Source organism: Cryptomeria japonica, chromosome 9 (assembly GCF_030272615.1).
Source record: "Cryptomeria japonica chromosome 9, Sugi_1.0, whole genome shotgun sequence".
NCBI lineage: Eukaryota > Viridiplantae > Streptophyta > Pinopsida > Cupressales > Cupressaceae > Cryptomeria > Cryptomeria japonica.
The window spans coordinates 754,662,850-754,807,028 of NC_081413.1; the positions used below are offsets into that span (position 1 = coordinate 754,662,850).

The window sequence follows — 144,179 nt, forward strand, 5'->3', positions numbered from 1 at the left end:
GTTTAGTAGGTGCATTAATGTATAGGATGCACTACAAAATATCTGACATCTATTTGCAAAATCTCACATTTAGGAATTGAATAGAATTATTGAGGACATTGCTCTCTTTTATGATCTCTTATGAAGTTTTATCACCATCATTGGGATGTAAATGTAGATTCAACTTCCTTAGGTGTAGAAGGAAGTTGAATCACATGTTTCTTTTCTATTTGTTTAGAATGTTAGACAATAGAAGAACTACTTATTTTCTCTATAAACCATGCTTCTACTATATGCTACCTTGTGTGCAACATGATCCCAAAGTGTATATGCCTCACAACCAACAACTTTGATATGATTCAACGAAGACTTGTGACCAAACCATGCATCGACAAACATTTTATCCATAGGAGTTCATGTAGGAGACCTCTTAATCAAGTTAAATCATAGTTGTAACTAATTAAGATATATTTAATAACTTTGTTAGTTTTTCCTCGGAATGTGTATATTCCTCACAACCAACAACTTTGACATGTCTCAATGAAGGCTTATGACAAAACCATGCCTTGACATAAATTATATCCATAGGAGTTGATGTAGGAGACCTCTTAAATAAGTCATACCATAGTTGTAACAAATAAAGACACTTTTAAAAACCTTGTTAGCTTCTTTTTTGGAACATGTGTATGCCTCACAAAAAAATATTTAAATGTCTCAATGAAGGCTTATGAACAAACCATGCCTTTATGGACATTTTATCCATAAGAGTTGATGTAGGAGACCTCTTAATAAAGATGCAAGATGTGGTTATACCGGAATGTTCAATTTTAACCTTATTAGAACATGCATTCACCAACCGGTAAACCGGTACATACATAATTGAAAGAAGTAAAGCAATCAATAAGCCAATCACACAAATGAATACCATAGCACCGAGAATTGTATGTGGAAAACCTCAAAGAGGAAAAACCACGGTGGGATTTGTGACCCACAATATCAATCCACTAGCCATATGAAAAGATATTACATAATATGGGGCCTGCACATGCAGGAAGGCTTACAGCCTAGAGCACACTGCTCAACACAAAGGAGTCTCATTGACTACAATCACTTTGAATAATAAAACATAAGACTGAACTCATTTAATGCATCTACTATGCCTGATTGAGTTCTGGTTCAAGCTTTGACTGTTCCGATTCTGAAACCCTAAATCCTTATCGGAATAACCTCCGCATTACAACATCCTCAATTACAATCATTACCATCATTCCAATCATATCCTAACATATTCTCTCATTACCTTTCATATCACAAAATGATCTAATCAACTGACCTGTATACCCTTACAATCCTTCATGACTCATGTTGGCTTACATAGATAATTACAAAATGATTATACATGTCGTCTGATTACATATATAGATAAATATCAAAATGAATTGTCGATTGTCGGATCTCCCAATGATGTCGACCTCCTATGTCAGTACCTTGAATGTAAATCATGTCGACCTTCAATGCTGGTACTCATAGAATCCTTCCTACCGTTGTCGATGCCGGTGAAGTGTTTGTCGGTGAACAACCAAACCAAAGAATGAAGCCGGAAAATGTTGCCATCAATGACAACATATGAAACCAATAAAATGAGTGTCAATTGCCAACAATCTCCCCCTTTGGCATTGATGACAACACGTGAAAAATGAATGGTTTTCATCTATCGGTTTCACCCTAAGACTGCTCCCCCTGAGATGAATATCCATCTGTGATCATGATCTGTACAAATACTCCATATATACTCCATATCTCCTGATGTCAAGAATATATTTTTCACCTATCCCTAGCCCTTTGACATCAATGCTAAAAACAAATACCAAAACCCGAGACGAAGAATAAAATACTGTACAAAGAATGTGTCCCAAAACACCTTACCCAAGCTGACTATACTTGAAAATTTCTAGATAGGCTTTCTCCAAAAGCTCTAGATAAGTATCCCAATCGGATTTGAATGTGTCGGAAACAAATACAAGTCCATTAAGCATGTGAGCATAGGACTCTTTCTCTTTAAGCTCTATCGGTGTGGGCTTACCAACCATATCAATGCATTCCTTCTTATGTACACTCAAAGAGTCCAACTGGGGACTCACCAATCCTCTGAGCCCTTTAGCTCTCCTAATGATTTTGTCTTTTCCCCTTTCAAGAGCTGAAACTTGAGCTTCTAATACCAAAATCTATCCATCAATAGATCCGACTTCCCTTTAACTCACCAATCCTTAATCCCTTTATCTATATTTGCAGTAAGTAATCTGATGTTACAACATACTCTGTATATATTAGTGCATTGCCTTAAAGTATTATCAATTAACTTCGGTTTGTCAGTGTATGTGAAAAAATGCGGTGACCAAAACGAATAACTCGAGATCAGAAGACCCACACAACAATGAGACTCTTGGTGCAAGTATATGAACTAATTGAATTAATTCAACTTCCCAAGGGGTGTCCCATTATTCTCTATCTCACAGGATCCCTAAAGTTAATATTTTGCTCTCAGATCATTCAGTAAATGAGTTAGGAATGACAACTCCAATAACGAGTGATATTTGATCTATATGCATGAATGCATTCTAAAATATATATGATATGTTAAAAGTATGATGATGAAGATAATGATATGATAAAAGATTAACAAATTATCCTAACATGATATACTAACCTAGCATGATTATTCTATGATATGGAAATGAAATGCTTTTAAATGTTTATGATGATGTTTTAACAAATAGAGGCTAAAATGCATAGTAAATTAGACTATAATGTAGATGCATGAAAACTTGGATTGTTATGAAAATGAGGAATGAGAGCTCTATTTATAGAGAAAATAGTGCAATGGATGGTTAAGATTGAATAATCTCAACAAGGGCTAGGATTGAAAGTTAATCAATCCATGCTTACAATTCTCACCAATGAAATGGTGACAATTGTCAACAAGAGGTTGCTTGTGAGGAGATGCAAGAAGCATTAAATGCCTGAGAAGACATGAAGGTTACCCTAGGAGGTAAGGGTTAAGGTTAGGTTAGGGTTATCCAATGGATAAAACTTTTAACCAAGGGGTAAACTCTTGTGCAAGGGTTAATAGGATAACCAAGGTTAAATCCATGAATGCTTGATGAGACCCTTGAGTCAAAAGGTTTGTTAAGTTAGAGGAAAGTCTCTAACCAAAGGTCAAAGGTGAGTTAACCATAAATGGTTATGTAAGAGCCTTTAATGGTTTGGAAGACTTTTAGAGGTTAACCATTTGAAGACACAAAGCCTTTAATGGTTATTGAAGACTTTGGAGGCTTTGAGAAGTGACTTCTCTTTACTTAGGAATGTGACAATAATTAGGAGATGAATTAGGCTAACTTGGAAGTGATTAGAAGAATCTAGAAGGGGTTTAAGAGGCAAATGAGAGATGTAGGAAAATGCAAATGGATGAGGGAAAAGGATTTTAATTAAAATAAAATTACTTTAATTCAACCAAAATAGATGTAACTTGTATAAATACAAGTGGAAGGATTTAATAAATAAATTAGATTTATTTGTTTGCAAGGATCAATTTAATTAAATGTAAATTTAATTAAAAAGGGAGAAAGGAGAATTAATGAAATAAAATGATTTATTTAATTAAAAGCGAGAAAAGGCTTAGGTGAATTTAATTAAATAAAATGAGTAATTCATTAATCAATTAGATGAAAATGAAGAAATTAATTAAATAGAATTTAATTAATAGGGGGAATGGGGTTTAATTTATTTAGGAAATTGGTCAGATTTATACGTCTACATTTCGCCCCTCTTTGAAGTGACATGTGTGCACATGTTAATTCAAAGAAAATCGTTGGATATATGCCAAAATATGATTGATATGATGTGTGTCAAAATGTCGATATGGTGCCTTAGATATGAAGAATTGATTTCGATATGAAGCGCTGATGTGATTTTGTCGATATGAAGCCGATGATGATGTCGATTCAATATGAAGCCGATATGGAAATTCGATATGATAATGATGATATGATACCCCAAATATGAAGAATTGATTTGATATGAAAAGTTGATATGAAGATGGTGTCGATATGAGACTGATATGAAATTGATATGGAGATTTGATATGATAATGCCCCCTCGGGAGATAGTTCATACAATAAAGGCATGAATGATCTCTCAAAAGAAGAAGAAAGCTATTTGAAAGATAGAAGAGTGGATAGTTGATGCCATGCATGGGTTTGATAAGATTGATCAGATTGATTGGATTGATAAGAATGAGATCAAGTCTGGTTTCAAGAATGACACCTCTTGTATAAGACAAAGATGATCAAAGCATCTGGTTTCAAGAACGATATATATCCTGTATAAGATTTGATCAAAATGTCTGGTTTCGGGAAAGATACATCCTGTATAAGACATGATAGAATGGATAAAAAAAAAATGGATTGATAGAATTGATAAGATTGAGATAAGTCTGGTTTCAAGAATGACACCTCCTCCTGTATAAGATAAAGATGATCAAAACATCTGGTTTCAGGAATGATATATCTTGTATAAGACTTGATCGAAACATCTGGTTTTAGGAAAGATACATCCTGTATAAGATATGATAGATGAGAGTTGGATGAATGATGAAGATATGAAAGTGAAGAAAGATTCCATGATGATGTGATAGATATGCATGCGAGGGATGCAATGATGAATGTGACTAGATGATGATGATGAGATGTATCTTGAAAATGAGATGTAAATGATAATGATATGTATCTAATGCAAGATTAACATGATATGCAACTTAATACAAGTTTAAAATGATATGCAACTTACTGCAATTGTATGCAACTAAATGCAAGTTTAAAATGATATGCAACTAAATGATCACTTTAATTTTGTCGTTGTCATTCCCGTTTAGTCACCTGTTTGTGCTCTTTTTGTCATCATTGAGCTTTTGATATGTTGAAAGTTAATACAAGCATCATGGTATCATTGAACCATAATCACCTGAGTAAAACTTACATGGATGTTTGATATTACAAGCATCATGGTATCATTGAACCATAATCACCTAAGTAAAACTTACATGGATGTTTGAAGATGACACAAGCGTCGAGGTATAATTGAACCAAGACGACCTGAGTGTTGCTTGTGTAAAACAGACAAGAGTTAACCATTTTTATGTGCAAAATGGAAAATGTCTTCAATGATATGTTTCCAATCATGTCTCGAGACAAATTTGCACCATACAAATGATCGCCTCATAAACATAAAACCAAAGAAAATATCAGATTCCTTCGTTGCTTCTCTAGCTTAGTGCATCCTTGAGTATCTCAGAAGATCTAATGATTCAGAAATCAAGATACAAATAGTCAAAACTTCATGCCAAATGTAAACAAATTATAATTCAGAAAAATCATCCATCGTGTGTGTGTTGAAGTTGTAGTTGGATAATGATCTTGTTTTCTTGTCCGATGAGTAGCTTTGACAATGGTTTCCCTTGTATGCTGCGATCCTTGTTTGTTGTTTGAATGCTAAAGTGAGACGAATGTTGCCCCCAGTTACAGATATTTGTCGATGTGGATATATATGTTGATCACCAAGCCATGGTGGGATATGATATGGATAACTGTTTAGATAATCAAGGACAGTGACTACACTAAGTATGTCCAGGATAATGCTGCGTGTATAAGTGTTCGACAATGGCTATGGGCTTAGACCAGATGGATCAAAGATATGATGTGAGTACCAATAGATAGAGGAGTTGTTCTCTCACAAATAGCGCTTGTTGCTAGGTTTTCACCACTTGTTTTTATTGCACTTTTTGATTTGTTTTTTATTGTTTTTGAAAGATGAAACATGTACTGCCATCAATTTGATAAAGATAAGGCTAACTAGGACAAAATTCAGTAGTCATATTGATCTATGTCATTGTTTTGATTTGTTTGATGATTGATAAGAATGTCTGGTTTCAAAGAGCGAGTACCCCGTATAAGACCGATCTGTCTGGTTTCGAGTGTACCTATCCCTGTATAAGACATGTTTGATGTTGATGTTGATAGATGGATTGATTAACAAGACTCGATGATTGATAGGAATGTTTGGTTTCAAAGAGTGAGTACCTTGTATAAGACCGATCTGTCTGGTTTCGAGTGTACCTATCCCTGTATAAGACATGTTGATGTTAATAGATTTTGTGAGACATGGACCAGCTCTGATACCATGTGAGATTTTTCCAAGATCAAGAGGCAATGGAAAGCACAAATAAGAGAGACAAAATATATGATAGAAATAAACTGTATTCTATCAAGATGAAAATACTGATCAACTGGATCATCAATCGATGTTACATACAATGAATATGAGCCTGCTTATATAGGCAAGACTATATGGATATGTGAGCACACAAACATGACATGTGGCTCAATAAAAAACAAGGGTATGTAGGAAATAGGTGTGGGTAGGTAGGAGAAACAATATAATATTCCACATGAGGTGGATCACCCACTGAATGTAGAGTGTAACAACAAGATCAACACCATAAAAGGTGGAAATTCTCCTACACACAATATCCCAATGTGGCACAAACACCCAAGTGTCTCATACCCAAACTACTATTAAATGCATTTCCTAAGTAAACTTAAGTAAGGTGTAATAATATCCAAGATGAATAATTATTTACACCAACAGATTTTGAGTGATGAATCGATTAACAAGACATGTGATCAGTTTGATTGCAGACTTCGAGAGTTTTCTTGTTGTTGATCTGATTTGATGGATGGGCCATGCGTTCATGTTTTGATTTTCAGTTTTATTTCATTTTGTCGATTTTTAGTTTTTGGATATTTTGATTTTTTAGATTTTTTTTGATTAGAAGAAAGATGTATTTGGTTGCCCCAATGTATAACAAGACAAGGAATATTATGAATGGATGACTGAACTATTGAGGTGGAAATGGATAGGAGAAAGATAGAGGTAGCTTACGAGGAGACACGTTAAGAGCTTTTTTGAAATCATGTTTTTATCCTTAGTTTTGATCAAGATCAAGATGGAAAAGGGGATATGGATGGAGATAGGATATGGATAGGAAAAACAAGATCATAGATAGTGATAGATGATGGAAGAAATGAATAGATAAGATAAGGGATATTGACTAGAGGGTATGGATAAGGTGAAGCAAGATATTGGATGATGGAAGCAATCAATAGATAGGATAAGGTATATTGACTAGAGGGTATGGATAAGGTGAAGGAAGATCGTAGATAATGATGAATTTAGATAGGATAATGGATATTGGAGGAAGGATAATAGGAGATATGGTAAGAAGAATAGAGTGGATGAACTTTGCCCCCAAGCATAGAGATTTCCATTTACAAAAAAACAATATGTAAGACTGTCACAACATCTAGCACCATCCGAATAAGTGTTTTTGAACTTTTCAAAGATAAAAGACCAATCCACACTTAGAACCTCCGGAATAAATCAACTGAACATATCTAGCGACCAGGAAACATACTCAAAAGGGAAGAAAAATCCCAAACTAGATCAATGTATTTGGTCTTTGATTACCCATGTGTGTGCAAGTGGGTTCATTTCGGTTCATATGATCATTGTAATCTTCATAATCCAACATGGCTAGCTACATGAGTTACACTGACTTCAAAAGCATCCTAGATAGAGCCTCGCTGCCAGCGAGCATCCATAGCCCCAACGAGGTTATCGCTGTAATCTCACAAATATTGCTCCATTGCTAGCCAGGTGTCCATAGCCCCGATGGAGTTATATGCATGTTCCCATAGCCAAGCATTTTGATATTGTATTTCATTGCATTTTGTTTTTCTTGATATTTATTTTCTTTCTCATGCTTTTGATATTTTGATATTGACTTTTTGCTCTTTATTTTTCTTGCATTGGCTTGTAAGTAATGAAACTTACATGGGTCTGATAATTATAGTGGCGCTGAAGCAAGATTTTAGATTTTTCACAAGCCATGTCTTCAACTAAGAGATCACAATGATTTAGAACAATTGATTAAGTGTATGAGATATAGTAATCAAAAGATGTCGGTACCAAGATACAATAAGTAGTTCTTTTCTGGATTGAGTATGCATCCCAACCAAAAGAAAATGTTAAAGAAGAACAACCTCGGATTCTGAAGTAGTTCATGGATAGATATCTAGGAAATGGATTGAACATGACATTTGAGAATGGGCGAGCATGTGACAAAATGACACCAATGCCTATTTCACACATGAAGGATTGAATGGGAGAGATGGAAAATAGGTGTCAGATAATAGATAGAATATTTCAAGATTTGTGCGAGGATAGATGGAAATGTATTCAAGATGAGTGTTGGTACACAACTCGAGAAGTGATGAAGAGATGAAGGAAAATTGAATTTTGGGACATAAGGACCCAAAATAGATAAAGGAATGATGGAAGAATACTTCTGGAAAGATGTTTAGATAGATGGTTGAAAGAAGTTCAAAGATGGTGCCTTTGTTGATCTTTCTTATGGATCATTTGAGGTGATGGATTGGTAGATGGAGGGAGGTAAGGACCCAAGATGGATGGAAGGGATGGAGAGTTTGACTTTGGAATGGAAGGACCTAAAATGGATTTGGATGATGAAGATTTTGACTTTGGAATGAAAGAACCTAAAATGGATTTGGAGGATGAAAGGATTCCTTGATCTTTATCTTGACTGGGACTAGGATCATTTGAGTTTGTTCTTTTCTCTTGATTTTGAATTAGATTAGTGAAGGAGATGGAAGGGATATCATGCTCCTGCTTAGGAGGTGGATGTTGAATGGGACTCTGGTCTTGAGATAAAAGAGGATAATCGTGGATGGAATACCAAAAACTTGGGGGATCATCATAAGATTTTTGATAGGTGAGATCTTGATAAAAAATGGGATTAGATTGGAGAGCCATGATATCTTGATCTTGATTTAGGCTAGGACTCATTTCCTTTGAATAAGCTTCTTCTTTTCAAGTGACAAGGGATGGTCACATGAGTGATCAAAGTTTCAATTTGGATAGGTTGATGTTGTTGACTTGATGGATACTTCATTTTGGATACTCAAGCTTACTAAGTCGAATAGAGGGTTTGTTCGATAGGCCCCTATGACAAAGCACATCAAATGATATGGATAAAGTTTCCTGATATGGAAACTTGATTTGACTAACTTGAACACCTAGCTAGGTATTGTTGTTATTGAGATAGTTGGATGATAAACTCTTGATCACTTGGTTTGATACTCCCCTAATCTTGTTGGATGGAAGTCTTGCCTAAAGATAGTTGAAATGTTGATAACCACCTCAAAAGATGCTTTGTTGGATTTGAAATTTTCTCACTTATGATTCCTTTTTGAAGTTTTGTTGTTGGATTTCTCAGAGGACCTAAAAAGGTATTTGAAACTGTTGATAAAATTTTCACAAAGTGACTAGTTTGCTCTTTGTTTTTCCCCAATTTTGATCATGTGCTAGAACAGAGACCTGATGCGCTTAAGGATGCCCCCAAAGCACTACAAAATGATCCAGATTTCACTATACTGCTTCTCAAATGCACTATTTCTACTGTTTGATAACACAATTGTTGAATTGGTTATGCGCTAATATGTCCCTTTGAGGTGCTAATGTTTGGTGCAAATGCGCTATAATATGTTTCAGGTGTGCTAGGCTGATGCTCCTATGCGCTACAAAGAAATTGGCAAGCGCTATCTGAGTTTTTACCAGTATGATACTGATCATGCACTAATGTGAGTGATGGAAGCGCTAATTGTTGGTTGGAATGTGCTATTTGATGGTCTAGATGCGCTAGGATGTTGCTCCTATGCGCTAACTGTGCTGATAACTTTGTTTTGATGTTTTCGCTGAGATGTTGATAAATGAACTCTTGTGATTTTGATGGATGATTTTTCTGAAAATGACTTGAAAACACAACAAATAGAAGAGATAACAACTTGTCTATGCTAAACAAATAGTGTATGTTCTTTTGAGGATGTTTTCAAATCCCCGATGTTTTCACTGGTTTGGAATACAAAAAGATAGATCAAGCAGACTCTTTATTCAAGGGTCATTGACAATATCATAGCCCACTAGTCTCGATATACTGTCAGCTCAAACAACCTTGTCACCCCCTAGGGGGCGTCCGTTTTTTTGCCTTTTGCCAAAAATTAACCCAAAGTGAATTACTTCACAATTGAGTAGTTATCTTGGGAGATATATGGTAAGTAATCTTGAGGGCAAATTCTTCCCCACCCTTGCACTATGATATTGCAAATGTTTGACAACTGACTCGATTCAAAGTTTCTAATGCTAAGGTTCATAATCAAGCTTCCATTTGGTCTTCAGTGATAAACTCCCTCGGGATGCTTTTCAGCCTTTAGAACAAAGGCTTTACGTGTCTTAAAGATACTAGGGGAAGACTAATCACTAAGAAAAACCGTTGGAGGGGACTTTCGTCAGCCTCCACATTTGATTATAGTGGGTTGGAGCACTTGGCGATAAAGTCGTTTCCCACTTAGGTCGTTCCCCTCTCACCAACCTTAATGGTGCCCTAAGGGCAACTCGGGAGGGCGGGTCTTCTAAAGGATTTAAGTGCTTGAAGTAAAATAAAGCATAAAAGAGTATTTTGGTTTTTTGGTCATCCAATTAAGGGGAGAGCATATACCTTCCACTTTTGAGACAAGGAAAACAAGTGTTCTTTTTAACCTTTAAAACAATGATGATCTATCCTCTATTTGAAGATATTGCTCCAATAAGCATGGTGTTCTTTTTAGTTCCTCATAGCAATTTGTTTGTTAATCTAGGAAATGAAATCTTGGTCAATTTAAAATAATGCACTTTGCTTGAAAATGAATTGCTTTGTAAGAAATGGACAAATTGATTGTTTCTTTTAATCTTACAAGAAGACGTGGATTGTTCTTTTTACCTTTGGCAGGAAATTTGAAAAATTAATTTTCTTTTTAGAGCCCAAAATGAAGTGTTTTTCCCCTAATCTTGCAAGAAACCAAGTGTGAATTTTGTTGTTCTTTTTAAACTTGCAAATCTTATTCTTTTTAAACCCAAAGAAAAATGTGGTTGATTTTATGTCCAAAAGAAAGATGATGTTCTTTTTTTATCCAAAAGAAAAATAAGTTCTTTTTATCCAACTTAAAAAAGTTAGAAAGAAATCATAAATCCTAATTTTAACTCCTTCAACCTGCAAAAAACTTCCGCACATACACGCTATAGAATGCTATTAAAGCGCTAAAATAAAAACCCTACGCACTACTTTGATGCCTGAATGCGCTACACTGATACTTCTATGCGTAGAAAAAGTAGAGAAGGTTATGCGCTAAAAAAAAGTTCAAAAGCACTGGAAGATGGGTCCTATGCACTAAACAGTGCGATGAATGTGCTACAGTTTGCCACAGATGTGCTAAAAGGGTATTCCAGCGTGCTTGTAATCCTTAGCCTGCACAAAAAGCAATGTTATTTTTGGGGATGAGCCCCATGGTGGGTGCCAAAAATGTATGCGGGAAAATGCAGTGACCAAAACGAATAACTCGAAATCAGAAGACCCACACACCAATGAGACTCTTGGTGCAAGTATATGAACTAATTGAATTAGTTCAACTTCCCAAGGGGTGTCCCATTGTTCTCTATCTCACAAGATCCCTAAAGTCAATGCTTTGTTGTCGGATCATTGAGCAAATGACTTAGGAAATGACAACTCCAAGAACGAGTGATATGCATGAATGCATTCTAAGATATATATGACATGTTAAAACTATGATGATGAAGATAATGATATGATAAAATATTAACAAATTATCCTAACATGATATACTAGCCTAGCATGAATATTCTATATGATATGGAAATGAAATGCTTTTAAATGTTTATGATGACGTTTTAACAAATAGAAGCTAAAATGCTTAGTAAATTAGACTATAATGTAGATGCATGAAAACTTGGATTATTATGAAAATGAGGAATGAGAGTTCTATTTATAGGGAAAATAGGGCAATGGGTGGTTAAGATTGAATAATCTCAACAAGGGCTAGGATTGAAAGTTAATCAATCCATGTTTACAATTCTCACCAATGAAATGGTGACAATTGTCAACAAGAGGTTGCTTGAGAGGAGATGCAAGAAGCATTAAATGTCTGAGAAGACATGAAGGTTACCCTAGGAGGTAAGGGTTAAGGTTAGGTTAGGGTTATCCAATGGATAAAGCTTTTACCCAAGGGGTAAACTCTTGTGCAAGGGTTAATAGGATAACCAAGGTTAAAACCATGAATGCTTGATGAGACCCTTGAGTCAAAAGGATGGTTAAGTTAGAGGAAAGTCTTTAACCAAAGGTCAAAGGTGAGTTAACCATAAATGGTTATGTAAGAGCCTTTAATGGTTTGGAAGACTTTTAGAGGTTAACCTTTTGAAGACACAAAGCCTTTAATGGTTATTGAAGACTTTGGAGGCTTTGAGTTGTGACTTCTCTTTACTTAGGAATGTGACAATAATTAGGAGATGGATTAGGCTAAATTGGAAGTGATTAAAAGATTCTAGAAGGGGTTTAGGAGGCAAGTGGGAGATGTAGGAAAATGCAAGTGGATGAGGAAAAATGATTTTAATTAAAATAAAATTACTTTATTTCAACCAAAATAGATGCAACTTGTATAAATACAAGCGGGGGGATTTAATAAATAAATTAGATTTATTTATTTGCAAGGATCAATTTAATTAAATATAAATTTAATTAAAAGGGGAGAAAGAGGAATTAATTAAATAAAGTGATTTATTTAATTAAAAGCTAGAAAAAATTTAGGTGAATTTAATTAAATAAATTGAGTAATTTATTTAATCAAATAAATGAAAATGAAGAAATTAATTAAATAGAATTTAATTAATAGTGGGAATGGGGTTTAAAATAAATATCAAATATTTATTTAGGAAAGTGCTCAGAAATCTCTTTCTTCTCTGATTCAATCATCTGATCAAAAGTAGCTCTCTTAGCTTGTGTGAATCTCTCTAATGCATGTTGGTTAGATATCTGCTGCAGTAATTGAAAATCCTTAGAAATGTGTCCAACAATTATTTTGAGCTTGTCGGATGGGCTTGCTCCTTTGTCAAAATGACACTCTGGAACAAGTCTGTGTAAAATTGGGATTGACTTATCAATTATTCCTTTGTCCATTGATTTTTCCTTCATCATGTTCTGAGCAACCATCACCATGAGCTCAATAGAACTCATCTCAGTTATGCTCTTTTGCTCCACCAGTGAGGTGTCAATTGACAACAATAATGTGCTCGCTACCAGTTCCCTATTAGATTCCTCTTTCTTCTCCTCTGATGGTTGATTAACTTTAATAACTTCCTCTTTTGCACCGGTGGCTTCGCCACTTGGTGCGATATTAGTTACTTCTCCACATGAACTGTATCCTTGACCTGTACATTCTGATCCGAAGGACTATTGTCCTCAACATTTGTAACCTGTACACTCTATGAATCTATCGGTATGTCTACATTTGTCGGTATCACCTCTGTGTCCTATACATTAGATTCTACCGGGGGCTCTACATCTAATGTCTTATTATCTTTTAATGGGGTACCCACTATACCTTTGCCTTTCCCTTCAATCAGAATGTTAGTAATGTCTGTTTTAGCTTTCAGTGAAGTGTAGAAACCAAGGTTTTCAACAAAGAATTGAACCCATGCCTTGTGAGTTTTAGTGACTATTTCATTAACCCTACCTGACATAAGACTAACTATCATGTGCTTGCTTCGAAAGATTGTTCTGTAGGCAACTTCAAGTGTCATATCCAACTCATTTGGAGTAATGGATCCACAAGTAGTTAATAACTCTTGAATTTTTATGCGCTTATCCTCCTCCATAGCTGATAATCTCCTAACATCTAGGTTGTCATATAGTTGTGTCAGTATTTGCTTCTCAATTTCCAACAAAGCCTTCTTAAATATATCCAAGTATAAGAAAATTGATTCCTCAATTTCTCTCTGCACATCATCATCTAAGTGCTCATAATAAAATTGGACCTTTTTCAACATACCATCCTTAGTGATTTCATCTACCAATTCTGCACAAGTCTTGGGTGGGATGATAGTTACATTACCGGATACAATAGCAAGGTATATGTCATCCATCTTCTTTCTTCTGCCAGTACTGGATGGAGCAGAAGGTGTATGAGATGTTTCCTTTGGAGCTCTTTTCTTTTCAGGTTTGCTTGCCGGTACCTTGATTGTGACCTTCCTTACCGGTTGCTTCCTCCTTAGTCTCCTCACCTTTCTTCCTCAATACCCTCTTGAATGCTAAAGGTGTGTCATCTTCAGTTCCAGAGTTTGATGGAATGAGCTCAATGAAGATTTCAGGCTCTTTCCTCTTCCTTCTTTTTGCCAGAACAACATCCATTAAGGCCTTGATGCCATGGGAAACTTGTTCAACAAATTTGTTGGCCTTGCCTTGTTGTTTCTCCCCCTTCTTTCAATTGAATTCGGTTTGAACCTCTTGCTTCTTTTGTTTTGCAGTACCAAATGACTTTTCAGTCTCATTAATAGGAGCATCTATCAACATCTTGGCACAAGTATCCAGAATCTGATCATCAACCTCATATCCCATCTCTTCTATCCATATCTTCCGGGGTTTAACTGCTTCCATTAAGGTTTCATCATTTTTTACCATAAAGCAGATCTCGGTTGAGTATTTCTCAACAATTTGTTTAGGAACCCTCTCTTTGGATTTCATTGCATTCTGGAATGCCTTGAAATAACCCCAAACCTTATCATCTCGCTGACTACCCAAAGTAGAAATAGATTGTTTTAGTTCTCTTCCTACCGGGATATCAAATGTCCATTGTCTCTTCCCAAGACCGGGAGTTTCATTAATGAAAAATAGTATCAAGCTGACAATAAGATTCCTATACCGGAATGTCCCCTTTTTCTCTCCTTTGATCTTCCCAAGGTTAATTAACAACTCATCTAACATCCATCCACAAAGATCTATCTTTTCATTTTCCCTCATAATCTTATGTGCAACATATATGCAGGAACTAGAAACAGAGTTGAGGCGATTAGATTGAGATACCTTGTATCCAATGATCATGCTGCCAAATCTGATATCTCTACCAGTAATGGTGCTGACCCTCATCGATTGTCGGTCCAAAGTTGCGTCGGTGAGTTTGTTAACCCGATCATTTGAAATATTTTTCTTCGGACGCTAACCAATCTGCGGCAAACCGGTGATGGCCCTAATGGCCTCCTTCGTGATCTTATAAGGTTTGTCCAACCAAATGAACTCTCCATGAACTCTGCTCAATACATATCTGATGATCTCATCTTCAAATTCAGGGATATCAAGAATGCCAGTAAACCCTAGATCCTCAATGTGCTTATACTCGGGCTTGATCTTTCTAGAGTCTCCCATCAACTCGCTCATATACATGCTCTTGATGTCACTGGTACCCAAATCCTCAATGTGGCAGTGAATGTATGCTCTGACGTCTTCCACATAAACAACTCCTTCCGGAACACGAGAAAATGCACCAACCGAATCATCCAAGGTGGCAATATACGAACATTGCTTGAAAATTGGCCTAGGACGACCCTTAACCTTGACAACAATTGGATTTGCAATAAAAGTAGGTGCAGAGGATGATCTCGCTTCCATCATGAAAGATGATTTCGATAAGTACCTGAGAAATGGTTGCCGGTGAAACCCTAAAGAACTCTTCTGATCGCTGGTGGAATTGCTGAAGAAGATATCTGATCGCATTGAATCACCTTACACTTGCTCTGTAATGCTCTTAATCGCTCTAAATGCAAGGTGATAAAAAATGAAGTGGATTCAACCTTTTAACCTTCAAGAAACCTTAATCCGTCATTGATATGAATGACTTCCGGTGGAACATACTAGATCTTGGTCGAACATCTCCATACCAGATAAACCTTTTCTAATGTCTGGAACATCTTCCCCGAGCTTAAGCAATATTTTCATGAATTTTGCCTACCCCTAAGGCATTTGCCTCAGTTACCAGATGAGCTTCTTGTCGGTGCAGGAGTGACTTCCTCTACCGATTGAGTAACTAGAGCATTCTCATCTGCTGATTGATCATCTGACTTCCTGACCCATTTCTTGACACGATCTTGCCGGATATCATTGATATTTTCTTTCCCTTTATCATTTGATCCATCATTGTTAACCGGTGGATTTTTGCTTCTACAAAACTTAGCTATGTGTCCAATCTTATTGCATGCATAGCATGTAACATTGTTCTTTTGAATTGCTTTGCTATAACCAGTATAATTACTTGACCTGCACTGATTAGCCATATGTCCAAATTTTCCACATGTATGACATTTAACATTCATTTTGCAATCTTTTGTCTTATGACCATACTTGTTGCATTTAGAACATTGACCAAGAGCAGAATTATAGTTCTGATTTGCTCTATTTCTACATCGCCTAGCCATGTGACTAAAATTATTACAAACAAAACATCTACCATTAAATTTGTAAGCATTAAACTGCCTTACTAGTGTCTTCTGGTTCTGATATTCATTTGCAGTACTAGAGCTTTGACCTTGTTCAAATCCAAGTCCACTGGAATCTCCATTTTGTCTTTGGCTTTTCAATAATTCATCATGTTGTGTTGCACTAACCTTGAATTTGTCATTGTACTTACTTGCAATAGTCAGATCATCTCTTAGAATTATCATTTGTCTCTCAAGTTCTTGTTCATTGCTTTGGGATTGCATTAATTTAGATCTCAACATATCATTTTCATGAGCCAACCAGATGCATTCTTTTGATCTATCTTTCAAAGATCTCTCAAGGTTTTCTTGATTCATCTTCTGGTCTTCAATCTCCTTTGACATCCTCATAGTTAGGGTTTGCATTTAATTCCTCATGACCATGTTCTCCTGACTCAGTTTCTGACATTTTTCATTAAGTGCATCTTTCTCTTCATTATCCTGATTTTGCAGAAGTTCCTTCCTCCTAGCTTGACAGATGACAACCTCTCATGTAGGATAAGAATGAATTCCGTGGCAAAATTCAATTCATCTTGTAACTTCAAGTTCTTCATCCTTTCTGCATCATAATCTTCAAGTGCTACCTCAAGTTGCTTCTCCATACTCATATCCATGGATTTCGGATTCAGGATCTCCCTCAAGCTGTTAGACTTCCTCCGAGGCACAAAGCTATGATACCAATTGTTGGAATCCAAGAACACTGAAGGAAGGGGGGGGGGTGAATCAATGTTCTACCAACATGTTCAATTTTAACCTTATTATAACATGCATTCACCAACGGGTAAACTGGTACATATATAATTGAAAGAAGTAAAACAATCAATAAGCCAATCACACAAATGAATACCATAACACAGAGAATTATACGTGAAAAACCTCAAAGAGGAAAAACCACGGTGGGATTTGTAACCCACAATATCAATCCACTAGCCATATGAAAAGAGCTTACATAATATGGGGGCCTGCACATGCAGGAAGGCTTACAACCTAGAGCACACTGCTCAACACAAAGGAGTCTCACCGACTATAGTCACTTTGAATAATAAAACATAAGACTGAACTCATTTAATGCATCCACTATGCCTGATTGAGTTCTGGTTCAAGCTCTGACTGTTCCGGTTCTGAAACCCTAAACCCTTACCGAAATAACCTTCGCATTACAACATCCTCAATTATAATCATTACCATCATTCCAATCATATCCTAACATATTCTCTCATTACCTTTCATATCACAAAATGATCTAATCAACTGACCTATATACCCTTACAATCCTTCATGACTCATGTCGACTTACATAGATAATTACAAAACGATTATACATGTCGGCTCATTACATATATACATAAATATCAAAATGAATTGCCGATTGTCGGATCTCCCAATGATGTTGGCCTCCTATGGTGGTACCCTGAATGTAAATCATGTCGGCCTTCAATGTCGATACCCATAGAATCTTTCCTACCGGTGAAGATACATGTAGGCATCTGTGTCGGTGCCGGCGTCAGCGAACGACCAAACCAAAGAATGAAACCGGAACATGTTGCCATCAATGACAACATATGAAACCAATCAAATGAGTGTCAATTGCCAACACATAGTTGGTGTTTTCACATCCTTTTCTTTTTAAAACCTCACCTCTATTATCTAGGAGCACCACTTTGATCTTACATTTACTATGATTAGTGTTATTGTTGAGAATGATGCTATTTATCTTTCAACCTTACTTCACATGCCTTGCATTGTGATGTTTATTGATCTTGCATGCATGATATTGAACGCGGTTTTATGGTTTGCAACATGTAATGTGATGATAGTGGTTTTGGGTGAAAAACTATTCCCAAGATGACTGATGGTTCTAGTGATGTATTATTACATGTCAAGTCATTACTTCTTATAAATTATGAGAACTAGAAAATGGTATCTTAATGATGACTTTAGACTCATTTTGAGCATTGCAATGGTTTGATTTGTCTTGCCTATGTTATACCTAATTGATTACATTAGTACAAGAATTTATAGCTTGCTTTCCTTTCTCTAACACCCACAAGGGTGTTTAGACTTATTTAGCACTCCTATTGATATATCTTTTATAGTCTTCATTTGAATTCCATGCGATTGATATTATTTATATTATATGGGACCTAATGCTATTATTAAGGAAACATTTAATTTCTCTTCAGTTTTATTTACACTTCATACCATACCTACTTCTCAAAGTCCTCATATCTTAGATTATAGCATATCAAAATATGGCTAGGGGTAAAAAAACGTCCCATCTAATGAATCAATTTTATCTAGCACTCCAACATTGCCTCATCCACCTAAGATTACACCCAAGACACCTAAGGAATATGATATTATTAATTAATTATGAAATACATAAGCTAAACTATTCTTTAGGATTTAGTGTGTATATCAACTCCATGTAAGGAGATCATGCAATGAGATTTATAAATAAATCGATGTGTTTTGATACTTCTCCATAAATATCGACTTAATGATTCTATCTACTAGGTCGCAAGCCCACCATGTTTTTGATTAAGAAAGCAACAAAAACAAGGGTGTTGACCCTTAATACAACAACCCAAAGGCAGTAAGAGAGATAACAAAATAAGGGAGCAAACCTCGAAAAAAAGGGTCGAACAGGCCAAATGAAAAACTTGTCAAACCAGCAACAACCCATAATCCAATTCAAGGGGAGATACACTTGAGCCTTGACAAGGAGGGGTATGGGGGAGGGGAAAAGACTTCCCCGTTTGCTTGCGATAAACCACAGTCCAGGCAATACTATCATTAGGACCATCAAAAGAGAGATCAAGCGGGGAGGACCCCACAGGGTTACAAATAGAGGCGCCAACAGAGTGCTACTGCAAAGGAACAACATCAAGAGCAAATTTGGTAGGAGTAGAACGGTGCTACAAAATAGGAGCAACACGAATTGAATCCTTAGGAACAACAACAACAACAATAACAACATCAACAACTTCAATGTAATAAGAGGCACAACTTTATCTAGGGAGGAGGTCTCATCCTTTAGAGATGAGTCAATAGAATCAAAATCAAAAGCAATCAAGTGCCACCAAGTAGCAACACCTTTGTGACGCAAAAAAGAGCAATTCTAAACTAAATGACCCGTAGAGAAGCATTTCGAACAGCGAAAGGGGAGACCCTCAATATAACACAAACATGTAATCATAGATAAATTTTCAATCAAAAAGCACCAAATAAATTTACCTTGCATTGAAGTGTCCGTCAACCTTTTTCTCTCGGTAATCCAAAAAAAACATATTTAATTTTATTCAACATGATAATGAACCACCCCATAAAACATTTAAGATCATAAATTGTAAATATATTTTATCTAGATTAAAATTGTTTATATTTATTGGTAACTTCCTCTTTTTATTTGAAGAGCAATTCTACCACACATCTATTCCATTAAAAGATGTGAATTAAGATGCTAATAATATCCATATAAAACATTAATCTTGTATCAATAGTGCTGGAAGTAACAAATTTTCTTGCTTTTTTAAAACCATAAACAAGTATAGCAAATTATTACCCATAGGTAGTGTAAAACTAATATGCAACATACAAAGCAATTATTGCATAAAATCATCAAGCAAAAAAACCATGATGTAACTTTATGCAAGAAGCATCTTTTTGTATTCCACACTAGCATTTATTCCAAAACATAAATGTTTCTGATAATCAATGCTAGAGTTAGAAAACTCGGACTCGCCATAGACTTGGCTGCCCAAAAAATTGGACTCGGACTTTGACTCGGCAAAAAAAAAAAAAAAAAAAGCCGTAGTTTTACAAAAATAAATAAATAAATAAAATTAATGCATTTAAAGAACATAAGAGCCATAATTAAAACATTACACATCATCTGATCTCCAAACACTCAATATTTGAAATTTCATCATTCATACTCATAGTTTCAAACTTTAAAATGTATAACAACATGAGTTTATAAATGTTAACAAAATTACATATAATGATATGTCCAAATGGGAAAAACAACAATGAACAAACTAAAGAGAATATTGCATCTTCCTCTTCCCAACTCTAGTGAAAACCAAGGGAGAGATAGAACTAGAGGGTCTAGTTCTAAGAGTCTGATGTGGCTTCTCCAATTCACCAAAATTAGGTTGAGGGTAGCACCACTTGTTGGGGTCTAGGGGTGAGAGAGAAAGGGGTAGAGAGATAGGTCTAGATCTTGGGGGAGAGAGGAGAGAGTGAGATAGAGAGTGGTAGAGAGAGGGGATAGAGGAAGAGTGATAGGTAGATAGATAGGTCTAAAAGTTGGAGTAGATAAAGTGAGAGAGATATAGAGAGTAAGAGAATGCTAATAGGAGCCTACTGATTGAAATTTGACTAAGTCTGAAAATTTAAAAGATCTTCTAAAACCTAAAATTTGCATTATAACTCCTAGAGATCTGAAACCACTCTCAAACATCCAGCCAATATATATATTGGTAGCTTCCAGTGAAGCTGGCTTCTACTTCAATTTTTTGAGCCTTTCATGGTGCTTACACATTGTGGTAAGAATTTCTAGATTCACAATATATAGATTCTGCATTACCATCTAAATCATATATCAATGGAATCGCTTCCATAAGACTGAATAATTTGTTTAGATGAAAGATACAAATGTCAAAAAATTATTGAACCAAAATAGCACTATTAAGAATGTTGTATTCACCTAAGTACAAACTGAATTAATCTTATTTCCATTGGATCTGTTAAAATCACATGTTGAATACAAGCACAATTGAGGTCTCCAAATTCAATGCTCGTATCTCTCATAGTTACAGACATTTCCTCTAGCCATTCAAAACAACAGGGTCCTTGTACCCACTCAACAATCTCTCAACATACTTCCCAAGGATATCCACCTCTAGGTTTACTTTATTGCCAACTTTTTCCCCTTGAATCACTACCTTCTGTTGGGTGTAAGCTACCAGCATAAAATTAAAGCAATCTTCATCACCAAAAACATCAACGACTGTTAAACTTGTGCCATCCACAGTTATAAATCCCTTTGGAACAAAGTACTTCAGCAATGCAAGGATGGTTTTGACCTTGATCCATAGAGAGTCATCTTCTTCTTCCTTAGATACAATTTCCCCAGTCCCATCAACATGGCCCTGAACAAAGTGACCGCCCATTCTGGAATTTGGTTGCATTGCTCATTCTAGATTGACATCAGACCCAGCACCAGTTTCTCCTAAAAGAAAGAAAGAAAAAAAGAAATTACAGACTTCAAGCTTCTATTTTGATTAAAAATTGTATAAACTCAGAAGTGCAAGAGGTATTAAATCTTAATGACAATAATATAACACGTGGTATGCTAGAGTAAAAATCTTTTCTTTGTCCATAATATAAGCATATGTATGCTAGAGTGAAGATTCCCTACCCGTTGTTCTTACATGGGGTTACATATATAAGTAGCTATTGCTTGTAATCCATATCCATTATCCATCCTGATGATGATCCATCTTGTTTTACACAATTTTCATTTAGAAGCTCTTCTCCCAAGGGAAAAAATTGTATTCAATGGGTTTCAGGAATACATTAGATATAATGGCCACATCTTATGGACAAAAGTACACTAAAAGAAAATCATAAACTAACTCTGAAGGAATAATAAAGCTCCAGGGATTGAATGGAATGCGTTCAAGTGTCAAAAGCATTGAAGTTCCATGATGAAGCCCCATATTTCTGGGAGATAGCATAGGGTGTTGAAACTGGATTTCTTCTTTTCCCTAAATATAGAGATACACAATCGAGCAAATGCACTACCAAAGTCAAATCCTTGTGCAGGACTAAAAAGAGCCAAAGTACCATATAAGAATTATAGCTATGTTAAAAATAGTAGCTGTGAAGCGCAAAAACCAGAAATACTGAAAAAGTTAAAGACTACATATATCCTTGCGAATTAAAACCAATGAGATGCCCTCTACAGCAGGGTGTCTTATCACTGAGGTCCTTTCTTCTTAATAGCTTAATAGGGCAAGAGGCAGATACAGGATTGCCGTCTTCCTCCTCTTATCTATTGCCGTTTTCCAGATACATGCTTTTCTTGAACTATTTTGACTAAATTTTGTGTAGGCCCCACAGCTTCCTCATTGTCCATCTAAGATTGACATTGAGGAATTAAGCTTGCTGATGATTAGAGGGCAGTATTAAAGAGGAGATTTAATAGTTAGCAGGGCAGGTTGGAAAGGTTTGGGACATTTCATTCACCTTATTTTCAAGTTGGGAGAGGAATTATTCTCTGGCTTGAGCTTTGGCATTTACATAGGTATTTAAAGCATTATTGGCCATCTTTGTTTATAGTTCTTTCATTGTAGCATCACGAGAAAGAAGGAAGATGGCAAATTTGTTTTCACTCTTGTCAACTTGTGAAGTGCAATTAGAGATGGCCATGCTTCCCCTGGAGGATTTCAAGCCATGTTCAAAGACCAAATCTTTAGCACTGGGATTTATTACCCAAGTGGGGGGTAACATTCCATGACATATCAAGAACTAAGGAAGGACTGGAGTGATGGATGTGAAGGGTTGGAGGAGTTTGGAGAAGGGAAGTGTAATGGATTGGGATCTTCTGTTGGTAGTCAGTGATCAAACATTGTGAAGGTGTGATACCTTAATATGGAGCTTTCTCTCTAGAGGGCTAATGTGCTGCCTGTTAGAATAATGGAAAGGATTGTGGGAATTGTCCTATAAGTACATGGCTCCACTGCTGAAAACCATGAGACTACTTAAGTGAGTGCATTTAGGCACTAAAATTGCGAGCTGAAGCAGAGTAGCAATGTAAGGTTCCTACTATTGCTGAATCTCTTCCTCCATCCTCTTGATTATTCTTCCTCCTAGGGACCCTAGTTTCCTAATGTGGTTGATGTATGGCTATGGACATTGGTTTTCGTTGATGGTGATTCCATTGTTCGTTGTTGTGTTCGGGAGAAAAGTAGACACGGTGCTTGATTTTATTCCTTAAACTACAGGTCCTCCTTGTAAAAGATGGGTGAAGATCAGGTTGACTCTGGCCATTAATGCTTTGAAAGGACAAGTAGCCTAGCTAGTTGCATAAAGAATTTGAGACTTAAAGACAAATCTTGGCTGATTGCAATCTTGAGTATTTTGGGATTTTGGTTGAAATTGAAGCTTTGGTCCTGATAGGGAGAATATCATATACTTTGACTGTGATTTGTGTGGCTTCTGTACTACTGTAAATGTGTAATGTCCCCATTTTAATTAAAATCTATATCAATGAGCTTTAACCCATGTTTTCCTTACTTCCACTGAGCTAAGGTGAGCAGAAAGTATATAATTTATTTAAGATTTATTTCGTCGTGTTTTAATTCATATTTTTGGCAGTTTGGGCCATTTAATGTTATATATTATTTAAAAAATCCCAAGGAAAGCATCAAGTTTTCTCAAGAGGCCAGTTCTAGATGATTCCTGACAGTTATGACAAGAATCTATGACAGGGTGTAATTGCCAATATGATATAGTAAGTGGCAAGCTATTTTGGAATACGAGAATTGGTGGGAGTTTTTGATGCAAATTCAAATTTATTTTCCCTTCAAAAGATGGCTTTGAGATTTTGGGTGCCCGATTTGGCCTAAGATCTATAAATCCATGGCTGAAGACTTACAGTGGATCTTTTGCTAGTTTAACTTCTCAATTCTCGCATTGTATGAGCTTTCTGTTCTTGAATGCCAATCATCTTTTGTGGATGAAGACCCATAAGAGATTAGAGCTTTTGGACGAAAACTCATGAGTTGTGAGGGTCAGAGGACAAAACCACTTTGATTCCAGAGAGCATTCTCACTCAGGGAGTGCAATGGAGCTTCATTGGATTGTGCAAATCAGCTAGAGGTAATGTAGTGTTTGCGTGCAAGTGTGAATGCAATTTGATTTTCAAATAAATGCATTTGTCATTTTGTGTAAAGATTATTGTCTCCAGCATATTTGATTAGTTATTTTGCTGTAGCATCTTTCTGTGTTGTTTGGGTGAGAAATTGACAATGTACTTTCAAGATTTCCAATGTGGAAATCACCCGATTTTGTGTAAAAGTGTAATATTGGTTTCAAATGTTTCTGTTGTTGTGGGCGCTACTGTTTTTACTAGAATTCTGCTATGCAAGATCATTTTCAAGAGCTGGGGATGCCATTTTTTTCTGTGGAGAATATTAGGGAGTTTCAGTTTATCTGATCCAGCAGGGTGTGAGTTTTATGCTTTGTTTGCTCCATATTGTATTTGATGTTTTTCCTGATATATTGGCCTGTCATAACAGTTCCTCTTGCTATAGAAATCATATTTAAACTAATAAAAAGTTTACAAGAGATGAAACTTGAGCGTTGACTAGCTAGATTTTGTTGCTCTATTTGGTGTAGTTTAGATTTCATTTTTTGTTAGTGTAAGTGTTTTGGCTGTTGTAATAGCCCATTCTCTTGCAATCAATAGTTTCATATGATTTATAGAAGTTGCAGAAGTTTCAATTGCTTTTGGTACATTGGCAGTGTTGATTTGCAAACAATATTATGTAGTATTCATATAAATCTTGTGAATTTTTTGGTATCATTTTCAGACCTGATATTGCTTATAAAACCACTATCTAGCTTATTACATGAAATATCCTAACAACTGATTTTTGATAGAAAGTATGGATTTGACTGATTTTAAACTAAGATTTAATTCTCAACATAAACAAATTTGTACATGCAATTGAGAAGATTATAGAAACAAGGTGATTTCTAAAGGTTCAACACTACTGAGCTCTTATTGACAAAAAAACAGAGTTTTTACATACATGGGTCGAATTATGGGCTATTATCAAATCAGACTTGCTGTAGGTTTCAATCTGCTTTTTTAACATTCCCAGTCCCTTGATATGCTGCAATTCCCTGAGATTTCTGAATGAGCTGGGATGCTGATTTGTGAGGTGCGATTCTGATCTGAGAAATACGCCTGATTTGCACTTTGAAGCCCTTCAATCTTGGTGTATGAATTCCGATTTCTGGCTCTTCCTTCCTCTGATATGAGACTGTAGTTGCAGCTGGCAAAGGTATGACAAACTGAAATAGATTCAAACTAGAACCTTGGGGTTGCATCCAAGTTCCAGGCCCAGGGGTTTTGTCCTGAGGAAAAATCATAAACACGTCTTCTTGCAGAGAGAAAACTCAGAAATAAATGATCAATAGAATGAATCCAATTCCTCAATCGAACCCTTTAAATAATAACCCAGCCCACTGCCAAAAAGCTTCGATGCCTACAGAAGATTCCTCATTAGCAACTTAGGCAAATAATATAAGTTGTTTCAATTATTAAATGGCCCCCAAGTAAAGTTGCCTAGGAGAGATAACTTTATAACTTAAAAATGGCCCCAACTTAAGTCATAATGAATAATTAAAATATTATGCACAATACTTGAGCTTTTTGGCCTTATTCTAATTATTCACTCATTCTTTTTAAATTTTGCCTTAGCTCCAAATTGGGGATATTACATTACAGTGGTACCAAAGCTAAGATCTTGCCAGCCTATAGGATAAATTGTTTATCATGAGAGGTTTTTGGAAAAGAATATTGCAAACGGAAAATGTAAGTGCAATTGATAAATGGTATGAAGAATAGCCGAATCTAAATGGAAGTGCAAAAGTATTCCTAACATTCTATAATTATGTAGAGGTTACTAAAAGAACTATGTCCCGAGAGAGAGAGAGAAGAACAATTGAAGAAGGTTAAAGACATCAAGAAGCAAGAGGAACAACTAGATAGAGTTACGAAACATCACTGAGCAAGAACAAGCTGGACTGAACAGACAATTTGAAAGTAAAAACTCTTTGGTAATGAAAGATGCTTTATTTACCTCTAATAATTGTATATGTTAGTATTTGATAAGATCAAGAAGATTGAAACAAGATGGTGGAACCTCAAATGGTAATAGGAACAATTGAGATAAATTCACGAGAAGGGAAAAATTAGGGAGCAAAAATAAGAGGAACCAACAAGCAAATTGAAGGCAAAGATTCTTTTGTAAGAGACAATATTTTATTGATTTCTAATGATTGCATTCGTCGACAAAATAGTGATAAGTTAAGAAGGAAAAGGTTTTACTAGTTTGATGCGAGAAGTTCGAGTTTTAGGAACATGCACTATCCTCCATGCTCTCAAAGGGTGAGCTATTGATTGATTTACTGAGTAGCATTGTGGATGGACATGCTTTTGAAGAAAAAGTTTTGAATTACAAAAATGGTGGTGTTGAATATATCTCAACAAATCCTCTTTTGCCAAAAGGGTTTGAGCATTTTATTCACAGCCCAAGGTAAGAAAATATTTAATATTTGTTCTTTCCCATATCACTACAGAATTCTTGTCATCATAGAAAGCATGCAAAAAGTGGTACTAATGGATACAACTTGCAGAAAAGGGCATGTGGAATTTTTGTTTCAAATTCAAAAATATTTTTGCATATAGAATCCTGGTTTTTTATCCAGAGTCACAAAAGGAAGATATTGAAAAGTACATGAAGCTGAAATGCTTAATGGGTACAATTTCAAGGTCACAGAAATGTTTTCTAGTTCAAAATCCTCAACTTCCAGTTGTATTAGAGTAGCACAGTGGAAGCATGATGCTGAATGCACTTCAAATTTGAGGCAACCACTAAGGAAGACAAAATTGCAAAGCATAATATATGTGATAATTTCTATGTTGTGAAAATTGACATGATTATGGATGTAGGATGGTTGCATCCCTTCGGTGAGTTATTGCATATTTATAAATCCAAGCAGTTTAAATTTAAACTTGAAGGGAAAGATGTTATGTTTGAAGGTGATATCATGGAAACTTGGAGGACAGTTATGGCTAAGAGGTCTTCTTTCATGAGACAAGATTCTTGAACAGCAAGGTGCTTAGTTGGGAAAGCATGGAACCATTTCAAGTTTTGGTAAACAATTTAATCTTTATTTTGCTATTCAAATGCTTCCAAATCAGCATATTACAATGTTCAATAATATGTTTCCAAGATCAATACCAGATAGAGGATTCCAAAATGCCATAGAAGTGGAAACTAATTTGTATCAGGAATTTGCATGGGAGAATGATGTCACATACTTGGGCAAAGTCACTAGTGCTCAAGGCATACAGGAGAATGCAACATCAAAAGGATTAGAAGGGATTGACAAGGTAAATAACTGTTGGAAATGTTGTCATTGATGTCAAAGATGACAATGTCATTAATTGTTAAGGAGTTGGATAGCTGTGATTTATATCAACAAGAGCTTAATAGACAATCCAAATGGAAATATTGTTATTAATGTCAATCGTGATTGTTATTGATGCCAAAGCCATGTCAAGAAGGGTCTTTGATGTATGTACAAGTTTGGAGAAAGTTGTGCTCATGTATTCAATGATACTTTATTGAAGAAACTCCTTATAGCAGCGATGTAAACCAGGCATTTCAATTGTATGGTAGCTTCTTCGAGATTTATGGTGCCAAGTCTAATGATCTACTTAGTAAAAGAAGGAAGCTTTGATGGAAAACAACAAGTCTGTGTTGTTGGTCTGCAATAGATACTGTCAAGGAATTCATTGTTAAAGGCAATGCTGCAAGAAGAACTTGCCGACCTCTTTGCTGTACTGTTCATGGAGATGAGGGTATTATTATTAAGGATCCAAGTTATCAATGATGTCACTCACATGTATAAATGGTCTATTGAACATATAGCTATCGTGAGGCACCAGTTGATTCTAAAGCAGCGATGTGAATGTTAAAATAAAAATGAAGTGACCATGCACATAAACATGTACAGAATACAGAGCGATGCATAAAGGAAGTGGATATTGGTGAAAGTAAGAGAATTAAATTGAACTCAATTGAATAATGGCTGACTTTACAAGGGTAATGAGTTTATCTAAGGGCATTGACTATGTTTAACAAAGCAGTAATAGTAAACAAAAGAGAGAATTTTTAATGGTCGACTTTACCTTGATAATGGCCGACCTTCCTTTATCAACCAAAAGAAAAATCATTTTGAAAGCTCGAGTTAATGATAAAGTTAAAGGATAAACAAATGGGTATGATCACCCATGTAAAGAGGTTTATGCATGTTAATCTATGCGCAACGATTAGTGTAAGGATTTTATGAAGGCAACAATTTCATTAGAGTATGCAGCAGTTACACTTAAATAAGAACAAATGCTAATATACAGATGGTGTTAGCTAAAAGGTAGCAAGTATACAAAGATTAGTAATGGTGAATGAGCATTTCATTCAAGAAGAAATTAATAGAAAGACAGTATTAAGCGATCTCCTTGTCCAACATCAGCAATTACAGGTCAGCAAATCGTCTACTTCAAGAATAGTGAGTTTCACAGAAAAAATAGAAATAGCACAAAGGGTGCGATCTTGTTAAAGTCATAAATAAAGATGAACTATATTATGGGCAGCAATTCAGAAGCAATAGAAAAAAAGTGATAAACTACCAGCGATTTGATTAATGGAGCAAGTTTGTCTCTTCAAATTGGCAACGATAACTAAACATACTTCTAATGTAGCAATTAGAATTAAGCGGAGCAATGGTTATGGAGTGGTTCAAAACAAATTCAATTAACAACCCATAACAAATTTGATTCATAACATACCTCTTACGGAGAAGATTCGATTTATGAAGTGGTGCAATCTGTATTGTCTTTGAGAAGGTGCAATCGAAAGCAAATGAATTAAAATATTAACAAAACCTTAATAAGAATATGGAGTGATTAAAAACAAATGAAGAGATGCGATTTGTAAAAATACAATGGAGAGTTGCATCTATAATCAAGAGATGTATTCTTTCAAAAGGATTGCACTGTTCGGTTAAGTATAAGGCATCATTGGTGATGGATGATGACGAGAGTGTAGTGTGTAATAAAGAAGATATATCTCATATTAACCAGCAGTCTCACATGTAAAAAAAGAATATCTGAAGAAGTATATGCAGATTTGAAGGAAGATTCAAAGCAGATATAAGAAGAAATTCATATCAAATTTATGAAGAGAGATTGAGCAAATTTGAGAAGAGATTTTTGGGCAAAATTTATAAAGAGAGTTTGGGCAGATTTGAGAAAAGATTTTTGAGCAAAACTGTGAAGAGAGTTTGAGCAGATTTAAGAAGAGAATATGAAGGAAATTTTAATTAAGGCATAGAGAGAGTTTTTGTCATCCATTGAAAAAGACATAATTTGTGGAGAAGTTTGAAATTGTTCATCATCCATTGAGATAGCAACATTGTTAAGGTGGAAATTCATATTGGGAGTTGGTGCTTCTAGTGGATTGGTGCTCACAAATTTAATTAGCGGTTGGTGCCTACAAATTTAGAGGTGGGAGTTGGTGCTTCTAGTGGATTGGTGCTCGCAAACTAAGTTAGGGGTTGGTGCCTCTAGTATGTTGGTGCCTACAAACATTGTAAAAGAAGAATTATATAAAAAGCATTAATTTGCCGTGGTTTTTCCCATTAGGGTTTCCACATAAACATTGTTATTGCATTCTTCTCATGTGCATGATTGTTGAAAGTTAGTGAATAATGCTATTGTGATTGATAAAGATTAAATTGGTAAAATTTGTTGTTATACTGATTCACCCCTCCCCCCAGTATAACCGTGTGCTCTTCAATAGCTCATGCCATGTACTTATTATTTTAGGTTCTTCATAAGAAATTGTTTATTATTTTAGGTTCTTCATAAGAAATTGTTAATGTGATGAGTTAGGAAGGAGCTGCATTGGAAATATATGTCCTATTAAAAAAGTAATCGGCACCACAAGGGAACTTTAATAAGATAATCATTAAGACATAAGAATAGTACTACATAATCGTTGTGTAAAGAATTTCAAGGCCAGCAATCAAATCATAATGAAAAAGAGTAGAGAATTGTCATGATTGCCAACTATGGGAGAGTTGTTATCTTCATCTACAGCTACTATAATCCACTACTTACAGTTGTGGTTTTAGAAATGTCCAAATATTTGTGGAGGAATTGTCTACCAATGCATAGTTAATTCTAGCTTCCATATTGTTAGCATTATTGATTTACTATCATTGTGCCATTTTGATATTGCTGATTTTAAAATTTGTTGACTTTAGATTGTAAAATTCCTTACTAGGACTAACTGCAAATAGATATATATGTCCAGTTTATGTAGTATTTAATTAACCGGTTGATCATTGAGGGCCTATGAATTTCATTTTGAAGTATAACCCGTGCAGTCTCAAATTATATTTCATGTTTGTTAATAAACATAACAATTTCTAGACAGTAACTTACAACATTCAATATCGTAAAATTCATGATGCCCTTGTTGAAGTTGCAGTGGCTGTTGATGCCAATTACATGGCTGTCAGCTATCGGGAGGTCTTCATGAATGCACTGTTGTCATTTTATGACACCCTTGGTCCATCAGTGAGAACCGATCAGAGATATGTTCCATGGACCAACACTGCCCAGTTGATCAAGGAGAAAGCAATGGAATTATGAAGTGTGAAGTGTTGTCTTGTCAGAAGCAAGTTCCTAAGTCTTCCCAACTACGGTGACCCCGGTCCCTGAAGTCGCCAGGTTCCCAAGTTCCTTGTTCTTCAACCCCGAAACTATGGAACCCCCAGGTTCTGAAGTTCCTTGTCCTTCTACCCTGGAACTCCGGAACCCCCAGGTTCCGAAGTTCCTTGTTCTTCAACCCCGGAACTCCGGAACCCCCAGGTTCCCAAGTTCCTTGTCCAACTACGGTGACCCCGGTCCCTGAAGTTCCCCAACTACGGTGACTCCGGTCTCCGAAGTTCCCCTTCTCTTTTTAACCTTTTCCCTCTCTATCCCGAAACTCCGGAACCCTGAGGTTCCAAAGTTCCTTCCCCTTTTGCCTTCTCTCTCTAGTTCCTCCGGAACTCTGGAACCCCGAGGTTCCGAAGTTCCTTTCCTAGCCCTCCTTTCTCCTATCCCGAAACTCCGGAACCCCGAGGTTCCAAAGTTCCTTGCTCCTTCCCTTGTCTTCCTCACTTCGAGAGTCCGGTCTCCGAAGTCTTCCAAACTTGCTTCTGGCTTGCAGCACTTCTGGATGGCGTGATCAACACTCAAGGCTTTTAATGCTCCGACAGTTTTGGTGACTTATGCACTTTTTTTGTGGAGCCACAAGGGTGCATTTAATGTTTTTGGCAGGATTTCCATCAAGGGAGGTACGGGGCCATGCTGGGTGACATATGTCATGTCTGACTTTGGAAGGTCAGTCAGTCTATCTTCCTCAGAATTGCCTTTAGAGGTATGGCTAGGTTGCTTGCATGTACAAGTCAAGTGCATGCACTTCCCTGCACTTCCAGATTGACATGCAGGGGTCATGATCACCATTGTAACCCATTTTTCTATATAATGGCTTTTAAGCCTCATTGTAAAGGGTTCTCTCCCTGCTGCCTTGAGCTTTCTTATGCTCTTCTCTTCTCTTGAAGACTTGTAATTATTTTTGCATTTCTGCAACTGTAAGTTTGGCCTTTGGCCTTTGAATGAATTGAAACTACCATTCTTGCCTTACTTCAACTTATGCATGCTGTGTATGTGTTCTTACCTCCATTATAAGTGTATGTCTGTGGTTTTCTTCTCTCCATATATGCTGTGTTAACTTGTTTTTCTGAGTGTGACTTGTGGGAATCCTTCTCCCCTCTTGACACTTAGCAAATTATAACCTCCATACATGCGTGTGGGTCACTCATACAACTGAAGTTTGTGCATCTCTTGGGTATTTCAGTTGATTCCTTGTGCCATTTCGGGTGAGGAGAGAAACCATCTCTTCTTGGTGCATCACCTCCTTTCATTTTAAGCAATTCTCTCTTCCCTTTCCTCTGCAAGTTGTTAGGATAGGTTTAGTAGTAAGTTTTGAAGTGTTGAGTTGGTTCAACACCTGCACCTATTTGAAGAAGGAAGTCGGTCTTCTCCGGAGATTCAACCCCCATGCGCAAGGTCCCACACTTAGGGGTTGTTTCCATGTTTCACAAGGTTGTTGAGTTGATAGCTTAGCAAGGGTGCAAGCTTTTGTGATAACAGTTTTTGGCACGCCCGATGGGACTTATTCAATTCACATGCTAAGTATTTAGTGCTATTCTTAGTGTTTTGGCCTTTAGAGGCAGTCATCTCTCAAGCACTTGACGACTCTGCTCAAGGACCAGTTCATACTCACCAAGGTTCGTAACTTTGGGACCCCGGAACCCCCAGGTTCCCAAGTCATCGTAACTCTGCTTACTTCGGAACCCCCAGGTTCCAAAGTCAGTGAAGCCATATTACCCCGGAACCCCCAGGTTTCGAAGTCAGTGAAGCCATCTTACTCCGGAACCCCGGAACCCCCAGGTTCCGAGGTGCTAGGCCTGGAAGCCCAGAACTCCCAGGTTCCGAACTCCCGAACTTCCGACTTCAGGATGTCCGAGCTCCCGAGGTGCCGCAATGGTCATACTCCGCAACTTTGGACCTCCGAACTTCCGAGGTCAGTTGCAGATTTCATGCCCAGAATTCATACAAGGGCATCTTCTAGGGGCAGTTTCCAATTCATAGAGCTTCCATCTGCAGTCTCTAGAAGGAGGAGGGGTAGACCTTCATTATCACTAGTCAGGGGTGACGAGGTTGTAAACACTTCGTCTCCCAGGTCTTGTTCTACTCCTCCATTTACAAGACCTTTTCTATGAAGGGCTCCCACCACTCATATCAATAGACCATTGTTTCACAAGGCAAGAAATCAAGTCTTTGTTACCTTCAATGGGGGGAGTCCCCTTGTTTTGACTCAATGGAATGACATGCCAGTGGCTGCGTTGAAGAGTATACCATACTTCACTGGTGAAACAACTACTACACCCATTGAGCACATTCAAGACATTGCAAACATCTGCTCCGTCCATAACGTCACTCAGGATGATGTTGCTGTCAGACTCTTGGCCACATCTTTGAAAGGCAAAGCCTTGCAATGGTATAGAGGGCTGTCGTCTAGCTCTATCCACAATTGGGACGAATTGGAGGAGAAATTGTGCAACCATTTTGAAGACAAAAGTGATCACCTATCACTTGTGGAGCAGTTAACTACAATCAAGAGGGCACCCCACGAGTTCATGGGAGATTTCAATTTCAGATTCCATACGACATGGAATAGGATTCCTGCTCTAGTGAAGCCATCCCCAAATCATGCCTTCTTGTATTATCTTAGAGCTCTCAACAACGTTATAGCTGTCATGATACAATCGATGAGTGGAGCCTCTCTACCGAGTGCATATGGCATAGCCATAAGAACAGAAAATTGTTTGATTCACACTAGGAAGATAGCTCCAAGGCATCCAATGCCTCTCTTCCCAGAAGCTCCTACTCAACAACCAACCTTGGCTCCTATTCCCATGGCACCTGCAAGGCAATCATCCACGCCCTCTACATCCTCCAATGAGCTCCATGAGGTCAAGGCTCTATTACAAAACTTTGGCAATGAATTGGTGGCACTAAAAAGACAGCAAACTAAGTATAACAGACCTTACCAAACACAAGGTCAGAATTATCAGCAAAACAGGCCACCCTTTCAAGGGCAAAACCAATTGAGCAATGCCAGGCCTTTGAATAGTGTGAACCCCACAAACGCAAGCAACTCAAAGGCGATAGTTCCAATGCAAAATAACCTTGCCCAAGAGCAAGATTGGTGTCAACCATGTAATCAGCCACACAACCAAGGTGTATGCCAAAATGGAGGGTTTGCCCAAACCTTAGTGGTGCAAGATGAGCCAACTACTTCTAGTCAGCAATATGACCCAAATCAGCCTAGTGTTGGCACTCAGGCTCACTTACAAGGGGATTCTACCTTTGTCAATTGGCAGGAGGCAGAATTTTGTGGTTTGAACTAAACAAATGGTGAGTCCATGTTGCAGTATGCAAGGTCAAAGAAGAGAGCCATGGAGGCTACCTCACCTTCAACATCAGTCCAAGCTCCAACACCCAATATAGCTGTCCATGATACAAGCCAAAGTACCATGCAAGGGAACAAGAGGCAGGAGGAGACCCAAGTCGTCCAAAGAGCAAAGACAGACCTTGTAGCCTCAAAGGGGCCTCTAAAACTAGCTAGTATCCCTTTCAACATAGTTGATCAAATGAAGAAGGCCAACCTCAACGTCACTATGTGGGAGGCCCTTTCAATCCCATCTCAAAGGGATTTGCTTAAGGAGGCACTGAAGGAAGTCAATCAATCAGGTGAGGAGGCAGCAGTCAGAGAAAAGACAGTCTCCACCAGTTTGGTGCAACCCAAGGAGGAAGAAGATTCAAGCAAGATCAGAAAGCCTCCCCCTACAATTTGGTTCACAACTGCATGATAGACTCAGGAGCTAGTAGCTCAGTCATGCCTAAGAGGGTAGCTGATCTTCTTGGCATAGAATACGAACTTGTGACCAAAGGGGTGGTCCAATTAGATGGCACTTCTATAAAGACAGTAGGGGTGGTAAAAAAATTGAAGTTAACATTGCATGCATGCCCTGGTTGCACTATCTTGCAAGACATATCAATCATCGACCTCCCTACCTTCTTTGCCATCTGCCTGTCTAGAGACTTCACTACCAAGATAGGTGGGTACTTGTCTTCTGATTGGTCCCACATGCTATTTCGAACAAGGTATGGTACCAAGGTCACCATAAGGGCAGAGCCCATTGCCCAAAACCACATTGAGCCCTACACCCGTAGCCCTATAAACATGAATTGCACTTTGCATGAAGAGGGGGAGGAGTGTGTTGTCCGTGAGCCTGCTACTCTCTTGCAGGAGGTCCCTGATTGCCTGTTGGACGAATGGGCCAATGCTTTTCAGTTTGATCCATTAGCTAAGACTGAAGAGACTGGGCTTGGCACCTATTGTATCCATGAAGAGGATACTCCTATCCCTAACCTCATCAAGACACAAGGAGATTCAAAGGGGTTATGGAGCATGTTTTTTGATGGTTCAAGAAACAAGAATGGTGCAAGTGCCGGTGTGATGCTTGTTTCTCCTGAGCAGGAGAAATATTTCTTCTCCTTTAGGCTTCAATTTGGTTGCACTAACAATGTCGCTAAGTATGAAGCCTTGATCCAAGGTCTCCAACTTGAACAAAGCAGAAAGATCAGATCTCTGCAAGTATTTAAAGATAGTGAGTTGGTTGTTAATCACATCCGAGCCCAAAGCGTAGCAAAGAACAACCTACTCAAATCATACAAACACAGGGTTTGGGATTTAATTGAAGGATTTGAGACCTTCAATATCCAAAGCATTCCTAGGGGTCAGAACAAACATGTTGATAGGCTTGCAGCAATTGATGCTCAATTCGACGTACCAACGCATGTTGCAAGCGAGAGGGAGCAACACATCAGGCTTGTTGTGAGGCCTGCTGTCCCAAACAACCAAGTGAATTGGCAAGTATTTGAAAGCGACCAGCAGATCGTCAACTTCTTGCAAAATGAAGCACAGAGTTTTCTGCCAAAAATCAATCTAGGCTGCAAGACCAATATGGAGACCAAATCGTGCAGCTCAACTCCAACAAGTTGCCTAAAGGTCTAGTTACCTTGGAAGGCATTTTCAATTCAGATGATCAGTCAAAGAAGAAGATGAAGTTGGCTTCAAAGAGGGGTGATTACTGTTGATGTGTATTTTGTACACGACCAAACACAGAATAAAATACCTAAAGGTACCTTATCCTCTCTTGAGTAAAGTTACCGAATGCTGAGGATATCGCAAAGAAGGATCAATCGGTGAAACTTCAAGGTTCTTTTATGTAGGTTCTCTACTCGTGGATAAGCACCAATGGTTGTTGTGTTTATTGTTTTTCAAGGGGCCTTACGTACTTTCAGAGAAAGCTTGTTCATGTGACTACTTTTCAAATAAGGGAACAAGATGCTCCTAATGCTAACAAATTTTCAAAAAAAGATCAAAAGATAAAGGTTTCAATGAGGGGATACTTAAACTAATCCTAAGAATGACTCAATGAGGACTGGTCTTGATAAGATTCTACCAATTTCAGTATCGCCAAAGGATTACAACTCCACTGGAATTGGTGCGATCTTCTAAGGGGATTCAATGATTTTCAAATCACTAAGGGGATAGATACTATCAGTGAGATACATATTAATACCTCCAACAATGATTGAACTCTTAATCAATCTCAATATTTCCAGTTGACCACACAAGGCGTTCTTACAATTAGTAAGGAGCTAGTGGTTTGGAATGTGAATCTTATCGAAGATCAAGCACAACATTTGTCCTTCAAACTTAAAATTTAAATGCTATCTCTACTAAGAGTGATTCAAGAAGATAAACAACCATGAAAATAGCCACAAGGATTGCAATAAAACACCATAACTTCAATATTTCATTGATCTCATAGCCAAATAAAACAACAATTGTTCAACTTTCTCTCCACTACTTATTTTCAGCTGTTGACAATATTAAACTTATTTCTCTCTAACTTTTCTAACCCTTTAAAATGAAATGAGTGAGGGCTTATATAGCACTCTCAAATACAATGAACGACCTGGATCAAAAGAAGATCGATGGCTGAGATTTTGACACCTAAACCCTAATTAGGGTTTGTTACAAAAAAGCCCCCATTTAGATAAACATTATCAATCCATAGCCAATAGGAATTGACACAAATAACGAGAAGACATAGACCAATAGGAATTAAGTTGCCACATCATTTCATAACAACTTTTCATCTAGAACTTTGTTCCCTTTCCTATGCTCTTTTCTAGCATATTCAATGAATCTGGATGTGACCGCCTCAATCTCAGCAATGGGAATCTCAGGAAGATTCTTCATCCGTTCCTCCAAGTGAAGAACTTGATCAGAGGCAGTGAGAAGAGTTGTCTCCCATCCAAGCTCCACCTCTTTTGTTTTCTCAATCAGGAACATAGTAGCATGTATCTGATTTCGCTGCTCTTCGGTGACTGTGTTCTCCTCTTTGCAAAAGATGATCTTGATCTTGTCTTCCAATTCTTGGATGTCTACATCCGTCTCGATCTCAATTCTTCTGCCAAGGATCGTACACAATACCTCAAATACCTTGTCTTGAATAAGGTGGATGGTTTCCTCAACTCAGCTGCATCTGGAACTGATATCTTCGAAAAGGACTTCCTTTATCTGGAGCAAAGTTGACCACTGCAAAAGGCAATGGTCTTCTCCATTCATTATCTTCTCTTGTGCTAGAATCTGTCTCGGTGTCCTTCTTATCACTTGCAAGACCGGGATGACAACATCTCTAGTGTGAGCAAATGCATCCACAGTTACCAATAGATTATGGATGATCTCAAGAACTTGGATAGCCCGGTGGACCGTCTTCATCATCCTTGTTGCAAATTCAATGGCAACCTTGTAAGATTCATCAATCCAAGAACTCATGATCTGAGCTAAGCTCTTCATTCTTTCTGCCTTATTTACTGATTCAAGAGGAAGTGCGTGCAAAGGAGATAATGCTAGATCCTGTCATCTCAAAGGTTGATTAAGATGGCTAAAATAATTCCTCCAAGCACTAACCTCTCTTTCTAGCTTCTTATTCTTTTCCATTTCTTCTTCGAGTTTGTCGTTAACTGCTCTCACTGAATCAATTGCTTCTTCCATAGCCTGCCTGGAGGTAAGTGGGCCAAGATCAATTGTATCTAGATCATATTCTTTTGCTAGGATCTCATCCTCATACTTATCTACCAATGGTGTAGCTATCTGCACCTTTCTGGATCCTACTTCATCTCTAATCACTTTTGACATCTTGGTGGCCTTCTTCTTTTCGACCTCTTCATGAGAACTTCCTATGAGACTTTCCAAGTCAAATATTTGTTCTTCCTCTTCGACCACAACTACCCTTGTCAGCCTCTCTTTTAGCCAATCTGGAATGGAAGACTTCCTTTCCCTCACTTGTATTTCTTTAGGCAGAGGTCTATCTTCTCTGAAAGGAGATGTTGCTTCATCATCATTCTTCTCTTCTTGTTGTTCGTTAGCACCAACCTGAAGAGATTGACTAGATGAATGCTGAGGGGCCTGCCCTTTACCTTGATTATCATTTTGCACCATGGATTCCATAGACTCATCAATTTCATACACTATCTGTCTTTGATCTTCTCCTTGACTTGCTTCCTTCTCAAGCCTAGAAGATGTGCTTGGTGGACAATCAGGATTCACCTTTTGTTTCTTCTTGGAAGGCTCTCTCTTCTCAGGTCCTTCCTTTCTCTTTGATCCGTTGGAATGGGAAGCATTCTCACTCACACTCGCTTCTCCTTCTTCTGTTCTTGTTTCCAGGGTGAATGTCATGGACACATTCTGCTCCTTCAACTTTTGATGTTGTACATCCACCCATCTGTGAGTGCAAGATAAAACGGGAGCCATCAAAGCTCTTAGGTCTGAAACCTCTGGCTCATTCCAATCTACCTTCACTTCTTTATCCTCCTTCTCATAGGATGATTGGAGGTATCTACCACTGTCCTGGGCTTGATCGGCTACTCTGTAAACTTTACACTTTCTGATGAGATCCAAGGGTAATCTGGAATGCATCTTTCTTTTCACTTCTATATCATCCTGAATATTCATTCATAAGTCTTCTACTTGAAACTCATGCTTGTACTTCTTCCCGACTGTCTCTTCTATATGACCATGAGGATCGAAATTCTCCCTTGAGGCAAAGGATGTGAATGAATATAGAGATAGCTCCTTCTCCGCATCTTCCCTGGCTTGAGTATTAGGACACACTTCAATTGAATTTCCCAACAAGATGGGCCTGGGAATTCCATTTCCATGCTTGTGTCTTGATGCTCTAGCATAAGCTGCCAACTGCCTAGTCACTTCAAGTAGTATTATCCTATCTATAGGATATCTTGACAACATGTAGGGAGGTGAAGGACATCCATGAACTCTAATGTATGTGAATTTTGGAAACTGAATGAACCATGCACCATCCTTCTTCACGAGCTCCTGCGCATCCAGAGACAATCGATTGTGAATCCCTCCTTGCAATGTTCTGGTGATATACATCGTGAAGGTGTCATTGATCAGCTTGTAGTCACTTCTTGGTGGATGATGTAGTTGAACATAAGAATCACAAACTCTTATTTCTCCGAGTCCTCTCCCAACAACTCCTTTGTGCGGTAGCCCTGTGTACTCAAAACTTCTGACTAAGAAATATATAACATATGAACTCATGTAAAATGACTTGGTAGGAGTTAGCCTTCTCAACTGCACGTCTAGGTTGTTGCTAATTATTCTAGCCCAATTGAGCATTCCCTTTCCTTGGACGATCAGTTGTATGAAGAAGAACATCCACTTGTCGAAGAAGAAAGCTTGAGAGGCACCTGTGACCCAATTGAGCATGGTTATCAAGTCCTTGAATTCTTCTTGGAAATCAATTCCGTGCGGTGTATTGGGAATCTTGTTCAGGCGAGGTCTGCTCTTGAATAACCAATTCTTGTTGATGAAGTTTAAACAAGAATCAGGATCATCCTCATAGATAGACCTAGCTCCTTCTAGACTTTTGTAGATCATGTCTCTATGCTCCAGGAGATGAAAGGCTTCACTTATAGCTTCCTCCGAAAGGTAGGCTAAGACAGTTCCATCCTCGGCTACGATCGTCCTTGAATGTGAATCATAGTGCCGAGCACATTCGATCATCAACTCATGACACTTGATTGCAGGAGGGAAACCCGCGGCCTTGATGATGCCACTCTCAATTATCCTCTTCGCCAGAAGTGACGGCTTGCCGATGTAGGGCACTTCCTGAAACTTCTTCACATTGAAGTTTCCTAGATTGGTGTCTCCGATATTGCTCCACTTGGACACAATCCTGGTCTCCAATTCATCGTTCTTCTGATCCTCCTTGATGAGAGCCCGCCGAGTAGTAGATCCACTAGCCTTGGGGGTCGCCATTTGATACCTACAAGAAAGGCTTAAAGTTAGGTTTGAGCATAGTACCTTAAGGTATGGGATTTAAGTCTTTTCAAGGAAATAAATAAATATTAATTTGAAAATAATGTGATAAATCCTTAGAACTATGAATTTTAAAATTAATATTAATTGTGAATTGAAATCTGATCGTACAAGACTTAGAATTTCAAAGGATTGCTATGAAAAATCAAACTAAATCTTGAATAAGCTTTCAGAAAACTGATTATACATACCTCTTCCTTGACTTTAAGCTATCAACTTTGAAAAGATGGATAAAGGAAAATGAGAATTTGCTGGACGAAAGGTATTCAATCTGAATTTTAGACTCTTCCTTTGGATGAATTAACCTCCAATCAGCTTCCAGCAAGAAGTGCGCCTTCAACCAGCCTTCAAATATCCTCCAAAATCTGGAAATTACCCCTCAATCTGCTCAATTTCGCCCTCAACCAGCCTTCAAGATCTGGAAATTTGCCTTCTTCTACTTAATTTCGCACCACTAGGTCTGCTCCTCAAATTCGCATAAAGGAAAATGAATGAATGAAAAAATTTCAAGAACACACCTCCTTTATATAAGGCGCTCACCCCTCTTTACCTCTAGGCCGACTTGGCAAATAGGTAAAATAAAACAAAACCACTTATACAAGCTGGCCGACTTGATTAGAAGGGAAAATAAAATGCCTTTGAGCGCTAAAGTGGGATTTTTGATTTTTCAAATTAATTTCAAAGCCTAAGGTTGATCTTTTTATTTATTTTAAGGCTTAGAAAATTAATTAATCAATTAATAAGTGCCTTAATTCATGCGAATTTGTCTTAGCCCCCCAAATGAGTTTTAATTGGCAAATTTAATGAAAAGATACAAGCTAGCATGGTGAATGCTAAAGTTTGATCAAGGTTTGATGAAGGCTTATTCTCCATAGGCACTAAAATGCTCAAAGCGTGATGGAGGCTTGTTTGAATTTTTTATCTAGGTTTACTCACTCTATTTATCAAAATCCTCATAACCTAGATTTGTCATCACTTCATGCTCTTATCATCATAATTTTGCAACTTGCCTTTAACTTAGTCTAAACAAGGTGAATAATAAGTATCTTCAAGGATTTTGCCCTGGACCCTTTGGAAGGGTCAAGGGCGATTTTCACTTTTTAGGTCAAAACTCGCCTTCGTTTGATCAACAACCTTCTCTAAGGCAATCTCCAAGGTCCATTTACCTTGGCCATTGACTTGGCTCAACACTATCGTGAAGGAAACATTGCATTTTGGGAATTTCGCTATGGACCCTTTGGAAGGGTCAGGAGAGAAATTCACCTTTTAGGCCTAAATTTCAATCTCCTTCACTTCAACTTATCTAGACTCCTTCATTTTGAATCCTCTTCTCAATTTGGCAGTATTGGTTTGATCCTCACAAGGCCTAAAAGGTCAATTTTATTCAAAAACCTAGCCAGGGACAGGACCTATCTAGAATTTCGCTCTGGACCCTTTGGAAGGGTCAAGAGCGAAATTCCAATTTTAGCTCAAAATATGCATCTTTAATGGTCAAGAGTCTATCCCAGGCAATCCAAATGGTATCTCTCACCCTTGTTTAGGCCTGACTTCACTCAAATCTTGAAGAAAAAGGTGGTTTTAGGGTTTTTCGCTTTGGACCTTTTCGAAGGGTCAGGAGCGAAATTCCAATTTGTAGCTCACTTCTCCATCATTTCAACTTCAAATCACCTCACAAGGCAAGGAAACACTTCTCTTCTCTCATCCAACCCAAGTTTGACTTGATTTTGCAAGAAGAAAAAGGTGATTGAAGAATTTTCGCCCTAGACCCTTTGGAAGGGTTAGGAGCGAATTTCTTCCTCTTAGCCCAAAATCATCATTTTGGAGACAACAATCAACTCAAAGGCAATCTCAAGGGCATCTTTCGCCTTGGTCTAGGCATGGCTTGGCACAAATTTGAAAGGAATAGGTAGATATTAGGATTTTTGCTCTGGACCCTTTGGAAGGGTCAGGAGCGAAAATCTTGTTTTAGGGTTATTTCCCCATCCTTTAAACTTCAAATCACTTCCAAGACTTAGGACACCTCGCCTCACTCCTCTCTAGGCCATAAAAATCAAAATTTTAACTTGTTTTGCAAAGAAAGTAGGTGGACTTGGGATTTTCGCTCTGGACCCTTTGGAAGGGTCGGGAGCGAAAATCTTGACTTGAGCTTACTCCATCATTTGTCCTCAATCAACTTCAACAGGGCAAGAACACCTCTCCTCACACTCATCCAAACTATAAAGACTCAAAGTTGACTTGATTTTGAAAGGAAAACAAGTGATTGTAGAATTTTCGCTCTGGACCCTTTGGAAGGGTCAGGAGTGAAAATTTTGATTTGGTTCAATTCCTTCAGTTTCACTTATTTCTAGCAACTTGAAGTCACTCTTAGGGACATCTCCTTCTTGATTTCACCTTAGCCCATACTTGATCTAGCACAAAGTTGAGACCAAAGAGAGGTTTTGAGAAAATTCACTCTGGACCCTTTGGAAGGGTCAGGAGCGAAAATCTCATCTTTGACCAAAAATCATCATTCTCTCAACTTGAAACTTCATTGCAAGGTAAAATTTCATCTCTCTTCGCCCTAGGAACAAGGTTTTAAACCTAAGAAAGGTCAAAAAAGTAGGCTTGTAAGGAATTTCGCCCCGGACCCTTTGGAAGGGTCAGGAGCGAAATTTCCTTTCTTGGCTAAAACCCTCATTCCTTAATGCTACCAAACACTCTCAAAGGCAAGATCATGTCCTTTTTCCCTTTCAACATGCTTTGGACATCACAATTTGAACAAATAGGGAAGGAAATGAGGTCTAGGAGGATTTTTGCTCTAGACCCTTTGGAAGGGTCAGGAGCGAAAATCATGATTTGGGCTTGATTCTTCATTTCTCCAACTCAAAATCACCTCAAGAGACAAAGACATGCTATCCCACTTCCATCCACGCCATAAAAAATCAAGGACTTGACCTCCTCCAATGGGAAATAGGTGTTTCTAGGAATTTCGCTCTGGACCCTTCGGAAGGGTCAAGAGCGAAATTCATCTTTTGGTCCAGAATCCTTCACATTTCGATGCTTTCAAACATTCCCAAAGGCCACAAGATGTCCATCCTTCCTTTCAAGATGCCCTGCAAATCAAAATTTGGTCAAACTAGGGAGGAATGAGCTTTAGGAGGATTTTCGCTTTGGACCCTTTGGAAGGGTCAGGAGCGAAAATCTCATTCTAGGCTTGATCACTCACTTTTCCAACTTCAAACCACCTCAAGAAGCAAACTTAGATCATTTTCCACCTAAGGAACAAGGTTTCAAGCTCAAACAAGGTAGCAAATGAAGTTTATGATGAATTTCACTTTGGACCCTTTGCAAGGGTCAAGAGCAAAATTCTCTTTTTAGGCTAAAATCTTGCTCTTCAAAATCATCCAACTCCATCTCAAGACAAGAACATACCAATTCATCCCCCAACATGCCCTAGAAACCAACACTTAGCCAAAATTGGGAAGGAAATAAGAGCTATAAAGATTTTCGCTCTAGACCCTTTGGAAGGGTTAGGAGCGAAAATCATGATTTGAGCTTGACTCTTGACCTTTTCAACTCCAATTCTCTTTGGGAGGCAAATATAGATCCTTCCTCATGCATCTCCATCAAGATCCTGACTTTAGCCAAGGGAAAAATGAGTGTTTTCAAGAATTTCGCTCTAGACCCTCTGGAAGGGTCAGGAGCGAAATTCATCTTCTTGACTAAAGTCCTTCATCTTTCAATCTTTACAAGGCTAGAACATTCAAAGACTCCAAACCTGTCTTAGAAACCAAGAGCTTGGCCTGGGCAATGAAGAAATTGAGGTCTTCAAGGATTTTCACTCTGGACCCTTCGGAAGGGTTAGGAGCGAAAATCACTTCCCAGGTTGATTTTCATCATCCTTTCAACTCATCCTCACACTACCTTGGCCAAATCAACTTCCTCTTTACGCAATCAAGACAATTCATCATCCAACTTGGTCTAGGCAAGGTCCAACTAGGTTTCAAGGTCAAAGGAAGGCAAAAAGGAAGATTTCGCTCTGGACCCTCTGGAAGGGTCAGGAGAGAAAATCTCCTCTCAGGCTGGCTTTCATCATTACAAAGTCAAAAAACTCTTCTTCAAGGCGGAACATGTATCAACTTTCCCAATTACGCCTCAAAAGTCAACAACCTTGGTCATATCTTTTCAAAACTCCTTCAATCATCATCAAGTGCATTTGTTCATCAGTTTCTGAAATTGCCACTTCCATCTCTCTCTGACCACTGACTCCGCTTAATAGGTTCCGACCGAAAGGAAAACAAGACTCTAACAAGAAAACCATCAATCCAGACCTACCTTGACCTGAGACCTATCATCCTATCCATCTTCATTCCCCTGAAAGGAAAAGATCCACTAAGGCAAACCTAGGGCTCCAGGCAAACAACAAAGGACTTCCCAAAACCAGGTTGGACTCAACTTGAAAGAAACCCTAAGACGGGCCCTCGGAAAGAAACGCTAATCTACCCGGCCCAGGCGACCACTCACTCACTCCAAACCCAGCAAGCAGAGAGAGAAAACCTAACTAAGGAAAAGCAAAACCCCAGAAAAAGAGGGGGTCCCCATTCTAATGGGGCAATGTGTGAAATGGTCACAACATTTGGCGACACCACTAAAAATGTTCGCGAACATTTGAAAATCAATCCATCTTTAGAGAATACTCAAAGAATTTCCCTGAATAAATCAAGGAGTTACACAGTATTTACAAGAAGAGACTTTCAAATTGAGATAGAGTATCAAGTCCATAGTTATCCATGTGTGTGCAATTAATTAATTCCCCTCGACAAGACAATCATGACCTTCAGGTTCCCTTGTGATTAGCTACGTAGTTTATCTGAACCTCAAAAGCATCCTGGATAGAGACTCGCTGCCAGTCAAACGTCCATAGTCCCGACGAGGTTATCGCCGCAAGCTCACGAACATTGCTCCATTGCCAGTTGGGCGTCTATAGCCCCGATGGAGTTATCCGTATATTCCCGTTAGCCAATTTTGGTATTTCCTTTTATTTCGTCGTTTTTTTTATTTTTCTCTTTCATTTTCTCATTTTTTTTCCTTTTGATATTGCTCTTTATTCCGTTAATTCTTTTGGCTCGTAAGCAGAGAAACTTACTAGGGTTTGAGGATTGCGGTGGCGCTGAAGCCAGACTTTAGATTTTTCACCAATCACAGCTTAGCCTGAAAAACCATAACGACTTGGAGATTATAAGTGTGAAAAGATATAATAACTGAAGGACACTAATATCTCACTCCAATAAGCCAATCTTACTTCATTACAAACACACCTTGACTCAAGATTCCATCCAGAAAAATTTCTTCGTGTTCCTAAAAGACTTCATGATTAGGCAAATGAAACGGACAATCCAGCGGGATGTCAGAGTGCTTCATAACAAAAATCGCCCTTTTAAAATGGATACCCCTCAAAACAAGCAGACCAACCTAACTAGGACACAAAAACCACCTAAACTAAGACACAAAACAAAGACCAAGGAAAACCCAAAACAGACACACACCAACCCAAACAAACCGAACTCAAAAGAACCTAAGCTAGCTATATACAAAGGCAGACCTCCTGAACTTTAGGACTGGAAATAATGCTTGAGATACCTCCCATTGACAGGTAATGGGACATCTTCCCCAATTAAGGTCTTCAATTTAAATGCATTCTCCCCTAGAATCTCAGAGATTTGATAAGGGCGCTTCCATAGTCTGTCAAATTTATCGTGCTCTCCCTTCTTTTCATGTGCTTTATCCCAGTATAAGACAAGATCTGAGATCCGGAACGCCTTGATTCTAGCCTATCTATCAAACCATCTCTTGACAACTCCCTAATGTTTTGCAAAATTTTCTAAGGCTTGATCTCTCTTCTCTTCAAGATTCAGCAGTTGTGTTAATCGATCTTGCACAACGTCGGTGCCCTCCATGTATTCTTGGATAAACCTTAAGGTTGGGATCCTAAGTTGCATAGGGAATACTGGGTCTTGACCATAAACTAGGAAGTAAGGTGAAATCCCTAACGCATTCTTGGTCTTGATCCGATCTGCCCAAAGGGCAAATCTTAGTTGGGTATGCCATTCTCTTGGACTTCTCTCCAGCAATTTCTTGATTACATTGAGCAGGTTTTTGTTCGTCGACTCGACTAACCCATTACCCTAAGGGTAATAATTAGATGAGAATTTAAGGGTTATACCATACTCAAAGGCCCAATTTGAAAATCTCAATGATGTGAAAGTTGAGCCATTATCGCAAACCAATGCATAAGGACAACCAAACCTCGTAATAATGTTTTCCTCAAGGAATTTAATCACGGCCTCAGTAGTGCATACCTTAAGAGCTTGAGCCTCCGACCATCTGGTACAATAGTCAGTTGCAGTGATGATATACCTGTGTTGCGCCGAGGATGACGGGTTGATGACTCCAATAAAATCCATTCCCCATTTTGCGAATGGTCTTGCTTCGATCACCGGATTAAGTGACATGGCCGGATTCTTTTCTCTAAAGGCAGCGACTTGGCAAGTGTGACGAGTCTTGACATGATCAAATGTATCCTTGAATAGTGTGGGCCAATAATATCCTGCCCTCAGAATTTGATGAGCTATGGCCAGGTTAGCACCATGCCCCGTACCGAATTTTGAGTGAAAGTGTTCAATTATTTGTTTGGCTTCCTCCTTGCCAACACATCTTAGATATACTCCTTCATGATTTTTGCGATACAGGACGGATCCTTGAAGCATATAATGCTGACACTTTAACCTCAATGCTCTCTTTTGAGTAGGTGTCATATGAGCAGGGCACTTTTGGTTGAGCAGGTAGGTCACAATTCCCTTGTACCATTCATCTGGGGTGACATCATCCAATTCATATACTTGCTAGACTAAACCAGGCCCATCAACTGCCAGTGTCTGAGCTAGGGCCTGCCCTCGAACAAGTTTCATAGGTTGGATTTCAATATCAAATTCTTGAATAATGGCGACCCACTTGCCTCTTCTCTCACCTAGTTCATTTTGCATAAGGAGGGGTTTTACTGCTGCATCTGGCACAATTGCATGAACTTTGGCCCTCAAGAGGTAATGTCTAAACTTTTTGATGGCTTTGACCAATGCATAGGCCTGCTTCTCAATATTAGGGTATCTGAGTTCTGCATCCTTCAACGGGGTGCTCATGAATGCAATCGAGTTCTTGTCTCTCTCTTCACTCCTTTGAGTGAGAATAGTTGCACAAGTATACTCAGAAGCAAATGAATATAGATAGAAGGGCTTCATGTAGTCAGGACTGATCAATACTGGAGCTTCTGCAATTGCTGACTTTATCTCCTCGAATGCTCTCTTGGTCGATGCCATCCATTCTATTTTGGCGTCCTTTTTCAACATCTCATTCAATGGTCGGACTATCTCGACAAACCCTATGATAAATTTTCTGACAAAATTGATTTTGCCAAAGAATGATTTAAGTTCTTTCTTACTGGCGGGCAGGTTGATGGTTGATATAGCTTTTACTCTATCAGGGTCAATGGAAATACCCTTCTCTGATATGACATGCCCTAGCAACTTCCCTTCTATTACTCCGAATATGCATTTTTTAGGATTAAGGGAAACACCATATCTTCTACACCTTTGGAAGACTTTTCTTAAATCATCCACATGATCTTCCCTTTTCCTAGAGAATACTGTGATATCGTCCATGTATATGATGATGCATTTCCCTATCAAGTCCCTGAAAGCAATATCCATGGCTCTCTGAAAGGTGGCCCCAGCATTGATAAGTCCAAAAGGCATTCTTTTATATGCAAATGTTCCCCACTTGGTAGGAAAAGCGGTCTTCAATCGATCTTCAGGTTCTACCAATACTTGTTTATAACCTGAATATCCGTCCAGAAATGACATCATTTGTGATCCGTTGACAATTTGCAATACTTCATCCAGTGATGGTAGTGGATAATTATCCTTTTCTGAAGCTCGGTTGAGATTCCTGAAGTCGACACACAGTCTGATCTCTCCATTCTTTTTCCTTACAGAACCAGGTTGGCGACCCACGTTGAATGTCTTACTGGAAAGATGATTTTAGCTGAGAGCAACTTCTTGACCTCTTGATATATTAATGGTTCCAGTAAAGGATTGACCGGCCTTTGTCTTTGTCTGAAAGGCTTGCTTCCTGGTTTCAGAGGGATTGTATGGGTGATGATCGGAGTGTCATAAGTTTTGAGATCTTCATAACTCCAAGCAATGACATTTGGGAAATCCATCACACTTTTAAGATACCATTTCTCTCGTGCGAAGTGCAGGTCTTTCCAATGAATACATTCTAAACTTGTCTGTCATCACCAACATTGATTGTGTCACATGCGTTTCCTTCCATGCTATGGCTTTTCAGTTCCCTTAGTTTATCGGGATCAAAGATTCTTTCTAACTCCACCATTCCTTTTGGAATAGTGTTTGTCTTCAAATTCAAGACTCCTTTTGCATCCAATTCTGCTCCTTCTACTTCCTCTTCATCAATGATTTGGGCTAAGAAGACATCTGTATTGGTCAAGAAATTCAATATGTGCTTGTCGTCTTCAAAAACGTGAAAGTTGGTGATGTTGTCCGGGACTGAAGGTACTGTAGTCAACTCCACTATGAACTTCTTCAATCCTTCCATAGCTAATGGTACCAAAGAGTTGGCAGCCTGTGCAAGAGAATTAGCCACCTGATTCTGATGTCTGTATATGGACTTAATATTGAAAGCATCAAAACTTTCAATGAGATCCCAAACACGATTCCGATATCTAGTCAGCCTTTTGTCATGGCACACATACTGCCTTCTAATTTGTCTTATCACTATTTCTAAATCTCCATATACCTGTAGTACTTTAGCTTTCTTTCTGATGGCTAACAATAACCCATGAATCAAGGATTCATATTCGGCCACATTGTTGGTGCATGGGAATTGTAGCCTATGGGCGGCGAGGTAGGTTTCTCCTGATGGACTGATCAATTCAAAGCCAGCTCCAGCTCCTTGTTTGGACTTAGATCCATCAAACCTTAGTGTCCACATTAGAATCTCCTGGTCTTCTGATTCTTGGACCTCTTGGCTTTCCACTGATGTGTCAGATAGAGTTTCATCTTCTAAAGAACTTTCAACTTCTGGGTCTTCAATTTCTTCTATAATCAATGTCTGTGGGACCCTCTTGTATACTTGTTCTAATGCAGTCTTACACATAGCACAAGACAATTCTGAATGGAAGGCATCATGTATCCTACACCAATTGGGGAGGAGCAGATCTCGAACAGATGCTAAGTTACCAAGTTGCATACTCTATTGCACATTCTTGTGGACAAATTTTCTAAAATTTTCAAACATTCCATCAGCATCTTGGTCAGATCCTTGATCACTTTCCACGATAATTTCTGTAGATTCCATCACCTCTTGTTGACTGCCTCTCTCTTGTAGGTCATGTATCATCAAGACCTCTTCAACTTTAGGTTTATATGTCCCCAAATCAGTTTCTAAGAATAGGACTTCATTATCTTCTCCATACTCGGTTATCATAAGTCTCAATCTTGGAGTACTGTCGATTTTGATTTGGTTTGGAACTCCTCTCCAGGGTAGCCACATATGTGCAAAGTCCGTTGACACATACCCATTCAACTTTCGTGACCAATCTCTACTCAGAAGCATACCATATGTGTCAGGTATATCCACAACTGATATGTCTATGAAATTCCGGACCCTTGGGTCTGCTGCTAACTGCATGTGGATATTATTCAATTCTCCCATGACTGGAACTTTTGTCTTGTCTAACTGAGTGACCTTCCTTCTAGTGGGTGCGGGAGTTATACCTAGCTTCTGACAGATGGCCAGGGGCATCACATTACTAGAAGCTCCTGAATCATATAGACAATTGTGCAATAGCTTTCCAAAGATTCTGACTGATAGCAGGAACGGGGCCGGCTCATCTTTTCCTTGGCAAAGAATTGAGGAATCCTCATCATGTTCTTGATTCTTTACTTCATTGATCTTTGGATTGTCACTCTTTTCTGAGGTCTCTGCTTTCGAATTTTCCGTTTTCTTTGGAGGCTTCCCTTTCTTTATTACATCCTTCTTAGCAGCAACCCACTTTTCGGGAAGGACCTGGCTTGAAGTGAGACTCTCTTTGACGGTGGATTGGACTTTCTTAACATCACCTCTTTTAAGTAACACTTTTCCTTCTAACATATCCTCTCTTTTGGCTGGAAAGGCTACGGTCTAGACCATACACTCGTCTTCTTCAGATTGTTGCTTGTTATCAACTTCGTCTTGAATTACATTGACGGTGGCTTGAGTATTGTTGGCCACTTCTTTGGATGTATTTTGACTATCTGGCCTTACTATGTTTGAGTCATTCCAACTATTGATCACAGTATTTTTAATTTCTGACACTTTCAACAACTCATAGAGTGGCAAGCTAATTTTAACCCTTTTGAGTTCTTCCAACACCAACATAGCCAGTCTTTTCATTTCATCCCTTGGGGAAGGAGGAGCATTCCTTTGCCTATACCCTTGTGCATCTTGTGGATAATCCGGAGTATTGCTAGCCTTTGGATCAGGAGGAGTAGAGAAAATGTTTGGAGGGATGGATGTTGTCAAGGGTTCCTGGTTTCTCCGATTTCTTTGGTATACCCTCGGAGCTATGCCTCTTGAAAACTGGTGAAATACTTCTTTTATCCCCTCAACTAGGACACTATTATTCAGAGGCGGGAAATAATATCCTGAGTCTTCAATAGGTTCATTTGCTGATGCAGGTGGAAACTGGGAACCAGGAGGTACCATTGGTCCATTAGCTGATGCTAGCAGAAACCTTCCATTTTGGGCTTGGTCGACTTCTCCTTTCGGTAAATGTTTGTAGCTTTCCTCAACCATGGCTTGATCATACCGAGTGGTCGGGACCATTTCATATCCTGTTGTAGGGGGGTTTTCAGGTGCATCATTGCTACGCATCTCCTGCTGGAATATGTCAACTACAATCTTAAGTTCAGGACACTGCAATTCAGAATGTTGGTTTGTACTGTGAAGTCTACACCAGCTGGATAAGGCCCCCTCTGCTAGAAACACTTTACTGGTAGGATGATTTTCCTAATTTTGTGAACTTGATGGGTTGTCTAGTGGCATTACCACGTTTCCATTATTAGGAGTTGTATTCCATGTTCTCCTTTGAAAGCCTTGATTGTTGTTTCCCTGAAAGTTGTTTCTGAAACCTCGGTTATTATTCCCTTGAAAGTTCTGATTGTTCATTTGTTGTCCTTGGTTAATTCTTTGCATGCTTTGTAGTTGATTATTTTGATTCCTCAAATGGGTCACCTCAGTTGATAGCTTCTTGACTTGTTCAAGCAATTCTTTCATTTCATCCTTTTCTTCCTGTGTTCTTGAAGAGTTTGTTGCATTTTGCAGGTACACAGGTTGTGCTGGTGGGGCTTGTGAAAGTGCAATTCCAGGATGAAGCACCAACTGGTTTGATGGCTGCATACCAGGGTAGGTTGCTTGCGGAATAGGATTCATGACTGGGGTTTGATTTGCCAATGTTAGACTAACTGCTTGAATTTGGTTCGGCGCTGCAGTAGGTTCCATATGAAGTAGCGGCCCAATAATATTTTGCCCCATGTGCTTACTGACCTCAATAGCTTTTGCATATGCTGCGTTTAAATCATTCGGGATAGGATAAGTTCTCACGAACATGGCAGTGAGATGATCTAAGGCTCCATAATAAATCTCCCTTAGGTCAGCAATGAGATATGGATGTCGCAACATCGTGTAAGCTCTATGGAACTGTTGATGTGTATTTTGTACACGACCAAACACAGAATAAAATACCTAAAGGTACCTTATCCTCTCTTGAATAAAGCTCCCGAATGCTGAAGATATCACAGAAGGATCAATCGGAGAAGCTTCAAGGTTCTTGTTATGTAGGATCTCTACTCGCGGATAAGCTCTTTGTGGTATGATGTGATTTTACTGGAATCACAAGGGGACTTACACTCGATGACCTAAACGACTGATTTGCTGGAATCACAGGATTTCACTAGCCTAGATTTTTGAAAAAGGGAAAAAGTGATGAGGGTGAGGGAAGGATCTAATTCTGACACTAAGAATGTAGGAGCAATAAATGATCTTTGATGAAATTCTAACTAAGTCTTGTTTTGACATCCCAGGACCATCTCCACAAGATTAGTGCGATCTTTGGAGGAAAGCTTTATGATGTTCAGATCATCGCTACAGGCATAGACACCATCAGGCTGATGCATATCAGTGAAGAAGCGACAATTGAAGTTAAGCTTAAGCTGAATGATTCCAGTTGACTACACAAGGCAAGTCTGCAATCAACAAACTACTAGTAGTATGGATATACAAATTTCACCATCAATCAAACACATTTCTTCCACTCATCTAATAACATGAAATCAAATCTGAGAAGTATAAAGACCATGCAAATTGTTGAATCGACCCATAGATTTCACCACTTCTTCAATGAAGTTTACAAGCCTTTTACAACAACATCTTGGCAACAATCTTTGCCTTCTCTTTCTATTCTACTTTAATTACTATTCTATCAACTGACTATTCACTATTTCTAACTACTGACTAACTATTCTCTATTAGCTAACCATTGACTAACTATTCACCTTTACAAATGAAGAGCCAGGGCTTATATAGTGCCCACCAGGCTTGCAAAACTCGGCGAGCCATTAAAAAACTCGCAAGTAATCGCGATCCATAATGGCGCGCGAGTTAATCGCGGAAATACTCAGCGCGATTTTTTCATATAGTCGTCGCGATTTTTTTGACAAATACTCGCCGTTAATCGCTAAAACCCGCCTGAAAACACGGCACAAAATGCGAGAAAAATGCGACTTAAGTCGCAGGCAAAAAAAAAACCTAAGTCTTTATTCCATTTCGCGCGACTCCGGAAGGCAAAAAACGCCACGCGATTTCCAGTAGGGTTTGCATTTGCACGCGTGACCAGGTTTTTACTTGTTTATTCGTGATCTTTTTGTATTGTTTTATTTCGAATTCACAGTCATTTGAAATGACTGTGTATTACACAGTCAAAATGACTATGTATTGTTTGCATTTGCACGCGCGACCAGGTATCTTTTTGTATTGTTTTATTTCGAATTCACAGTCATTTTAAATTTTAATCGAATGACTGTGTATTACACAGTCATCATTACACAGTCACAGTCATTTCAAATGACTGTGTAATACACAATCATTAGTAATTACAGTCATTTCAAATGACTGTGTATTACACAGTAATCAGTTGAAATGACTGTGTAATACACAGTCATTTGAAAATGACTGTGTATTACACAGTCACAGTCATTTCAATTTTCAAATGACTGTGTAATACACAGTCATTTCAAATTTTCAAATGACTGTGTATTACACAGTCATCATTACACAGTCACAGTCATTTCAATTTTCAAATGACTGTGTAATACACAGTCATTTCAAATTTTCAAATGACTATGTATTACACAGTCATCATTACACAGTCACAGTCATTTCAATTTTCAAATGACTGTGTAATACACAGTCATTTCAAATTTTCAAATGACTGTGTATTACACAGTCATCATTACACAGTCACAGTCATTTCAAATGACTGTGTATTACACAGTCATCATTACACAGTCATAGTCATTTCAAATGACTGTGTAATACACAGTCATTTTCAAATGACTGTGTATTACACAGTCATCAGTCATTTGAAATGACTGTGTAATACACAGTCATTACAGTCATTTCAAATTTTCAAATGACTGATGACTGTGTAATACATTAATCATTAATGTACATTGTAATTAATGACTGTGTATTACACAGTCAATTGTGAAATGACTATGTAATACATACTCATAGTCATTTGAAATGACTGTCAACTGTGTAATGTCAATGTGTATTAAAGTATTTCATTTAAATTTAAATTTGAAGTTAAAAACTTAAAAAAATACACAACCAATTAAAAATTTTAATTTTAGATAGTCATCTATTAATAGATGACTGTAAATAAAATACAGTTATACAGTCATTGTAATTTTTGGATGTTCGTGATTTTTTTTGGTAACAATGTTATTTATCTCTAAATGTTGTCTCTCTTTTGCTAGGTTCTTTTCCACATCTTTTTGAAAGAAAATGGATTCAGCTTCTACAGTTAAAGTTGGTGGCAAAAAGAGAGACCCTTGTTGGAAACATGGGAGACCAGGTCCAAAACGAGGAGATGTTTTTTGCAACCATTGCAAAAAAATTGTAAAAGGTGGCATTAATAGGTTCAAATATCACCTTGCAAAAATTCAATGCCAAGATACCACAAGCTGTACGGAATGTACTGAAGAGGCTACGAGAGATGCAATAGCAATGCTTGAAGCATATGATCAAAGGAAGGCAACAAAAAAGAGAACAGCAGAGGCAATGGCAGCCCCAAGGGCAGATTTGAGTTCCATAGGGTCACATACAGATGTGGCGACATCTGGTTCTTCCCTTGGGCCATAGATACGAGCAAAGGGAACTTTGGACAGCAACATGGAAAACTTTTTTATTCCACGTAACACTCCTGGTGCACAACCTGGATTGCTTGGCACTGCATGGAATAAAGAGGCTCACCAACAAGCCAAGGTGGCGTGTGCTAGATTTTTTATCTACAACGATGTTCCGTTCAATGCTATTTCTAGTCCATCTTGGGACCAATTGGTCACCGCGTTGACTGTGACAGGTAAGGGGTTCAAATCCCCAAGCCGTTACGAGGTAAGTGGACCGTTATTGCAGGATGAGGTCCAAAACACTCATGCATTAGTGGAAGAGCAAAGGACTATTTGGGAAAAGAATGGCTGCACCATTCTTTCTGATGGATGGACAGATGGTAGGAATAGGACACTCATCAACTTTCTAGTTGCTTCAGGAGGACAGTTAGTATTTTTAAAATCAATTGATGCCTCCAATGAAGTGAAGAATGCGGAGACCTTGTGCAACATGTTGGATGAGGTGGTGATGGATGTGGGAGTGCAGAATGTCATCCAAGTTGTGACTGATAATGCAGCTGCATATGTGGCAGCCGGCAAACTTCTAATGGCTAGACATCCGACATTATTTTGGAGCCCTTGTGCTGCCCATTGTCTTGACTTGCTCCTTGAGGACATAGGGAAACTAAGTTGGGTAAAGAAAGTGGTTGAAGATGGAAGGAATATCACCAAATACATCTACAATCACACATGGGTCCTGAATCTTATGAGAGAGCACACTGAAGGTAAGGATCTTGTGCGGTCGGGGGTCACACGCTTTGCTACCAATTTCCTCACCTTGCAGAGCATACTTGCTACATTGCCCAACCTGAAGCGGATGTTCGTGAGTGAAAGATGGTTGGGGAGTCCTTATGCTACAAAGCCTGAAGCAGAGAAGGTTGTGATTGCCATTTTTGATACTAATTTTGCCAAGATAGTGGAGGAGATCATCAATGTAAGTTTTGAAACTTTAATTGATGATTTATTATTTAATTTTCTAATATTTCAATCTGCTGATTTTGTTAGATTTTTTATATCTAGGTGTCGGAACTGTTGGTGAGGGTGCTACGAATGGTGGATGGGGATCATAACTCCATGGGGTATCTATATGAGGCCATGGATAAGGCCAAAGAGGCGATTCAACACTTGTATGGGTCAAACAAGACCAAGTATGAACCCATATGGCGCATAATTGATCGGAGGTGGAACCATCAACTCCACCAACATATTCATGCTGCTGCCTACTTCTTGAATCCCAAGTTTTTTTACTCTCCGAGTTTCAGAGCAGATGCAGAGGTTAGAATTGGCCTTGACACATGCATTCGGAGATTAGTTGATGATGAGATCCTTCGAGACCTGATACTTGATGAGTTGCAGAGTTATAAGAAGGCCTTAGGGGAATTGTTTTCTTCACCTGATTGCAAACGTAGGAGAGCCACCTTACGACCAGGTAAAAAAAAACATATGTTTAATTTTTACCATTTATTTCTCTCTTTAAGATTATTGAAATCTTTACAAGTTATAAATCACATTTTGTATCCTTGCAGATTTGTGGTGGGAAGATTATGGTGCCACAACGCCTAATCTTCAAAAGCTTGCCATCCGCATATTATCACAGCCTTGTAGTGCTTCTGGTTGTGAGCGCAACTGGAGTGTTTTTGAGAACATCCACACAAAAAAGCACAATAGGTTGACTCAACAACGCTTGAATGATCTTGTCTATGTGCGGTACAACATTCGATTACATGAGAAGAAGGTGCTAGGGCAAGATTCACATGAATCACTTGACTTGGATGACATTGATCCATATGCAGCAGAATGGGTTGCTTCTCCTGATGATGTTGATAATGATTTGGATCCATTCCTTACTAATGAGCAGCTGAGTGAGTTGGAGAGGGCAGGAGAGGAATGGGATGCGGAAGTGGCAGCACGTGAGGAGGAGCAAGAGGTTGATCATGCAGCAGAGGCACCTGTTAGTGTTAAGGATGTTGCCACTACTTCAGCACCACCCACCCAACGGCCACAATCTGTTTTGAGCTTTAGTCGTAGACGCAATTTATGATTTCTTATTTTCATTGATACCAAACTTTGAACTTGATAAGTAATCAGAATTTCAGAGGTTCTTGTTTTGTGGTCTATGACTCTATAACTCTATGAGACTGTCACTATGATACGTTGATATGTATTGAACTCTTATTCATATGTTGCACTTGATTTTTGGTTTATGCTATGATAATTGCATTTGTTGCTATGTATTACCAAAAAAATTTGATTTATATATCATGGAAATCATATATGTTATACAAATTTGGTGTAAATGTGTGATTTTGAATTATATATAAAAAAAAAATGTATTTTCAAATGTTCGATAAAGTTGCCAAGTTTTTCGCCGAGTTTTGGCGAGTCCCGAGTTTTTAAAATTTTTTGGCCTTGTCGAGTTATTGCAAAATCCGAGTTTTTCAAGCTTGGTGCCCACAATACAATTCAATGGCTTAAATCAATTTAAGATCAATGGCCGAGGTTTTACAATGAAAACCCTAATTAGGGTTTGCTACAACAAACTTAATTCTGACCAATGAAATAATTGCATTATTTGGACAAATATCTTCTCTAGAATATTCGACCAATGGATAGCCGTGGTAGGTACATCGAAGTTAGTGCCATCTTTTGATGAGTCAGGTACATCGAATCTAGACATGCTGAAGTGGACCAACCCGACTGGAGGGGTGATGACTGGGATGCCACCTTGTCTTTCCTTCAAATGTTGGACTGGAAGATGTTGTCCTTGATGAGGCTGGGCTGGAGAAGGTCGTCCTTGTTGATGCTGGGCTGGAGAAGGTCGTCCTTGTCCTGGCCTGGTCTTCTTTCATCTGCCAAAACAAACCAAAAGATGATTAAGGACACATGATAAATTCATTTCAACATAGCATTTTCAACTTAAATCATCAACAAAAAGATATTAACATGAAACTTGCCCAAGATTTTCTCTAGGAACAGACCCTATAAGGATTTCACCCTGGACCCTTTGGAAGGGTCAGGAACGAAATTCCAACTTTAGCTCAAAATTCACATTTTTGAAGGTCAAACATCTTTCCAAGGCATTCCAAATAGCTTTTCTCACCCTAGTTCAGGCCTGACTTAGCACAAAATTTGAAGAAAAGGATGGTTTTAGTGATTTTCGCTCTGGACCCTTTGGAAGGGTCAGGAGTGATTTTCAAGTTTTGAGCATGTTCCTCCATCCTTTCAACTTCAATTCTCCTCCAAGACTAAGGACACATTGCCTCACTCCTATCTAGGCCATAAAAATCAAAATTTTAACTTGTCTTGCAAAGAAAGTAGGTGATCCTAGGATTTTCGCTCTGGACCCTTTGGAAGGGTCAGGAGCGAAATCCTTGGTTTGGGCTAATTTCCATCATTTTTCAACACCAACTAACTTCAAAAGGCAAGAACATGTCTCCTCGCACCCATCCAAGCCATGAAAACCTAACGTTTGACTAGACTTGCAAGGAAAATAGGTGGTTTTAAGATTTTCGCTATGGACCCTTTGGAAGGGTCAGGAGCGAAATTTTCATTAGGCTTCAAAATTTGCATTCTTGGCCACCAAAATCCACTCTAAGGCATTCCAAATGCCTTCTCACAACCTTGTCCAAGCTTGGCTTTGCTCCAAATTTGGAAAAAAAGATGATTTTAAGGATTTTTGCTCTGGACCCTTTGGAAGGGTCAGGAGCGAAAATCACTTCTAGGCTCAATTCCTTCATCTTTCATGGTTTATAGCAAATCAAAGTCAGTCTTAGGGGCAACTTCATCTTGATTCTACCTTATCCCACACTTGATCTAGCAAAACTTGATAGCCAAAAAATGTTTTGAGAAAATTCTCTTTGGACCCTTTGGAAGGGTCAGGAGCGAAATTTTCATTCTTGACCAAAAATCATTATTTTTTCAACTTGAAACTTCTTTGCAAGGTAGGATTTCATCTTTCATTGCCCTAGGAACAAGGTTTCATGTCCAAGAAAGGTCAAAAAGTAGGCTAATAAGGAATTTCGCTTTGGACCCTTTGGAAGGGTCAGGAGCGAAATTTCCTTTCCTGGCTAGAATCCTTCATTTTCATAACTTCCAAACATTCTCAAAGGCTAAATCATGCTCATTCTTCTTCTCATCATGTCTTGGACACCAAAATTTGGCCAAATAAGGCAAGAAATGTCTCTTAGAGAGATTTTCGCTCTGGACCCTTTGGAAGGGTCAGGAGCAAAAATCTTGACTTGGGCTAGATCCTTCATTTCTCCCTTTTAAAACGACCTCAAGAGGCAAAGACAAGTTATTTTTCTTCCATCCACCTCATAACAAATCAAAAAACTTGACCTTTTTCAATGCAAAAAATATGAGTTTTTAGGAATTTCGCTCTGGACCCTTTGGAAGGGTCAGGAGTGAAATTTCCCTTTTGGTCCAAAATCCTTCATTTCTCAACGCTTTCAAACACTTCAAAGGCAACAAGAATGTCCATCCTTCCCTCCAAGATACCCTGCAAATCAAAAATTAGTCAAACTTAGGAGGAAATGAGCTTTAAGAAGATTTTCGCTCTGGACCCTTTGGAAGGGTCAGGAGCGAAAATCTCATTCTAGGCTAGATTACTCACTTTTCAAACTTAAAACCACTTCAAGAAGCAAACTTAGTTCATTTTCCACCTGAGGAAGAAGGTTTCAAGGTCGAACAAGGTAGCAAATGAAGTTTATGATGAATTTTGCTCTGGACCCTTTGGAAGGGTCAGGAGCGAAATTCTCCTTTAAGCCAAAATCTTGTTCTTCAAAATCAATCAAACTCCCTCTCAAGGCAAAAACATACCCATTCATCTCCCATCAAGCCAACGCCTAGCCAAAATAAGGAGGAAAACAAGAGTTATAAGGATTTTTGCTCTGGACCCTTTGGAAGGGTCAGGAGCGAAAATCATGTTTTGAGCTTGATTCTTGACATTTCCAACTCCAATCCTCTTTGAGAGGCAAACATAGATCCTTTCTCTTGCATCTCCACCAAGATCCTGACTTTGGCTAGAGGGAAAATGAGTGCTTTCAAGAATTTCGCTCTAGACCCTTTGGAAGGGTTAGGAGCGAAATTCACTTTTTAGGCTAGACTCCTTCATTTTTTCACCTCCAATCCTCTCTAGAAGGTAGCTAACATCATTCTTCACCCAAGGGACAAGGTTTGGATCCCAAACAAGGTAGCAAAAGAGGTTTATAGTGAATTTCGCTCTGGACCCTTTGGAAGGGTCAGGAGCGAAAATCATCCTTGGGCATCAAATCCTGACTTCATTTTCACATTTTCTCATTCAAACAAGCGTTTTTATCTTCATTCAAGTCTGGGAATGCGTTAGTTCTAGGTTTTGGTCAGAGTAGAATGTCTTATGGAGAATTTCGCTCTAGACCCTTTGGAAGGGTCAGGAGCGAAATTCGCTTTGGACCCTTTGGAAGGGTTAGGAGCGAAATTTGACATTTTGGACTCTCCGTCGGGATCATTTTATGGAATATAACATTTAAGTATAAGAAAGATACTTTAAGTTATATTCCATATATACTTTCAGGGTGTTTGAGAGTGGTTTCAAACCTCCAGGAGTTATATTGCAAAATCTAGTTTTTGGAGGATTCTTCAGTATTCCAGACTTAGTCAAATTTCAAGATCAGGACATTCCAGACTAAGCCAAATTTCAGGGCATTTGAAGATCAGGATGACATTTCAGACTTCATCACTCACCAACTCGACCTAGCTCGGACCTTCAAGAATGATATCCACTCACAAAGCAAGACACAATTAGCAACGAGAGCAAAACCAAGCCCTAAGGAAGACTCTCAAAGAAACCCTAATTCTGGGGCCTTGTGGACTCACCCTGGCTCAAGCAAAGCCTGTAATCCAACGATCCCTCGACAGCACTCATCCTGCAAAGGCTAACAGACAAAACCCTAAAAGACCTAGAAAACAAACCCTAGAAAGCAAAAAGCAGGGGTCCCCATTTGCAATGGGGCGATATGTGAATACGTCACAACAGGAACCTGTTATTGAAAGAAGTGATAGGCTCATGTTCTCTCCTTCGGATCGCAACAAATTGTCTATATAGCTTAGCTGGCGTGGTTCGGATACCAAACTTTGCAATAAATGTATCTTTCATTGCATCCCATGTCCTGATTGACCTTGTAGGTAGGTGAATGAACCAGAAGTATGCTTCCTCTCCTAACGAATAGGGAAAAAGCCTACAAGCTACATCTCCGTATTCAACTCGCCTGTTGCAAAGGTCTTCGAACATTTTGATATGATCTTCCGCGGTACGATTGAAATCATTAGCATTGAATTTAGGACATAAGTTCTCAGGATTCTTAGGCATATCATGATATATTGCAAATTCTAATGGTGATGGATTATCGATCATCCATGTAGCGTCGTTCAGTGCATGAGCAGGAGGAGGAGGAGGAGGAGCATTGTGAGCCATCGTGCTTCCTGAAGGTTGGAAACTTGGTTGAGGACTTGGCGAACCAACCTGGCTTACTGGTTAAGAAATTGCCTGGATACTTGCCTGAATTGCTGCTTGTACTTGTTCTTGAAGAGATGGAGCTTGAAATAACTCAAAAGTGCCTTCTAATCTTGATTCAGATTCTCTTGGAATATTTTCTCTTAGCCCGCTTCGATCTTGAAGTGAACTGGAGTTCAGTCAGATTTTTCGTGCCTGGTGTAGATCTCAATATCCTTTAGTGTTTTTCAGGCAAGAAAGAACCAATACGATCCAGCGTGAAGATCCTGTTTCTGAGGACTATTGCGGGTTCCTTTGGTTACAAAGTTCTCTGGCGGCAGCTCTTTGACGTTCTTCGGCTTTGTCTGCTTCTTGTTCCAAAATAATTCTGACTCTAGTATATTCAGCTTCACTTCTCCTCAGGTTCCACGCCAGGTCATTCAATCCAGAAATAATGTCTTCTTGAATGTTGCCTATTTCCGAATTAGATTGTACTACCTCATTCAATCCTCTATGTGGCAACACCATGATGATACATGTTTATCTTAGATTTTGCTAAAAAAAAAAAAAATTGATTTTCAAGATAGTACTGTTCCTTTTGAATGTTCAAACTTTTGGTATAGAAAAGTAGAGGCCCTCCTTCTAGCGCCAATTCTGTTGATGTATATTTTGTACACGACCAAACATAGAATAAAATACCTAAAGGTACCTTATCCTCTCTTGAGTAAAGTTACCGAATGCTGAAGATATCGCAAAGAAGGATCAATCGGTGAAACTTCAAGGTTCTTTTATGTAGGTTCTCTACTCGTGGATAAGCACCAGTAGTCGTTGTGTTTACTGTTTTTCAAGGGGCCTTACGTACTTTCAGAGAAAGCTTGTTCATGTGACTACTTTTCAAATAAGGGAACAGGATGCTCCTAATGCTAACAGATTTTCAAAAAAAGATCAAAAGATAAAGGTTTCGATGAGGAGATACTTAAACTAATCCTAAGAATGACTCAATGAGGATTGGTCTTGATAAGATTCTACCAATTTCAGTATCGCCAAAGGATTACAACTCCACTGGAATTGGTGCGATCTTCTAAGGGGATTCAATGATTTTCAAATCACTAAGGGGATAGATACTATCAGTGAGATACATATCAATACCTCCAACAATGATTGAACTCTTAATCAATCTCAATGTTTCCAGTTGACCACACAAGGCGTTGACCAAGCTAATAGAAGCCAATATCATCTTCCCTATCAAGCACTCCTCCTAGGTGGCCAACCTTGTCCCTGTAAGGAAGAAGAATGGGGAAATCAAACTATGTGTAGACTTTAGGGATCTCAATTGAGCCTCCCTCAAGGATCACTATCACCTTCCCTCTATGGAGCAGATTCTCCAAAAGGTCAGTGGCTCAGAAAGATTTTCATTTTTGCATGGGTATTCAGGCTACAATCAGATCTTGGTCCAAGAATCAGACCAATACAAGACTGCATTTACTACTAAGTGGGGCACCTATGCTTATTGTAAAATGCCCTTTGGGCTAACCAATATAGGTGCCACGTTCCAAAGAGCAATGGACATGGCCTTCAAGGGTGTATTAACAAAGTTTGTACTTGTATACCTTGATGACATAACTGTTTATTCGAAGCATGCAACTGACCATCTTGGTCATCTTGAGCAGGTGTTCATGAAATGTAGGGAGTATGGTGTATCCTTGAACCCTAGCAAGTGTGTATTTGCTACTGATCAAGGAAGATTGCTAGGACACATCGTATCCAAGGAGGGTTTGACCATTGATTCAGAGCGAGTGGAGGCTATTCTTTCTCTTCCACTCCCCAGTCACAAGAAAGGATTGCAAAGTTTCCTTGGTAGGATCAACTTTGTGAGGAGGTTCATTCCCAACCTTGCCACAATGGTAAAACCCCTCACTTCCATGTTGAAGAAAAACTTGGCTTTCAATTGGACCAAGGAAGGAAGGGCTGGTTTCGAAAAGATCAAACAAGCAATTGCTCAGGCCCCTACCCTCGTCAATCCTAATTATGAAAGAGATTTTATCCTCTATACCTTCAGAGGATAATCTAGCATTTCAGCTGTCCTAACACAGCTGAACGATGACAAGTTGGAGCAACCTATTGCTTTCTTTAGTGAGGGGCTAAAGGACTATGAACTTAGATATAGCTATGTAGAGAAGCAAGTCCTCATTGTTGTAAGGGCATTAAAAAAGTTCAGGCACATGTTGTCCAACAACAGGTTCCATCTCTTAGTTCCGCATGCAAGTGTCAAGGATTTCCTTCTAAACAAGGATATCAGTGAGAAGAGGGCTGGGTGGATAACCAAGGTCATGGAGTATGACATCAACATCAAGATCACCGAGCTTGTAAGAGGCAGGGGCCTATGTGAACATCTTGTCTCATCTTCTGAGACTACTTCAGAGGTCGCCCTTGTGTTACAAGATCAACCAACTGACAACAACACTCAATTCAGTTGGGTAGGTGACATGACCACCTTCTTAATGGAAGGTAGATACCCCCAAGGTTTGGATAATACCAAAAGAAGGCATTTCAGGTTGCAGTCCATTCCCCATGTCTTAGTCAATGGCACTCTTTTTCGAAAAGACTCCAATGGAGTCTTACTAAGATGTATCGAGCAAAACCAAGTCAGCAAATTGTTAGAGGAATTTCATGATGGCTCTTCAGGGGGCCACTTCTCTGCAAAGACTACGGCTATCAAAATAATGGAGGCTGGTTATTATTGGCCATCCTTATTCAATGACTCACATAGATGGGTGAGGAATTGCAAGAAATGTGCTCTCTTCTCTGGGAAGCAAAGACTAGCTGCCCTACCTCTTCATCCCATCCAAGCAGATCAATCGTTAGCCCAATGGGGTTTAGACTTCATTGGCATGATAAACCCACCTTCTAGTGTTGGCCATAAGTGGATCTTGGCCGCAACAGATTACTTCACTAGGTGGACGGAGGCAGTCGCATTGAGGGATGCCATTGAGGCCTCAGTGTTGGAATTTCTTGAGGGAATTGTGACAAGATTCGGTGTCCCCTCCACTATCATATCAGACAATGCCAGTGCATTTGTTGGAACCCAAATCAATTCTTGGACAGTTAAGCATGGTGTATACTTAAAGACATCATCCAACTATTACCCTCAGGGTAACGGCTTAGCTGAATCTTCCAACAAGAACCTCATCAGGATAATTAAAAGGACAATTGAAGACAATCAGAGGGCATAGCATACTAAGTTGAGGACAGCCTTATGGGCTGACAGGATCACACCCAAGCGGGCAATTGGTTACTCCCCTTTCATGCTAGTATATGGGAAGGAAGCAAGGCTCCCAACTTCCCTAGAGTTACCCTCTCTTGAACTAGCGCATCAGCTGGAATTAATAGAGAATGATGCCATGACAGTAAGACTAGCTGAGCTGATGGAGCTAGAGGAGGTTAGAAGTCAGGCTATGCATACACTTAAGACATCCAAAGCAGGTTAAGAAGGTTTTTGACAAAAAGGCTACTAATAGGGTCTTCAAAGAGGGAGACCTAGTTCTGAAGTGGGATGCAGACAGAGCCAAAGTTGGGTGACTCTCCAAATTTGATGCTATCTGGAGTGGTCCATATGTCATCACTAGTTGCACGGAGGCCAATGCATTTCATCTCTCCAAGCTTGATGGCGAAGTTCTTCCAATCCCAGTGAATGGGATTCATCTCAAGCCTTGATTCTAAAGAGGGTGTTGATGACTATGTATATATTAGACTAGAGGTTGTTTTGCTTTCATAAGTGCTCATGCACATGCCGCATTCTCCTTAAGAGGGTGTATGCTCTAGTTTTCAGTTTTCCTCCAAGTGATGGCACACACATGTTTGGGTCTTCCATGACTCAGTGCCCAATGGATGCTTAAGGCTTCTGGACTTCATGCTTAGCAGGCAAGCATCCCGCAGAAATCGCCAAAAATGTTGTCATTTTATGACACCCTTAGTCCATCAGTGAGATATGTTCCATGGACCAGTGCTGCCCAATTGATCAAGGAGAAAGCAATGGAATTATGAAGTGTGAAGTGTTGTCCTGTCAGAAGCAAGTTCCTAAGTCTTCCCAACTACGGTGACCTCGGTCCCCGAAGTCGCCAGGTTCCCAAGTTCCTTGTTCTTCAACCCCGGAACTCCGGAACCCCCAGGTTCTAAAGTTCCTTGTTCTTCTACCCCGGAACTCCGGAACCCCCAAGTTCCGAAGTTCCTTGTTCTTCAACTCTGGGACCCCCAAGTTCTGAAGTTCCTTGCTCTTCAACTCTGGAACCCCCAGGTTCCCAAGTTCCTTGTCCAACTACGGTGACCCCGGTCCCTGAAGTTCCTTGTCCAACTACGGTGACCCCGGTCCCCGAAGTTCTCCAACTACTGTGACTCCAATCTCCGAAGTTCCCCTTCTCTCTTTAACCCTTTCCCTCTCTATCTCAGAACTCCAGAACCCCGAGGTTCCGAAGTTCCTTCCCCTTTTGCCTTCTCTCCCTAGTTCCTCCGGAATCCGAAACCCCGAGGTTCCGAAGTTCCTTGCTCCTTCCCTTGTCTTCCTCACTTCGAGAGTCCGGTCTCCGAAGTCTTCCAAACTTGCTTCTGGCTTGCAACACTTCCAAATGGCGTGATCGACACTCAAGGCTTTTAATGCTCCAACAGTTTTGGTGACTTATGCACTTTTTTTGTGGAGCCACAGGGGTGCATTTAATGTTTTTGGCAGGATTTCCATCAAAGGAGGTACGGGGCCATGCTGGGTGACTTATGTCGTGTCTGACTTTGGAAGGTTTAGGGTATGGCTAGGTTGCTTGCATGTACAAGTCAAGTGCATGCACTTCCCTGCACTTCCAGACTGACATGCAGGGGTCACGATCACCATTGTAACCCATTTTTCTATATAATGGCTTTTAAGCCTCATTGTAAAGGGTTCTCTCCCTGTTGCCTTGAGCTTTCTTATGCTCTTCTCTTCTCTTGAAGACTTGTAATTATTTTTGCATTTCTGCAACTGTAAGTTTGGCCTTTGGCCTTTGAATGAATTGAAACTACCATTCTTGCCTTACTTCAACTTATGCATGCTGTGTATGTGTTCTTACCTCCATTATAAGTGTATGTCTGCGGTTTTCTTCTCTCCATATATGCTGTGTTAACTTGTTTATCTGAGTGTGACTTGTGGGAATCCTTCTCCCCTCTTGACACTTAGCAAATTCTAACCTCCATACATGCATTTGGGTCACTCATACAACTGAAGTTTGTGCATCTCTTGGGTATTTCAGTTGATTCCTTATGCCATTTCGGGTGAGGAGAGAAACCATCTCTTCTCGGTGCATCACCTCCTTTCATTTTAAGCAATTCTCTCTTCCCTTTCCTTTGCAAGTTGTTAGGATAGGTTTAGTAGTAAGTTTTGAAGTGTTGAGTTGGTTCAACACCTGGACCTATTTGAGGAAGGGAAGTCGGGCTTCTCCGGAGATTCAACCCCCATGCGCAAGGTCCCACACATCGGCGTTGTTTCCATGTTTCACAAGGTTGCTGAGTTGATAACTTAGCAAGGGTGCAAGCTTTTGTGATAACATGCACCATTGAGCGTAATAGAAGGTCTTCCATGTACGAATGCGTTCTACACTTAGCCCCATGGAACAACGGTCCACGTGATGAACATGGATCACACTTCTTCACGGTCCGCCACGCACAGCTAATCTGGAATATGCCTCTCCACGGTATATGCTACGCACAGTTATGTTCTTCGTGATTACAGGGGCAAGCAAAGATAGACCCAATATCGGGTTTTCTGGATAATGATACTCCCGCTAGTTCAACTTCGCTACACCACGGGCAGGGATACTTCCACGGGATACTTCCGCTACACCACTAGTTACGTTACTTCCGCTACTCCACTGGGGACGTTGTAGACCTTCGTGTTTGCAGGGACAAGACGGGAATACACCCGAAGTCTGGTCTCTGTCTCACGTGAAACGAACAAGAGTTTGTATTAATAGCTGCGCCCGATATCGGGTGTTTGTGACACGTTGGAAAGAATAGGATTTGTGTGCCTTTCCGCTAGGCCACCGGTAGTCTCCGTGAGGAATGGAATTAGCATGCCTCCCTGCCAAACTTCTGATAGTCCTCTCCAATTTGTGTGTATGAACTCGCGTATACTCCTGTCATAGATTACTCCTTGGTTCACAGTTCCAATAGGCCAGTTATGGCTGGCAAAAGGAAATCATTAATATGCTTTGATACCTCACATATAATCAATCTTCACTTCGGGCATTGTTTTGTATATAATTCCTTGCTTCTCCTTATTGCCAATCCTTATTTAAAAGACAATAGCGGGTAAAATTCCCGTAGGAAAACCAACTCCCGCAAGATTAAATAATTAAATAATAGTTAAGCAAAGTTTTTAAGCAAACTAATATTTAACTTTTAATCTTTATTGAAAAATCAAATATTGAACTCTTATTATAATATATTAGTCAACATTCAAACTAATATAACATAAGGAAAGTTCATTTTATTCATAATTAATACCAAATAGTATTAATTTGATGGGGACATCACATAGATGGCTGATGCAATCATGTGCACTTGCATATGAGCTGATTTGTACACATTCATGAGTATTGCGGCCTATAGTATAAGGGAAACAGTATTTCCCATCTTGTGACTAATAACGGGGAGTTTGCAATCCTCACATGGTTGCCCACCAATTTTACATTGATCATATTGATGAGTGTTGCATAGGTTTATCATTTTTGTAGTTATTACATAATTGTATATTGCTGAATTTGATGGTTTCAGTTATGAACAACAGTAGATTGGTGCATTATGATGAACTGTAATTCCATGATGATGATGGTGGAAGGTCTCCACTATTGGATACAATTACTAATTTACTCCAGCCATTATAACAGTAACTTTGTTGAGAAGACTTTCTAGTGTATGCAACCATGAGAGGAGGTTTGTTAAAGAATTTCCATATGTGGCAACACCTTAAGCCAACATGACAAAAAAATGAGCGTTTACATGGATGGGTAGAACACAAGAAGCATTTGATAATCTTAAAAAAGGTAAAAATCTCATATTATGCATTTTCTATTTCAGATTTATCACAACCATTTGCTACAGAATGTGATGCTTTAGGAAAGGAGTTGAATTATTTACAAGGCAAAGGAGGAACTCCATAGCAATTAAAAGCATGAAGTTTAAAGATATAGATTTCTCTATGCATGATTAGGAGAAAAAAAGGGGATGAAAATTATGTGCTAATAGATGATCTCATTTGGTACAAGGATAGAATTGTTCAATGCTTGAATCTAAAATAAAACAGAATATTTTGAAAGCTTTGAATGACACACTCATGGTTGGGCACTTTAGATCTTACAATTCTTGTAAATCTCAATAGGGGAGATTCTCATCGAGGAGGTTTGAGGAGAAGACTTCTAGATCCTATAGGGAGTACATCAATTTCTATCAAAATGGGGTAAGTAGTGAATTATTGCAGCCATTGTTGGTTCGTCATCAAGATTGGAAAAATGTGTTCAAAACTTCAAAATGAAGATCTCTTAAATGTGTGTTGTGACAATACAGTTTGATTTATGCTATTGGAACAAAAACATTTGAATGTTAGGGTTTGTACAATGTTCTTTGGCAGGAGATACATCAACTATCAGGTACTAGATTTAGACTCTGGGGGGAATATAGCATGACTTATCACATTGGCAAAATGATTTTTAAGCATCATGATTTACATTGCTTGAGGGCAAGCAATTTTAGGAGGGACTTGTAATGTCCACATTTTAATTAAATCTAGATCATTGAACTTTCACTCATTTTCCTTATATCCAATAAGAATAAGAAAATATTTTAACTAATATTATTTGGTCCCATTTTAATTCATATTTTTGGGTGTTTGGACCATTAAATATTGAATAGTATTTAATAGTCCCAAGGGAGGCCATTATTTCTATGTTACCCCGAGTTTCTAGGACAAGGACGGCAGGGGACAGTGGGACAAGTTTCCGGGATGACAATTTTTTTTGCCAATTTTGGGGACAATGGGAGGACCGCAAAGGGAACGGCTATATAAAATATAGGGAAAATTTTAAATATATAGAAAAATTTTAAATTTTCATATAAAAATAGATAAAGCATGCATATATACATTATATTCATATGAAAAGAGGAATAAAGCAGCTATATGTACATTATAGAACCTTAACATACCACATTTGTGTTCAGAATTAATTGTCAATACTCAATATGCATTCATAATTCAGAATTCATTGTCAATACTCAATATGCATTCATAATTGAAAACTCATTGTCAATATGTCAGCACTTGTTTGCATGTAGTTTATTGTTTCTTTCTGGTTAGAGGATATTTTGATAGTCTTCTATTACTATTATGACCTACAACCGCTTCTTTATGCACTACAAAGTTTTGAGTGTTTGTGAAATTCATTACCAAACTGTTATTCATATTTTTTAGTGCTTTTGGCTATGATTCAGACCTGTTTACCTTTCATATCAATAAAAAGTCCAATATTGCATACCTACAACCACTTTTTTATGCACTACTGAGTTCTAAGTGTTTGTAAAATTTATTACCATGCTGCTGCTCATTATATCTAAGTGCTTTTGGAAGTGATTTAGACATGTTTCCTCGTCATATTAGTGAAAATCAAGTTTTACAAACCTATAATAAAATAAAAAAATGTTTTTATTGAGCATTTGAGTCTTTTGTTTTTTGAATGTGCTGGGAAAAGGAGGACAGCTGGCCGTCCCCGGGATAGTTAGGGGACATCACAGACGTCCCCAACCATATTGGGGACAAGGGGACGTCCCCTTTGAGGATCACTGTTGTCCCCAAGTTTTTGGGACATTTCCCACAAATTTTGCAATTTTGGGGACAGTGGGGGGGCATCCCTTGGCCCTCCCCTAGTCCTCGAAACCTCCCCGGTACAGGGACGAGGGATTTTAGCCCGAGGATGCATGCCTAGGAAACGTAGCATTATTTTGCTAAAGGGGCCATTTCTAAATGATTACTAGTGGTTGTAACAAGAATCTATGACAGGATACAATTGCCAATATGATATTGTAAGTGGCAGGATATTTGGAATGCAAGAATTGGTGGAAGTGTTTAATTCATATTTCAAATTTATTTTCTCTCCAAAAGATGGCTTTGGGATTTTGGGCAGCCAATTTGGCTAAAGATCTATAAATTCATAACTAGATACTTACAATGGGTCTTTTGCCAATTTAACTTCTCAATTCTTACATTGTATGAACTTATTTTGCAATCATCTTCTGAGGATGAAAACCAATATAGGAGACAACAACTTGTGGACAAAAACCCATGAGTTGCGATAGTTAAAGGACAAAGCCCCTTCGATTCCAAAAGAGCATTCTCACTCAAGGAGTGCAATGGAATTTCATTGGATTGTGCAAATCAGCTATAGATAGTGCAGTTTCTATGTGCAAGTGTGAGCTTTGAAGTAGGTGTATTTGTTGTTATGTATGAGGGTGGTTGTCTCCTGCATATATGATCAATTATTTGGCTTTAGCATCTTTTTATGTTATTTGGGTGAGATATTGACAATGTAACGTCAAGATTTACAATGTAGAAATTACCCAATTTTGTGTGGAAGTGCAATATTGATTTCAAATCTTTTTTGTTGTTGTGGGTGTCGTTGTTGTTAGTAGTATTTTGTTGTACAAGACCATTTCTAAGAGTTGGCAGTACCATTTTTACTAGGGAGAAGATTGGAGAGTTTCAATGTGTTCATTGGCAGTGTGTGATCCAACGAGGTGTAAGTTTTATGCTTTGTTTGCTCCAAAATATATTTGTTGTATTTGCTAATATATAGGCTTGCCATAACAATCACTTTTGTTGTACAAATCAGATTTAAATTAATAAGAAGTTTGCAAGAGATGTTGGCGTAATTTGTGCAACTTGGGTGTGTTGCGATGTTTTCACACATCGCCCCATTGCAAATGAGGACCCCCACTCTTTTCTGCTTTCTAGGATAGTGGTTAGAGTCTTTTGCCATTAGCCTTTTGTTTGAAGAAGTGCACTTTCTCAGGTGGCTAGGCAGCGATAGGGTTATTTCTCTCTCCTTAGGTTGGAATGAGGTCAAATTACTTTCATGGCTTCCTTCTCTCTCCTTAGGTTGGAATTAGGTTGGAATGAGGAAAGTTGGTTGGATGAAATTTGACTAAGTATATGAAATCTTCCATTGCTCCCTCAATGAAGCGAATTGCCTTCCTTTGCTCTTCCATGGCATTGGCAGTCATTTCCTTTGACCTCATAGAAGCAATATGTGAGATGGAGATAGAAGGTGTCAAATTGAGTATCAGTTTGAGCATGGCAAACAAAGAAAGTTCAATAGATGCATCTCTTGGATGAAGTTTCACCAATTATGCAAGATTTCCTTGACATCCAATCGGTTTAATTGCGTTTGATTGAAAAGCAGGTTGCGAAGGCAAAATTTAGCTAAGTGCATGAAAATTTCCATTGCCCCTTGATTGGAGCGAACTGCACTTCCTTTGTCGTTGGTAGGAATTTCGCTCACTTCCTTTGCCAATGGAAGGGAGTGAACTTCTCTCATTTGCCTTCCACGGGGTCCAAAACATCTTGAGTCATGAAATGATGCCTTTGTTTGAGCAACTAAGTTGATTTTGACTAGCAACCTTAAGATTTGGCTAAGTATATGCAACATCGCTCACTTCCTTTGCCAATGGGAGCGATGTCACTTCCTTTGCCAATGGAAGAGAGTGACCTAACTCCTCTTGCATATTTGAAGATGATTTAATGAACATGAACGATGGAGAACAAGATCTTAGACATTTCTAATGCTTTACCTTGCATGGAACCTCACCTTTGCTCATTAGAAGGATTGAATTGATGGAATAAGTGTTGAAAGTGCAAACTTCGCTCACTTCCTTTGCCATTGGAAGGGAGCGAAGTGACTTCCCTTGCCAATGGAAGGGAGCGATGCTTGCTTCCTTTGCCATTGGCAGGAAATTCGCTCACTTCCTTTGCCAATGGAAGGGAGCAAACTTCCCTCATCTGCCTTCATGGGGTCCAAAACGTCTTGAATCATGATGTGATGCCTTCGTTTGAGCAATAAATTTGATTTTTTAAACTAACACCTCAAAATTTGGCTAGGTATGTGCAATTTCGCTCGCTTCCTTTGCCATTGGAAGGAAGCGAACTCACTTCCTTTGCCAATGGAAAGGAGTGACCTCCCCTATAAATGCACCTATCAAACCTGCAACACAAAAAATCAGAGATCATATCAAATTAAGAGGGTGTGAAAGAGTTATATATCATGTGTGTTTGTTTTGTTTTGCAGATGTGAGAGGATGATGATGTAAATTGCAAAGCAATACCTTGAAAGAATAAGAGGAGGATAACAAGACCCACACCACCATGCAACTTCAAGGGGAAAACTTCGTCAACAAGCACAAGGGTATCAAGGAAGGTGACTACACAAGAAGGATTTTGAGATATTCAAGAACTTTCATGAAGAGGTCAAAGGGGTGTAAAGGAGAAATCATGCAATTATCTCAAGGCAAGATAAGCAAGCAAAGATGGAGGAATGACTTGACCATAACGATGCTTCCTATCATCATCACCACATTGAGCAAGTGAATAATGTTGAGTATCAAAAGATATTGCTCAAACATTTTGTGTTGATCTACCAAGTACAAGCGAACTGAGGTGTCACCCTAGTCATCATTCCACCAATCGGAGGGATCTACATCAGCATGTCCGGATTCAATGAACCAAGCTCATCCATGGGGACACAAACTCCAATGTACCTAACCCCGCTATCTATTGGTCAAATATTCTAGAGAGGACATGTGTCCAAATATTGTAATTATTTCATTGGCTAAGAAGAGTTTGTTCTAACAAACCCTAATTAGGGTTTTCATCTTGTAATCTCGGCCATCAATCTCAAATCGATCTGAGCCTTTGAATTGTAATGAGATCTCAATATAAGGCTCAAACTTCTCATTTGTAAAGGTTAATAAAGGTTAATGGTGAATAGTGAATAGTTTAGAAATAGTTAGCAGTTCAAGAATAGTTTAATCACAGATAGCAGCTAGAGTAGAGTAGGAGAAGGCAGAAATTGTTGCCAAAGTTGTAAATAAACTTCCTTTTCATTGAAGTTATGGTGGAATGTGTTGTTTCTTTACAAGTGCATGGTTTCTTGTTGGATCTTCATGATGGATGATGAAAAATTAGATGAACAAAGGGAATTGTGAATGATTAATGATGAAATTCATATATCCATACCACTAGCGATTTGTTAATTGTAAGTTTGCCTTGCGTGGTCAACTGGAATTCTTAATGAGCTTAACTGCAATTGCTACTTGCCTCATTGATATGCATCGTCTTGATGGTGTTTATGCTGTTGGTGGTGATTTGAACATCATTTTGCTCTCCTTAGAAGATTGCACTAACTTTGTGGAGTTGTTCTTTGATGGCGAAGCGGAGCTTAGTTGAATTTCGCCTAATCATTCATTGTCTCTTGCATTCTTAGGAGTAGCGTAGTCTCCCTAAACCCTATGTCTTTTGCCCCCCCCTTTTTTTTCTCCATGCAAGTAGTTAGAATCTAAGTTCTAGCAATTCAAGCATCCAATTATTCAACGTAAGTGAAGAGCACACGGTTATACTGAGAGGGGGGGGGGGGTGAATCAGTATAACAACTAATTTTACCAATTTGAACTTTTTCAACTTCATTCACAAGTATATAAGTTATCTCATAAACATATTCATTGCACACCAATATTCATATGTGATCTAAATAATATGAACACAAGTAGAACACAAGATATATGCGTGGAAACCCTTACGGGAGAAAACCACGGTAAATCAATGCTTATATATATTTCTTCTTTTACAATATCTCGTAGGCACCAACCTACTAGAGGCACCAACCCCTAACACTGTTTGTGAGCACCAACCCACAAGAAGCACCAACTCCCAAATCTGATTTGTGAGCACCTACCCACTGGAAGCACCAACTCCCACTTCTGAATTCGTGAGCACCAACCCACTTCACATAAATCTGAAATTCCACCTTCAAAATGTTGCTATAACAACGGATGATGGGCAATTTGATCTAATATGCTGTGATGAATATTACTAATCAGTCACATAAATCTGATCATAATCTCCTCGTAACTCTCTCATAAATATGTTCTCAAACTGCACATATAAATCTGCTCATAAGTCTTCTTTATCTCTGCAGGAAATGCTGCATAATCCTCCCACTATATCTGCATACACTTCTCTTCTATCATCATCAATATGTCTTCTGTCTTAATATGCAAATCTGTATGTCTGATTGATATTTCAAACATTTTATAATCCTCTTCTAAAACTGGTACATCTTAATTTACAACCTTCCCATAATCGGGTACACAAAAATGATTATCTTCAAAAATGTGTATATACACAGCCACTCACATACTTTTCTCACACGTTCACCACACATCTGAGAACTTATTTATTTCATACAACATTCTTTATACCCCACAACTTTTATACACACACAACTCTGTTAAGAATTCTTTATTATAATTCTGAAACTATATTTTACCCTCAATCAGCAATTTCTGATATCATTATTGGCTTCAGGAGCACACACATATTATATTCTGAAAGGCACATACTCACTCCACTTAATCAGCAATCTCTTTCCTTGTCATCAATTTCTGGTGCATGTGAAAATATCTTCAGAAAGGCACATACCATACACATCCCTTACACTTACTTCAAATGATCTTGATATATTATTTATATCTTCAGCATATACCCCTTCGTAAGAGATGTGAAATCTTCCAAAGAGTCATCCATAAACAAAAAAAACTTTATTTAATATTATTTAAACAAATCATGTATTATAAGCATCGCACCTTTTAGGAGTTGATTAACATGCTTGCATTCCTTTAATTGAATCATTAATCGTATAAGTGAATCCTTGCTGTACAATTAAAATCGCTGCCTTTAAGTCATTATCCTTTTACGTAGGATTCTTTTCTCTTTTAGTGGGGGCTCTAATATTGAGAGGTGGGCCCCATAATTATTGTCTTTTAGTTATGTTTGTTTTAATAAACACATCATACTATTCCATGCTGAATCGTAACCTTTATAGAATAATTACTAACCATCTTAAATGATAACCGTTGCCCATTATTAATACCCAAACCATTAATATAATCGCTGAGTGTAATCTCTCTTTCAATGTATCGCTATGTTTAATCACACCCCTTCTCATTAATCGTGCTTCTTTGATCTGAACCATATCCTTTTCCAAGACATTTGTCTTATTTGCATTTTTGTCTTATGTGTCTTTTGTCTTGTTCTATTCTGTCTTATTCTCTGACTTTTTGTCTTTGTCTGCCACTTAAAGAAACGTTGTCTTTTGATAATTACTTCTTTTTAAACAAATCACCATCTTAGCATATAATTGCTTCTTATAAACAAATCGATGCTTTTTGTAACATATTAATAAATGCCTTAATGATAATCGTTGCTTCTAATCCTCTTTTATTGCTGTCTTATGGAGCACTCCTTATAATATAGAATCTCTCATGAACAGTTTTCTTATTTAGTTATTAAACTGAAATCTGGGCACTCATTGTTTGTTTGCTGCTCTGAATAATAATCACTGCTTTTGTATAAGAATTGTTGCCTTTGCTTTCCTTGATAATAGTCGCTGCTTCTAAAGTCCATAATTTCTATGTCTTCAACGTGATTGGCCTTTATAGCTTTTTGTCTTATTAATTTTATTGTGTATTACTGAGGAAATTGACCAGCATGTATGGTATATATTTCACTTTGATATGTATTAACAAACAGTTTGTTAATTACTAATCCTTGATCTCTACATATTACTTGCTACCCATCCAAACTCCTTCAATTTCTGCACCTTTGATCTCTGTCTTGTATTACTGCATTTAATCTTTAATCACTGTTTATTAAATCTCTTATTCTCAGGGACTCCAAATATTCAACCAGAAAAATAACATCTCCTCTGGTACACTGCAATAAGTTATAACCATGACAAGACTTTGGTCCCCTGTTCAACAGTTGCATGTTGTATGAAAGTAAATCTAGAGTTGTAGGATTCCTTAACAGTTGCATGTTGTATGAATGTAATTCTAATCATCTATGTAACCTTGACATCAATGACAATATTTCCATCAAACCTCTCTTCAATCTCCATAGCATAATATGTTCATCAATCTCCATAGCATAATATGTTCATCAATCTCCATAGTATAGCAATCTCATCAACTATATGTTCATCAATCTCCATTAACAAATTCCTTAACTATCACCTTTGACATTGATGATAGTCTTCTTGCATCTTTGACATCAATGACAATATTTCCATCAGTAAGTCCCCTTGGAGTAACAGAAATCACAACGGCCAGCTGTGCTTATCCACAGGTCTGTTGATTTTATGATCAGACTGATAACAAAGAACAAAAAACAATAAACGCAATACACATAACAGTGGTACCCTGGGAAAAACTCCCTCTTGGAGGTGAAAATCCTGGCAACAATTATCTTAGTTTATATTAGATCAAACACAGTGACACAATTACATTCCCATGCTAGGGCAAACTTATCTGAAATGCTACGACCTTGACAATCCTTCAAATGCAGATCGTTGTCACTGTGACTTCATTCGGCAGCACTGAAAGATGTTCGCTCAGCTTGGAATACAAATTCGCCAGCCTTTAGACAAATTTAGGAACCCTAGGTGATTCGCCTAATCAAGAGATAACTCGCTGATCTCTATCAGGAGTAATTCGCTGCTTGTAATCGAAGTAGATCGCTGCTTATAATCAGAAGTAGTTCGCTACTAATTGATTGTGATTTTATCTCAAATCACCTTGCATATATAGGTGACTTTGCCCTCAATAGGCCTCTAGTCGGCCTTGCATATTTTGGCGCCCAGAATCATAATTACATTATGAATTACAAGTTATGCATATAGGTCAGGACCTATTGCAAGTTACATCATATTTACAAGTTACATGAATCGCCCCAAATGAGGCCAGACCAATACATTACAAGTTACATCATCTTGCATAATTAATTCACCCATTTAGGGCTACACCTGAATCGGATCATAGCGCCCATCATAAGCATTAATTATCATGGCTAAGGCCGACAAGCCACTTAACCATCTAATCGTGCTAGGTCGGCCCTAGAAGGACCCGGCCTAGCTACAACAACAACACTCCCTCTTAGCTAGGGAGGAGTCCTTCTCAATATCCAAGTCACATAGTGACAACCATCATGGCTACTCCCATGAAAATGCAAATGAACACAACCACCATGGCTACTCCCATGGATGATGTTCACCATAGCTACTCCCAGAGGGTGAACAAGCACAAGTGCTAAGTCATGGAACTTCTTCCATGACATCCACCATACCTACTCATAGAGAGTGAATCCACCATGCCTACTTGCAGAGGGTGGAAGAGGGCTTTCACCTCAAACTTCTCCCAGACAAGAGTGCATTACCACCATGCCTACTCGCAGAGGGTGGTTCCACCATGCCTACTTGTAGAGGGCGGAACAAGGGCTTTCACCTTAAACTTCTCTCGCAAAGAGGAATGCATTAACAAGGGATTGCACCTCGAACTTCTCCCTCACAAAGAAGAACTCATTAACAAGGGCTTTCACCTCAAATTTCTCCATCACAGAGAAAAATGCATTAACCAAATCTTCATGATGACGTGGCTCCCTCTGAAGCTGAAATGTCAGGCTCCTCCTTTTAGAACAAGAACCCTTCTGAGTTGACATTTGAACTTGGCTCCTCCTAAGGTGTCCCTATGTCAACTTCCACAGAAGAAGCTAGAGGGGTAGACCTAGATTCGCACTCTCGAGCAATGTGGCCATACTTGTCACACCTAAAATATTGAATGTGAGATAAGTCCTTTTTCGGAACAGGACTGTTGACGTGTTTTTTATGACCGCGTCTAACACAGAATAAAGTCACCAACGGTCACCTTATCCTCTCTTGATCAAGATTAGTCCGTATGCTAGGATTGCTTAAAGTTCAAATGGCTAATCCCAAGGTTCCTTTAGTGCGTGGACGTGACTCAGATGTTTGATGGGTTTGTTGATAACCCAAGGGGCCTTACGTGTGTTCAATTGGAGAAGACTCATGCAAGCTCAAAGATTTCTGCACGGATGATTTGCAATGAAAGCTCTAGTTTTAGATCTTTTGGATTTTTCAAATTATGCGGAAAGTAAATAAGAGTAGGGTAGAGAAGACTATGCTAAAGCTAATCTAATCCTAAGAACAGGAGACAGGATCACTCATGCAAAATCAAACCACACTTTGTTTCGCCAGCAGAGCACAACTACGCGAAGGCAGTGCAATCTTCAAAGGGTGCATAGAGGTTTTTCATATCATCAATATGGACCATCGGATCGAACAATCTCTACTGATGATCGAAGTTAAGCATATACAAATCAAAAGGGCTCAGGCTAACTTTGCACGGTGTACAACAATCAGCTACACACCAAAAGTATGAGCTCGGATTCTGCAACAAGCACTCCTATCAAATCCAATTCTTCTAACAACATATAAGCAAATCTAATCTAATTGAAGAGAGCAAGACCATGCAAATTGCCAAAATAGAACAAGAATACACCATCAAAATCGAACAATATATTAAGTTGGCTACTTCACAATCCTGATGCAACAATCTCAAATAATAATCTCTCCTCCTTACAAATGAGGGGGGTCACCCCTTTATATAGGCCTCAGGCCATGCAAACCCTAATTAGGGTTTCTCCCCAAAAGATTCTCCACTCAAGGTGCAACAAGGTGGGAATCGGTAATAAATAACCCATTATGCCCATGTACGATTAATTCAAAAGCATAAAATAGCGCCCACTATTGCATTAAATACGCCCCATGATGCTGATTATGCCCAAAATATAACAAACACCTTTATGCAAGGAATAAATGTCCATCATTCTCCATATGACGGCAACATGCACAAAGAATCTATCATAAAACCATAAATGAGGAGGTTGCATGCAAGAAGATTCCTCATCCAACGCGACATGCATTGACTGGACCCACACTCAATCAAAATACCTCCAGCAGTAAATACGCCACTACTATTCAACCAAAAGATTCTCATCCAAAAATGGACAACCATTATCCCGCTCATTTATGGCATATGCAATGAATCTGCTGACGACAGCTTCTAGCTCTCCGATGGAGACACTTGGCACATTTTCAATGTCAAATTTCATCAAGGCAATTTCTTCCTCGCTCTTGGAAAAGAAGCTCTCCCACTCCATCATGACTTCCTATGTCTTCTTCATTATACCGGAGAATGAAGAAACATTTGCAAAATGCTCTTTGGAGAATGAACCTACGAAGAAGAAATCGTGCAACTGAGATTCACTGTTATTTCACCGTCATTGAGTTTCCTTACGAACAATGCCTCAATTGCACTAATGATTTCCTCCTGCACCCCTCTGATGGAATCTTTCAAAGTAAAGGAGTCTACACTGAATTTATCGAAGGTGTTTTTTCCTGAGTAGACGACGTAGAACCATCGGGGAAAGTCATAAGCTTCATTTTCCTGAATCACTTTCCCGTCAACCAGAATTTGCCTTGGAACCTTTGTCAGAGCCCAGAGTCGTGGAATGGTTAAGTCCTGGTAAATGTGCACATCCTCCCATAATCCTTCTCCTGTCTCTAGTCTATTCAGGAGGGTCACGAACTTTGAATGAAGCAGAGCTAGGTCTTCAATGAATTTTCCTGCTTCGATATAAACATCCTCTATCCATTCCATGGAATTTTGCGCCATCGCTCTAATAACCTCTGCATCATCAACCACTTCCTTAGGAAGGGAGGAAGGAGGAGTGAATGAAAGACCTGCTTCCCTAAGGGGTCTTTTGAAACTCCTGACGTACTTGCATAGGACTCTATTTTCTTCCCTCAGTCGCTTACATTTTGCCTTTGATTTCAGTAGTTTCTCCTTCATGGCCAAGGAAGATTCTTCAAAGTCTCCCATTACTTGACCTGTGGAAGCATGGCCAAGATCAATCTGTCTGATAACATAATCCTCGTACCTGATCTCGTTGTTGTCTTTATCCACTACAGGTTCAGCAATGTGCAAGGTCTGGGATCCATATTCTCCCCTAACAACCCTGGAAAATTTTTGGGGAGCCTTCTTTTCTGCTGGTTGATCCATCCTTTTCAATAATTCTTCTAACTCCCGAGCAGGATCAGTTTCCCTTTCTGATTCCCTTGTCAGCCTTCCTACTATTGTGACCATTTCACACATCGCCCCATTAGAATGGGGACCCCCTCTTTTTTGCTTTTTGTTTTGCTTTCTCTCTGCTTGTTCTTCTCTCTGCTTTTGGAATTTTGAGTGAGTGGTTGTCTGTCTGGGCTAGGGCTAATCCTTAAGGGTTCTTTTTTGGTATCATTCAAGCTAAGTCCAGTCAGATTTTGGAAAATTGTTAAATGTCTCCCTGAGGACTCAAGATTGTCAGAATAAGGTATACCTTTCAGGAGGGTCAAATTAGTTAGGTCAGGGATAGGACCGGGTCTCAGGTCAGTTCTAGATTGAATAAGGGTCTTTTAGGGCAAAGTCCTATTTGTTTCCAAGTCTGAGTCAGTTAAATTTTGTCAGTAAGGAAAGTGAGTCTAGTCGGCCAAGTTAAATAGGGAATGAAATGGATCAAGAGCCTGAAAATGCAAATTCGCTCCTGACCCTTGCTGAGGGTCTAGGGCGAAATTCTTTGTAGACTAGATTTCCTTCGCAATTTTGACTGAATTTTGACATGTTTTAAGGTGAATTTGTGTGTTCTTCCCTGGAGAGTTTTTGATAGATTTTTGGAGAGCAAGATGATGCTTGAAATAGAAAATTCACTCCTGACCCTTGCTAAGGGTCCAAGGCGAACTTCATTCTAAACACAATTTCTTGTTGTTGGATGGATTTGCTAACTGGTTCCTGGCCTCGAAAATGACCTGACTTTGCCTTGTGAAATGGTTTGAGACTTAAAATTTGAGCAGTTTGGCCTAAAATGAGGATTTCGCTCCTGACCCTTGCTGAGGGTCCAGGGCGAAAATGTTGTTTAAGTTTATTTAGCACTAATTTTGGCTAACTTGTTCTGTGCAGGGTCTCCCGGAAGGAAGATTAGATGTCACTTGATGCATTTGAAGGTTTGAAAACATGAAAAATGATGAATTTTGGGCAACAAAGGTAAAATCGCTCTTGACCCTTGCTGAGGGCCCAGGGCGAAATTTTGAATTTTCCTTATTCTACAGTGAAAAAGGACCAAGTTTTGAACATGAATGGTAAATGAGCATCTCCCTTTACCCACCTGAGAAAGCTTCAACTTGAAAAGATAAAGGACTTTGTTGAAAACCTAAAATTCGCTCCTGACCCTTAGAGAGGGTCCAGGGCGAAAATTTCCATTGGGGTCATCCCTGGCCTTGTTTGGTCAAATTGAGGTGTCGAAGGCATGATGAACGGTGAAATGAACATGATGAAGCCCCCAAACTTGTTTGAAGATGAAGAGATGAAGGAGTTTTGCCCAGGAAAGGCAATTTCGCTCCTGACCCTTGCTGAGGGTCCAGGGCGAAATTCCTTTCAAGCACATTTTTTGACCTTTCTTGGGCATGAAAACCTATTCATAGCACAATACAAGATGAAATCTTACTTGGCAAGGAGGTTTCAAGGTGAAAAGTGAAGCATTTTGGTCACAATTGCAAAATTCGCTCCTGACCCTCTCTGAAGGTCCAGGGCGAAATTCTCAAAAACACATTTTCCTTGTAAAGTCAAAATGATTTTTTATGATTGGAATGGATGTGAAGGGGTATGTTTTACCCATTGAAGATAATTTGGATGGCCAATAAAGAAGCAATCAAGCCAAATAGGGAAAATCACTCCTGACCCTTGCTGAGGGCCCAGCGCGAAAAACCTAACATTGGACCTTTTTCTCCAAGTTTGAACGAAGCTAAGCCTAGGCATGAGTTTGAAATGATGTTTGAATTGCCTTAGAGCGAAGAAGGATTGTTGAGAATGAAAGTTTTGAAGGCAATTATCAAAATCGCTCCTGACCCTTGGAGAGGGTCCAGAGCGAATTTCCAAGGTTCTCTCCTTTTTTTGTAGAATTAAGACAAAATCTTGCTATATCTTCCTTGGATAGGAGAAGGACGTGATGTGTTATGCCTTAGAGTTGATTTGAAGTCAAAATAATGAAGGAATATGCTTAAAATTCAAAAGTTGCTCCTGACCCTTGCTGAGGATCCAGGGCGAAAATCATAAAACCAACATGTTCCTTTCAAGATTGTGCCAAGGCAAGGATGCACTAAGGTAAAGATGCCTTTTAATATCATGATGAGTAGTGATTTGCTCTCAAAACTTGATGATTCTAAGCCAGGAAAGAAAATTTGCTCCTGACCCTTGCTGAGGGCCCAGGGCGAAAATTTGAAAAACTCTTATTCTACCTTGCAGAAACAAGGCAAATTTGGATGGGATGGATGAGGAAGGACATTGCCTAGCGATGAGTGAGAGTGTCAACAAAAAGTGATGATGGATTGAGTCTAGATTTGCAAAATCACTCCTGACCCTTGCTGAGGGTCCAAGGCGAAAAACTTGGAAGGAGGATTTTCTTGCTTGTTTTGGAGGCATAAACATGATCTTGCTTGGTGAAGAAGTTTTTAATGAGGAAATGAGGATTTTTTTAGTCTAAGTTGCAAAAGTCGCTCCTGACCCTTGCTGAGGGTCCAGGGGGAAAATCCTTAAAACACCTATTTTGCCTTGCAATAACAAACCAAACATGCATGGAATAAATGAAGGGGATCATTGCTAAACCTTGTGAGATAGATTGGGATTAAAACGATGGAGGAGTAAGAGCAAATTTGAAAAATCACTCCTGACCCTTGCTGAGGGTCCAGGGTGAAAAAACCCTAAATGCACTTTCCTTCCAAAGTTCAAGTGAAATCAAACCCAAACTCCAGTAAAAGATGCCTAGATGAAGTTTTGGACATGTAAAAATGAGGTATTCAAGGCCTAATTTGAAAAATCGCTCCTGACCCTTGCTAAGGGTCCAGGGCGAAGTTATTGGCATTCTTCACTAATACCTTAGTCAAGCGTTGATATTCCTCAAATCCCCCAAAATTGCTAACTTCGAGGTGTTTGGAAATATTAAATCAAATTCGCATTAAATTGGAGGCATTTTAATTTAATAAATTAATTCTTGACCTTGGAAAAATCGAAACAAGCATCTTGGAGGCATCTAAAATTAATTTTTTTAAATTAAAATTTATTAAAAAGCGCTCCAAGCATTATTTTGCCTTTATTTGGCAAGTCGGCCCACCTTTTTTTAAAGATTTTATTTATTTTTTACCTCTTTATTGGCAAGTCGGCCTAGGGGAAACAAGAGGTGAGCGCTCTATATAATGGGGGTGCTTTGTTCAAGTTTTAATCATTCATTCATCCCTTCTTGAATGCGAAGTTGAAGTGCGAATTGGAGGAGCGAAATATAGCATGTTTGGAGCGAATTTCTACTAAGTGTGGATACTAAGGAGGGTGGAATTTATTCTTTTTGAAGCTAGAGGAGGCGCAATCCATCCAAAGGAGGACTATAATCTAGACCTTGTCTATCAAAGTCTAGTTTTCTTTCATCATTGTCAAGTCTTTTTTGAGTACTCAAGAGGAGGTATGGCGAAATCATCTTAATATCCTTATTCAAGACTTGATTTTTTTGGGCACTTTTTTTTAGAAAAGTCTAAGTGTTGATTGGCTAATTAGGAAATGATAATTCTAGATTTATCATGAAATTTCCTAATTAATATCTTAAATCCTCTTTTTGAGTCTTATTTTCTACCCTTTAATGCTCAAGGACTAATTTTGAAATGTTGTGTAGGTATCAAGATGGCGACTCCAAAGGCTGGAGTATCTACTAGTCGCCCGGCTCTCATCAAAGAAGATCAGAAGAATGACGAATTGGAGACCAGGATCGTGTCCAAATGGAGTAATATCGGAGACACCAACTTAGGAAACTTCAATGTGAAGAAGTTTCGAGAAGTCCCCTACATTGGCAAGCCATCACCTGTTGCGAAGAAGATAATTGAAAGTGGCATCATCAAGGCGGCAGGTTTCCCTCCCGCAGTCAAGTGTCATGAGCTGATGATCGAGTGTGCCCGCCACTATGCCTCACAATCAAGGACGATTATATCCAAGGAAGGCAACATCTTAGCTTACCTTTCAGAGGAAGCTATAAGCGAAGCTTTTCATCTCCCAGAACATAAAGATATGATTTACAAAAGCTTAGAAGGAGCTAGGTCAATCTATGAAGATGATCCTGATACTTCCTTGAATCTCATCAATAAGAATTGGTTGCTCAAAAGTCAGCCTTGCCTGAACAAGATTCCCAATACACCGCATAGGATCGACTTCCAGGAGGACTACAGAGATTTGGTAACTTTGCTCAATCGAGTTACGGGGGCTCCTCAAGCCTTCTACTTCGAAAAGTGGATGTTCTTCTTCATTCAAGTGATAGTCCAAGGAAAAGGAATGCTTCATTGGGCCAGAATTATTAGCAATTGTCTGGATGTGCAGTTGAGAAGGCTAAGACCCACCAAATCGTTCTACATGAGCTCATATATTATGTATGCCTTAATCAGGGGTTTCGAGTATGCAGGGCTACCTCACAGAGGAGTGATCGGAAGAGGACCCGGAGAAATGAGAGTTTGTGACTCTTAAGTTCATCTGCATCATCCGCCTAGAAGTGACTACAAGTTAGTTAATGATACCTTCACGATGAACATTACTAAGATATTGCAAGGTGGGATTCATAATCGACTATCTCTGGATGCACAAGAGCTTGTGAAGAAGTATGGTGCATGGTTCATCCAGTTTCAAAAGTTTACACACATCAGAGTTCATGGGTGTCCTTCACCTCCCTACATGTTGCCGAGGTATCCGACAGACAGGATAGTGCTACTTGAGGTGACCAGACAGTTGGTAGCTTATGCAAAGGCATGGAAATGGGATTCTCGTGCCCATCATACTAGGGAATTCACATGAAGTATGTCCTAACACTCAAGCCTCGGAAGATGCAGAGAAGGAATTATCTTTGTATTCATTCACATCCTTTGCCTCGCGGGAGAATTTTGATCCTCACGGTTATATGGAGGAGACAAGCGGTAAGAAGTACAAACATGAGTTTCAGGTGGAGGACTTTTGGATGAATCTCCCAAGTGATTTAGAGGTTAAAAGAAAGATGCATTCCAAGCTACCCTTAGATTTCATCAGGAAATGCAAAGTTTATAGAGTAGCTAATCAAGCCCAGGATAATGGTAGATGCCTCCAGTCGTCCTATGAGAAAGAAGACAAAGGAGTGAAGATAGATTGGAATGAGCCCGAGGTTTTAGACTTGAGAGCTTTGATGGCTCCTGTTTTATCATGCACTCGCAGATGGGTAGATGTACAGCATTAGAAGTTGAAGGAGCAGAATGTATCAATGACTTTTACTTTGGAGGCAAGATCAGAAGAAGGAGAAGCAAGCGTAAGTGAGAACACTTCTCATCCTAGAGGTGCAAAGAGGAAAGAAAGACCTAAGAAAAGAGAACCTTCCAAGAAGAAGCAAGAAGCCAATCTTGGTCACCCATCAAGCACATCTTCTCGACATGAAAAGAGGGCAAGCCAAGGGGAAGGTCAAGGGAAGATGGTACCTGAAGTTGATGAATCTATGGAATCCATGGTGCAAAATGATAAGCCAGAGAAGGGACAGACGCCTCAACATTCATCAAGTCAATCTCCCCAAGTTGATGCTAGTGAACTACATGAAGAGAAGAATGATGATGAAGCGACATCTCCTCTCCGAGAGGATGGACCACTGCCTAAAGAAATACAAGTAAGAGAAACAAGATCCGCCATTCCGGATTGGCTAAAAGAGAGACTGACAAGGGTAGTTGTGGTTGAAGAGGAAGAAGATGTATTTGATTTAGAGAACCTTATAGGAAATTCTCAAGAGGTAATGGAAAAGAAGAAGGCCACAAAGATGTCCAAGGTAATAAGGGATGATGCAGGATCCAGGAAATTGCAAATAGCTACACCAGTAGTGGACAAGTATGAGGGTGAGATTCTTGCAGATGAGTATGATTTAGAAACATTTGAGCTTGGTCCACTTACCACCAAACAAGCAATGGAAGAGGCAACTGATTCATTTGAAGCACTTATAGACAAACTTAAAGAAGAAATGGAAAAGAATAAGAGGCTTGAGAGAGAGGTCGGTGCTTGGAGAGGCTATTTTAGTCATCTCAATCAGCCCTTGAGACGTCAGGATCCAGCAGTATCTCCTTTACAAGCACTTCCTCTTGAATCAGTTGGCGAAACAGAAAGGGTCAAGAGCTTGGTTCAGCTTATGAGCTCTTGGATTGATAAATCCCACACAGTAGCCGTTGAATTTGCAACAAGACTGATGAAGACAATTCACCGAGCTATCCAAGTCCTTGAGGTTATCCATAATCTAATGATAACTGTAGCCGCTTTCACTCCCACTAGAGATGTTATCATTCCTATCCTACAAGTGATAAGGCAAACACCAAGACGGATCCTAGCACAAGAAAAGATAATGGATGGAGGAACTCATAACCTCCTACAGTGGTCAACTCTGCTCCAGATGAAAGAGGTTCTTTTTGAAGACATCAACACCAAATGCAGTCAAGTTGAAGGTGTCATCCATCCAATTCAAGATAAGGTGTTTGAAGTGTTGTGTACCATTCTTGACAGGCGGATCGAGATTGAGACAGATGTGGACATCCAAGAATTGGAGGAGAGAATCAAGGTCATCTTCTACAAAGAGGAGAACGTCATCACAGATGAGCAACGAGATCTAATGTTCACTACCATGTTCCTGATTGAGAAGATCAAAGAACTTGAACCTAGATGGGAGACAGCTCTTCTCACTGCTTTTGATCAAGTCCTTCACTTGGAAGAACGAATGAAGAATCTTCCTGAGATTCCCATTGCTGAGATTGAGGGAATTGTGTCTAGATTCGTTGGATATGTTAAAAAAGAGCAAAGGAAAGGGAACAAAATTCTAGAAGAAAAGTTGTTATAGGATGATGTGGCAGCTTAATTCCTATTGGTCTATGTTTCCTCGATTTTTGTGCCAATTAAATATTTGGCCATGCATTTAATAATGTTCATCTAAATGGGGACCGTTTTGTAACAAACCCTAATTAGGGTTTAGGTGTCAAAATCTCAGCCATTGATCTTCTTTCGATCTGGGCCATTCATTGTATTTGAGGATGCTATATATACCCTCACTCGTTTTCATTTTGATAATAGTTAGAAGTTAGAGAAGAAAGAGAGCTTAGAGAGAAGAAAGTTATTATGTAGCAAGATTGAGTAGTGAAGAAAGAATTTTGAACAATTGTTGTCCATTTGGCTTTGAGATCAATAAAATATTGAAGTTATGGTGTTTTATTGCAATACTTGTGGCTATCTTCATGGTTGTTTATTTTCTCGAATCACTCTCAGTTGAAGTAGTATTTAAGTTTAAGTTTGAAGGACTAAGTGTTGTGCTTGATCTTTGGTAAGATTCACGTTCCAAACCACTAGCTTCTTACTGATTGTAAGGATGCCTTGTGTGGTCAACTGGAGATATTGAGATTGCTTAAGAATTCAATTATTTTGGGAGTATTCATATGTATCTCTATGATAGTACCTATATCCTTGATGATTTGAAAATCATTTGAATCACCTTAGAAGATCGCATCAATTCCAGTAGAGTTGTAATTTCTTGGCGATACTGAAATTGGTAGAATCTTTCCAGCCTTCATTGAGTCATTCTTAGGTTTAGATTAGCATTCATCCCTTGAAACCCTTATCTTTTGCTATTTTTTGAGAATCTGTTAGTGTTAGGAAGATCCTGTTCCTGCAATCAAAAAAGAGAGTAATATGGACAAGCTTTCTCAGAAAGTATGTAAGACCCCTTGAAGAAACAGCATATACAACTACCATTGTTGCTTATCCACACGTAGAGATCCTACAACGAAGAACCTTGAAGTCATCCCGATTGATCCTTTCCGCGACATCTTCAGCATTCGGAGGCTTTAATCAAGAGAGGATAAGGTACCATTTGGGTATTTTATTCTGTGTTTGGTTGTGTACAAAATACACGTCAACACCTACCAACCAATCCGGAGCGGGGATGGAGTGACTATGATCCTCTACGTGCTCCTGTTCCTGTGACTCTTCCTCCATTTCACCAAGGATAGCTTCCACGAAGCTATCCTGGCGAGCCTCTTCCTGGTGAGGGGGACTTTCTTGCCTTTGACTTCTTGGTCGATGGTGTCCCTGTGAAGCGTTGATGTTGAGTACATCTGGTGCCGGAATGCTCTCTAGAAGTGGACCTATGGTATGTGGAAACATCTCTACCTCCTGCACACTCGAGGAACTTGCTGGTGAGTGATCTCTTTCCGTCCTTGCTTTCTTTTGTGGAGGTTCTTCCTGCTGGACTTCCTGTTGAACCTCTTGTGGGATTTCCTGCTGGATATCCTTATTCTTTGTTGTCCTTGGTCTCTTTTGGGCATTTTTCCTTTATCCATTCGAACTTCCCTTCCTGCCTGAACCTGCGAAGAGCCTTCGGTTGCCTCAGTGTGGGAATCTAGACTTCCCATTAGCTGATATGCTAGATGAACATTCCCTTCCGCCAACCTCCTTATCTGCCTGTCAATCCAGTGCTTGGTGAATTTCAGCACCGGTCTAGCTAAGATACTCAAATCATCCATCTCGGGCTCTAACCAATCTGGCAACTGAATAGGCTGATCCTTTACTTTCTCGAATTCAGGTTGTATCAAATCTACATCTTCCTTCACCTGATCTGGCACCTGATAAATTTCACTTATCTTGATGGTGTCGAGGGGCAATCTGGAATGCATTCTCTTCCGGACCTCAAGGTCGTCTTCGGCACCTGCCCAATAATCTTCTAAGTGAAACTTGTGTATGAATTTGACGCCAGCGACCTTTCTCATTTGGCAGTAAGGATCATATTGGGCCCTGGATGTATAAAATGGCAGATGATAGAAAGCCAATTCCCTTGTTGCACTTTCAGCAGCTTCCAAGCCTGGACATATTTCCATGAAGTCACCTAAGACAACTGGAAATTCAATTGATTACTTTTTCTTCTTCTTTTGCAACTGATCATAGGCAATTAACTGTCTCATGAGCTCCAGCAATACAAGCTTGTCTGATGGATATCTTGGCAACTTGTATGACTGGAATGAGAATCCTTGCGTCCTGATGTAGGTGAATTTAGGAAATTGCAAGAACGCAGCTCCATACTTCTGGACCAAGGCATTCGCTTGCGGCGACACTCTTACGTGCAACTTCTTTTGAATAAGCCGTGTCAAGTACATGGTGAAGGTGTCATTCGCCAACCTGTAAGAATTGACATTGTGAAGATGCAGCTGGGGATAACACTCATGTACTTTCAGCTGAGCTGGTCCGCAACCCATGATTCCTCTTGCTGGCAGCCCATCGAATCCTCCTCTTCGCGCAAGCATATAGAACAGGTAGGAGCTCATGAAAAAGGACTGGGACCTTTTTTCTTTTAAGTTTTTCAACTGCTCGTGCAAGTAGTGACTAATCAATCTGACCCAATCGATTAGCGCATTTGAATTCATGATTTCACCTATGTAGAAGAACATCCAGGTCTCAAAGTTCATAGAATGTGGACACCCCATTACTCTACTTAGCATTTTTATCAGGGCCACATACTCCTGCTTTAACTCGAAGATGGTGAGAGTTTTTGGCATCTTGGAGGCATGCACCCTAGGCTTCAGCAACCACTGCTTGTTAATCAAATCAGCACACCTGGCAGGACCTGCTTCATATACTGCTTGAGCTCCCCTGCTGGTCCTGTATGTCATGGAATAGTGCGAAGGAATTCCGAAAGCCTCACCAATTGACTCCGGAGTCAATGTTGCCAGCAGCTTGCCATCAGGTGTTGAGATTGTCTTTCACTCCAAATTATAATGTGCTGCACATTCCTGGACCAAGTCTGGGCACTGAATAGCGGAAGGAAAACCAGCTGCCGCAACAATTCCGCTTTTGACAATTTTGACAACTGTTGGTGATGGATTGTGCCCTGCTGTCCCAAACATTCTGATCTTGAATGCAGCCAAATTGAATGTGTCTAAATTAGTATTGTTGATTTCTTCCCATCTTGAATTCAGCTGGGAATGGGGAAGAAAACCTTTCATTTCTGCCTTGACCAATGCCTGCCTGGAGAGGGTAGTTGCCTTGCATGATTCGGCCATCAGGGAAGCACTTTAGAGATGATGAAAATAGGGACTAAGTATGACCACCCTTCACTTCTCCAGCTTTTCTTTCTTGAATCTTGCACGTGAGAAATGAAATGCCTTTCCAAACTTATATAGAATTCTTCAAAATGTCTTGCTAAGTTAGGAGGCATTTTAAATTAGCAATTGCATTCATGATGCGTCATACTTTCCCCAATCACTACGCCATGCAAAAGAAACTTCCCATGCGAGTGAGTTTGAATTTAGAAGTTTCCTTAAATGTCCCAAGTCATGCGTCATACTTGGAAGATTCTCTTCGCCACCTCATTGATTTCCATTCTTTCCAATTTTGGAGGGAAATTGAAGGATTTTCTCAAGATTTGCTTGATTTTATCTTAACTTGTTGTCTTCCGCTTTTGAAGGAATTTCCAGGTCTCTTTTCAACATCCCTATTTTTTAAGGATCCCCCTAAAATTTAGGAGTCGAGTTCATTGGATAGAGAATTTCACCATGATTCCGAATCTATAAAATTTTCCATATCCCGGCGAGATTCGGTGTCTAAAAAAAGCAAATTCAAAAATTTGCCCGTGGGGAATTTTGCTTTTTAATTACTCCTTGACCCCTTGGCTTCCATGCCTTAGGCAAAATTTCAATTTTTTCAAGCTTGAGCGTGGATTTTCACTGGAGGGGAAATTCCATCAAATTTGTGAATCTTCCATGGATGTTTGATTTTGACGCCCAGCTCGAGAGTAGGATGGAATTTTGACTTGGTGGATGGTATTCATTCATTTCATACTCTCCATGAACATCCTGGTTTGGCATCCTCACCCAGTACTTGAGCGCTATTCCTTCTTGAAGGAGGAATTCATCATTTTGTGCATTGTCCATGAGAGGACCATTTTGGCGCCTTCCTCCTTGTTAGGGCGCAAATTTGCCTATGGGAAGAAATTCTCAACTTCTTCAATTCTCCTTGCACACCTCATTTTGGCGCCCTCCACTGCTCTAGGGTGCATTCTGCTCTTTGTCATGGAATTTATACCCTTTCCACCTATCCATGCATACTCTCTTTGGGCGCCCTATGCAAGGCTGGGGCGGAATTTCATCTAGGAGAAGGAATTCTTAGTTTTCAATATTCTTCATGCTCTACCCATTTTGGCGCCCTCCATCATTCCTAAGCGATATTTCTTCAAGAAGGAGGAATTTTGAACTTTTCCATCCTTCCTTGACTCTTGCTATTTGGCGCCCTCCCAGGTGCTAGGGCAGAATTTCACATGAGGCATGATTTTATACCTTTCCCACCTCTCCTTGGAAAGTCCATTTTGGCGCATTCCATTAGACTAGGGTGCATTTGACATTTGCAAGGGAATTTGAACTCTTTCATAAATTTCTTGCACCTCCCATTTTGGCACCCTCCACTAGGCTAGGGCGCATTTCACACTTGGCCAAGGATTCTTGCAATTTGTCCATTGTCCATGCACATTGCATTTTGGCGCCCTTACTTGGCCTTGGGTGGAAATTCCTCCTGAGGAAGGAATTCATTAATTTTCTCATTGTCCATGGGTACACCATTTTAGCGCCCTCCCTCATGTCCAGGTGCATTTTTGACTTGGCCAAGGATTCTTGCAATTTATCCATTGTCCATGCACATTGCATTTTGGCGCCCTTGCTTGACCTTGGGCAGAAATTCCTCTTGAGGAAGAAATTCATTAATTTGCTCGTTGTCCATGGGTACACCATTTTAGCGCCCTCCCTCATGTCCAGGTGCATTTTTGACTTGGCCAAGGATTCTTGCAATTGTCTTTTTCTCCGTGAGCATGCCATTTTGGCGCCCAATTACTTCCTTAGGCGTAATTTTGCCTTGGTCATGGATTCTTGGAATTTTCATGCTATCCTTGGACAGTTGGATTTAGCGCCCAACTGCATATCTGGGCGGAATTTTCACCCTGGCATGGATTCATGGAATTCATCATTCAATCTTCCAGACTTAGAACATTTTGATCTCCTTGTGATTTTGAAGTGCCTTCCTTGACTTGGATGAATTTCTGAGCTTTCTATTTCAGGCATGGGGTTCCAGCACTTAACCAATTTCTGGCTTTCTCTGCTTGCTTTCTGACTTTCCGGAATTAGAGATATCTGCAAATGTCTGATCTTTGTCGCCTTGTCCGACTAATCCTGTTAGCACTGACCTTCCAAAAATAGAAACCTTCAAAGTGTCAGCGTTAGACCCCTAAACAGTAAGCAGGGCACAGGAACGACTTACTATAAATGGAAACTTACTAACAATAGTAAGTTTGATTTTTTGGCTAAATGAGGGCATTCCGGGACTCAAAAAAATCCCTAAAAAATAGGAACTTTCTAAAAATAGGAAGTTGCTCCGTTTTGGCTCAAATTTTACTGGGAGGCTCCTTGTAGGGTCCTAATTCCAATCGTATGTTTAGTTTTCCAAAACCCTGACAAAAAAACCCTAAAATCTAGGACGAAAGGCAAAAACCCTAGAAAGGACAGAACATGCCCTAGATTTCACCAAACTTGCTCAAACGAAAAGCAAATCAACTCCAAATGACCCCCAAACATCTGCAAAGCGGAGAGACTGACAAGACTGCCACCAAAACACACAAAAAACCAAGACCAAACGACCGAAAGGGCCTAAAAGTTACGGGGGGGTCCCTATCTGGGATGGGGTGATGTGTGATTAGGTCACAACAAGGATCTAGACCTTTGTCTCTATCCCTCTTTCTTCTTTTGCCTCTTTCCATAGAAGTATGTGTAGCAAGGACTTGATTTTCCACATCATAATGATTATGCTCAATTCCTCTTGAAACCAACCTTGACTCTTCTTGAATTCAATCAGCACGAAGGCGATCAAATTTAGGAAATTTGGATCTCCCACTTATGCCTTGGATGAATGGCTCCCAAGAGTGAAGAAGGCCATTCAACGCTAGCATGAAAAGATCCTTGTCCACAACTTCATCTCCAATGGCACTAAGCTGATCTCTCAATTCTGCAATCTTCATGAAGAAGGATACGACTGAATCTCCCTTTGCCATCTTGACTTGGTGAAGTTGTTGTCTCAATGCAAGTGCTCTACTTGTGTTGTTGATTTCATACATCCCTTCCAATGTCTTGAACATGTCTCTGGCATAATACATCTTGGAGATAATAGGAGCAAGATGATCCTTCACGGTGAAGTTGCTGTCTCAATGCAAGTGCTCTACTTGTGTTGTTGATTTCATACATCCCTTCCAATGTCTTGAACATGTCTCTGGCATAATACATCTTGGAGATAATAGGAGCAAGATGATCCTTCACGGAGTCAATCAAGATCTTCTTGGCTTTGACTGCATTCTTCTTGAATTGAAGTTTCTCCTCTTGATCTTCAGGCTCAAGTTGATCTTTTCCTTCTACAAACTGAAGTAGATCATTCTCTTCAATTGCAATAAGGACTCTAACCTTCCACGAGGTGAAGTTCAAAGCTCCATCAAGTCTATCTTCGACCTTTAAACCGGTCACCATCTTCAATGCTGGAAATGGTGTGAAGAATGTGAAGTAGGAGCGCTACTATCACAAAGTTTGATCACAACTGAATCAACCTTAGCTCTGATACCATGTTGATTTTATGATCAGACTGATAACAAAGAACAGAAAAAATAAACGCAATACACATAACACAGTAGTACCCTGGGAAAACCTCCCTCTTAGAGGTGAAAAACCTAGCAATAATTATCTCAGTTTATATTAGATCAAACACAGTAGCACAATTACAACATTCCCATGCTAGGGCAGACTTATCTGAAATCCTATGACCTTGACAATCCTTCAAATGCAGATCGTTGTCACTGTAACTTCATTCGGCAGCACTGAAAGATATTCGCTCAGCTTGGTTTACAAATTCGCCAGCCTTTAGACAGATTCAGGAACCCTAGGTGATTCGCCTAATCAAGAGATAATTCGTTTATCTCTATCAAAAGTAATTCGCTGCTTGTAATCAGAAGTAGATCATTGCTTATAATCAGAAGTAGTTCGTTGCTAATTGATTGTGATTTGATCTCAAATCACCTTGCATACATAGGTGACTTTGCCCTCAATAGGCCTCTAGTCGGCCTTGCATATTTTGGTGCCAAGAATCATAATTACATTATGAATTACAAGTTACGCATATAGGTCAGGACCTATTGCAAGTTACATCATATTTACAAGTTACATAAATCGTCCCAAATGAGGCCAGACCAATACATTACAAGTTACATCATCTTGCATAATTAATTCGCCCATTTAGGGCCAAACCTAAATCGGATCATAGCGCCCAACATAAGCATTAATTTGTTGCCCTTTAACATGGCTAAGGCTGACAGGCCACTTAGCCATCTAATTGTGCTAGAAGGACCCGACCTAGCTACAGCAACAACAACGTCGTCACCCGACATTAGGAACCTGTTGATGTGTTGCTTAGGCACATGCGAACACAGAATAAAATACCATAAGTATCTTATCCTCTCTTGAATAAAATCTCTTGGATGCTGAAGATTTAGCTTAAGGATCACCCAAAAAGACTCCAAGGTTCATATATGTAGGATCACTACGTGTGGATAAGCTTAGTTGGTCGTCGTGATTGCTGTTTCATCAAGGGGTATTTATGGTTCGAAAAGATTTCATGAAGTGATTGGCAAATGGCATGCAATGGGGTTTTCTCCTTAGACTACTAAATGATTATCAAAGAAATGGCAAAAGATGAGGGTTTAGAGGGATTCTAAGCTATTCTAAAATGAATGAATGAAGAAATGAAACAAGTGAAACCCAACTAGTTATAGCTTTGCCATACACAAACAACTCCACTAGAACTAGTGCAATCTTCTAAGGATGTTTGAAGATTTTCAAATCACTACTAATCGTAGACACCATCAATTGAATGCATATCAATGATTTAACAATAACCGAACTTAAACACTTTCAAATGTTCCAGTTGACCACACAAGGCTCGCTTACAATCATCAAGAAAGCTAATGGTATGGATAACGAGCTTCACAATATATCATATGCAACATTCCATCATCTAATCTAAACATTAAAACTAACATAAAAGATTGACTTGAGATGACAAAAGAAACAAAAACACCATAACTTCAATGTTTCATTAATCCAATAGCCAAACAACAACAATTCTTCAAGTCTTTCTCTTGCCAATATTCTAGCACTATTACTCTCTCTTCTACTCTATTGCTATTACTAACATCATTAACATTGCTATTTACCTTTTCAAATGAAATGAGTGGAGCTTATATAGGACTCCCGAATACAATGAAGGGTCGAGATCGAATGAAGATCAAGGGCCAAGATTTTGCCACCTAAACCCTAATAAGGGTTTAATACAAATGAAAACCCTAAGATAATCATCATCATGAATCAAACAATAAGAAGACAACATGTGCCAACACGGAAATTGAGGAAGCATCGTCCAATAGGGAAATGAAATGCCAAGTGGAATCATAACAAACTTTCTTCTAGAATTTTGTTTCCTTTCTCCTTCTCCTTCTCCTTTCTGGCATATTCAATGAATCTGGACGTCATACTTTCAACTTCAGAAATTGGAATCTCAAGTAGATTCTTCACACGTTCTTCTAGGTGGATTACTTCATCAAAGACTGCAAGAAGTGTGATCTCCCATCCATGCTCAAGGTCTTTTGTCTTATCAATAAGGAACATAGTGGCATGCATAAGATCCAATTGTTTTTTTGTGATCGGTCCACCTTCTCCCTGAAAGATAACTTTTATCTTGCCCTCCAATTCATGAATGTCCACATCTGTTTCAATTTCCGCCCTTTTGTCAAGAATGATGCACATCATCTCAATTATTTTGTCATGAATAGGATGGATAGTATCTTCGACTTGACTACATCTATTACTCGCATCTTCAAAAAGGAGTTTCTTCATTTGAAGCAAGGTCGACCATTGTAACAGATTAGGAGTTGATTCCTTTCTAATTACCCCTTCTTGTGCCAATATCTATCTAGGTGCTATCCTTATTGCTTGCAATACTGGAATGGTGACGTCCTTAGCCTGAGTGAAAGCATCAACTATCACCATGAGGTTATGAACTATCTCAAGAACTCGAATGGCTCTACCAAGTATTTTCATCATATTTCTTACAAACTCATTAGCTATTGTGAAGGATTTGTTGATCCATGCCTCTAGAAGTTGTGTTGAGTTCGTCATTTTCTCCATATGATCAACTAACTTTGCGGGAAGCAAGGGAGGTGGTGTGGTTGTTGGACTTTGATGTGTCAATGGTTGCTGAAATTGTTGAACACAGTTCCTCCATGCATTCACCTCCTTTTTTAACCTTTTGTTCTTCTCTATTTCGGCCTTTAGCTTCTCATTGACCACCTTCACAGAGTCGGTTGCTTCCTCCATGGCTTGCTCAGAAGTGAGTGGACCTAAATGTCTCCAAATCATATTCTTCTGCCATAATCTCATCTTCGTATTTATCTATCGCTGAAGTGGCAATTTGTATCTTTCTAGAGCCTGCATTATCTCTTATTATTTTAGACATCTTTGGAGCTTTCTTTCTCTCAATGACTTCTTGAGGTCCGTTTAGAAGACTTTCTAAATCAAATGCTTGTTGTTCTTCTTCTTCTATTACTTCTTCAGTAAGCCTCTCTTTGAGCCATTCGGGAATAGAAGATCTTCCTTCCTTTACTTGCACTTCTTTGGGCAATAGTTCATTCCTGGGAGGGAAAGTTACTTCATTATTGTCTCCTTGTTCTTCATCATCACAAATTTGGATATGACGGGCTGGATTTGATGATTCTTGTGACATTTTTCCTTTATCTTGCCTATCATTCTTGTCATTTTGTATTGTAGACTATTGATTCATCTACTTTGTGGACCATGCCTTCATCTATTCTTTGATCTTTGCCTTGATTTTCTTTCTCATGTCTAGAAGAAGCGCTAGGAGGCTGATCGGAATTTGTCTTTTGCTTCTTCTTGGATGCTTCTTTCTTTCCTTGTTCATTCTTCCTTTTTGATCCTTTGGAATGAGTGGTGTTTTCACTGACACTTGCCCTTTCTTCTTCTTTTGTCCTTGTCTCCAAATTGAATGTCATTGTCACATCTTGCTCCTTCAATTTTTGATGTTGAATATCTACCCATCTTCGTGTGCAAGTTAAAACTTGATTCATTAATTCCCTCATATATGTGACTTCCTTTTCATCCCAATCAATCTTTATTTCTTTATCTTCCTTCTCATGGGTAGATTGGATATATCAACCACTATCTTGTGCTTGATCGGTCACTCTATTGATTTTGCATTTCCTGATGAGATCAAGAGGTAGACGGGAGTGCATCTTCTTCTTTATCTCGAAGTCATCTTGTGCGTTCATCCAAAAATCTTCTACTTGAAACACATGCCTATGCTTCCTTCCAGCCATTTCTTCTACATTACCATAGGGATCAAAGTTATCTCTAGAAGAAATTGGTGTAAACAAATAGAGAGATAACTCTGGCTTGACACTTTCAGCTATTTGAAGGGAAGGGCAAACTTCTATTGAATTCCCAAGTGAAATGGAATTAGTGATGACAGCTCCATGTTTGTACCTCAAGGATCTGGTACATGCTAAAAATTGTCTTGTCACTTCGAGAAGTACTATCCTGTCTGTGGGGTAACGTGGCAACATAGAAGGAGGAGAAGGACATCCTTGGATCCTTATATATGTGAATTTGGGAAATTGAATAAACCATGCACCATATTGTTTGACAAGTTATTGTGCCTCCGGAGACAATCTTTGTTGGATTCCACCTTGTAGAGTCCTGGTGATGTGCATCGTGAAAGTATCATTGATTGTTCTATAGTGTTGTTTAGGTGGGTGGTGCAATATTTCATAAGAATCACAAACCCTTATCTCTCTAGGCCCTCTTCCAACTCGGCCTCTATGTGGTAGCCCCGCATATTCATAACTCCTTGCTAGAGAATATATGATATATGAGCTCATGTGGAATGACTTGGTAGGAATCAACCTTCTCAATTGTACATCTAGACAATTACTAATGATTCTTGCCCAATTAATCATTGATTTCCCTTGAATAATTATTTGAATGAAGAAGAACATCCATTTGTCAAAACAAAAGGCTTAAGGAGCACCTATAACTCGGCCAAGCAAGGTGATTAAATCCCTAAACTCCTCTTGAAAGTCAATTCGGTGTGGCCCATTAGGTATCTTGTTTAGATGGGGTCTACTCTTTTGCAACCAATCCCTATTGATGATTGATAGGCATGCATCTGGATCATCTTCATAAATCGATTTGGCCCCTTCTAAACTTCTATAGATCATGTCCCTTTGTTCTGGTAGGTGGAAGGCTTCACTTATGGCCCTTTCTAATAGGTAGGCAAGAACGGTTCCATCCTCGGCCACAATTGTTCTTGAGTGTGAATCATAGTGCTTGGCGCATTCAATCATCAATTCATGACATCTAACTGCAGGGGAGAAGTCGGCTGCCTTGATAATGCCGCTCTCTATTATCCTCTTGGCTATAGGTGATGGTTTGCCAATGTATGGTGCCTCATGAAACTTCTTCACATTGAAGTTCCCAAGATTTGTATCTCCAATGTTGCTCCACCAATCTTGGTCTCCAAGTCATTGCTCTTCTAATCTTCTTTGATGAGAACCTGCCTTGAGGATGATCCGCTTGTCTTAGGCGCTGCCATTGTTTACCTTGAGAAATGCTCAAGTTAGGGTATTGACAAGGTTATAAAAATCAACAACTTTGAGCTTGCAAATCCTTATAAATGAAGATGAAGTACTGATTTAAACCAATCCTACATCATAATGATTCTAATTAAATGCTTCATAAGACTGACCTATCTTACACATGCATCCTATCTTGAATGAATTATGATTTTCTGCCTTTAATCAGACCTGATTTCAATCTTAAAATGCAGTCCTTACCAATTGAATGACTGACACTACTTAATGAAATCACTATTCGAAATTCAAGTCTGATGCCTAATACAAATCTGGGCTGTCCAAGGTGAATTCTATGATGTCCTCATCCTAGTCAGGGCTTTAGAGTTGATGAGTTAGCTTATTTTCTGGACCCTCGTAGGCTAACAGGGTATGGACAGAGGGTCATGGGGACAGTGGATGGAGGATGATGTTCTTTAGTTCAGGGTTGGATTCAATTCAGGCTTCGTTTGAGCAATTTTTGACTCCATTTGAGGGATTTGCCATTTATAGCATTTGGGCTATTTATAGATGGGAAGTTGCTTATTTTTAGACAGGCCCCTGGTCACATGGGTTTTGGGAGCTTTATCTCCAGCTTCTGACGGTTCATCTTTTGGAGTCATATTGAGAGAGATATTAATATTTCAATGAATTACATGCAATATTTAATTAAAGACGTTTATTATAAAGTGACATTGACTTTTTAATAAAATATTTCACTTAAATTTATTTAAGTGACTTATTATTTTTTTCCATAGTTGGGCGCCCATATTAAAAGTGTTTTACCACAATGATATTTTTCTAACCCTAAAAGCAACCCTAATTAAAAATTGTGGGTTTTTGCATAAAGCCCGCCCCTTGAGAAATCAAACTCATTAATTTGTTGATCATTTGATATCTCTTCCTCTCTGGGTTTTGGAGCTTGAGGGTTTCAGACTGGATTCTTCATTGGAGAACGTTTATTCTTCAGTGCATGGTAATGATGAGACTGTGAAAGATCAGTTGAATTGTTGCAGCTGTGGTTGGCTTCATTCAGAAGTCAAATTGGAGGCAAATTTGGCTTCTTACAGGGCAGATCTGTTGTAGGTTTTCTTAGTTACTATTATTGTTGTTAATTTTTTGTGGTTTGGAGGCCTCCTTTCCCAAACACACAGCTTGCTCATTAAATTGGTGCCATCTTCTCTTGTTTGGGCATCTTATTATTAAATAAGAGCAAATCTGAATTGTTTCCTGAAAAAAAACCAGAACTTTGTATGTTGCTGATTTAATCTTTTCATTTCAATAAATTGGCTAAGGACCTACGGGTATGCTTCTAAAATCTCTAGTTTATTGTTTCAGCTGATTATTTCATGTATTATTTTCAATATGTGTTGAAAATTAAGAAACCCCTTCTGCAACTTCTGTCTATTTCTGAAAGACAATCTTTAATAATCAAAAAATACAAAAAAGAATTACAAATTACAGCAGGTTGAAAAATTGAACCAGCAAGGGTTCATCTCAAATTCGCTGATGATAGGGCTTCTTGCTTGAGCGAATTCGCTTCTTCTGATCTTCAAATGACAGAATTCGCCTTCTCCAAATGACTAACCCTGCAATTAATGGTGAAGTTTGCCTTGTGTACTGATTGAAATTCGCTAATGTTTGATGAAGTTCGCTGTTTAATTGAAGAAATTCGCTGACCTGCTGACAAAATTTGCTGATAGAGAGGAATTGTGTTTTGATTTGATGTAAAACTGATCTTTCAACCTCTCTTATATATGCGACTTAGGGTAGAGGTGCGTCTTTTGGGATGCAAGGCCGACTTGGTTTAATGTAAACAAAATGTAAATTGTCTTTCTTGATGCTGGCCGACTTGATAGATCATAGTTCTCCTTTTACCAATTCGAAATTTGAAAAAGTTTAAGCGCCCAAAAATGCTTGTCTTGTTGAATTTCGCTTTAGGTCTCTTGCAAGGTACACATAATTCGCTTGAGATGGTGAATTCGCTCTATGTCCTTTCCAAGGACAGGACCTATAATGTCATTCGCTCTCTATCCCTTGGAAGGACAGGCCCTATAACAAAATTCATCCTCTGTCCCTAGTGTTAGTGAACAGATTTGTCCTTTCTTAAAATGATCAATTTTAAACTCTGTCGCCTTCTTTTAAAGACAAGTGTTCCACTAAACAGTTGGGTAAGTGTTGTATAAACCACTTCCCTCTGAATTTTCCATAGGTACAGCTCCCTATTTCAGTTATCCAAGGAATAATTTAATTAATTTTATTTGAGCAGTAGCTTTTAACCTGAAAGCATGTAAGCTGCCTACTTCATTCTTGGATGAGAGGCCAATATTTCACACGTATTTCTGAGAAAAACAATCTTTCTAATCTTTTCAATACAAGAGATGAAAGTAACTGAATCAAAGTTCAAAACACCATTTCCACAATTCCAATAAGGAACGAACAGATAAGAGAAACCGAATCTGTTCTCAAACACGAATCTTTTCTAAAGAAAACAAACACTCAAAGGAAGAAGTACCAAAAAAATAATAATTTTCTGCAATAGAAAGGTCATTACTGTTATTTGATTAGATAAGCATATGCAAAGATATGTGTCTACACAGATTCAAAACCCACAGATTTTCCTTCTCCCAAAAACAGTATGATCTTTGTATATATATATATTCTTATGCGACAAAGGCACGATAATACATCTATAAATCTTTTTCCATTCCAGATTTAAAAGTCTAATTCTTCCTTCTACCGAACAGAAAATTCACAAAACAGAGGGAAAACAAAAAAAACTAACTAAAATTTGTCACCAAATCTAACCGCCTTTCTATCTATCTTTCCTTAATTTATAGTTTTTAGAACAGGGGAGGTCTCCCTGAAAACTCGACCTCCCCCAAAACAGTTATGAAACCAACGAGATGTATTTTTGGGACAGATGTCCCGAAGTCTTTGCATAGACATGAGAAATTACAAAAATAAAGGAAACCGGGCCTAGATCAATGCATTATGTCGCTTTCCCATCATCATCATCCTCTCCGCTTTCGCGGGCGTCGTGGGCGGTTGTGAGTTCCTGAATAATAGATTGGTTTGGAACCTTTATCGCATTGAGCTTTGCCTTCGCCGCCTCCTTATTCCACTGGTGCTTCACCATCTTTTCGGCATGTTTCGGCAACTGATCATTTCCAATGAAGGTCATGGACTCAATCCTAGCCACCCTTGTTATATCTTCCGGAATGAAATTACCCTTGGCTTTGATTTTCTCCATGTTTATCCGGAAAGCCCTGATTGCATCCTGTGTGTTCAACCCGCAAATTCCCAATTGCCAATCATGGTCAGGGTTGACCACCTTGTTATCATTAACTATACTGCACTGGAGATCCTAGAGCTCATAAACAGAGGTCTTAGCGTCAGAGATCGGAGACTTGAAGGTAAGCACCCGCCACATTATGGTTTTCTTCAGCACAAAGAGCTGACATTCATCCGCTACTAGTTTGATTGAGTGTTCCGTCAGAAACCTGGTAACTCCATATTCTTCTATTTTGGCGAACAAAGGCAAGATATTCTGCCACTTGTGTTCCTCCTTCTCCCATGGCACAAGCTGATTTTGAACTTCAGCGATAAGACTCTGTATCTCGTCACATAACTTCCGGGAGTCGGTCATATACTTCTCCCCATCCTTGACTATTCCCTCAATCCATTTCTCCACGGCTTCTGCAATACTCTTGGCCCGTTGAACTTGACTCATTAACTTTTTATTTTCTGGCAAAGTTGGGTCGAAGTTCTCTATAGCATGAGATATTGGGAGTGCCCCAAAGTGTAATGTCCCCACCTTTTTAGCATCTCAGTGGAGTTCTTAGCCTTTACATTCTCCGAAGGCTAAGTGGAGAAATAAGGAGAAATTGATTAAATTAATTTCTTATTAAGTCATTAAATAAAATAAAATAAAAAAAGGTGACTTTATATTTAATTAATTTAATTAAAAGTGACTTAAGTGATTTATTTAAATATTTTAATGTTATTATAAAGTTATAAAGTAACTTTATAATAATAAAGTCACTTTAATATTATAATGTGTGAATATGTCTTTAATCCCACATTGGCCAAGAAAGTGTTCGAGCTCTCATAAGAAAGAATAAAAAGGGACTTAAGAGCTCATTTTATATCATCCATCTAGAGAATTGATATTTGTTTGTTATGAACTTGGGAGAAGAAGCCAAGGGTTTCTGATTCAGTCAGCCATTGGAGAGCGACAATTCTTCAGTGTTGCAACCATTTGAGGTGGTGAAATATCCACTGAATTTGGCATTTCAGGAGAGCTTCATTATGGAGTTCTATTTGGGCTTTAAAAAGAAGGGAAGACATCTAGGGTATGCAGATTTTCGAATATATATCAATTGCAGACCTACAGTTTCATTTGGCAGCCATTAAAAATCAAAATTGAAGCAATCATTTCAAGATACAATTGCTGCTACAGTACCCGCGCTACAGCAGACGCTACAGTACTCATGCTACAGTATACGCTACAGTACTCGCGCTACAGTAATCCGTGAATAGTGAAACGCTACAGTGGCGTGAATAGTGACGTGCTACAATACTAAGAAATCAGGCATTTAATTGGCAAATTATTCGTAGCTACAGCAGGAACGTGTTTAATTGGCAGTCCATTGAAGAGTGGAGACCATCATTTGCAGCAAGCATTTTACATATCAGGTTCTCTAATTTTGCTGTCATAAGTTTTGGAAATTACATGTTATACCTTTGTAACTATTTGGTGTAAGAATAACTAATAAAAACTTCATTATGCTGCTGCCACATAATTTCTAGTTTGCATGCCAAGTGTTTGATGATTTGTCAAGCAGCTGTAGTTGTTATTTTTAGTTACTTATATGCATCAAAATCAATTGGCATATCATTTCTATGACATTGTTAGTCAATCTTTCATGGTTAGAGGCATTCAAAACATTAATTGCAGTGTACAAGACCCAAACAATACAAACAGAAAACTCATAACAGCAAGTACAGACTTTGCAAGACAAGTGTTTGACAAAATTCCCAAGGGTAGAAATCAATGATTTAAGGGCAAAGTTAGTAAGGGTTCTTACACAAAGCAACCAATACTGTCGATGAACTAGGCAAGAACATTTATGTGTCGCTTTAGCTCTCTCTTTTCCCGCCCATCTTTCTCCAATCTGGTGAGCATTTTCTTTGCCGATACCTGGAAGAAATGATTGTCTGAGTCTCTACTCATATTTCCCAGTTCCACCTTCGTGATCTCAAAATCATCGGGGCTCGCTTCCTCATTTTCGTCCTTGGGTTTGTATGAGGAGATTTTAGCGATCCATTTTCCAGTTCCTTCATCATTGTCCAGGCGGGCGGCGGTTTTGAACCTTTTCGGCTTGGGGCTCTTCTCTGTGTACTTAACGACCATTTCTTGAATTGGAATAGTCACAGGAAGAAAATTCCGCTTTCTGTTCAGCGAAGTAGTCAACCACTTAGGAGTTGCACTGGAACTGGTTGTTCCTTCAATCGCTTTGGAAGGTGGTGTCATAGCCACGGTCACCGTATGAGAATCCAAGGCATTAGCGACATCACTATCTAAGTCTTCAACTTCAAATATTTGGGCATCAAGAATCGTATCTTTCACCCCTGTATCCTTTGCTTGATCCATCTTTCTTTGAGCGGCACTTCGGGAACGGGTATGCTGAGGAGTACAGAAATCCAAAGCTGAATTAGACCTATGTCTAAGCTGGGGCGGCTTGTTATCTTTACCTGCATGAACAGGCATAAAAGCATTGTTAGAAAGACGCTTTGGTGAACATAGAGGGACCTCATTACTTCTCGCAGAATTAGACTTAACGCCTAATTTCGCTGCTTTCTTCCTGGCAACCCACGCTGCGGTCCTTTCCAAAATTCCTTTGGTCCTTAACTGTATATCATCTTTCTCTTCCTCATCCCAGTCAATTGGAGGCATTTCAATTTCTGCACGGGCTAAGTATCCTGGTTCGAATAGCTCTAGATAATCCTCTTCGAGCCCCTTAGTGTCCAACTTTACCTGTAATGAAACGACTTTTTCTAACACCATCCTCATATTTCCCTTTTTGAAAACCTCAAGCTCATCACTACAGTCTTCCCAAAAGTCTTCTAATTGTGGCATTGGGAGGTATGGCATTAGACCAAGACTTCGAGAAAAACCCTTATTATCAAAACCTTTCCTTTCAGGATACAAGGAAAAATTGAAATTCCTGAGATCTGCTCCAATACTCAAAGTGTCGGACATCGAACTGCAGGACAACACGCCCAATTGGATGGGAAAATGACCCACCCATTTATCCCTGGGTTGTGCCTTTTTTATTACAAAAGTCAGCTGCCTACATATCTCCACCAGAATAAAGCAATCTAAACAAAAATGAGGGAGCTTGAAAGGCTCATCTTCAAAACCGCCTATCCTTATTTAACAGAAGCGTGGAAACTAGATATAGAAACTGCCAAACCTCTTTATCAATGTCTGCGCATCCTCGGAGATTCTTTTGGCTTTCATATTCTTCAATTCATGGCACAAGTCGCTCAGAAAAGCATTGTGCACCCTTCTGAAATCCTACAAGGCCTTATCCTTTTGCAACATGGGATAGAACTCATACACGGGAACATCCTCCTCAGTGAGCTGTTTTGGTATTCCAACTAACTCCTTAACACACGCCAAGCAATACAAGAGATACAAAGACATAAAGAAGTTCTATTTGAACTGTTTAGCCATACTCAGTTGTTCTCTCATTGAATCAGCAATCAATTCAGCCCAATCAAGATACTACTTCCCTTCCAAAACCAGCTGCACGTAGCAATAAATCCAGTCGTCGAAGCTGTAAGCTTCAGCAGACCCTCTGGCCCGGTGCAACAAAAGCATAACATCATGAATGTGAGGCAACATGTGATTCTTATTAGGATTCTTGGGTAACTGGTGCAAGAGCACCCTTCCAAACTCTTTCTCTTTCTTTGTTTTGTTGGTGTTATGCTTCTTTAGAAGACATTGTACATGAATAAGAGCCATGAGCTCATGTGTACTAGACTAGGTCCTAGTTTTAGGTCCTTAGTGTTTTTGTTGTGATTTCTTGTGCAGGAGAGGTTGAGTGTGCCTGGAATGTGTGTTAGGCCTTATTGACATGTTGATGTCCTTAGGATAGCCCAAAATAGGCTGAGGAGTCATGAAAAGCAACAATGGCAAAGTTGCTCAAAAGATGCAAAAGTTGCATGACAACTTTTAAAAGTTGTCAAGCAACTTTTCCACCCAAAATGGTCATAGACCCTTGTTGTGCGTGGAGAGCCCTAATTTTGGCACACCGACCGAGGTATGGGTGGTATAAGATGTTGCAAACCCTAATTGGATGGGTTGGACGTCAGACATTGTATGGCCCTAGCAAAAAAGACCAGACTGAGACTGTAAAACTGTTACCAGTCAGTTTGAATGAAGCAACCAAGCAAGTTAATGGATTGAGATACGTCCAAAACTGTGTGGAATGTCTTTCATGGTGTAAATACTTTCATTTCAAGCAATTAGTTTAGGTGTTTACTTGCAGATTGAGTGTGTTTGTAAATAGTTTGTAAATTGTCTTCTTACTGTCCAGTTTTGGACAAGATTGTGTAAATGGCTGCATAACTCCATTCCCCGTTGTGGAACCACCATGAAACCATGGGGAATGAGAGTGCAGACCTTGTACCATACTGCAAAACAAGCAGGGCCCTTGAAAATCCAAGGAGGCCATCAAGAGACCCAATCCTAGGCGAGACTGAACAGTGCCTGGCTAGGAGAGGTTAAGTTGCAGAGGTCTTGGAGAGCAAGGTTGGATAGAGGAAAGTACACCCTTTGGAGGAGGTGTAGAGGAGTGTTTGAAGCATCATTGGTGTGAAGGAGGAGCCTCCACCAATCCAGACAAGGTGGCTAAAACACAAAACACTCACTATGACCCAGGCAGACCACAAAACCCTTAAAAACCCCAAAATTCGCCCAAGGCACTGTACGGCCACTTGGAGGCCCAAAACCTAGAAAATCCTTGAGCCCTTGCCAATTGAATGGTAGTCTATTTAGGGAGTTTGGGTTGTGTAAGCATCATTTATGAGAGAAAGCCCTAAAGGACCGGGTAGGAGGCCTAATTGGTCCTATTCCTTGTAGCCCTGTTTTGTAAGCAAAAACACAAAACAGTTAAATCAGTAGAAAGGATGAAGGTAGCAACTTCTTGGGGGCACATGGAGGGATGTGAAACATGGTTTAAGACCTGATTTAACCTTGCTAAGACCTTGGAAGGTGTGGAACAAGCCTAGCCCTTATTAGCCATAGTAAGGGGTTTGAAGTCTCATGAGAAGGTGAGACCTTAGGAGCAGCATAGCAACTCATTGGTGGGTGGATTGGGCAAGGTCAGGGGATTCCTCAAGCAAAGGAAGTCCTAGAGACCCTAGGGTGTGAGGAGAACACTAGGTGATCCAAGGAAAGGATCCAGGAGCATAGACTAGGCTAGTTTATCCCAAGCACCATCCCATCAGTAACCTGGAACCACCTCTTTGAGGAACCTTCAACCAGAATTTTGCTATGTTGTTACGGTGTCCGGTTCTGTCCGTGTTGAACTCAGTGATTGACTGAGCAGGGGAAAAGTTGGAAAACTGGTAATCAGGTATCTTGAAGACGGAGGAAATTACTTCACAATTTATGGCAAGAAAGGTTTCACCATTGTCTCTCCTAATAGTCTCAGAGACTGGGTCATATCTAGCGATACATTCCTGAATCAATTCTGGGCAAGGAATGGCTGGGGGAAAAGCTATCGCTTCTATGAGACCGCCACTCAAAATCTCCACACCAAAAGATTTGTCAATTCCCTTGAACGCCCTCTCTTTTAAAACCTCAAGATTTTCCCCTTTAAGGTCGGTATCGCTAACTATGGGTTCAGTACATGCGAGGCTAAAAACATTCCCGAACAAATGCAGTGTGGACTTCATAATTCAAAGCAATATGCCTTAATTGGTTGCAGCAAACCTTTCTATGAGAGAGAAAATGCAAGTAAAAACTACTGGAGAGAACAAGAAAAGGACTCACCTTCACAGTTGAACAACCAGACGACGACTAGCAGCAAACAAGACTCCTATCCAGGAAAAACAAAACCGCAGCAACGAGGAACAAATGCAGAGCACTAATAATCCTTCATACCTTATAGTGAGGGCAATGATACGGAACCATTGAATGCAATAATTCTAAATGTCAGTTTGAGTGTGTTAAGTTTGTGGATTGGACCTCGCACGCATGCATTGAATGCATGGGGGCGTTTTTGAAGTAACCGCCAGTTCTCGAAATGATTACTTACTTCGAAAAGCCAAGGATTGACGTCACTGAAGACATGGTTCACCTTCCTCATATTTGGCAATAAATGCAGCATCAAATCATTTAACCCGCGGGACCCACCAACTTCGTACACATATGAACATCCTGAACAGACTTCATTAGCGTTCAAGTAGTTCAAGATGTACACTGCGCTCAAGGAAAATCTTTGCCGAGAAAATTAATTATGCCAAGCTGCTGACCATTTGTGCTATATTGAACATGTTGAACACGTTTGAACCTCTTGAACTTGGTTCAATGAGTTCAACGCCCGGAGAGAAATGAAGTAACATATTACCGAACAAGAAACTTTTAAAGAGCCATTGCAAGACACTTGAAGAAAATGTTAGAATGAAAACCTCCCTAAACACCTAGGAACCTATGGAACCTAAATGAACCTATTGAACCCGGTTCAAGATGGTTCAATGTGTTCACAGGGTTCAACCAATTACTAAAATTCGACCTTTTTGATTGAAAGATGATTCACAAACGTACTAAGGGCTTTAACCAAGGCGTTACAAGAAAGACACGGACTCTGAATGGAAAAAAAAAATTATTAGGATGACTCGCTCTTGTCATGAGGAATGAATAACGCAGTAACACCTAGCAAGGACAGGTCCTATAATTGAAGTTCGCTCATTGTCCTTTGCAAGGTACGCCATCTTCAAATCAGCTTGCTTTATGACCTTTGGAAGGACAAGGTCGATGTAGGTATTTCGCTCCATGTCCTTAGCAACGACAGGACGTATGTGATATTTTCGCTCTATGTCCTTGACAAGGACAAGACTCATGATGATATTATTCGCTCCAAGACCTTTCTAAGGACAGTTTCAAATGATAAAGTTAGCTCTTTGACCACGGTAAGGACAAGGCATGATTCTAAACAAAGCTCGCTTTAAGACATATTCAAGTTCGCTCTAGACCATTAGCAAGGACAAGGCAAGTAGTTCGCTCTAGACCCTCAGCAAGGACAAGGCAAGGTGATAATTTCGCTCCATGTCCTTTGGAAGGATATGACCTACAATGCCAAATTTCGCTCCAAGACCTTTCTAAGGACAAGACTCAAAATATAATTCGCTCTATGACCCTAAGGAGGACAGACCCTATAACAAAACTCGCTTCATGCTCTCTCCAAGGATAAGGTCTAAAAGATTCATTCCAAGTCGATGCAAGGTACATGGTTAAGTGAAGAAGTTCGCTCAATGTCCTTTGGAAGGGCAAGGTCAAGATAGGTATTTCGCTCAATGTCCTTTCCAAGGACAAGACTCAAAATATAATTCGCTCACCGTCCTTTGGAAGGACAAGGTCAAGGCAAGGACAAGACTTACTAGTTCACCTTAGGATCTTCACAAGGACATGGCTTGAAACTTACCACTTCCTTTTACCTCATCGATTTGAGCCTTAAGTTTTCCAATTTCTCCACATGAAAGCATCACCAATTCGGGCCCTAAGAACACCTATAGAGGAAAGTCGCTCTGTGACCTTCGGAAGGACGGGACCTAAAACAAAATCTCGCTCTAGGACCTGAGCAAGGTACGGATCGAGGCATTTAAGTAAATTTCAGTCCAATGACGGTTTTTGATGAAAGCTTTGTTCTCAAATTGGGGCAAGATAGGTGACCTTATGGATGACTCTTCACTTGACTCTTTGCTTAGCTTATTGAATCGTGAGTCCTTCATCTACTAATCAATTCTTTGCAATGCTTGAAAATCCATTCTACTCCACACTAGAAAAGAGCATAGAGAGAGACTACTGCTAGAGAGGGCAAAACCTAAAAAAAAGGGGGGTCCCCATCTTGATGGGGCGATGTGTGATGTGGTCATAGCAGAACCTTGGAGTTGTCTCATTTGATCGCGAAGCATAGAATTTGAGAGACTTTAGGTATTTTAGGTATTTTATTCTCTGTTCGAATGTGCCTAAAAAACACATCAACGGGGTGTTGACCAACTAGATTTCATTTCTGTGTTCGAATGTAATTTTTGGCAATATTCGCTCTAGATTTCATTTCTCTGTTGTTGTAGGTGTTTTGGGTATTGTGACGACTCTTTCTCTTGTAATAAACAAATTCATATGATTTATAGAAGTTACAGGAGTTTCAGTTGCTTTTCATATATTATTAGTGTCAATTTGCAAGCAAACTTAAATTTGTTTGGCATTATTTTCAGACCTGATATTGCTTACAAAACCATTATATGGCTATTAAAAATGTATTTTTTAAAGATAAAGACTTCTTCAGAGTCTCGATACACCTACATCCGATCACCATGGGAGGGATGTGATGCGGTGGCCATGATAGCAAGTGGCAGTTGTTGGAAATATTGTTATCATTGATGTCAAAGGAGACCAGAATTGCGCTGGCCCTCTTTTGAGAAAATTTGATTTAATGTTAAATGAGGCCTCCTTCAAATGGGCTGACTCCCTTAATGTCATCGCTCAACTTAGGAAGAACTAATATAAAATTAATTTATTTATTTGATATGCTGGCCGACCCTTGGCAAAATTAAATTAAAATCATTACTTTCAAAGATGGCTGACCCCCTTTGAGAAGGCCGACCTTATTGGGTGAAGATGCCAAATGGGAAGATGAAGAGTTCATTTAGAAGAATCCACACTTGATTTAGCCTTGAGAACAATGCCTCTCGGAAGAGGGGGCATGCTACACCCTTAATCATAGAGTATACATATGGTTATATATAGTCGGATTGTGGCTACCTTAACTCCTGATAAAGTCACAATATCATTATTATATTGTTATTTAGTTATTTAGGTCGGCCTAGGTGATATCATAGGCATAAGTAGGATGTATATATAGGAGGTAGTGAGTCTTATTCTATGATCAGATTGTGAGGTGTGTTCTCATTGAGGATATTTGGAGGCTAGCCCCCTTGAAGTGGTTTGTCATTCTCAGCTATTATAAAGAATTTGCAGCATATTTCATATTATCTTCCTCTTTTATGCAAGTTATTTCACGAGGAGTCGAAGGAATAAGTTTTCACATGGGCATGGTGATTTTTCTTCCATGGAAGCTTTATATGATATGCAAGCAAAGAAAGGCCCTATAGAGTGGTGGTGGAACCATGGAGGTGAACCCTTGAATTGCAATCACGTGCACTAAGATTGCTCTCACGAGTAGCCAGTTCTCATCTTGTGAGAGAAATTGGAGTGCTTATAGTTTTATTCATTCACCAAAGAGGAACCAATTAGGGTCGAAGAAAGCAAAGAACCTTTTGTGCATTCATAGCTCACTTCATCTTCTGTCTTGTGTGGATCCTAGATACAACAAAATTTCACCTAAATGAGACGTTACAGCTATGGTGGATGAAGTGGTTGAAGCAAATGACCTTAGTAATTTAACTCTATTTCTACTGCCAACAAAGGAACCTAAGTTTGAGAGTGTTGAGTATTTGGAGAATATCATAGATTGGGACTTTGATATGGATGACCATGACATAGAAGTGTAGACAATTGATTTCTGATTTTTGTTTTTTGTTTGCATAGAAGCCTATCAAGCTATCAAGATTTCTGAATTTCAATATGTTATCTAGTACTAAATATGTAGAGTAAATTGTGAACTCTTTGACACAATGACAGTTGTCATTTGACATTTGTGTATTTAAACTTTAAAGTTAATGTTAAACTTTACCACTGTTCTTGTTTTGAAAGTTCAAAGTCATGATATTTTTCTATAAATTACACAATTATATTAAAAAATGGTGTCTCCAAATACCCCCATCTCCTATTTTCAAAAGTAGATATACTAGTAATTGTACCAGTCGCCCGTAGGAATACCAATACTAGTCTCCGAGCAACCTTGATGATATCATGTTTAACATCCAAGAAACATGATATATGTTAAAATTAAAATGAATATAGCACAAATTCCGCATCTAACTTGAAGGAGACCCAGTTTAAAACCGGAAAAATGACAAAGTGTTGAAATTAGATAAGCTAACTCTACATCTACATCCATCTTGACTAAGCCCCAGATGTAAAAAAAAACCCACATAAATTTGGATAAAATATCACATAAATACCACATCTGATTTGCTAGAACCCAAGGTTCAAACCTCAAGGAGACACAATAAGAAATGTTGAAATTTGATCAAATAACACAAAAAACAATATCTAAATGAATGGAAACCCAGGTTTAACTTTTACGACACAGTATTTATAGAGTAAAATAATAAATAAATATAACATATAACATCTAACTCGTTTGGTGCAGTGTACCTTAACTGAAGCAGGTAAAGTAAAGTCTCAGGTGAATTTGTCAAAAGAGATACTCTGCGTTGTGGCAATTAAATCCAATATTATTTCAAACAAAATAATGAATAATTTAAGAACAAGTAAATGAACCCAAATTCAACTCGTAAAAACATAATAAAATATTATTTCCAACAAATAGATAAATAAATTTAAAATAGACAAAAAGGCGTACCTAGGGAAGTTTTTCTGAGGGTTTCAGGGGACAAACCCACTGTAAATGAGTGTGAATTGTACCTTGTCACAGTCAGACATGTACCATTCACAGCGATGCTATCCCCCAACTTCATGTCTTCGACAACAAAGTTGGATTCTATTGTCATTTCAAAACCCTCTTTATCTACAGTCCCTATCTCCTCAACCTTTCCAATCTCTTCAACTATTCCAGTAAACATGCAGCTGATACCTGCTTTCTTTGGACTGTTCTAGAATATTGTTTGGGTTTGATTCTTTTGCATCAATATAACCAACTGCTGCTGAGTCCACAATATTTAGTTATTGAAAATGACGAAATCTTAATGCATCGTTGTTCAGATGAAAAACCAAAGCTCGTTAGAGAATGACGTTTTTGTGAGGAAGATAAATAGGTGGACTTGAGGCTCCGTATGGAAAAGCTCAGAGAGCCGCAGGCCATTTTTGCTCTAATGCCGATTATCTAATGCTGGTAGTGTTTCAAATATTTTTCCACCCGTCTTCTATCGTCGACAGCGTTGCGAGTATTTTGCATAGCCGAGTCTCTTATTTGGTAAAAATGAATTTTGTGAATTAAGTATTTTTATGAGGCGGCCCCCGTCTCCATCATGTGGACAGCATCCGGCTTTGTGTTTGCAGTTTGTTTTCAGAAAAGGCAACCTAAAAGCCAAGCCTTGATTCAGAATTAAATCTTTCCAAACTTTACGGTACTTTATTCAATGGAAATGTGACATGTTGCATTCTTCCTTCACATTTACTAGTATATAATGGCATTTCAGTAATAATAGGGGAGAGGATCTATTAGTTGAGTCTACTATAATAAGCATTGTTGATTAATATTCATATTTGTTAATTAGATGTTCAATTTTTTTTGACAACATTGCATCAATAGTTGTGACTTTAATACCCATAATTGAATGAAATGTACCCTTAGTTGTAAAAAACAACCAATCATGTGATGCCACATCAGCTGCATAAGTATGGGACCCCTTATGCACAACTATTGGTCTCACATTTTTGGGGTTTTTTGGACACCTTGGCAAAAACAATGTTAATGTGGCATCATATTTGATGATGTGGCCCTAAAACCTTAGTTATAAGCAAGGGACTTGCCAAATAAGTTGTAAAATGTTGGGAGCGATTTGAAATTTCCACATAGGATTTTGAGAAGTGAGAAGTCAGGGTGCTCAACTAGTGGATCCTCTCACCTAGAGAATGTAGTAAGAATTTTAAGGTTCTAAATATTTTATATTTTTATTACTCAATTTTATAAACATGTAATATATTTTGTTAATATTTTGAATTAATTATCTAGGTTGTTTAGCAGTCATTTATATTTTTCTAGAACTATAAATCTTTATTTTTTAGTATCTAATATCCTTAGAGATTAATCAAACATCAATTTTTTTGACTAACAATGTGCATTTGAGCTAGATTGTGGATCACAACTATTGCATGTGAAGAAGAAAGGACCACCTTGGAAGGTTCCTTCCCAAGGATATTAGCAGAGAATTTAATTCAATAATTCCGGTAAAAATGCATCTCACCTACCACTCTCCACCAACATCACCCCTATATTCCCAAGCTAGTTCTAATTCCTTCTTTTCTCCTTCGCCACCTTGACCAAACATAGGGGATGCAACAATTGATAACTATGACAATGAAACAACCACTTTTCATTTTTCCTTTGTGGACCAAGAGAGAAATGTTGCCCTAAAATACATACTACCTTCACCCCTTCCTAGTTTCCATGGGTTCATTATAGAGGACTTTGACACCTTTCTCTTTGATTTTGATGTCCTCTATCAAAGCTATGATTACATACTGATGCCCATAGGTTAAAATTATTCCTTGCTACCCTTAAGGATTCTTCCTTAAGATGGTTCGTGGGGTTGGGAGGAGATGCAGTAGCCAATTGGTCTATAATGAAAGAAAAAATTCTCAAAAGTACAAGGACTCTTACAAATGAGGAGATATGTGAGGAAATAACATTTTCAGAATGAGCCAAAAGGAAGATGAGCCATTAGAGGATTACATGGAGTTGTTTTCAAGGTTAAAATTAAGCATAAGTTAATCAAATATAAAAGAGTGAATCACAAACTCTAAATCCAATTGAATTAACTCCTAAATAACAATGAAAAATAGATGCAAGAATTGAATGAATAAACTAACCAAACTTTTGATTCTGCATCGTGGCTTCCAATGCTTTTGTCCAAATTGTGTGGTAAGTGGCTCTCAAGTGTTGTACCAGATTCCTACATGTGATTAACATTATTATTTTGAAGATAGTGATTATAGATTGAAATCCAGAAATAAGCCTTGCTTTTATAGATTTTCAGGTGAGATGGGGTGAGAAATAGAACTAAAGTGTTGATTGATAGATAACTGATTTTGATTGATCAGTTAAGTGGATTGATTGATCAGTTAACAGGATAGATTGATTTGTTAACTCATTTGATTGATTAGTAGACTGAATTTTGGCATTCTACACTCTAATGAGAATAGTTGATGTTGTCATTGATGGCAACCAACTGGCAACCAACTAGCAACAGGTTTCTACACATGCACCGGCATCACAGACATCATGCACCAGCACTGGCAGGCACTTCCACCGGCATCCAAATTACACCGGACATTAAGTATACCTGGCACTCAAGCTGACATGGGATAAAGTTTTGCTTATAAGAATTATATTGTAAATGTAATTAATTATTTATAAGCCAACTTAGTGTATTGTAAAAGACTCATATATGTATGAGATCTTATAGATCATTTTGATATGTAATGGATAGGAAATTATTGTATGAGGTAATATAGTGGACAGCGAAGGTTTTGGTTAAGGTATCTGACTGAGCTTAAACCGGTACTGAACCAGGCATTAGAGATGCTATTTTGAACAGTACATTGTATTGGATTTAATATTGTAGTCAGTGAGACTCTTTTGAGCAGTGCGCTCCAGGCAGTTGGCCTTCCTGCATGTGCAGGCCCCTATTGCAAGTAGTATTTATTCATATTGGCCAGTGAGTGAATATTGTGGGTCACAAATCCCACCGAGGTTTTTCCCACACTGGGTTTCCTCATTAAAATATCTTGTGTTATGGTGTGCATTTATGTTGTCTCTGTTATTTCTCTTTACTGCATTATTTCTTGTTTACCAGTACATTATTTTGGGTTGCAAAGTTATAAATAAGTTCAAATATAACACTAACCGATTAGACACCGATTCACACCCCCCCCCCCCTCTCAGTGTCTTTGGGACTGTCCTTGAATCTAACAATTGGTATCAAAGCCTGGTCCTCTATTTGCAAAAGCCTAACAGCTTGAGGAAGATTCTGAAATCAGTACAGATGGAGAATTTAAGAAAATAGTTGGAAGGAGCTCTTGAAGATTTTGATGCAAAAAATTTGAAAAATATCAAACTTGAAGATGATCTGAGGACTGCTAAGGAATTCATTAAAGGACTTCAGGAGAACCTGGTTATAGCACAAAATAAGAGGAAAGAACTTCATGAGCAAATGCATAAACATGATGATGAAAAGGAAACTCTTAGTGATATTGCAGACAAGTTGAGGCAAGAGAACACTAACATGAGGAATGAAATGCAAGACTTAACCATGAGGCTATGCAAGGATCTTGAAGACAGAAAGAAGAATGAAGAAGATTTGAATAGAAGACTTAATGATGGAGGTAATGAAAATTTGAGACTTTATCATGAAATTGATATGCTAAAGACAAATCTGATTCACATGCAACATGATAAAGAAGAGTTTGTGAGACAAGTTGGAATTCTTGAAAATGAGTTGATCACTGCAAATGAACACAAAGACAAATTCAAGAAAAGTTCAAAAAGACTTGATGACATGCTGAAAAGACAAAAACCTGATGGAGATACAATTGTACTTGGATTTGAACATGGAGAAAGTTTCGGGACTGCAAACAATCAAGATCACAATAAACCGGTCAGACAACCTAAAGCTTATAAATTTGATGGAAAATGTTTCAATTGCAACAAATTTGGTCATAGAGAAAATCAGTGCAGATTTAGAAATAATCAAAATACAAACTTACCCATTGGTCAATGTTCCAAATGCAACAAAGTTGGTCACAATTCAGAAAATTGCATAATGAATGTGAAATGCTATGTTTGTGGTAGATTTGGGCATTTATCTAATCAATGTAGATCACAAATCGGTCAAGGATATGGAAAATCTATTCAGAGGAATAATGTAACTTGTTATGCATGTAACAAGATTGGACATATTGCAAAATTTTGTAGAAGCAAGACTATATCGGTGAACAATAATGGATCTAGTGTGAAGGGAAAAGAAAAGGTAAATGAAATAAAGCAAGAATTTTCAAAACAATGGATTAAGAAGGGAGATCAGAGAGTTGATGAATCTATCTTTGCACCGGTAGAACAGCGTAACCCACCACCGGTAGGAGATTCTTCATCTAACTAAGGAATAATCCTTAGGGGGTATTGCAACAAATTGAAAATCATGCATTCTACCCTCAGTTGATGATAAGAAGACACATTTCTTCTTTCCTGGCATAATTATTAAGTTCTCACTTAACCGCTGAGCATTTAATGCGGTTTTTGAAGAAATTTTTGGTTATATAACACTGAAAAACCCTCATTTTGACTCACCAAGCATTCAAGCATTCAGAGAGTGCAAAATTGAGCAAGGGCAATCTAAAGGCGAAGCGGCGAAGTGATTTTTAGGCATCCAAGGATTTCAAGCTAAGAGGTATTTATCTTTCGAAATGGCATCTTCATCTTCTGCACTTGAGTTTATTGCAAACCCTATTGTGGTAGAAAATGTTAAGCGCCCTAGGCTCGTGTTTAAAATCGTCCCTAAAATTGCCAAGCAAGATGATTCTATTGGAGCTTTTTTGAAAATTCCGAAGGGAGTCACTTTTGCCAAAGACCCTAGAATCTACATTCACTACAACATAGAAAAACTAGGAACCGATGATTTGGAGAACATGTACAATGGTGTTATTACTAATGAACAAAGTTTAATCAAACTAGAGCATAAGATATTTGAAGACTTAGGATTCATTGAGATACTCAACATACCTGAATTTCCTAAGGAGGTAATCCATCTAGTTCTGAGTAGAGTTCATGTGGCTTGACTCTGTTTTTTAAATCTCTAAGGAAGAAATCAAGGCAGTTACTAGTTTACCCTCAACCGGTAGTAGGCCCAACAAAACTAAGAAGATACCTAACAAGGGAGTTATGGAGTTAACTGGAGCTACATCCGACAACAGATCTCTTAGGGTTAATGACATTACTGATGCTAATGTGAGATAATGTGAGTATGGTACTTGGATACAGAGTAACTCATGCAAACAGATTGAATTCAATTTCCAGCTTATGTATTCATAGTGCATATGAGATGGTAAATAACAATGCTAAGATTGATGTTTGTGAATGGCTTAAAGATGAATTAATAGACAACCTGAAAAATATTAAGGGTGACAAGAAAGGGACATTTTGTTTTGGCAACCTTCTTGTGTGTCTGATGCTTTACTTCACCAAAGAGATACCCGACATTGGTCATAAGGATTTTGGATATGACATCCCAGTAGGCAAACAAATCAAGGAAATTATCACTGGTATGGACTCTAACAGTGACAACGTTATAACAGGTTACTTCAAAAACTTTCAGACTAAGATGAGAGCTAGAGAAAGGTTACCCTAGAGCATAGTAGACAAGTATGACAAGCAAATCTGCTTTGTAATCAAACGTGATGAGACATGGATGGAAGAAGTTAGCCCTAGAACTATTTAGGTTACTGAAATGGGTTAGGAAGTTGATTTACCCATTCTTGAACATATGCAAAAACACTACTTGAGCCACCTAGAGAACCAATTGAAGAAACTTTTGGAAATGTTGAGACCATTGAGAGTGTTGTTTCAATGCAAAACCAGAGAAAAAGAAGAGAGAAGTTTATCAAAGATGCATCCAAGATGGCCAAGGAGGTCAAATTAAATGTAATGATCATAAGTGGTATATATGCCAGTGAAATGGAAGGATTGAAACCGGAAGCTCATGTTTCACCGGTTGTTACTTCTTCAGATACTGACAGTGGGAAAGCAGCAGAGTTCAAAAGAGTTTAAAGAAAGAAGAGGAAACCCTCACCGGTACCCTCTCCTTCTCCCAAAAGGACTAGAACTTTGAGGAAGAAGCAGCAGCCAGTTAGGGAACCTAAAAAGAAATTCACACCAAAGAAGAAACAGACTAAGACATTGGATACCCTAACACCGGAGGAACTGGTAAATGAGATAACATAGGATGGAAATCTTTGCAATGTCAATAAATACTATCATTCTTACAAAGATTCGGACAAGGACACTATAGAGGCCAATATAATTTTGCATTTAGATGTCTATAAAAAGGTTTTGATTGAAGTTGTAGAGGATCTACCGAATGACTTATATTTAAGGCTAGAAGCTAAAAGAATGTCAATGATGGAACTAGATAAAAAGCTAAAATTTGAAGCATTATTGGCAGTGCACCATGTAAACTCTAGAGAGGAAATTGATGAGCTAATCTCTAAAGAAAACTGGCCAGTTTTTGTCAGTGGACACCGACAAGTAAGCCTAATGGCTGGTAGAGTGAAAGAGATTGCTAATGAGACTGCAGACAAATGGGATATCTTTTTTGTTGAAAAGGAAAAGAAAGAGGAAAAGGAAAGACAGAAAATAGACAAATCTTTTGCTAAGGTGTATCAAAAGGACAAAGGGAAAGGCAAGATTGGTAGTGTACCTGCTATAAAGGTAATAGATAACATCCCTCCACCGACTTAGGACACCCCTCCATTAACTTCAGCATCACCGGTACATACAAAAAATCAACCGGATAAGGCAACTGATGAAGTAACTCGTGATGATACTAACCCAAAGTTTGAAATACTTTTCACCGTGAATGTGGATACACAGGATAAAAACATTGTCGTGGATAAAGAGACTGCAGAGGTCAAGGCAGATGATGTTAAGGATAGTAAGATCTCTGAGATACCGGCACACACTATTGACTCTCAAAAGACTGAGATACCGACACACACTATTGACTCTCAGAAGACTGAGATACCGACACAAGCAAAGCAACCAGAGACTAAGAAACCAATAGAGGATAAGGTAACTAACACAAAGCAACAAGAATCAGAGAAACTGACAGTTGAAGAGGTACTTGTATAGACTGGAAAATCAAAAGCAGAGGTACAAACACAGACAGAGGAACTAGAAGAAAATGTAAGTAAAGTGGAAGCAATTTATGGAAATAAGGAGGATATAGTGAAGGTAATTGGGCAAGCATCCGTTGAGAGGAAACCCATAGAAGAACCAAGCACATCCACTGGAGAATTCAGACCTACTAACATAACAGAGGTTTTATTGGATTCTATCAAGAGGATAACAGATTGCAATGCCTTGGCATTTAAGGCTATTGATAACACATTACCTATCTTGAAAATGATTGCACCTACCTGTAAGATAGATCACATTAATGATTCTTTAGGTAAATTGGACACACTATCCAAATGCATTGTTGAAAATGTCATAATTATAGATAAGGTGAATGAGGATACTATAAAGGAAATAGTAGATAAAGAGAAAGGAGAATTCTTTGAAAAAACCATCAAAAACTGTAATGAGCATATTGATTCATTATTATCGATACTCAACTCAACAATTTTGGAATATAAGGAGTTGTATAGAGAAGCTTGCAAGCCTCACCATCTGACAGAGGATATAGATGAGGAAATCAAGAAGTCACAGAAAGAAATCGATGATATTGCAGATAATTTGATAGGTTCCTCGAGACTTATCTCAGTTTTTTAGCAGGAAATGGCAGTTTTTGAGGAGAAGTTATAGAAACTTGAGAAAGAGAAAGCAAGGATACGGTTGAAAGCCCAGGAAATCAAAAGTAAACTTGGTCCAAAATTGGACAGTCTCATTACTCAGTGGGTTGAGCTATCAAAGGCAACAATTCAAGGAGAAAGATCACCGGAGCAACAAATGCACTATCTAACTAGCATGATCCAACAGACTGAGATCATTCTCTCCGACAGCAACAAATTCATGCAGAGCCTAAATCTAATTTTGGCGGACATTTTTCAAATTGTAACCAACTAGTTATAGGCGATGAGGTAGCATTTTTGTATTCTTTGATTCTTTTGACATCCTTTGCCATTGATGTCAAAGGGGGAGTAGTAGTATGGAGAAAAATAAGGAGTAGTAGCATGGAGAGAATAAATGCACAAAGGAGATCACTTGCTAAGGGGAGCGCACTTCTTTTTGGATTTCATTTTTGGATAGCAGTTTTGGATTTCATTTTTGGATAGCAGTCCATCAATGCCAAAGGGGGAGATTGTTGGCATTCTACACTGTAATGAGAATAGTTGATGTTGTCATTGATGGCAACCAACTGGCAACCAACCGGCAACAAGTTTCTACACATGCACCGGAATCACAGACATCATGCATCTGTAGGCACTGGCACTGGCATCCAGATTACATCGAAAATGAAGTATACCGGCACTCAGACCAACATGGGATAAAGTTTTGCTTATATGAAATATATTATAAATGTAATTAATTATTTATAAGCCAACTTAGTGTATTGTAAAAGACTCATATTTGTATGAGATCTTATAGATCATTTTGATATGTAATGGATAGGAAATTATTGTATGAGGTAATATAGTGGACAGTGAAGGTTTTGGTTAAGGTATCTGACTGAGCTTAAGTTGGTACTGAACCAGGCATTAGAGATGCTTTTTTTGAGTAGTACATTGTATTGGATTTAATATTGTAGTTAGTGAGACTCTTTTGAGTAGTGTGCTCCAGGCAGTTGGCCTTCCTACACGTGCAGGCCCCTATTGTAAGTAGTATTTATTCATATTGGCCAGTGAGTGAATATTGTGGGTCACAAATCCCACCGAGGTTTTTCCCACACTGGGTTTCCTCGTTAAAATATCTTGTGTTATGGTGTGCATTTATGGTGTATTTGTTATTTCTCTTTGTTGCACTATTTCTTGTTTACTGATACATTGTTTTGGGTTGTAAAGTTATAAATAAGTTCAAATATAAGACTAATCGGTTAGACATTGATTCGCCACCCCCCCCCCCCTCTTAGTGTCTTTGGGACTGTCATTGAATCTAACACTAAATTGATTAGGGAGATGACTGAATTGATTAGCCAGTTGACTAGATTGATTTGAGGAGAAGACTGAATTGATTGATTAGTCAAAAAAGGTGATTTGGGGTGAAAAGGGGAGATTGGAAAGTTAACTGAGTTAACTGATTTCATCAATCAGGTATGATTTTCAACATGTGTTGTAGGAGATTGAATTGAAATTCATTTGAATTTTGATTTTTGAATGATGAAATGCACGTGAGATTTACTGAAATTCATTGAAATTCAGATTTGGTGAAATGTGAATTTGGGAAAATAAAATTAGACGGAATGAGTTGAAATTCGAATTTGGGGATTTTTAGGGATTAATTAATATGAAAATATTTAATCATTGAATATGAAATTATTTAATCATTGAAAATGAAATTAATTAAATAATCAAGATTATTTAATTAAGGAATAAATCATAATTAATTAAATAATTAATATTTGAGATAGGGTTGAATGATTAATTAATTAAAGGATAGAATTTGAATGATTAGTAATGCAGAAAGTGATGATTTGAATTAGTTTAGAAGAATAATTAGCTTAAAATAATAATTAAAGAATTACTTAATTAACAAGACAAATAATTAGTATGTGATTCATGAGACATTTTTAGGTGTCTACATTTGCCCCTCTTTGAGACAATGTCGAAACGATGGTGTTTCAAAGAAAACAAAAAAATTCTACCCCAATATGCTTCAGTGATGCTTTAGGGTGTAAATATGCCCCCTCGGAAAAGTGGTCAAAAATTTGTGAAATTGAGACCATTTTTTCGCTACCGTGCTAGTGAGCAATCATGTCAAGTTTCGCACGGTTTTGAGTATGTTTGATCTGCCTACGAGTGCGTTGAAGTTTGGGGGGACCACGGCCGTCGGAGTGGTAAAAACCCTAATTTTTGAGCTGTAAATAGTGATTTTGACCTTTCATTTGCTCATTTGCATTTTTTGAGTTCTTGGAGTTCCTTCTGATTTTTCGAGCTTTCTTGCAACTTTGCGAGCATCATGGCCAGATTTCGAGTGCGATTGCACTTATCCGATCATACCAGAGACCACCTGATACTAGAGGCATGGTACGTATTTCAAAAAAATTACTCGTTTTTTCCTGTTTGTGCTAGATTTTCTAAATTCTAGTCAGAGCTTCCAATTTTATGTGATGTGCAATTGTATGTCATTTTATTCGCATTTGTCCTTAAGAGTTCACAATTGTTTCAAATGATTCGCAATTGTTGTGCTTAATGCGATTTGTATTTATTAATTTGCATATGTGCTAAATAATTCACCTTTGTTGTTAATAATGTGCATTTGTCATTATTGTTGTGCATTTGCCATTATTATTGCGCATTTGCTCCAAATGATACACGTTTATTGTAACTAATTCGCATTTGTTGTTTATGTTGTTTTTTCAACATGTGTTATTGAAATTTGTCATGCGAATACTTGTCTGACTTCTTCGTGTTTGTCACTTGCAGGAGAATTTGAGTGTACTGGTATGTAGACAGATGAGAACTGATGATCTCAATCTTCGATCTGGGTTGAGTGCCGAGGATGTTGCGTTGGTTCGACATGTTGGTTTGTATCATGTATTGCACTTGCCTGAGGTTGGCATTCAGATACATGTTCATTCCATTTACCTACTGGAGAAGCGTCGATCACTTTGGAGGATGTATGATGCATCTTACACATTCCTATTCATGGTGCTAGGGTGATATATGATCGTAGAGTTGATACAGTCGGTATGTGTGAGCTTCGTGAGTGTACAGAGGAGGAGCTCAAAATTAGAGGTCGATATGAAATCCCTTGGGAGGCAATGGATTATGATGACCTCACCATTGTATTATGTAGTATAGTAGTAGGCTTACTGATTTTTGATAGGAGAACACATGGGTTCCCTGTTGGTTGGGGTAGGGTTATGCATGCCATGATTGTTCATAGATGGGTGTTCGCATGGGGTCCTTGTCTTCTTGCCACTTTATACCATCAGATGCATGACATTGTGTATCTCAGACAGGGATCTATCGAATGTGGGGTTACACTACTCCAAGTTTGGGTATGGGAGCATATAGCTATTGCTTGACCAGTTGTTTATGTAGAGCTTCAAGATGAGGAGCCATATGTATATAGATATGCAACAGGGATTAGGCATAGGGGTGTAGAGAACACCCTATATTGGAGACATCAATTTGATATCTTGCAGTACTTTACATGGAGGCCTTACTTTGGTTGCCTCGGTTGGGCCGATGATGAATAGCATTTTCCTTATTGCAGGCATCAGAGGTATTTGATTAGTTGTGAGGTGGGACAAAGTAGGATCATTGATATTCATCTTCCAAGTTGTGTACTCTGTTAGTTTGGAGAGATACAGGGCATACCAGATGTCACAACCTATTTTTCTCGGATATGTCGAGAGATTGGGATTGGGGTGATGGGGAGGGGTTCTCTAGAGAGTCTCACCTTACTCAATAGGAAGTTGAGTGATATTTTAGTGGGATCCTTTCACTCTACTCTGGTCATTTACCAAACCAACATACTCTAACTCTCTAGGAGTGCTCCCTATCAAATTGTGCTCAATAGTTGCTCAGGCATGGTTGAGATTCACAAGCGTAAATCCAACCTCAAAGCTATGCAATCCTCTAACATATACTTGCAGGGGTTGTAGAAGGTGTTATTAAAGTGTTTCCATACCAATCATCTAGTTTTTCAATTCCCTTTCCTTCATTTCTTCATCGCTCCCTCTTTCTCCTATTTTCTAGGCCTAGTAGCCCTAGAGCCCCAATTAGCCCTACCTAACCATTTTTTGGGGAATTGCCCAAAAATCACTCAAACCTAGAAAAATCTTTTATGATCTGAATACCCTTTTGGATGAAATTTTGAATCCATTAGGTGAGAGAGTCAGGTTTGTCTGTACAGGTACAGAACCCAAAAATGGCATTTATGAGGGGTTTTGGGACTTTGTTGTCTTCTCTGGTCTATCACACCTCCAACATTCCACATAGGTTTTTCCACACCTTTCTCACTCATGCCACACTCTTGGCATCTGCATAATTGATCATCCCTGCAAGCATATGCAACTTTTCAATCATTTTTCTAACTGGGCTATGACTGAGCTCGCCTAGCAAATGATATCATATAGCCTTCCCATGACTTCCAGTCCAAAACAAAACTTATTTGCATTGTACAAAGGTTCCATGTCTTGATTCCCAAGGTTTATTGAGCAAAACTCAAGGGATTTCAAGCTGGAACCATAATTGGACTCTTAAACCCTTGCTCAGACTGAGAGCAATACAAAATCAAATACACACTTCAAACCTGCGCTAAAACTAGTACAAACACCTTCTGAGAACTACAATGACATGTGCAAATCAATCATGAAAGAACAGTAGTAATATCAATCCATTAAGTACAGACTGCTGCTCAAAATTTAAGAAAATGCAAGGTAAAATTTGGAAAAAGTCTTCACAATGTACTCCAACTTGCTCAAGGCGTTCAACAACCTGTTTACATTCATTCTCAGAGCATTTTATATTCCATATAGATCCTAACCAACTCTTCATCGGTTTCCTAACCACCGATGTGCTCAAAGATGCAAAAAGTTGCTCAAAAGTTGCAAAATGTTGTCGAGCAACAATGGCAACTTTTGCCAAAATGTGCAATTTTACATTCCATGCATTACTACTCATCCTAAACCACCTAGAATGACCTAAAAACACTAAAATTACATGTCTAGATGCCAAATAAGGTGTTAAATTTTTTTTTACACCAAAATGCAAGTTTATGCTATTTTAGGCTTACAAGGGCTCATAAGCCAAATTTGAGTAAATACATGATATGGTTGACATTCATCCTCCAAATGCATATCCAACACACAAGTGGACCTATGAGTAGTCCATTATTCACAAACCTAATCCAAGATAAAGACTAACACACCAAAATCTAGAAAATTCACTCAAAACTAGGTGCTCCTGCACCATGGGGAGAGTGTGTTAAGCCACATGTTGTAATTGTTGAGTTTGATGCTCTTCTTCCTATGCAATGGGGTTGGGGAGCTGGGCCAATGGATCCAAGGGCTATGCCTCAGTATGATGATTGGTGGTTGTCGCGCAGACCTATTCCTTTGACAAATCCTACCATTCCTATCTTGCCACAACAGATTTGGCACTAGAGGTCGTAGGGAGGGAGAGGTAGAGGAGGACGAGATGGAGGAGGAGGACAGGTTGCAGCCATTGTTGCAGTGGGTGAGGAGGAGGTTGAGGAGGAGTAGATTGAGAAGGGGGATGAGGATATAGACATCGGTGGAGACATCGAGTCTGGTAGTGAGGATGATGGTTCATCTTCTGGATCATCTGACAGTGAGGGAGATGAGGGGGAGAGCTCACATGATAGTGACATGTCGGAGCTGGAGGATGCTCCTGTTGTAGAGGTAGGTGCACAAGGAGGGGATGATGATGATGATCCGCACGTCCTGAGAGCGCAGATCTGGAGCCTCGAGGATGCCTTAGCGAGAGAGAGGCAGGGGAGACTGGATGATCAGGTTGCGGTTGTGCAGGAGCAGTAGGAATGTATACATGAGAGGGATCATCTCCAAAGAGAGCGCGATGAGGCCGTGCGTAGAGAGAGATTGATTCAGGATGCACAGGAATAGTATCTTGATCCAGCCACGAGGTCTAGAGATCATCATCTTATTCATCTGGCTCAGGAGTGTCGGTATTGGCATCGTGAGTACGAGCGAGTTGTTCCTAAGGGATAGTGTGTATCGAGCTACAGTATATAAATTTTGAGGAGGAGATCAGGCAAATCCACTAGTCGAAATACTAGCACCACAGGTGTCATGGGTCCACCTCAGGCACCATTAGGACATCCTGGGGTAGGCTCTAGTAGGCAGGATCCTCCTGGTGATATGGGCAATGTCGATTGAGACACACATTTGATATCTTTTGAGCCATTTGGCGTTTGTTATATACTCTAACACATTATCATTTTTGAGTTATATATGATATGCAGTTTTGGCGACGATTATATGCTTTATGTTCTATTTATGATGCATGTTTCTATTATGCAGTCTATATGATTTTGCATGTGGTTTCTATGTGATGCAGTTCTATGTGATGATCTTATATGATGTTTATATGATGTATGATTTAAAATGAATGCAATGTTATGTGATTAAATGCAATGCAATTAAAGTTTATATGATTGACTTTAATGAATGAATGCAACTATATAAAAGTGGTTAAAATGATAACACACTTAAATGAAATGCAACTAATATGATAACACAATTAAATTATAATGAACTAAATGAATGAACTTAAATGAATCAGCTATATGAATGCAATTAAATAAATAAACTAGATGAATGCAACTAATTCTTTTTATTTCAAATCTGCCAGAATGTTGTTTTACCCTTTTGACTCAATTAATTTAGAATAAACGTTAGTAGGATAAAAATTTGATGAGAGAGAGATGGTGTTAAATGATGAAATGATGAGAAAGAAAAATTATGTCAATCTCTGAAAAAGATACTTCACTAAAGAATGATCTTGATTGATACAATCAACATGATGAGAAATGAAATGAGATGATTGATGATTAATGATGTCCTTATTAAGCCACATACATTAGGGTATAAAGAACCAATACATAAAGATATCTCATTGCAACAACTAACACATAGTAGACAAGGAGTGAACCCTCCATTATGGGAATGATGGTAGGAGTTGAGGTATGTGTGGCGTTCAGATATTGAATGCTCTTATCACAGACACCCATAACATCATTGCCCCAGAACTTCATTGGTTCACACCACAAATGAAAAACAAAGAAAAGGATCATGCTCATCATAGCTCCTCTAGACACTTTTGGACATCCCTGAGTAGCATAGAAACATGATCTTCGCCAATTGATAAAAGATAAAACCAAATTAGATAAAACTCAGCAACTATATTGACTGTGCCTTTGCTTTGATATGTTTGATGTGATGGTTGATAATGTCTAATCTCAGAAGGTTGCGGACCCCGTTTAAGACTGATCAATCTGATTTTGAGTATATCCTCTTTTGTTGAAGACAAGATAATGATCACATTCATATGGATATTGATACGATTGATAAGATAGTTTGACCAATTTGGTTGCAAAATTTTGATAAGATAGTTATATCCTTTGTTGAACTTCGTGCGAAGTGTTTGCTGGATATTTGCTAGGGTATTTGTTTCTTGTGAGTCATTTTATTGCAATTTTTTTGATTGATTGATTTTTTTTATTTTTTTGGATTTTGTGGATCATTTTCGAATGTTTTTGGTTGATTTTCAATTTTTTGATGTTTTTGTGCTTTTTTCAGGATCGTTTTTCGAATGTTTTTGTTTTGATATTGTTGTTTTCCGATTTTTAAGTTTTTCAAGTCTTTTCAAATGTGTTTGGTATTTATTCAGGATCTTTTTATGCTTTTTAAGATATTTTTCTTTTTATGATTTTTAGGGTTTTTAGGACATTATCTGATTTTTAGGGTTTTTAAGATTTTTAGGATTTTTTCAGGACTTGATATGATTTTTAGGATTTTTTAGTTATGTCCCCATTATGCAAATCCGTTATGGTATGATGACTAATAGAATTCTCATGAAGACAATGGTATTTAAGCATGAACTTATGCTAATGCAATATGCAAGATGAAGATGCAGTTCCTATTTGAATAAGGATGACTGTGTTTGTTTAACATTTTGTAATACACCAATTGAATTGGAGGTGCAAAACATTTCATAGATAAGTGGTCAATTGATCCTCAAGATCCCTTGGAACATACAAATTAACACACTTAGCGGCTAGGATTTGCAAATGGAGATACAAAAAAATTCTCCATTGATTCTCGAAACTTTGATCCTCTTTTGCCCATGTGTGTGCAAGTGAGTTAATTCCAACTCTTGTGTTCACTAAAGATCCTTGGCATCCTATATGACTACCTACGTGGATTATTCTAACTTTAAAAGCATCCTGGATAGAGCCTTGCTGCCAGTAAGCTTTAAGGGCTCCGACGAGGTTATACACTGTAATCTCTCGAATATTGCTCCATTTCTGGTAGACATTCATAGCCCTGATGGAGTTATTCGCACGTTCTCATAGTCAAGTTTCTTTTTTTTGGTCGAACTTGAATGCCTAATATTTCAGTTATATATCATTTATCTTTTGCCTTGAGATGGATATTGGCATAGCACTTTTTTCTTTTTATTTTCTTGCCTTGACTTTTAAGTAATAACCTACTTGGGTATGACAATTACAGCGGCATTGAAGCGGAATTTTAGATTTTTCACTAGACATATGATCAACTAGGTGTCTAGAATGAATTAGAGATATTTTAATGTGTGAGATATAGCAATTGATAGATTTTGGGTTAACAAGGAACAAATAGTGAAATCTCTACCCAACCAAAGGTAAAGCGTCGCCACGGCGTGATGTTGAAAATGAATGACTTCGGGATCTCAAAAACTTCATGTCTGAATATATAAGAAAGGAGACGACCCTTGTTTCTCTTGAATGCAAACATATGATAAATTTGGACACTTTCCTTGTTTTATTGATGCGACTACATGAACAAGTAGTAATGATATGCAGCTACATGAAAAAGCAGTAATGATATACAACTACATGTTGTGCAATGATTAGTATACAATGCAATGCAGTAACGAAATATGCAAATGCAATGTTGAATTTAAAAATGAACCCATCCCTTAGATGTAATATATTTTTAGGTGCATAATATTCATAGGATTGGGGAGTTGATAGGCCTTTGCTTGAAAAATTGAATAAATTTTTCTTTTTTTAGAGGATTTAGGGATTGTGCTAGATGAATTTTGTGTACATTCTCGACATCTCCTATGTTGATCTCTTTAGTTTCTTCCATTAGGAGTGTCAATTTCTCTTGATCTATTGGAAGATCATCAAGTCTACCTCTGGTCATGCTTTTTGTTTCTTCTAAGTCATCTAGATTGGAGGAAGAGCTTGCCTCTCCAAAATCTGTTGTTCTATCCAGATCTATGGTGAATCTTGCCTTGTGGTCATCAAATGGGAATCCATCTCTGGCACCCAAGAACTCTGCTATAGCCTCATCATTCTCAAACCAATCTAGTTTTGGTTCCTATTTTTGCCCCCAGTCTATCAAATGTGGGTACATAAGGCATAGATCTCTTTCATCATCAAAGTTTGGGCTTGTTGTTATCATGCAGACTTGATTATCAAATTGGCTTGTGAAGAAATTTAGGTCTATTCTTATATCTTTGCAAACAATGGCATCATCTACAGGTGGCATGTGATCATAATATATGTCCACATCTTCTATGCTATTGCTATGGAGAGATAAAAATTCATATTCATGTGAGTCGGTGATCTTCTCTACATAGGTGTATATATCTGATCTGTCATTATATGGTTCCTCTTCAATTGGAGTTAGAGGGAACTCTGCAATATTGATAATGTGTGGAGTACTCTCATGACTTGATGATGTATCTTCATTTATTGACATGTTTCTTATTCCTTGAATGACTGATTATGGCCTTGTTACTGTGACATTTGCTGGTGCTATGTCATTATCTGTTGATGTACTTGAAGATAAGGATGACGCCAACCAGGTGTTGATCTCATTTGGTGGTCTTATGCTTGTGCATGTGTTGTTATCACTGGCAGGTGTTATGCATGTTTCTATTACTGCATTAGCATGTGAAGATGGTGGACATGCAACTGTTGATAAGTTTCCTAGTGTAACATTATCAGGATTTCTGATTTTGCTGGTTGACTGTTGTGGTATTGCTGGTGGTATGTTCACAATTACTGGAGTAGCTGATTTTTTAGACCTTTTTGTTGTGTGGTTATATCCCAAACCTTTGTTTTTTGGGTTGTCTATAGGTAAGATAGGTTCTATGATACCTTGAGCATTTAGTCCCAATCCTGTTGTTCCATCATAGCCATGTCTTTTTAAAATTGTGAATCCATTCCCATATAGGTCTAAGGGAAGTTTGATAACATGGTAGTCTTCTTCATCCTTGTATAGCCAAGCATTCATGTCTTCTTCTAGGGCTTCATCTTGTATATCTCCCCATCTAAAAAATGAGCAAGAGTCTGAATATCTGACAATATCTTTTCATTTATCTTGCTTGGTGACAGTAGATGAGGGTCTCCCAAAAGTTCTAGGAGATAGAGATAATGGTCTCGTTGATGATGATCTAGCAATAGAATATTACCCTCACTCTTCATCCTTGATTTGCAGTGGAGGTGCAGTAGGTATGTATGGTGCAGAATTATGTGCATCTGATGGTGCTATAGATCTGAACTGTGGAATGATTGTGGATTCTTGATTGATGGGGATTTGGTTGTCTACACTTACTCTCAAGTAGTTGTAGTGTTGAAAAGGGTCTCCATGTACTATTATTTCAATTCCATTGAATGGAAACTTGATGCATTGATGGAATGTGGATGGTACGCCCTGCATGTCATGTATCCATGGATGACCTAATAGCATATTATATCCAAGTTCCTTGTCTAATACTTGGAACATAACATTAGTAGTAATAAATCCAACTTGTACTGACAACGTGACCACCCCTTTTGAAGGACATTCTTCATTATCATATGCCTTTATGTTGATCTTCTTTGTAGGGTTAATGTGAAACTGAGAATAGCCTAGTGCTTGAAGAAATTTGAGGCTGCATATATTCATCCCTACTCCTCCATCAACCAACATTCTTATGATTCCTTTCTAATGAATGTATGCTACTAGATGTAATGGATCATTGTGCATGAATCTATCTGTGGGGACATCTTGTTCTATGAAAGCAACCCAAGATGAAGAAACTATGTTTCCCACCATTGCTTGAAACTTGATCTCATCTATATCTCTTGAGACAACTGGATCTTGGAGTGCCTTGTTGATAGGGTTCACCTAGCTTGCTTACACTTCACCTAGTTGGTGTTGCTCAATTCTACCAACCTCACCAGGTCTAGCTATGCTTAAAGACCTCCAAGTCCTTCCCAATCTATAATAAGGAATTTCTCCTCACCATTCTTAAGGTGTTTACACAAGTGTTTTGACTAGGAACTCCACCAATTCAATGTGCTTCTCAAATGCTCATCTTGCAACCTTGACAACAACTTGTCAACTTCCCACTTTTCACCCCCATATTGTTATAAGACATTGTAGAGGTGTGGAGGTGGTATTTACCAAGGAATGAGTTCAACTAGGTCCAATTTGGGTTTTGCAATCTTCATTTCCTTGCTGATTTCAAAAAGTTGCTTAGAAATAGGGCTACAAGGATGAGCCCCAATTAGGCCTCCTAAATCCATTTTTTGAGGGTTTTGAGGGAATCGGTCCAAAAGACCCTGCAATAAGTTTTATTTTTCTTCAATCACTCACCTATCCTCAAGATATTTTGGTGGTTTTAGTCTCCCATCTTTCCGTACAGTGCCCTAACCCCAAAATGAGGGTTTGCTAGGGTTTTTAGGCCTCAACCGGTTGTGACTGTTCAACAAAGGAGTAAGGTTATGAAATGAGGTTGTCAAAGATTCCCCTCTCAAATGGAACTCTAAATGGACCTATCCTTCATTTACAAATGCTAAAGTTTGGGTTTTGAAGTCACCCCTGCCATATACATTCAATTTACACCCCGTTTTCTCTAGTCGGGTTGCTCCTGGACTCGCCTAGAATAAGGTGGCAACTATGATGAAATCCACTTCCAGAACTCCTCCTTGCATATTTAAATTGTACATAGGGTTTCCTTCCATTTCCCAAAAGGTCTTGATGGTAGCACAAAGGTATTTTATGGGACAACCATTTTTCACATAATTTGCTATTTACAAGCCAAAACTGGCTGCTTGAAAACAAATAGTAAAAGAACTAATAGAAACTATCTACAAAGAATGAAATAGATCAAATGGAATGATAAAACACCAAAGTGCAACTATCCAAAGTTGTATCAATTGATTAAATCCATTTATGTTCACATTTATGCAAAATAAGATAAAAACAGTGATAACAGTCCGAAAATGAGTGGTTTCAGATTGTCATTCACCAAAAATCAAACTTCCAACCTTGGTAACCATGCAAGAGGAGGTTTAGATAGTCTTTCCCACATTTGGAGGCATCTTAGGTCAATGTTCTAACCCTAACTCCACCACTAAGCTCTTTTAGGACCAAAGTTGTCATGACAACTTTTACAATTTTCCAAAATTTGCTTTGCCAACTTAGGAAACCTATTACAAGTCATTATTCATGTCTTTTTCAACATTACTAAGACTATTCTAAACCTCTCTAATGCTCTCACAAAGTTATGCCTCTTTTGACCAACAAGAAGGCCATTTTTACTACTCACCCTAACACCTACTCACAAAGTGCAAACCTAGAAAGGAAACTAACACAACTAGGCCTACACTTGACTCAAATCAAACATTACACACACACCTTGGACCCTCCTGGAGTCCTTATTAGAAACCTAACTTGGCTAAGGTCAGTACAAGCCAAAATTGTAGAAGGACTATGAGCCTAAGTTCTAGGTGCTCCTGTACCACTTGTCTAAGGTTTTTCTATGGCTTGGTGATATATGAAGCAATTCAAAGAGCAAGATTTGTGATAAAGTCTTTTTTAATTGACCTACAACATTGAAGTTGCCTTTTTGAGAAGGTACTCCTTGTAGTGTAGCCTTTGATCTGCGGGTCATAATGACACAATCTTTGTTTCTAGGATTAACATTGATAGTGGCCATTATTGCATCTCCTTCACTGAGTGTGTTAATGGTGTAGTCATAATCAACCTTTGTGTAGTTGGTTGTGTTATCTTGTGTTCTTGAACCAGAAGCTTGGCCTTAATTGTGCTTAATAAATGGATCTTTGTAGATGACGTGAGCTTGATTTGTCGATCCTTTATTGGCATCCGCTTGACATCCCCTTAGTCTATTAAATCTTGAAAGAGGTTCTTGAGCTTATAATAGCTAGTTGTCTTGTGGCCTTTTGCTCGATGGTACTCACAAAAATCATTATCATTCCACCATGATGGTTTGAATGGACTTGGTTCATATTGCCGCACCTCAGGCAATGTTATTACATTGGTTTGCATAAGTTTCTTCAATGCAGAGTCTATCATCTCTCCCAAGGGTGTAAAATTTCTTTTTGGTGTGTTATTCCTTAGAGGTTTGAAGATGTTGGATTGCACTGCATTTGTACTTGTAGTCGTTGTATTGTTCACTTGTGATTGATTCACATTTGGAAAAGAAGAAGTTATTGGCCCTTGCAATGATATTGCTTGTTGAACTCTATTTACCACACGATCATCTACCACTCCATCATTTTTCACATTCTTATTTATGGACCAGAATTTAGGCTTATCTACAACCGTTGTGTAGGATGTACCACTGTCTTTGCTATTTTTAAGGATGTCTTGTAATAGAAATCCTTTCTCACATTTTCATCCCTTTTTAGTGATCTCTTTAAAGGTACTCAAACATTGCATTTGTAAAGGATATTTCACTGGGGGCATGAGGTTTTCACATAAGATATCCACTTGCTCTATTTATAGTATGCGGCTTGGATACTGTCTGTATAGAGATCTCCATATTTGCAAAAATGTAGCAAAGGTCTCACTTTCCTTTTTCTTTGTAGAACACAAGTCTATGAGAGTTATTGGATTGTCAATATTGTAAGAGAAGTTTGTACTGAACAACTCTGCTAGCTCTCCCCATGAGGTAATCCTTGGTGGTAGATGTGAAAACTACTCTAGTGTAGATCCTCCAAGAATTTTGGGAAAAAATTGTAAAAGGTATGTATCCTCATGGGCTACTTCAATGCACAATGTAAAGAACTCTCCGATGTGATCTCTTGGATCACCCTTTCCTCTATACTTGTCAAACTTTGGTGTTTCAAAATGAGGAGGAAAGGGTGGCATGTATAATGACCTATCAAAAGGATAAGGTCTTAGATCTTCCATAGTGTAATTCTTTTTCTCTTTACTTGACTACACTGTCACCATTTGCCTTTGTAGATTCTGAACTTGCTGAGCCAAAACCTCTGTTTGTGTCAAGGGTACATTGGATGTGTAAGTATTGGACACATATGGTGGATCTGTTGTATAGATAGGTATCATTGAAGACATTGTTTGATTGTAGAATTGTGAGTTTAAACCTCCACTAGGCATTGTAAAGTAGGCAGATTGTGATCTTGTATTGGATTGAGTGGACCCAATGGGATTGGTAGATCCTTGTTGTGTCCCTTGACCACTACGAGTAGATCCTGCATATACTTTCGTTGTCACTTGTGAAGTATTCACCAATTGTGAACTGACCATGGGTGTTGTTTGGAATGTAGCAGACGTGGTTCCTGATATTTGTGTTGAAGCCATGGTAGCTTGTATTGCATTTGATTGTGTTGACATAGTTTGAGCAACACTTCCTTGAATTTATTGTTGTTATTGGTATCTAAGTTGTATTTTGGTTTAGAGTTACTCCAAGTGGCAAGATTGTAGAAATGTCAATATTTGGTGGTAACTTTGCTCCATTTTGGATCAAAAGAGAGAGATATATCTATGTTGTTATTGATGAGAGTGTTGAAGACTTTTAATACTTGAGGGTTGTTGAGCAGCCTCAATTTATTCTTGTCTTAATATGGTCTATAGCTCCTCAATTGTGGGTAGTTGATTTGTGTTTGTAGGTAAAGTAGCTCCCCCTCTTGGTTGTGAATTTGATCTTGTATGTTGGCTCATATTCCAAGTAGGATTGTAATAGGGGTCAGTATTTGGATCCATTTTTGCAGGGTCACTATTTGGATCCATTTGGTGTTTTGCCTTTTGAGATCGTGTTAATGACATGAATGTAACTTCAAAGTGATCTTGACTCTCTATGATGCACCTAAAAGGAGAATGAAGGACTTGGACAACTGATATGCAAGACCTTGATCTGTTGACTGTGAGACTATGTATGCAAACTTAAGCTACTATGAGAACTCTCTACTGCTGAGAAACTTGTTCTTCGATGGTAAGTCTGGCAAGTTGTCGAATAACTTCTTTCTCTCTTTGTTTCTTGATTTATCACTCTTCATTCAAACTGACTTACGAACTTCATTATCTAAGACAACCTCAATCTCTTCATATTGTGGGAGATCAATTCTTAATTCCCAAGAAAGATTGTCTAAAACATCAATTTTTGCTAATTGATCGTTATCTAGTCCAAGCTTTGGTTGCACAAATGGAAATTATCCATCCCCTAGTAGACCCGTGCAAATGAAATTCTCTTAAGACTTCTAAGGGTGATAGACTATGACTGATGCAAATGACGACAATGCAAGATTTTAGATGATGGACTTGGTGGCAACCTATTGAAGTGTGCAAGACTGATTCTATCTTAGGAGGGATGTAAATGATGACTTTGTAAAGACTATTTGGATGTGAATAGTTGACCTTACTTCTTAAGTATGTGGTGAGGACTTGTGCAAAATGAGGTCATAAGAAGTGACTATACATGGACTAAATGTATGGAACCTAAGATCACAAAATGTAGCATATTCTTCATTTCTCTAAATGTGGCAAATTTGGTTTGATTTGTTGATGTTGATACTTGATATTGCAATGTTTTTTTCTTGAAGTTCTCAAAGTGGTTGAAAGATTCTTGAGAAAACTTGATTGTTTTGACCTCATTTTGATTATGTTGTGAATGTTTGATCTTTTGAAAGTGTAGCATAAGACACAACAACAAAGTAAGAAAACAATCTGAAATAAACCAAAGAGAGCATTGTTTAAAGGATTTTTTCAAATCCTAATGATTGTTGGGGTCTTTTCAAACCTCATGTGTTTTCAATAAATTTTTGGTCATACGATCATAAAATAGTCAGACTCTCCTAGGGTCAAAAGGTCACAAATAATATCACAACCCATATCTTGATACTCTGTCAACTCAAACAACCCTGTCACACCCTAGGGTGCACCCATTTTTTTGCCTTTGTTTGGAAGTTGAACCAAAGAGAATTTCTCCTCAATTGGCTCATTTTCCTGGGAGATATATGGTGTGTGTCTTAGGGGTGGATTCTTCCCCACCCTTGCATTGTGATATTATAAGTGTGTGGTTACTGACTCAACCTAGTTTCTATGCTTATGGTTCGTAGAAAGGGTTTTGTTAGGTGTGTCAAAGATAAACTCCCCAAGGAGGCTTCCCAATGTTTAGAACAAAGGATTTCCGCATCTTAAAGATACTGGGGGAAGGCTATCAATGCAAAACTACCGTTGGACATGATTTTCATCACATCCACATTTGATTATAGTGGGTTGGATTACTTGGCTTTAGCCATTGCCCACTTAATTCATTCCCCTCTCATTGGCCTTATGGGCTTCTCATGAGGGCATGCCTACTAAAGGATTTATCCTATTGCAAAATTGACAGAAAACATAAAAGGCGGGTCTAGCTTTTTGGTCACCCAGTTAAGGGGAGAGCATATGCCTATCACCTTGGAAACATGAAAAATAAGAGAGTTCTTTTTATCCCTTCATTGCAAAATTTTCTGGACTATTTGGAGATGTTGCTCCAAAAAAAGCATGATGTTCATTTTAGCCAACAAAACAATGATGAGATAAAGAAAAACAAGTTTGTTTTTGTTCTTTTTAAAGAGCACCAAAGAAAGTATTAGCTAAACTAGGTCCAACTATCCCTGCAAAAACTCATGAAAATGTTAGCACATTGTGGGCTCACAAGCCTAATTTTCTCTTACGGTTACAAAATTGACTTCATTGTCTGTCTAGAAAATAGAACACTAAACTATCAGAATGTCAACAAAGAATTGAGAAAGAACATAACAGGAAGCTTTTATGAGGACCAGACAATTGCACATCATCTTCTAAACAAATGCAAATTAATATGAAGACAAATGCGGATTTCTATCAAGACAGATGCAAATTTATGTCTAAATAGATGCGAATTGATGTCTGCATAGATACAAATTGATGCAGCCATAACTGGTAAAACCCTCAAACAAAATCAACCAGCTTATGTAGCAAGAGCAACACAATGAAAGCAACAGTAAAATATAACAAGATTGCATAAACATATCATATTAATGCCTTAGAACTTCCGACAATCATCAAATAATCATTAAAGAACATCCGATAATTAATCGGTTACATGCAGGCTATCAGCCATATACAATCCAATCTGAGACTCTAAGAATCAACCATATCACAAAATGCGAATCTCAATCCTTATTCTCGATTCTACTTGTTCTGCCCCTACAAATGATTACATAATAACATATCTATACCCACCGGAACACATCCGGGTTGGCCTCATAGGATTACATTTACCAGTGCAGGAAAATGAAATGTGTAATTAGGTCAGCCTTAAGAATTAATAAATCCTTCCGTAAAATAACAACTAAGAGGTGCAGTTCAATAGGAAGGTTGGCCACACGCCAAAGAATATCGGACAAGACCCAAGATAGATCCACACGCCAAGGATCACGCTGGTAATGAAGGAAAACCAACTGGATAAGCACAAGAACTGTCCCGGAACCCAAAAATAGTCAATCGTAAGCGATAACTGACTGGAAAAGAACCCAAATGAACTGGAAATCTGGAATTAAGTACACAAACCAACCAAGAAACCAAAAATAAGATCTTCCACGAAGAACAAGCAACTACCGGTACCAACCAGTAAGAACACATAGAACTGCACAAAGAACTAAACAAGAACAAAACTGAAAGGAAATATTTTTGGATGATGCAAGATTGCTCATCGATCGGGGATGCTCCTGCATCACAAATTGATGTCTGAATAGATACGAATTGCTTTCTGAACAAATGAAAATTAGTTAAATAAAAATAAAAGACAAAAGATAGACGTTTTTAAATGGCATGAATTTGATCCATTATCATGTTGCCCATGATCTCAATGTCATCAAATACGTCAAATATTTGTTAACTCATTTGATTGATTAGTAGACTGAATTGATTAGGGAGATGACTGAATTGATTAGCTAGTTCACTAGATTGATTGAGGACAAAACTGAATTGTTTGATTAGCCAAAAAAGGTGATTTGGAGTGAAAAGGGGAGATTGAAGAGTTAACTGAGTTAACCGATTAGTTAATTGATTTGATCAATCAATTATGATTTTCAACATGAGTTGTAGGAGATTGAATTGAAATTCATTTCCATTTTGATTTGAATTTGAATTTTGATTTTTGAATGATGAAATGCAAATGAGGTTTATTGAAATTCATTGAAATTCAGATTTGGTGAAATGTGAATTTGGGAAAATGAAATTAGATGGAATGAGTTGAAATTCGAATTTGGGATTTGGAGGAATAAATTTATTAATTAAATAATTAATATGAAATTATTTAATCATTGAAAATGAAATTAATTAAATAATAAAGATTATTTAATTAAGGAATAAATCGTAATTAATTAAATAATTAATATTTGAGATAGAGTAAAATGATTAATTAATTAATTAATTAAAGGATAAAATTTGAATGATTAGTAATGTAGAGAGTGATGATTTGAATTAGTTCATAAGAATAATTAGCTTAATTAAATAATTAAAGAATTACTTAATTAATAAGATGAATAATTAGCATGCGATTCATGAGACATTTTTAGGTGTCTACAGGAGCAGTTCTTATTCAACCTTTAGAAATCTAGATATAATAGGTTGGGAGTGTTGGCAACAATGCAGCAAACTGAGAGGGGGGGGGGGGTGAATCAATTTGCTCACAAACTTTACACAACTGAAACTTGAATTCAAATCTAATTATTAACAATGAAAGCATAAATCATCACCACATCAATAACACACATAACACCTAGATTTTTGACTTGGAAAACCCAGTTAAGGGAAAAATCACCATGGGAACCTACCCACAATGAGATAATGCCCTGTTAAGAGTAAGTGAAATATTACAATGTGGAATGCACATGCATTCAGGCACACTGCCTAGAGCTCACTGCTCAAATCACAAAACAAGAAGGGGTACAACCCTTGGGAAGGCTCACTACCTTATAAAAATATTTGGATTACATCTGGAGGATCATGAACTGATAAAATAACATCTTCTCATGCCTGGTTATAGTTTCGATTAAGCACATAAACTCAAACTCCGCTCTTTCACACTTCCTCACACTCTTTTGTACTTTTCCTCTGCTACTGAAAGATTTAATCAATGTTTGCACATGCAGATACATATCTCAAATGAATATTACATATATTTATACAAATCATCAACCTATATTTCAAGGTCGGCCAAACCCTCAACACAAATTGCAAAACAATAACCTCACACGCTACAACAATACATGCGGACCAAAACAATGTCAGCTAAGACATAGTCTAGACCTAAACCAATACTGCAACCAAGAAACACCACCAATAATTATGCCTCAACCATCCGCAACATGCTACAATCACCAAGAATGTCATATAACATGAAGAACACCATCGGATAAAGAAAATGATCGACAACACGCACAATGATCGATGCAGACCATCAACATGGATAGAACATATTCTAGAAACATCCACAAGCAACGTGAATCGCCATAAAAATAACCACAACATCACCACTTACTAGAATATCCATCATCAATATACTGAACCTCAAGAACACACACTATACTGACTGTCAACCTAAAAGATTCACTTGTGAACCTCCAAATCATGAACCATCTTAATTGAGGACAAAACTGAATGTCCTAAACACTGCCAAATCCACAAACCAAGATAATGCAATTCCAGAGCAATGCAGAGCATAAACCAGAATATTGAATAACACGAACAACTGAATAAGTAACCATAATACTGGACCTCATAACTTGATAACATCATCATGCAGACCTCAGAAACTTTAGTTGAATCAACTAGAGATCTTTAAACCCAATAAACTGCAACAACTCATCTACAACACACGAACCAAACCAACTCATCCAATCTGACTGCAACATTGGAATACATAGAAGAATATGTTGACATCAATGACAACACATCATTCCAGCAAATTTCTTAGCAATATCCAATAATCTCCCCCTTTGGCATTGATGGCAACATATGAATGTGAAAAACTATCCATGCAAACAAAGAAATCAACAACCAACAATCTCCTCATAACTCACAATAATCTCCCCCTGAGATTAACGTAGGATATAGCAGTTTTTCACATGCTCTTCTCCCCCTTTGACATCAATGCAAAAGGAACATGTACAACACAAATCCCAATTCTCACCCTCATAGGAAGATAATATCTTCCCCTAAGAACAAACTCTCTATGAACATCTGAAACACATATTGACTACTCCCTCTAGCAACCTCACTCATCAATCTAGATCACAAGATATCTCTGTGAAGTCCACCGAACTAATGAAACTCCATGCATCTTAGTTCTAATCAGGAGGGGAAACTACCCCCAGCTTCTCTCTGAGATACTCAAATGTATCTTTAGGAAAAGGCTTCATGAAGATATCTTCAATTTGTTCCTTTGTAGATACATACTCCAATATTTCTTCCTTCTCATTCACCTTCTCTCTCAAGAAATGAAACTTGATTGATATATGCTTGGTCTTTGAATGCAACACCGGATTATTAGAAATGTTAATAGTACTTGAATTGTCATAGTATATAGCAGTAGGCTCATCATAAGTAACTCTGATATTCTTCAACATCTACTTCATCCAAATCACCCGAGCACGCTTGCTAGCAACAACAATGTATTCAACCTCTGCAGTAGATAGAGATATAGCATTCTGCTTCTTACTCATCCATGAAACCAATCTCTTTCCCAAGAAAAATACACCACCACTAGTACTCTTCATGTCATCCACATCACCTTCCCAATTAGCATCAGTAAAAGCACTCAAAGTGAAATCATCATCTCTATGATACCACAAACCAAATCAATTGTCCCTTTCAAATATCTGAAAATTCTCTTCACAACAACTACATGAGATTCCTTAGGATCAACTTGAAATCTAGCAACAAGACATATAACATTGATAATATCTTGTCTAGTTCGAGTTAAATACAACAAACCACCAATCATAAATCCATATCTACTCTGATTTGCTTTTGGAGAATCATCATCATTTGTCAACTTACATACAGTCACCATAGGCTTACCAATAGGCTTTGCATCATCCAAACCAAACTTCTTCAACAATTCCTTCACATACTTAGATTGAGATACAAAGATACCTTTATTGAACTGAGTAATTTTCAATCCCAAGAAGAATTTCATCTCACCAATCATAGACATCTCAAACTCATTCTGCATATCATCAACAAACTTCTTTCACGGACCATCATTTCCACAAAAAATAATATCATCAACAAAAACTTCAACAATCAAGATGTTATCATTATCAATTTTGAACTATAGATTACTATCAGTAGTACCTTAAATATTTATCCAATCTCGCATACCAAGATCTTGGAGCTTGCTTCAATCCATAAAGTGCTTTCTTCAACCTGCAAACCATATCTTTATGATATGTCAACTGAAAACTATCTGGTTGCTCAATGTAGACTTCTTCTTCCATCTCACCATTAAGAAAGGCTGACTTGACATCCATCTGATAAACTTCAAAATCTTTGTAAGCAACATAAGAAAGAAATAATCTAACAACTTCAATTCTAGCTACTAGAGCAAAAGTCTCCTCAAAATCAATACCTTCCATTTGAGAATAATCCTTACAAACAAGTCTTGCTTTATTCCTAACAAATTCATCTTTTTCATCCAATTTATTCTGAAACACCCATTTAGTTCCAATTACCTTCTTATCCTTAGGTATGGGAACTAAAATCCATGTATTATTCTTTTCAATCTGATTCAACTCTTCTTCCATAGCTTTAACCCAATTTTCATCTTTGCAAGCTTCATCAACATCTTTAGGTTCAATCTTAGAAACCAAGCAATACTCTTCAACAATTCTTCTCCTAGTCATCACACCTCTATTTTTATCACCTGCTATTTGATTCTATGAATGATTTATTGGCTTCACGCTCTTCTAAAAAACCACCAACACAACAAACATCAACTGTACCGACCTAAATAACCTTTTCAAATTAGTCTGTTACAAAACCAAAATCCAAGGACACTGAGAGGGGGGGGGGTGGATCAGTGTTCTGCCAGTTACAAGAATTTTAGCCTTATTAACAAATCCACTTATTAACCGATATGCATAAAAGAAAGTAATAACAAGTAATATTAATGCAACGACATGAATCAACACCATAACACAAATATTTATACGTGGAAAACCTCAAAGAGGAAAAACCATGGTGGGATTGGAGACCCACAATATCTATCCACTGGCTAACTGAATAAATATTACAATAGGGGCCTACACATGCAGGAAGGCACATTGCTCATCACAAAAGGAGCCTCACTGACTACATATCCAAAGTACTGGATTACAAACAAAAACTGAACTCAGAATGTGCATCTTCTATGCTGGATGAGTTCCGGTTTAAGCACTGTCTGTACCGGTTAAACTGTAACCTCCCTTACCAGTAACTTAGATTGGTTCCCAAACCTCTAGACAAATAATCAAGACCAATTACAAATCTTTACATTCACATTCTATTGATCAATATCTCGCTCACATACCATCACATAGCCTATCGCATCTCTTATCTATCATATCTTTAAAATGACC

At 38.5% G+C, this 144,179-nt stretch overlaps 1 pseudogene across 1 annotated transcript; it reads right to left on the reverse strand.

The window, feature by feature from the left end:
- Positions 1–21,183: 21,183 nt before the first annotated feature.
- Positions 21,184–114,043, reverse strand: LOC131064624 (riboflavin synthase-like; annotated as a pseudogene). Its single transcript, XR_009111301.2, has 2 exons — positions 113,328–114,043; positions 21,184–21,757 (listed from the first exon to the last, which is right to left on the reverse strand). The product of XR_009111301.2 is annotated as a riboflavin synthase-like (transcript).
- Between the last annotated feature and the right edge of the window lie 30,136 nt (positions 114,044–144,179).